The following is a 144,179-nucleotide window of genomic DNA, read 5'->3' as shown; positions in this document are numbered from 1 at the left end:
TGGTTTTAATTCACTTATCGTCGGTGACCTTCTTTCTGAAGCTGGAAGTTAAGGTGACTTTAGTATGAACTCGTTTCTCGTGTCTTTATTACTTTTAAATATTAACACCAGGAGACATTGCTGTTTAAACTTTTAACATCGTCAGGTAACCATATTGTTATAGTTTCATCCATTCTTTTATTCGAAATGAAAAAACTTAAGTCTTTGTATATATAAAAGGTATCTCTTCATAAATCATGAGAGGGAATGTAATTTTTGTTAAGACTGTAGGTGTATACTGCATTTGTGATTTTTTATCCATATCTATGTGTAGAATTTATATTTTTTATCAATGAATAAATCGACTTGATATTTTATCTGTAAAAAAATACATACACATTTGATAAAGTGTGCGTTTGCATAAAGGTATGTTTGGAAAACTTTAATCAGTTGTATTGATGTTTCTTTTCTTTTTTTCTTTTGTGTCACACGGGAAAATACTTTTAATTGTATAATTTATTGTGCAGAGTTGACACTTAAAAAGTTTGGTTGAATTATATTTCTTTTATATATAGAAACAAAGTAAATTCTTGTAGGATGCAAAAGTTATAATTATATGTATGCATAAATTTTCCTGAGATGCATAGACTTATTTGATAATGCACATGACATACATTAAATACAGTTATGTAGACATTTTTTTTATTAATTCTGGTACCTTGGTCCTGCCAGACATGGAAGCCTCAAAATCCCTGAAGCTGCACCAGAGGGTCTCAAGAGAGTCTCTTTCAGGTACATCACCTGTTTCGTTTCATTTTCATTTTTATCATTCGTTCTTCCACTATTTATTTCTCCTCTTTTGGTCTTTTTAATAATAAATGAAGAATTCTGGGACTGGCATCATTGCAAAACTGTTTTGAAGCAGCCTGTGTTACCTAGGCCTCTGATAACTAATTTTTTTACTTTATTATGCTGTTTAGAATACTGCATTTTTTAACTTTATTCAGACAACTTACTCTTTCATTTTTCATTTCATTCTATTTTATGCATATTTGATTAATATTTAATACTTGAATTCTTGACCGCTTTTAATCTTTATGTAAATTCACATTTAGTAAAGGCGTATTATGTAGTCAGATTTGTAAATAATACTGTATTGTAGGATTTAGGAATGAAGTTTGTTTACCTTAATGGAAACTTTAACTGTGGGCGAATGAAAAGATTAACAAAACAGTTTAATTCGAGCGCGAAGTTTGTACTTCATCGCTTTACAAGAATGAAAAAGTATATGCCCTGCAAAATTAAAATTGCTTTGGTGTAACGAGCTATGTAAAAAGAATGAAATGGTTGACTGTTAGAATATGTTAAGTTGGCTTTCCATTTTGCCAAAATTAACCAGATGAAAATGTGAGGCATATTTCAATTCTTGTGTTTTAAAATACTATAAGCCTTATTTTATATAGTTAAATTTTGGTTGATATTTTTTATATACAGTATATATATACCTACTATATATATTAATTAATCAATCAAGAGCTAGCTTGTTTTGGATGGTAATTAGATTTAAAAATGAAGTCCTCAGTAGTATATATGTAGTGTATTGTTATATACAAGAAGCTTTTGCCAACTTGATCAGTAGGCCTCTTCAGCCTGATACATTCCTTTGTTAGATAAAAATTCAGATGAACCGAATATCAGCTGACGCAGGTCAATTAATCCCATGATGCAGTAGCAATATGCTTTGTACGTCAAAGGACAAATTCTATATTAAAAAAATAAAGCAAATATTTATATTAGTTCTTTTGTCTGGTCACAACTTAGTCTTTAATTTGCATTTAATTCAAGTCTTAAATCATGAGTTGCTTATCCTACGTGCTATGGAGGTCACAAATTAGTCAGTATTTGTAAGTCTGATTTATATGGTGCCAAGCCAGGTCACAGGTTCATATCAGGTTACAAATCAAACATATACCTGTACAGTTTTGTTTTAATTTCATGTTCTCTATTGACTCATTCAGACACACAAGCATCAAGAGACCTGAACCAGAAGGCATCAAGAGAGTTTCTTTCAGGTACAGAAGAAAAACCTAATATCTGTGATGAGTTTTTCTCTTTTTGTCTGCTAAAGGTCGTTAGAAATTAGTCTCTCTAAATAAAGCTTTGGTTTCCATAACATCCTCATTGTTAACAATGTTTCCATAATTCCCCTTTTGTTGATAATTCCATATTTTCGTGTTGTCAGTGATTCAAAGTATTTTTTTTTATCAGACCTGCTGGAATGCTGGTGTAACAAAAATAAACCAGTCTGTTAGAAAAAGTTCTGTAGTAAGACTTTAAAAAAAAAGTTACTCAAAATTATTTTTTTAGTGTTCATCATAAGGTTTTACACTATAACATTATTTTTTATTTTACAATAATACATTTTTGTAACAGTTTTACAAGCAAACGTTTTTTTTTTATTAGTGATTATTAGAAAAAATAAGTTTTTTATGTGGGATTTTTTTTACTTCCTCGGTCGAAAATATGAACTGATTTGCAGACCAACAAACTTAATTTAATATGATTGCTTGGACCTCTGAAACTATGATAAACCTGCCGATTAAATATCTAATTGTGCTGGCAATGACCTTGAAGAGATGGAGCTGGAATCAAATCTGCTGTTATTCGACAGATGTTCTCTTGTAAAATTTTCTCAGATAGATGGGGTGACAAGTCAGAAAGGTTTTCTGTGATATGAAAACTTATGAGATGTTATAATATCGCATAAAAGTATCATTTGAAGAGAATATTTTTCCTTTAAATATTGTTAAATATTGTTCTGAATATTCTTCCTTTGAATCCCAGAGAATTCTAAGTATGAGAGTGATGTAATTGAAAAGAGGGAACGACTAAATTGCGAGTGTTATTGTGCATGTGCTTGATAATTGCAATCCATTACTAATGGACATTCCTCAGCATTATATAAGAACCCATATCTTGTATAATACAGTGCAAAGGATATTTGTCCCCTTAATAGTAAAATGTAATTACTGTGAAGCTCTGCATTTATAACATAATGAGACTGTGCAGCAAGCATTTAAAATCTTCTTGTTCCAGTAAAGTAATTATTCACCAAGGAGTTAGCTTAAATGTCAAGATTTAAATGTTCATTCAAGACCAAAGAAGTTATTGTCACCCGTTTCTGTTGGTTCATTGTTGGCGCAATATGGATGAATAACGATAAACTCCAATTTGATTTTTCCGTTCAGTCTTTCACATTATAAGTTGTGGTTCTACATGCTGTAAATGTATACATACACAAATACATAGACAGTATAATTTGCTTACGTACCTCATAGCAGTATTACCAATTTTACTGTAAAACTACTTATTACGTATTTAGAAATGTGCTTTTATGTCTTTCATTAAATGATGGTTTTACTTAAGGTTTAAGCCAGTATCAAGGATTTAAGAGTTATCATCATGTTCTTAATGTTATTCATAATTCACTGAGAATATTTACATTCTTGCGGATGAATATTGCCATTTAAGTGGTGTGTGGCACCCAGAATCTGAAAAATAGGTAACCAGTGGTTTCAGTTTATAGTGAAATATGTAAACTGTACGGTTAGCATTTTGTGCGCATGCATTGCCGAAAGTTTCTCACAAGTGACGCGACAGAATGAAGATACGTGTTAGAACGCCCTTATCGTTTAAACACCGAGTCTTGAAAGTGGAGTGTGACACCTTAAAGTCATGTGCATTAGGCTGCGAAATTTATGATGCCTCGACATTAAAGTCAAGATGATGAAAGGGTTAATGTTTTGAGGCAGCTTAAAGGGGTGGTCACTAATTTGTGAGACTTTGGCAATCAAAGAAAGATACAGTTAGATATACTATTTCTAAATACTTTGTGTGATAGCTGGAAAGTAAGGTGTTAAAATATTAGAAATTAGTTACAGTTTTAGTGTGGCAGGTGTGATCAAAGGTTTAGAATGACAGTGCAACTTGTGTGTGTTAGATTGGGCGTTTTGAAATCTGTTTGATACGAAGTTATTTATGTTATTTCTCACTTAGTAAAATCATTTACAATATGTAACACTACAGTTTATGGTGGCAATTGCGTGTTAAGCCATATTTTAAACTTGGTGTAATTACAGGAAAGCTGTGTGCATATAGTAATTGCAATGAAAGCAATGGGTCATTTTGCTTAGTTGACATTTGGTGTAAACTACCTATAGTACTTTTCATATACAATACACCTTTTTTTAATTAATTATTTATAACTACAGTAATCTCTTGCCAACCGCTGGGGTTGATGTTTGTGAGCCTATATCCTTGCAAAAAATATAACATTTAATATATATATATATATATATACACACACACACACACACACTCACACACACACACACACACACATATATATATATATATATATATATATATATATATATATATATATATATATATATATATATATATATATATATGTGTGTGTGTGTGTGTGTGTGTGTGTGTGTGTGTGTGTGTGTGAATACTATGTATTACTCTACACTTTCATAATTTGTAAATGTATACAGTACCCAAAAATTGTTCCCAGCCCATATTTAACTGAAAATGCCTTGGTCCCTTCAGACACACAAGCTTTAAGAGGCCCGAGCCAGATGGCGTAAAGAGAATCTCCTTCAGGTATAAGGAAAAAGTTTTTTTTTTTGTCTTTGTTTTTATTCTACTTTCAAATATACATTTACCCAGAAGCGTAAATCAAGACACACTTAAGAGAACATAGATAGATATCTTTTTTATTTTAACTCTAAGAAACCCCTTGTTAACTGCAAAGGTTGTGTATAAATATGGCTATTTTTAAACATTGCACCTCTTATAAGCTTGAAATAAATTCATATGCTTCATTTTAGATTCCTCATTTTTATTAGATATATATTTTTGTTTCTTAGAGGAATATAAATTTTAATGTGATAGATTTTTGTAGCCACTGTTATAATCTTATATCCGGCATATACTAAAAAAATTTTACGTTTTTCAAAATAGTTTTTAAATATTTATAAGTTTTGTATAGTTGTTTTTTTATAAAGTGTTGGTTTTCTTCAATTTAAAAGTTAGTGGTTCCTCATTGGATGAGTGGGTTGCGTACTCGCATATCAATCTGGGAGCCCAAGTTTGCTCCCCGCTGCCACCAGTGCGGAACCAGAGGAATTTATTTTTGGTGATAAGAAATTTATTTCTTGATAAAATGTGGTTCAGATCCCACAATAAGCTGTAGGTCCCATTGCTAAGTAACCAATTGGTTTCTATTCATGTAAATAAAAATCTAATCCTTTCAGCCAGCCATAGGAGAGCTGTTAATCAGCTCAGTGGTCTGGTTAAACTAAGATATAACATACTTAATTCAGAAGTTTCAGTTCCAGCTAAACCAACCGATAACATAAAGATTATTGTAACATTCTCATTTTATAAATGTACTGTAATCGATCGTTTATTCTTCTTTTGTAAATTCGTAACTTTGGCTTAATTTTAAAATGCGAAAATATCTTCCTTTTTTGTATTATTTTCAACTCAAATTTATTAAGGTTACACCTTTCCTTAATAGTATATATTCTAACATTCACAATTTTTAAAACACAAGTTTTCCATAAATTAAAGTAAAGCCTTCTTTCCTTAATGTTAAATTTTACATTCATGTAGCAATTAGGTATGACATAAAATTAAACTTTGCCTCTGTTTTTTTTTAAATCTGCCAAAAATGACATGGCCTAAATTTATCTTTTTTATATATAGGAATGATTAATCTCATCATAAATATTTCATTTTTTTATAGTAAACTATTTATAACATGTTTGAAAAGCAGTACTTATGAAATAACTTTTCATTACACTGTATGAGGAACCACATAGCAAATTCATAGATAGTGTGTTTATTCCTTTAGGTTAATGGAAGGTATAATATTGATCTGTAATTAGTGAAAAATTATTTTGGTGCAAAATCTTCGAGTTCCTCTGACATTTCGAAGATATTTTTCAAAGCATATATTTATTACACTAGTTTATCCCATTGTAAACCTATACTGTTTGTGTTAATGTATGTATGGAAGAAAAATATTTACAATTTCCAGGCTTCAGAGGTTAATGTTTTTTAGCATTCAGTATCAGTTTCTTATAACATGCAATTAGATATTATTACGTTTGTCTCTAATTAAAATTCTCATGAAGAGTGAGAAAAAATATTCACCTACATACATGTAAGTTGTCTTTTGTCATGAAACTGAGTAAGTAATCTCTATTGCTATTCAGCCATGGCACCTTTAGGTGCAAAAGAATTTTAGCAGGAACAAATTTTCGCGTTCATATTCCACACAATTTTTCCCTCCGCTTATTGAATACATTAATTTCCACCAGACACAAAAGCTTTAAGAGACCAGACTCCCACAACACGAAGAGGATATCCTTCAGGTATAAGTGAATCTCTTTTAGTATTTCTTTATTATTATTACAATTTACAATGTAACTATTTCTCTCCCCCCTACGTGGTTTTACATGGTTTACAATACCGTGGTCCTGTTTTTAATCATACTCTTCAATCATTGTAAGTAATATATTTGTAATGTTTTTAATGACTTTAATATATTTTAGATTTAATTTCTCGCTACACCAAAATTATGTTCAAATTATTTACTGCATAAATAATTGCATTTGAGCTTTTAAAGGTTTCATGCTACTCAGTTTTTCATTATAGATATTCTGTACAATACAAGCTTATAAATATTCAATAATTTTTGCCCATATAATTATGTGTTAAGTATTTCCTTTACTGGAAAAAATGGTATTTCAAGTAATTATTGCAACTTTCAAGAACTTTTTTATCTTTTTAAGTTACGTTTACACTAACCAGTTTATTTTCTTCAGTCAGTTGTTGTATAGAATTTTTTTCTTAGTAAATATACTGATCCTTTACTATTCACTAGCTACCTTACATTTGTAAGATTTTTTTCAATTAAATCGTGTACTACTTATGTTGTGCTATGCGTTAAATGAATTCTGCTTTCAAGTCACATACTAGACTTGAATTTTATTCATTAATCCATTTCCTTTTCAAGACTTGGTGAATTCCATTCCTTAGTGACTTCAGTACGATAAATTTTTTCTATACAAATGTGATTTATTGTTAACCCCAAACAGTAAATCACAATTTTAACTCTTCTCGGATAATGGTTTCATATCGGTACACTGCAACTGTACATTTGTGAACTGATGTAGAACATTGTTATGAATGTTCATTCTAGTGCAGTTATTATTTGATATTTTCTACTATACTAGATAGAAAAGAACTGATATGTTGTAGCCTAGAATTTATTTTCATGTGATTAAAGTCATGACCAACTAAAAGTAAAACATTTCTTTTCTCATTATTTTTGTATCGGGGGTTGAATCTTTAAAAATTTGGAAGGACACCCGCAAATTACTTTACTGGTTTACCTATTGGCCTTCGCAGTGTATTTGACACTGGATAAAGAACTGAATAAGAATACATTCAAGATGTGTTCATTGTACATTAAAGTTAACATATTTATTTTCTCTTTGCCATAAACAAGGCAAATACTTATGGCCCCAGTAATGATGGTTTTGTTACCTTTAGTATTATGCTTATATTGTGTGTCAGGTCTATGTAGTTTGACTTGAGAAGGCCAAATGTGTTCATCATAAAAGGCCCATGTTTGTGAAAGTAATTTTAGACAGATTCGATCAATTTGGTTAATTTCCTGTGTAACTTGTTCTTTTTCAATCTGCCAGTGATTATATTAGGATTACGTATTTGAATATCACACCAAGAATTGTTATAGTATTTGATAATTCTGATAACTTTTAGAAATGGTATTCAAGACTTAATGTAGAAAATTATTAAAAGCAACATCAGCTGTCGTAAGAGTTATCTGATCAGCGGAAGTAAGTGGCAATATTGTTTTCATGATACAAAAAAATACAAAAAGCCCAGGTATCTGAATACTGTAAAACATTCAAGTTGTGTGTATTTATCCATCGTAAATTATATTATTGACATCATTATGTATTTAGCTATCTGCTTTATATATCAGCTTCTATTTATAGATGTTTAACTGTGTTTTTTATTATTAATATGCTTGACTAGACATTAATGACAGAAAAGTTTGGAAGTTACAGTGCCTTATAAAAGCAAGTCATTTCTCAGACTGGAATGATAAGAAACAATGAAAAAGTTTGTGTCAGTGTATGCGTGTATATAAATATTGTCCCTGTTTTTTAAAGTATTCTTGCACACTTTTGTGCTTTAAAGTTCCATAGTTGTTTATTCATTCCTTTTGTCTATTCATAAACCCCATACATATCTAGTGTATAGCCAAACCCCATAATCTGTTTAATAATATATGATAAGATAGGATGTGTCTGAGGATTAAGTCTGCTTGGGAGGTTCGATTTTGTAAAATTACCTTTTAAAAAATGTGTCCCCTAAAAGTAGCTACAGGGACAAACTTGCGTCATTGTTGTTTTATTTTTGGTTGTATCTTTGAAATTATTTGATGTAAATGTTTGTATGTTTAAGGAAATATCAGCAATTGTACATTTCAACAGTAACAAACGTGTTCACTATTAACATATTCACTTAACTATAGTATGCAGTGTGTACTTACCATGTCGTACTTACAATTGCTTTTATGTAGTCATTTTAAAATTTTCCTTTGAATATGCTTTTTTTGTGAATAAGGGGTTTTTACAGTGTTGATCAAACAATAGGTAAAATTATTCGTATTTTTCTTGTGGGGTTTTTCTTTCTAATACCTTATGGAGCATTTTCTTGTTACATTTTATAAATTGAATATCATTTTAATGATCCTCATGGGACTGGTTTGAGATCTGTAATATGTGATCTGATACCAGGATACCAAGTGGAGTGACAATGGTATGTATTTTGTTGCCATAATGTATGTTTTAATATAAAATGTAGCATTGACATCTAGACTCTTATTCAGCATGAAACAATATGTAAATTTCCTCACCAATTACATTATTTCAGGAAAATCAGTGGTCGAAGTGGTAGCGACTCCTCAGGAGGTGGCGCTCGTGGGGTCTTGAAGAGAATGGGCCACGTAACCAGCGATGAAACAAACCAGGTGGTCAGCCCTGGCAGAACATCGTCCAATGAGGAGCAAGGAGTTCTGGGAGCAGGGTTACCTCTGCTGCAAAGGTTGAAACTCCTCAAGGAGAAGGAAGATAAGGAAGAAAGAGAAAGGCAGAGAATCAAAGAGGAGGAGGCAAAGCAACAAGAGCCTGCTCCTCCTGTTGAAGAAGAACCGGAAGTTATCGGTGCTGGTTTGCCCCTCTTTGCTCGGCTAAGACTCTTGAAAGCAAAGGAAGAGAAGGAGAGGATGGAGAGAGAAGAAAAAGAGCAAGGAGAAAAAGAAAAGGGTAAGGAAGAAGATAAAGGTAAAGCCGAAGAACCACCTAAAAAGTTAGTGTCACCTGTCAAAGATCAGCCGGCAAAACCTCCAGAAGCACAAGAAGCGAAAGAAGTGCCTGCACAGCCAGTGGAGGTTAAACCAAAGATTGGAGGTGGACTGATGAAGAACAAACTTCGAGCAGCTATTCTTTCGAAATCTGCACCACCTCCACCACAGGCTGTGCCAGCAGCAGCAGCAACTGCAGTAGAGACTGCTTCAAAAGCAGAACCTACAACTTCTGCAGCAAGCTCCTCGTCAGCCACATTGACAACAACATCACTAACGACAGAAGCTCCTACAGCAGGTGGGTTAGCAGGTATACTAGCGAAAAAAGCAAAAGCAGATGCAGAGGCTAAATCCCAAGTGAAGAGTCCCATTAACGATTTAAACAAAGGTTTAGATACGAAACCTACCAGTGAAGGAGCTGTAGATAAAGTAGGCAATAATAATTCCTTAGCAGCAAAAGATATTCATGCTAATAGTAACAGTGTGCAAGGAGGAGACGCATTAGAAAAAGCTTTTGGTAAACTGCTCTCAAAGAAACTCAATACAGCACCAAAAGAAAAACCCATTTCACCTGTGATAGAGAAGCCTGCCACGGAGGTTCTCAAGTTACAATTTACAACGACTAAAGACAAAATAAATCGAAGTGATAGTTTTAAGAGAGCTATGGATGAGGGTTTAATTAGAAGTACAGATGAAAGTGATTTGAATATCAAACCTTCGGAGGAAGTGAAAAAAGTTGTTGAACGCTCAAAAGAGAGTGAAAGTGAAGAGGGCAAACAAAGTTCCGAGGATAAGAAAGGTGGGGAGAGTCAGAGTGAAAATGAAGTGTCTCCTGTCAGTGATTCAAAGCAAATAGTAAGCAAACAGGAAATTGAAGAGGGTAGGAGAAAAAGTATAGATAAAACGTCTAAACCTGAAAGTGAGGAAGGGCTTTTAAGACGAGGATCAAGTGAGAAAAAAGATAGTTCACCAGTAGAAGCCAGAAGACAGCCTTCAATAAATGTACCCACAATTCAACACAAGAAAATAGATTCATTGAAAGTAAGGAAGTTATACTTTTTAGAGTTTAGTGAGATTTATACACACACACACACACGACACAGACACACACACACACACACACACACATATATATATATATTATATATATATATATATATATATATATATATATATATATATATATATATACTTACATATATATACATACATGATACATACATACACACACCATTTCTATATGGATAATTTCCTTTATACACATGTTGCTATGGTTTTAGCTGTGAATTGTTTGAAATCGTTTCAGGTCAACTAGTATAGGCAGAATTTTACTTGTCATTTGAGTCTTAAAGGAAGGTACTGGTATCCTTAAAAATAAATATCTATATTTTCAATTTATAATTGAAAAATAAATATTGAATGCTGGAAGTTAAGGCAAATACAGTGTGAACATATGCAGTATTCATGATGCTTCCCATGGTAACCTTTAGTGTCATTGTTCAAGCACAGAAAGTTTTTAAAATAATTTTTATGAAAACTTTTTTTTTTTTATTTGCTACAGTCATCAACAGAAGGCTTAAACTAGGTTCTTAACAGAAGGAAACTGCTCTTAGGCTTTGGGTGCTGAGACTGTACTTTCCAGTAATATGTAATCTGTGAAGGGCTGTTAGCTTGACCATTTATTCCTTCACTGTTTCATTTGGTCAGGAATACAAGATTCTATGGGTGTGCTGTAGCTGTTGTCCATTTCTCCCCTAGCAATACAGATTGTTTATTGACCTCTCTCTACCAACTTCCTCCTTTTCCTTCTCTCTAACTAAGTGACATTTAATGTCAGATTTTTTCAAATTAACCAAGTTCCATATGCTTCCTGAGTCCATACTTGGGTGTTTATGGCTGATTGCTAAGGTAAAGCACGTTATTTCTAACAACCAGAAGTAGAAATTGGTTACCTTGACTACAGTACTAAATGCCTTATTGCCATTTCCTGAAAACGTTTTACAATAAGTGTAATTGAAATTTTTAATAATTTAGTCTGGCAAATGACATCTTGTCATCCCAAGCCATCACTTTAAACAAAGCTGTATGTACCATTGGTTTGTTGTATGCAGTTACGTATCTAGTTTGTCAAACTCCCCAACTGGGTCCGTATTAAGGTTCTTGTTTGATTAATGCAATGGTGAAGTTGATGAAGTGTTTGGAATGCCAAAGCCAAAACTTAATATCGGAAGGGTCATCCCAAGGCAGTTTTTTAATATTAAGAGTTCCCACATTTTGTTTATTATTTGAATAGCAAGGGTTTCCAGATTTTCCAACCATGCCTTAACTGAGTCCTTTTCTTGAAGTATTCCTACCCATACTTGTGCCCATATCATAAGTAGATAAAAAGCAGGATGTGTACAGTTACACGGCAAATAGAATACCAATAAAAAAAATTGTCACATTTTTTATTAGTATTAAGACATTACAAAAAGTCTGCATAAAAGTTTGTTCAGATAGTCTCAGAGCTTGATGGTGACCTTCTTGTTAAGAATTATGACAAGAGCTAGATATCGTGTGCTAATTATTGACAGGCTTGAACACCATTAGTTGACAAGCAGTTTCTATTTTCTTTAGCTTCCTATCTCTAACTTGATTCAATAGGCAAGGCACTAAGCTGCAGTCTTATTTATATATACATAGACCCATAAATGCATTCCCCTGAGTGCCATTGTCTTCCTTCAAGACTTTTAAGGCAAGGAAAAAGTGCCTTTTTAACAGTTCAGTATCTTAAACCAGAAGCGCACTTAGACAAATGCTAACATATACATATATGATATACACAAACCTGTAAATTTGTTTATATATATAGTATATGCACTCATACATCCTATTGGTAGATGATGCTACAGTAGATAGTAATTAGGATTATATATAATATACAGATTGACAAAAAATGTATAAAGTTATTTCTTATGTATCTTTACTCTTAATTATGGCTCTAATTTATTTAATTTACCTGATAGATTTGGAAAATAACTCTCCAGCCTCTCTTGAATTCAGCTGATACTAGGTGCAAATCCAAGACTGCTTATTGAACTGAAGCTTAGTTAATTTCTTACAATAATCCAGTGATGTAAAGCTGCCTATTATATGTAGCACCTCATTTTCCTTGCTTTGCATTAGCATTAAATTTTATCAAAGCAACAGCACCTGTTACAAGTTTACAGACTAGCAGAGATTTCAGATCAAGAAAAATAACTTGGGCAATAGTGACAGAAACGCTATAAAGAATTTCAGTCAAAGTTTCTGTTGAAAAAGTTGTTTAAAGATTAATTAATAAAGAATGAATATTCTACTCTTTTTCGGGTTTATTGGAACAAAAAACATTAATGATGTTCAACAATGTTCAGCAACTTTGGTTATTTTGTCAGTTGTATATTTCTTGAAGTGTTAAAAAGGTTTACTTTTGAGTAGCATCTTTTTTAACTTCAGAAGGAAGGCAGAGTTATAAAAGATTATTTTAACATTTGGTATATCTCTATTTATTTGTTCAACATGAAAGTGAAAAATTTACTTTACTTTGCAATAGATTTATTGTTTACCAAAAGAAGCACAGTATTCTTATTCTTGTTCCCTTCAACACATTGGTTACTTGAAACTTTCATTGACAAGATGAAAACTAGGTTGTTATGCTGTGATAATCCAAATTTACCCAAAAGCTCTTCTGCAATGACCTTTCTTAAAATTTCTATTAAGAAAAACCTACATGTTTATCTTTTAGTTCTGTACAGTATTAAAAACAACATTTGTATGAGATCATGCAGGTGTCTTGTCAGTCTAAGGAAACTGAATGTTGTTGATGTGGATGTCTTAATAGTTTAAAAGTTAACTATATAGTCTGTATATGCATAAAATTATACTGTTAAATTAGTTGAGCTATAGTGTAGTGAGTAGAAATCAGTTTATAGTATTCTTAATACTCATATAGCATTGCAACTCACCAGTATTGCAATGAAAGGATAGACTACTGAATCCTTTGTATCTGATATGCTTGAATTTCGGATTTGCTGTCTATTAACAGACCACCATTTCATATGGGAAATGTCAATCAATTTCATATTTCAAATTGAAAAAATTTGTTTGTCAATTAATGTAAGAACTTTACCTTGTAATGCTGTATAATTGAAGGTAAGACTGGCATGTGATTTGCTCATTTGATAATACTGTAGCATGGACTTCTTACCAAATTAACTATTAATTTGTTAAAGAGTGCCCTCGCCCTTTCCTTTATTCGTATTTCCATTCTGAAAATATTTGCTTTGTCATTTTGTAAATGTTTTCCCCCTTCTTTCTACTTTTCATTATCTTTCATTATGAAGAAGAGAGTTGACCATCTTTCATCAGAGAATGATTTTCCGTATATTTGCCTTTAAAGTGTGTAACTTCCATATAAGTTCAAATTTATATCCCACTAAAAAAGAAAGCTCAGTGGTGACAGCTTTTATGCATGTTGATAGGTGTTACAAGCAGAAAAAATAGAATAATTAATGTAACATATCTCTGACTGTCAATCGTTTGGCCATTACTGTTCAAATGTCCCTCTTGTGCAACAGTTAGATGAAGCTGACCATATGGAAGACACGCTGTTATTCATTTGAAGAGCCTGTAATTGTAACCCAAATACATAAACCTCTCAAGTTGAAGTATTTAAAAATATTGCTTGGTTGAAATTTGTATTTATTGCTTTTGTGTTCATTTAGTACTTGCTAATCCATTCTCTTAGGAATTATTGCTGTTATTGAATTTGTATGACCTGTAATTAATGACGGAATTGTTACTGATGGTGATGACATTCAGTACATTAATTAATAATTCCACAACAGATACACATGGCTCCTAATTTTTGGCCATTCATACCATTAATTTAAAATGTGATATGAAATGGTGTCCCTGGAAACAAACATTCACCTACTGGTTGTTAGAATGAGGTTGTTGAATCATTCTCAGAGGATTGATGCTCAATGTCTTTTGGGAAATGAATCAGAAATTTTTTCCCCAGTGTCCAAGATATTTTTGATGATTTATTAGTATGTGTGACTAATTCTTTATTTGAACAAAAGGTGTGGTGAAGTTTTTCATGTCTACTCGGTCTGTTTTTATTCCTCTTTCTTCATGCTTAATTGTCTTTTTATTAGATGTCTGTACATTGATGAGCATTGCAGGTTGATCTAGTACCAGCTTCTTTCAGCAGCACCCTTAAAAAATCCTATATCCCAATATATTGGAGGGAATGTATGGACCTGAAAGTAGCTAGTAACTCTCCTGCTTAGCACAACTATGGAAAACCCCACATGAATTTTGTTTAAATAAGAATGCCAGTTCATACTTTGTATTTATGTGATTTAATTTTTGACCATATCTTAATATACTTTCCATCATCTTTTACATTCAAGATTGCTAGTCATCTCCCGTGTTTTACATCATCGAAATCAAACAGCCATTTTTCGTCGTCTCAAAATCAGGTACCTAGTGAAGACGTGTCTCCGCCTTTATCTTCCCCGGAAAGCACTGAGACCCCTGAGAGAAAGACTTTGAAAAGTATTCTCAAGCGCATGTCCAGAGAAGATTCCAAAGGGAACCTTTTGCCCCCAGATGGTGCTGACTTGAGAAAACTCATGAAAGCGCCGACTGTGGAGGGTTTTGTTGCTAGGAGGTCAAAGTTCAGCAAATCCGTATCTTTCCAGCGAAAAACCCTTTCTTCTCCTCCTCCACCAGCTCTTTTGGACGAGCTTAAGAACTCATCATCTTCATCCTCATCACAGTCACAGGTCGAGTCCTCGTCTGTTCCAGTTATCCCTACCATTGTACAGCCACCAACTTCTCTCAAGGGAAAGCCCAACGATAGTTGCAATACTACTGATGGTGTCAGTAAGTTGATGGTGAAGCTGGGTAGCATAGGATTGGATGGAACAGCAGACCCACAGACACAAGATCTGGTCTTAGGGGTTAGAAAAATTCTCAGAGATAAAATGGTGAGTTATGTTATGAAAACCCTGACTCATGATAATGGAAGACTACAAGAAGAAGTTTGCACATCTTTATTTATGTAGCACTTAGTTGTGACTTTTTTTACGTAATTATCATCATCATCTCACTCAACTCACACAAACTTACAGACTGACAGCAAGGAAAACTGAGGCACATATATTCTGTAAACTAATGATGTACAAAAAGACATATTAGGTTGAGGCTTGTTACTGTAACTTTTTGTATTGTGCTCACTAAATGTAAATTTAGTGAGAGGTAAAAGAAATCACATTTTATGAACCAAAGCATTGTTTAAATGCTTCATGAATGAAAATCAGAAGGTATCAGTTATCATTTTTTTCAGCTGCTATCGTATAGCACAAAGTGCTGTGCACTCATTTTAAGGCTATAATCTCTAGTTAAGTCCTTTCCCTTATGATTACTAGTTCATTGATGGAACTCTGTTTAGGCAGTTGTTAGTCATAGAAAGGTTTCAGTGTTAAAACAGTGCACTTTAAGGTTATTCTGTCCCTTAAATGTGAGGAATGAAGCTTTATATCAGTTAAATCTTTTGTTCATGGTGATTTGAATGCACTAACACTTTCATTTGAATACAGATACGATACCGTGCCTCAGAATTTTGACTTAGTATAGCATAATTTAGGTGATGATGTTTGCATGAAGACTACGTACAACAAGTATCTCAAAACAAAATCAAATTCACGTGCATTAGGGTATTTTTTGAAATCTTGGTTGCACCTTGAATTTTAGGTATAAATTGCAGACGCACTAAGCCTAGCAAGGAGGAAGAAACTTGACGTAGCCTGCGAATGCAGTGAAAAGTTTATGCCACAAGGTTTTGTCTTCTAAAACTTGTAATAGAAAGGATAACTAAACAGTTTCCTGTCATAGAGCTTGGTTTCATTTTTGGGGTGAATTTTATGAATTATATAATACGTAATCAGAAATGAGTACTATTACATACAAATTTCAATTGTCTTGCAGTTTATTCCCTCAAACGTTTTCAAAATGTATATGCCTTATCTTTGACAGTTACTAAAAGAACTGTAAAAAGTAAAGTTACTACTGTCAGTACATTATGCCCTACCTTGTGCTATTGTTTCTTTTCCATTTTAAGGTTCATATTACAGACTGCATGACTGGAAGAAATCTCTCTTCAAATAAAAAATAGATTCAGTTGAGCTGAAAGAAGTAAGCCATAGCCTGATATAGTAAGTTACTTGGGATTAGTGACAAGGAGGATGAATTTGAAACAAAAACAGGCGGTAAAGGCTAGTTCTCTTCTGATTCCGGATACCACTAAACACATCAATCAAATAAAGAGACCTTTCCATATACCAGCTTAAGATCCTCTATTTTTATTTACCTCTAAATTTGAGCTTTATTTTCATGCATATAAAATTGCTTTTTTTTAATTCCAGTGTGTTAATAAATTTGACATAAGACTGCCATATATCTTGCATGCATAAATGTTTTTGATTCCTTGAATTTTACCAACTTTTGCTATAGTGTTCAGCTTTAGAGCTTGCCTGAGAGTTTTCCTTTTTAGACATTTTTAGACTATGTTCATAGCTTATGATAATGAATTATCCATATTTTACTCTTTTCATAATATAAAGCCATGTATATAGTGTATTTACTTAAAGCTTCTTTTGTTGCCATTAGGTAATGGTATGGCTTAGGAGTTGTTATTTCAGTTAGTGACAGCTACTGAATCAATTTTTCCCCCTTCATTAACACCCAGGATGATGTGGAGGTTGCGTGGGTTGCAAGAGTAAAAGAACTACAGCAACAGTTGGCTGATAGGGACGCAACCATAAGACATCTTACGCACACTATATCCAGACTGCAGGTGGGTATCTGAGGAAAATAAAACATTGCAGAAGCAATGTAAATGGTCATTGATGTTCTTTGTAAATCTGAAAAGCTAAGTGTTGTAGGATAAGTAGTATAGATAATTATTACTCCATATGTAATACTTTACTATATGAAAGGTTAGCTTACACACAGAGAAGTAAAAGCAGCAGTCCAGCTTCTTCCTACATTTTTTTTTATTTCTAGCCTTAAAACATGGCTCACTTCAAATAGAAGTATGCCAGTGATTACGTAAACCATGACGGTTATTATACACGTTATTTAAATCCAGCCTCTCTTCATGCAATGTTTTAGGGGATCCTGATTAGTGCAGTAATTTGTATAATAAATACAAGAAGTGTCAGCACCTTGACAAATGTGTTTTGTTTGTAACAGCGCCGCTTTCCTATACTTATGCTTAATCTGATCAATTTTGGTGCTTTATGAGAGGGAGAGAATGTTGGTGTGAAGTACTATGGAAACCCTTTATACTTCAATCTAGATTTGTTCTTCTCTATACCCAAATCTTACTTGTACCTTGTCTATTTCTTGCACTGAATTCAAGGGAGAACATGGTCAGTCCAAGGGAAATGCCTGCATGATGTTTTTGTTTGATTTGTATTTGGTGAAGAAAATCGTTTTCCAAGTTGATACAGTTGCATATATTGTCAGATATTTTATAGTTTCTTAATAAGACTAAATCATCTTAGGTACATTAGCATACCTATATCATTCATTCCACACTTTTTCCAACTCTTTCTCTTTTCTTACTTCATTTTAACACAATTGACATCAGTGTAAATGAAAACACATTCCTTTTTATGTTTAACCTATAGATTTAATGACTAAATGTTTCCACTACGTATATTTTTTTCATTTTTTTCAATTTTCGATAATCACTGTCTTTGGCAGTTTATTACAGTCAGTGGTGTACCATTTCATGGATACACTGACATTGATCAAAATTTTACCAGTGCATTTAGATGATAAACAACTACTTTTAGTCATGTTTTTAGTATCTTTTCATCATTGTAACATTACTAGAATTCAACACAACTATTCCTTAAGAAAGAAATAGATCAGACCTCAATTGGACATTATTACTTTATCCATAAATATGGGTATAAGTATTTTTGCATGACCATATTGTCATTTGGATTTGTAGATTTCTGGGATGCATGTCTGTCATTCTCTCCATAAATACTGGAGAATCTGCATGCCAGTGTGATTTCAACAGGTAGTAAGTTAGTCTTGTAGAGTGGTTTATTAGTGATTTGCAAAACTGCTTTTTCCAGTTCTGCTTGTTTATGCATGCAGTACTGTAGTAGAAAAGTGAAATACTGCATACACTTCCCCTTTATTGCCTGATTGTACCATTACCTGTTATCAGAGTTATTTAGATTGATAGGGTTTTTCATAGTATAATCTGAAATCCCATTCAGAATGAAAGAAGAAAAGGCAGTGGCCATTAGGTTATTCTCATTTGATTTTACCCTAACCAGAAGAGCAAAGAATTACGATTGCTTTCATAATTTGAATACAAATGAGCCCACTAGAAGGGGCTTAGTGCCTTCAGTGCACCTCACGGAATGCACTGTAGGTATTAGTAAAGGTTGTTTCTATCTAGCTATCTACCCTCTCCTAACAATTATTTCAAAGTGCAAGAGTGAGGTTTTCCTCCTGTTACACCTTTCAAACTACTTTGTTTGTTTGTAAGGTGTTTTTACGTTGCATGGAACCAGAACCAGTGGTTATTCAGCAACGGGACCAACAGCTTTACGTGACTTCTGAACCACGTCAAGAGTGAACTTCTATCACCATAAATACACATCTCTCACTCCTCAATGGAATGGCCAAGAATCGAACCCGCGACCACCGAGGTGGGACGCAAACACCATACCAACCACGCCACTGAGGCGCTTTCAAACTACCTACTCTCATATTTCCTTTCCAGTGCTGAATGACCTTGTAGGCCTCAGTGCTTGGCCTTTAGCCTGAACTGCATATTGCATTCCAATACGAATGAGCAGTACAGCATTGTAGGAAGCATTATCAGTTTCAGGTTGTATTCAAAATCAGTCTATCCTTTTGATAGGTATGAAATCTAAACTGAACTTGCTTGAAATCCAGTTCAGAAGTGTGGCCTGACTCAATTCTTTTAAAGGATGGTGTACACGTGGAATCATAGTCACAGCTATTTTGTGAATACGTATATATACTATAACCTTGTGTATTTCTTGCTCAACAACTACTGTCCTTTTACTTTGTTTCCCTTATATCTTTTGCAAACCTTCAGATAGCAGTAATGGTGTTCCTTATGTCAAAGCATAAGGATTGTTTATTATCACTGTAAATTGGAATATTAAAGTTCTCAGATGACAGAGAGAAATGTGAGAAACTTATGAATGTGTAGGAGAGGCATTTTAGAATGTTTCTTTCTGTACCAGGTTTGTACTGCATATTAGTAATGTTCCCTTATACTGTATAAGATTAAGGAACAGTGGACTGGTTGCCTTTCTAACTAACCTTTACCCATCTTCTGTTACTTCTTCAGCATGTAGTCATAATTTTTCCTCATAAACAGAATAAAAAAAATTGAATTGGATAATTGTGAAGGCAGTGGTTTTCCATTATGTAGAATCCAAGCAGAGGTCAATCTCTGAAGCTTTACGGACCATTTACTGTTTGCTTCACAGATTGATCAAATTATGAAATGGCAATAATTGCTGGATTACTTCTTGTAGTACTTTTCTTTCTTTACTAATGCTACATTCTGCAACTTGACGCGGTACATTTTTCAAGTATAAAGTATTTAGATTTTTTAGGTCAATGTTAGCTGCTTCGACCAAATTACTCATGTCCTTTTCAAATTGTTTATCAGCTTGCTCATCTAGAATTTTATGTCCCAACCTTTGATTAAAGAAATAGTCATTGATCTAAAGTGTTAAGTGAAAATACTGTGGTTTGAATTAATGGTGCTTAAAAGGATGTCAAATACTCTCGTTCAGTCTTAGAATACTGGCCTGGTGGATAATTTAGAAATTAATGGGATCCATAAACATTGTTATTCTTTAAGGCTAGTTTGAACCCAAATGTCAAACAAGGTAGCAATGACATTTAAAAGGATATGACTGTAAGACCCTATCCAGTGTTCTCCTATGCCATGTATTTTGAATGCACACAAAGTTCATTATTCTTCTAAAGAACATGAGTGCAAGAGACATATGGCTTCAATGAACTTTGGAAGATTCTAAGTTTCTTTTGAAACTTTATTTCCTCCTATCTTTAAATTTCCTTCTAATCCCTTTGATACTCATAATCTAAATTATTCTGCTACACGAGTTCTCCGTCAGCTAAGTTTACTGCCTTAAAATTTGTACAATACAGTACTTTGAAAATCAAGCAATACTGTAATATGTCTTTAGGACTTCAGAATTCTTTTTATGCAATTTACTGTAATGTATGATTGTATACAGTAAGTACTGAAATACAAATACTGTAGTGTAGTTTGTGCTACCAGTTTCTTATTGAAGCAACATCCCTTGAATCTGATCTCCAATACTATAGTAGTATATTTCAATGCTATTGGTTGTAGTAGTTTGAGAGGGTTTCAACATTCTAATTAAATTACAGTCGAGATGAAATGTAAATATGAATCTTATGTGATTTCAGTATTTTGCTATTTAAGTATGTACGTATTAATGTATGTATTGTTGTTGATGTCTGTGTATGTAAATACTGTACAGTATAATGGTAGTTTTTGTCTGTATTTTCTGCTAAAATGCTGCTAAAACAAATTGTCATGAGGAGCATACTTTGTGATGTAAGTAGTGAATTACTAAAATAGTTCAACTGATGCTGGAAAGACATTCCTTAGTGACTTCTGAAAGTCAAGTACAGCTACACCATATGTATATTTTTAGAAATAAGTCATTTACTTGAGGAAGTCATATATTCTGTGTATCCTCTTGGAAACTTGACTTCTTTCTTTCTTTGAGTTTTGTGGATTCACCTTTTATATGATAATCCTGTAGCACTGCTATTTTCTGCATTCAGTACCTTGTGAAACAGGGTGGACTTGACATGGTTCATTTAATTTGCAGTTACATAAAGCAAGATACACCTTGAGGATGAAATTTATATCTGGGAGTTCGGACATAGATTCGTCATCAAAATTTCATCTCATTGTCAGTTTTTTTTATGCAAGACCCAAAATGGGATAGATGAGTTCTGCTGCTTTAGTTCAGGTTTAAGGGTGTCACCAGAAAACCAGCAGGTGGCTATATGAGTGTCCTTTGATCATGAAAGGGCACCAGTTTTGGATTTTGTCAAGCTACTCATCCATGACACACTGGAGTTAGACCAAAGGTAGAGAAATTTGTAGAAGCCAAAGTTTTAGCGACAGTTATTTAATGGCTTTTAAGGAAAGCTACATTGATTACTCAAATTCCCTTTCTGAATTTTTCTGTGGCAACAGTAAAACATTTATCTTAAGCTGGAAGGGATGAAAGACTAGGTAAAAGTATTTTGTTTTTTCTTTCCAGCAGTTAAAAATTAATGCGTTTTGTTCGAATTAACTTCACTTTTGTTCTTATGTTTTATGTTAAGCCAGCCTTGTGCTGGCATGGGCTCTTAATCTAGGTGAATGTATGTGCCCACCTGTTGATTACTTCAAGTATACTTCCACTGGAGGTTCTCTTGCACATCAGTGTTGATGACATTATAATTACTTTACTACTACATAATATACAATACTATACTATATTAAAGCTATAAGTGAAAATTAAATAAAAGAATTGAATTTCTGCTCACTAATGGGATTTGCACACATCTTCCACATTGCAAAAGCACAGCTTAACTGATCCCTCCAAAACGAGAAACTTTTATTTTATTCTCTGATGTGTTAGTCAGTGTTACATTTTGTGCCTACTTGATGTTTGCCTCAAGTATAATTCCATAAGAGGCTTTCTTGCACATCAATATTGGTGACATTATCATAACTTTCTCACATGATGTATGAGAAACTTTTTGAGAACATAAGACACTCTTCCTCAGATGTGTTTCTTTCACTCTTCCTCAGATGTGTTTCTTTCATAGTTGTTACAGCATTGCATTAGGCTTCTGGAATAAAGCTTGTGCCTTATACAGTAGGTTTAATGGTTAAAAAAATGGCTTTACCAGGCTTCACCTCATGGTATTTGTGCAATGTTTTTGCCCTTGGAGGATGAGATTATTGTTATTGGGCCTCTTCCAAATTGATGACAGTTTTGAGACATTTGGCAAGCAAACTTAAGCAAGATCTTTGAGATTGGTAGTTGCCAAGAGCTATAAAATCCCCCTTTACATGAAGTATTCTGCAGCAAAGTAAATATTGTATCCACAACTGTGACTTTTGAACAGGAGAGGTCACTTATATTTTGACTAAGTCTTCCAAAAGTCAGTGGAGCTGTTGCATAGCAAGGGGGCTTACAGCATATTCACCTTGCAAAATATTGACCTATACAGAAGGTAACTGCAATGCAAGGTAACTTTATGTCACCTTTCAACCAAGGCTATGTAGCCACATATAATTTATCCTCTTGTTCAGATCCAGTGCTTAATAGACTAACGAAAAAATCAAACTTGTATTAGGTACTAAACAATAAGTATTAAAAGTTAAAGTGGCTGTTTCAATTCTTCCATCATCTTTAAGATACTACTCTGCAAATGTTGCCAAGTGTTGTCCTAACCCTAACCCCAGCACAGGCAACACACTGCAATAGTAATTGACCATGATGCGGAGCCAGTTATTATTATTATTTTTTTTTTTTTAGCCCTATGGAAAGTGTGAACTCTCAACATCTGAGTAGAATGTCAAGGCACTAACCTCTTTACCAGCCTGATCATGGTAATGTGAGTTTATAATCCTGGCAAATAATTTTATCAGGCTCTTGTTCCAGAGTTCAGTTGTTTACTCCCCCCTAGTTGTATTAACAAAAAATTACTCTGGTTATGACGTTGCTACATCAATCACTATTGGTTATGAGGTTTTCCCAGATTAAACTTTGGGAAATCTCGGAGTGCATGTACAAAGTACAGTAGTTCTTGTGTTTAGTAATTAATTCTGAAATACCTCTTTACTTACTTTTACCCATTTTTGCCTTTAATTCATGTTACAAAGTTTCAAATAAAACATTTTAAGTCTTTATGGTTACAGTTTTCACTATGTTAAAATCTCAAATTCAACAGTAAAAGCCTTCTTCACCTATTCTTCAAGTTTTCTTCCATAGTACATTGCACTGGCATACCATTCTGTGAAAATTTTTAAGAAAATGTCTTTCTCTGGATTTTGTATTATAAAAAAATTATTATATTTTGTGCTGCCATCTGCCAAGAAATTCAGTCCCCTAAATTGGTTTTGTATTACATCATAGTGTGTAATTAGGTTTTGTATGTAGATGGGCAGAACCTCCTATTTTTAACATACATAAATTTTACAAATAATATGAATAATACTGTAAGTATATGGATTTACTAGTGAGATTTGGAAACCAGCCCAAGACAGACAAGCACTGTGATTTTTAAGTGAACTTTAATTCAAAACTTACGTACATATGTGAATTATATATAAAATTAACTTACCAATATTTTATATGTATTGTTAAAGATTTATTGGGTGCTGCATTACGTTTTTCAAATTAGTAGCAATTTATTGGACAATTCAGTTATAGATACAGTGGCAGCTTAAAAATATAATTCTAAACTGAAAATGGCTAATAATTCCTTTATAAAAAAACTTTCATGGTCTATTCGCAGATTCTTAGCTGAACTGCTAGTATATCATTTGTGCTTACCAGTAGTAGATGAACAGTTACAATTGCAGTAACAGTTCTTAGGTTTCAACTTATACAAGAATCAGAGATCATAATTCAGTATTTTATAGTAAGTAAACTATATACATTTAGTAATATGTATGATAACCAGTTAAGCATACCTATACGTATGGTAATCTGCAGATGCCCAATAATTATTTTGAAAGGGCTTGGGTTCTAAGTGAAGCCTTAAGGTGTGAAATTGTTTGGCTGAAAACTATAGTGCACAGCGTATTTCCACTACTTGTGCCCATGTGTCAGTAAATGTAAAATGTAAGTTTTTCTGAACAAATGGGTTTATATGAAATGGTACACATATGACAAAATTTTAACATGTATCTATGTTAAAGAGTGAATTTATTTTTGTCTGACATATTTTAGTTGCATAAAATGTTTTTGAAATATCCACTATGTATTTTATGTCATTTAATTTCATTTGAATTATTCAATTCTACCCCACCAAAACTGGCATGCCCCGACCTTTACATGCCCTCCATGTTTCTGTGGCTGTCCTGGTCGTGATTCTTGACCCTGTGTGACGTGTGATGCTCCTTCTGTGACTTGTGCGAAGGCGAGTGCGATGAGCGATGGCATTTGCGGGGAGACCAGTCCTGAAAATGGAGGTTCAGCTAGACCCCCAGCAATTATTAGGTCACCATCAGAAGCTAGCATCAGTGGTTCTGACGATGATGAACCACTCTTCATGGTGAGTTGATGTTTCATTCAACTGAAAACCAAAAATATGTGCAGTACATACTCATACTATAAATTAGAGTTGGATAACTGTGTAAAAGCTATAAACTGAGCTTGCACTAAACTACTACTACTTAACTACCATTTCCACTGCTATCTGCACTGTGCTTCTGAAGTAGTTTTGGCTGGGATGGAATCCAGTGTCCCTGTTTTTAAAATCCTTTTCACTAAAACCGTAGTTTGGTCATGCTTACTCTTTGGCAAATCTTCCACTTGTAGAATTTTACTCTTGTATTCTACTTTCTCTCTTGGCAAAGATATGTTGCAAGGTTGACATATGCAGGGTGCAACATAATTCCTTCTAGGGAATGGAATACTAGCCTGCTTCCATCTCTCAACCTCTGCCATAAGATCCTATACCAAAAATGTCCTTAGCAATTTCCAGTACTTGACAGTATTATTTTCCTCTTCTAACCTAGTAATTGTAGAGATGCCTCCATTTTTAAAAGCCATTTGTAGGCTGTTTGCTTTCTGATGGTATCTGTAGAAAGCATCTAAGGCCCCTCTTTTTCTTTCCTTCTCTCTACTAAGTCACCTTATACCTCTCTGTGCTTTCCAAACCTTGAGGTGTGCAATACATTTTACCAATAAAAAATGAGGTGTGGCTTGAGGCAACCCACCTTTTTTCTTGAGTTTGAATGTGTTAGTGAAATTTCATTTTTATCTAATAGTATCAGTTTTATCCTGTGTACACTGACACAATAAATGTATTTCTGTTCATCAGGAGAAGGGATGCGTAATAAAAGGAACATTTCATGCCAACATGTATAAGAGAATATCCTCAAATACCCTTCTTTGAGGAAATAACTAACCTAGCTTCCTTACTCTATGAGCTGAATGAAAGTGCTGAAACATTTTATAACATCACCATTGGCTAGGAAATACCACATACTGTAGTGCTTTTATACCATTAGAGCCTTATCTTTTCAAACCCAAATTACTTGGTAGTAAACATATAAGGGCAAATGTAAATCTTGCGTACAGTCTTCCTTGGAAGTGATAAGGTAAGATTTCTCAATCGGTATCCTTGAAATAAGTAATTTCTCAATCAGTATCCTTGAAACAAGTAAGAATTCTCTCACATCCCCCTGAAACAAGCAGGACTTCTGCAGAATTTTTTTGATATTGAATGTCATGCTAAAAGGTTATAAATTCTATTCTTTCCCATGTTGTCATTGGAGTTTCATGTTAGACTGTGCTTTGGTTTGAATTTCATTATTTTTCAAGGACTGTAACATGATTTCTTTAGTTAAAATATTCAATAATTTTAGTACTCCTCCTATTGTATTACTGGTACTGTAGTACATACTATAGTTATTTTCTACGGTCCTGCCAACTTTTTTTTGAGTGTGATGAACCTATACAGAATATCATATTATTTTGAAACATCTACAGTGTAAGTTTTAAAAAAGGGATTTTGACAAAAGGAAAAATCTATTTCTGGGGGAAGACCTGTGTCGCCCGGTGAAATGCTCCTGTAGCACACATTTCTAGGTATAAATAGATGCTAAATATACCAGAGAAAAAAGCTAAATGGAATGCTGAAGTTACTACCCTCAGCTCAATCACCCATAGGGCGTCGGTATAACCACAGGGGTGAGTGGAAGCCACTACCACAGGTTTTCTGCCAATTCGAAGATTCCCTTCAAAGTCCCTCTCTAGGCAGGTGCCGTTACAAGGACTACAACATCTACCTTCCACTCGCTACTACTACAACTCACGCCCGAGGGCTTCATTCCTGGATTACGCACCCAAGCTTGGGCTGGCTACAGGGTGGGGACCAGGAAAAGAGAGGGATGGGTTCACCGGGCGACACAGGTCTTCCCCAAGAAATAGATTTTTCCTTTGTCAAAATCCCTTTTCTGGGCTCGACCTGTGTCGGCCGGTGCAATAGTATCAGAGAATGGCCATACAAGCTTGGGAGATACAAAATCAAAAGATACAAGGAAAAATAAAAATTAAATGTTCTCTTAAAATTAAGTTTTAATAACCAATGTAAAGTAACAAGATACAATGGTAAAAAACTAATAACAAATATGACCAGATCCATACTATCCTGGGAAAACAACAGGTAAGGAATACAAAAATGACAAATATAAACTATGTACATGTCCGGCAATGGATTGATAAGCAAACCAGCCCGGAACCTGAGGGAGATAGGTAGGGATTACGAGCGAGGCAGGTAGGAAAGAGTATCAAGGGAAAAATTTTATTGCAGAATAAAGGAATAGGAAATAGAGTTCTAAGACTCGGCCATCTCAGGGAAGACGATGCTCCCTGCAGCCACTGCTGAAAATTTAAGGGCCTCTAAATTCTTGAGATAGCGGTGTCTAAATACTGCCGGAGATTTCCAACCCGTATATTTCTTAAGATCCTTGAAGTTCATATTGTGAAAATAGTTAATTGAGGTAGCCACTGCCCGGATATCATGGACATGAGGAACTGAATCCGGATTGGTTTGTTTAATAAAATAAAGGATTTGTTGTCTAATTCCTTTTAAGGAAATGGTTCTGCCTTTCTCTCTAATAAAAAGAGGACCTGAAGACTTTTCAGAAGTTCTGGCCAGATAAGATCTTAGTGTGACAATAGGACACAATGATGAGTCCTGTGTGAGAGGTGTAATTTTCCATGGAGCCCACCTGTTTTGTGGGTCTTCATTCTTGGCCAAGAATTTCCGATTTGGGGATAGTAGAACTTCACCCGACAGGAGGAAATCAATGTGATTTGGGTCTCTAGAGAGAGCCGACAGTTCTGATATTCTGGTGCCTGAAGCCAGGCTCATTAAGAATAATGTTTTCCTGAGAAGGGTTATATATGAGCATGAATCATTATCAGTGTCTGAAGCTAACTTGAGTACATCGTTTAAAAACCAGGAGACCGTGTGGGGGCGGTCCACTGGTCTCAGACGGGCACATGCTCGAGGGATAGAAGAGAAGTACGAATCTGTCAAATCAATATTAAAGCCAAGCTGAAAAATCTTCCTTAAGGCAGATTTGGTTGTAGTAATGGTACTAGCAGCCAGACCTTTTTCAAACAGGGTTCTAAAGAAGGAAATTGCCAGATTCGTAGTCATCTTTTGGGCATCTGATTCTTTTAGAAAGATGGCCAATTTCTTTACTGCAGAATCATACTGTCTGAGTGTTGACTCTCTCTTATCTGATTCTATGAACAGGATGTTAAGTGGATCGACACTAGCATCCTTTTGAGCAGCAAATTTCATGAAGTCCATAAAGTTAGGGCATTTAGAATTCTTGAGGAAGCTGACACACTCCGAGTTTGTACTACTCGAGTTAGTTCTGGACAGGGAATCCATCTGGGACGGAGGAAACCAATTGCTCTTCGGCCAGTTGGGTGCAACCAATGCTACCTGTCCTGTGAAAGATCTGAGTTTGTGCAGGACTTTCATCAGGAGGTTTACTGGTGGAAATAGGTAAATTTTCTGCCAACTGTTCCAGTCTATGGACATCGCATCTGTAGCGTGAGCCAGAATTTACTTTGCTCGACTTGGAGCCTCCTCTGTTTATGCAATGAACTATCACTGCACTGTCCGAGACTAATCTTACTTGACTGTTTTTGACTGGAGCTAGATGTTTTAAGGTCAGAAAAATGGCCATTGCTTCAAGGACATTGATGTGGAACTGGCGGAATGTATTCGACCACGTTCCTTGATCCTTCTTGTACTGGGAGTAGCCCCCCCAACCGCTCAGAGAGGCGTCCATGTGGACTATCAGAGACGGTGGGGGAAATTGCAGTGGCACTAACTTGGAGAGACTCCGGGGTTCCATCCAAGGACGAAGTCTTTTCTTCAATATCGGCGGAATCAGAGAGAGCTTGTCTGAATTTGTTGTTGGCTCTTTTCCGCCAGACTCGATTGATATCCTTCAGCCTGGCTTTCAACAGGACGTCTGTTATTGAGGCAAACTGAAGAGAACCTAGAATTCTCTCTTGGGTATGATGAGAAGCCTTTTTGTTCTTGAGGAACTGTCTCGTAGCCTTCGCTATCTCTCTGCACTTCTTTGATGGGAGAGAGAGCTTGTGTGAGGTTAGGTCCCATTGGATTCCCAACCATTGAAAGCGGGATGCCGGGAGGAGACGGGACTTTTGCTTGTTTATCTAGAAACCCAGATACTCTAGGAATTCTATTACTTTGGCTGTTGCTTTGCGACACTCCTCGTCGTTGATTGCCCAAATGAGCCAGTCGTCTAAGTAAGCTACTAACATTACCCCTAGAGCTCTTAGTTCTTGCACTACTGTCTCTCCTAGTTTGGTGAATATTCTGGGCGCTAGGTTGAGCCCGAATAGCATGACTCTGAATGAGTAAGCTTGTTTTCCTAGTTTGAAGCCTAGGTATGGAGAGAAGTTTCTTGCTGTCGGAACATGGTAGTAAGCGTCTGTAAGATCTATAGAGGTGGTGACGACCCCACGGGGAAGTAAGGTCCGCACCTGCGAGACGGTCAGCATGCGGAACTTGTCGCATTGAATGTACAAGTTGAGACGGGACAGGTCCAGAATCACTCTTCGTTTGTCCGACTCCTTCTTTGGTACACTGAACAGACGTCCTTGAAACTTCAAGCGATTGACTTACTTTATTGCCTTCTTTTGAAGGAGATCTTTGGTATAGTGTATAGTCTAGTAGGTCTGTTGTTGGAGTCTGGTGAAAACTGACTGGTGGAGGATGCCCTTTCTCCCATTTCCACCCCAGACCTTTCGACACAATGCTTCGGGCTCATGAACTGAAGGTCCAATGGTCCCAAAAGAGATACAGTCCCACGCCCACCTGCGGAGTCTCACTGGTTGGTTGAGGTCTTACCTCCTCTGCCTCCTCTGAAACCTCTGCCTCTAGGGCTAGCTCTCTGTCGGAAGGCACCTCTGGCTCTGCTACTCCCTGCATGTTTGTTGTAGCCACGAAATGCTCCTCGTGACTCAAAGGAGGCGTTGAAGGCTGGGGAGGCTACTAAGGCGGTAGAAGTCAAAGGTTGCCGAGTCGGTGGACTCTGCACCAGGACAAACTGCTGCTGCTGTGGCTGTGCCTTGGATGTCGAAGGCTTGCCGATCTGGGAGACAGGAACTGCTTGGACAACTGTCTGAGGACGAGAGGACTGGAAAGGCTGGTATTTCCTCGGCCTCTTCCTAGGTTTGGTTTGTGGTCCGGGGGCCTCAAACTTCCTTTTGAATTGAAGTCCCCAACGGACACGAAGGTTCTGATTAGCTCTAGCTGCCTCGCTGAGGACGTTGTTAACCACATCCTCAGGGAAGAGGTTGGCACCCCAGATCGAAGCCTTTATGAGCCTGTTTGGTTCGTGTCTTATGGAAGCATTCGCAAAGACATGCTTCCTGCAGGTTCGCCTAGCCACTATAAAGTCATACAGGTCTGATTGGAAGGCCCGTAATAGTGACTTTGTGTGGACCCGAAATAGAGGCTCATCTGCAAACGTCGTAGCAGTCAACTCCGCCGTGGTGACTGAGTTAATCGACCTACTCAGCCTGCATCTTGCCTCGAATTCCGCTTTGACCATGGGGTCCAGAATTCTGGGCAAACGTTCACTGAACTGGGCGGAGGCACACTCTGGATCGAGTCTGCCCCACCATGAACGTTGCCAGAGCGTCAGCCCAAAACTCCATATTGCCGGGGAAGAGCAAGGAGGTAGCCTCTGTCTCTTTTAGCTGAGGTATACGTTTGTCCTCTACCGCAGCTTGCAGAGTCAATTCCGCCACCTTCGACATGCAAGGAGTCGCACCTTTGACATGCAAGGAGTCGGAACTCCTTGTGGGGCCACAAACATTGTGAATCATCCTTTATGGGGTGTCAACTTTGTGTTGACGCACTCCCAATCTGTAAGGGTGCGGACCCATGCAGACTGGGCCTGGTCTCTAGTGTAGCCCAGAAAGGGAAATTGAAGGCCCGCCGGGAAGAACTCAAAGTCTTCTACCGGTCGGGTTCCGCAACCTTCGATCGTCAGCTTTCCGTCCGAGAACGGGGCGTGCAGAGCTAACCACCACGGGTTGCTGTTCTCAAATGGCAGCACCTTGGATGCGTCTAGTACCGTCACGGACTGTGGTGTGGTCCCGGACTGGAGGAATCCGGACACTAATTCCTCCTGGGCTAGGAGCCTCTGGGTCAGAGACAAGATCGATTGACCCGAGGTCTCTAGGCCTGAGGCAAGTTGAGTGGAGACCAACTCAAGTTTGGAGTCCACTACCTTGCTCATCTTCATCATGAGAAGATTTGCAAAGGCCTCCTGGTCGAAGCCGGACTCCGCCGGCCTGGCTTTGGAGGACTTGGTTCTCAACCCCCTGGGTGGGAGAGAAGCTTTGGAAGAGGAAGTAGACGGCTTGGGAGCCGAAGACGACCTTGCAGAGCCTGCCGGAGAAGGCTTGGATACCTTTGGCAGGGATCTCATCTTCCAAGTCTTGACCTTGGGGATGACCGAGGCCGATCTATCCCAAGTGGGGGCGGACTTTGTAGGAAAGCCCTGGAAAGAAGGGGGAGAAGAAGGAGTGGGACTAAAAGGGAGACTACCTGCCTCACTTACCTCCCTACCTACCTCCTGATCCTCTGTGGCCATCGGTTCGCGGTGAAGGCTGATGGCCGCGACTTCCTCTGTGACATGTCACACAAGCCTTCTTGGTCCTCCGAGAGGGGTTGGGTCTCCTGGCAGATGACCTCAATAATAGGATCCGCCACAGATGCAGGTACAGCCGCCGAGACCAGAGCGCCTGGGTATAGGAGGGAACACAGATCTTCGGACAACATGTAGGGCTGGCTGGCCTTGGCATTCCTGCCGAATCCTCCCACCCAGGACTTCAGGGACGCAGTCTTGAGCGACAAACTAACCTGTAAAAACAATCAAATTAGGATCCCCCGTGTCAAAGAAATTTCCCAAAGTCAACATATAGCAGAAATTTCACGGAAACGAGGAGGCGAGAATGTTACTTACCGACTCGTCTGAGACGATCCTCACTAGTTCGTAGCAAACTGTGAAGGCGTCCGGGTGCCAGACCATATGATTGTCTACCGGGATGGCGCAGTTGGCATGAGATCGGCAGACCTCCTGCCCGTACGGCTTATACAGGGCGGCAGGACATCCCGACACCTGGCAACAGACTATCTTTAAGTTGAAAAGTCAAATGAGTATCATTAAGTAGAGGCACCGGAGTTAATTCCGGCCAGATGGATGCACTTTAACCATATATTTAATCCGTTAAAGGCAATATCGGTTATCAATTTCAACTTACTGAATAATAGAAAAAGCTCTGGGTGTCTCCGCCTGCTCCGGAATCCTTCCTCTGGATCGGTAAAGCTTTAACCAGCGGAGAGGGCCTGATACGAGCAGAACAGGGGAATAAGGTAAAACCTAAGCCTGAGTCTGATTGCATCGCAGCAGATTAATGCAATGTAATCAAATGTAGGCGCATTATCTGAGCCCCGTTCCGTCCCCACCGAAATGGGGAACAGCGATAGCAAAGAAGACGGAAAACTGAGCGACGGAAACAACGTTACAATAAACTCCGCTATATTTTTCCCTGGCGTGTGATGGTAGACCACACTACGTCGGAACCAATACGGATCCGGAGACATACCTAGAGAGGCTAATAAAATATAATCTAGCATAATCTCTTAAGGGCTTCACCTACTCCGGAATCCATAATCCAGTTATCATAACAGTAAATGCCGGCAGGGACGGGCTGATACGAGCAGAACAGGGGAAAAGGTAAAACCTAGGCCTGAATCTGATCGCACCGGGGAAGAGAAGCGATTCTAAGGTAACTAGAAATGCAGCTCTAAGCCCAATTCCGCCCCCACATGAGTGGGGAGGCGGAGACAACAGGGAGAATAGACAACTGAGCAGCAGAGCAGTGGTACGTACAATCCGGTGTATAGCCTGCTGGCTGGTGTGATGGTAGACCCCACCTGACCAGAGGACCTACGGGCCCGGAGACATATTAAAGAGATTACACAAAATACTAACAACCAATCTCCTCCAACTAAACCCCCTTGGAAAAGCTATATGCTCTAGCGGCCTTTCATCGGTGGATTACTTGAACCGCGAGCTAGCTAGGCAGCACTGGACAAGGCCAGCGCGGGGGGAGGGGGTGTCTGGAGGAGAGTGGACAAGTCGTGATCGCCTGGCCACAGCAACCGATCAGTGAGCCACCACCTATCGGGAGCTGTAACAAGCCTACCACTAAAGGGAGCAGAAGACAGTAGGCCAACTAACATCCTAAAGGGGGCAAAGGCCCAGGCTACACACAACAAGACAAACATAAAATAAATGATGAAGAATTACTGGAAGAATTGCGAAAGAGGAACAACAAGTGGGGGAAGGAACACACCTAGCCTAACCCTCCGAGATCGGTACGGATCCGGTCAGGTAGGCTAGCCTGGCCTCCAAAGGACATCATGAAGTGGACGGATAGAACCTAATAAAACCCTCCAAAATCGAAAAATTCCGATGTGGTCAGGTACGATAGGTCTAGGCCCAACAAACATGACACGAGAGGGACTCTCTGTCCTGGACCGCTCTCCCAGCAAGCACAATAGCCTAGGCAGGGGGCAGTAAGGGTGGGGCCAAAAGGGTGGAGGGGCAGGACTACCTGACCTACCTTCCAAAACCTAGCCTAGGTCTGGTCAGGTAGGCCAGGGAAGGAAACGCAAAAACTTCTAACCTCACAAGGAATATGAATATTTATTATCAAAGTGCATATATTCGAGTGCATTACTGGCTAACATTTAAAATACAATAAAAGAATGCATGCATAAAAATTGCGAGAGAGAGAGGAATCGCCCTCTCCACAAAACTGGCGTATAGGCTAGCTAGAAGCCAAAATACACTGCTCGTGTATAACAAGAAAATAAATAAATAATAAGTACGAAGGGGAACGAACACGCTCCTGAGAGACTGAGGACAAAAGCCAAAGGCTAGAATAACAAAAAATAAACATATAACAAGAGACCTCAGAGTACGTCAGGAGCGAGTTAGGGCCTACAACGTAAAGATAAAATTCGTAAAACCAAAGCTCCAGAAACGACAGGAGCTAGAATAATGATGGGGTATACGAAAAAAATGGTATAAACAGTTAAAAGCAAACAGTGAGGTAAATATTATCATAAACAAACAATGGGAAAGAACGCATGCGTCGAATGATGCACCCAAGATGGCGGATGTAAAAGAGCATCACCCCGGTTTGCGAGAACTAAGGGGCCAAATAAGGGCTAAAAAGGGATGCATCATGCCCTCACGAGATGCAAAAACGTAAAATGGAATACTCAACTTGGATGAAGAAGGTTGGGGCTCTGGAGCAGACATGGCTTCGTCAAAAAACACAGAAAGAGGGCAGCGAGAAAGACTTGTGGTCACTGAAAGCGCACTAATACAGGAATGTAGCCCTCAGGCGTGAGTTGTAGTAGTAGCGAGCGGAAGGTAGATGTAGTAGTCCTTGTAACGGCACCTGCCTAGAGAGGGGCTTTGAAGGGAATCTTCTAATTGGCAGAAAACCTGTGGTGGTGGCTTCCACTCGCCTCTGTGCTTATACTGACGCCCTATGGGTGATCGAGCTGAGGGTAGTAACTTCAGCATTCCATTTAGCTTTTTTCTCTGGTATATTTAGCATCTATTTATACCTAGAAATGCGTGCTACAGGAGCATTTCACCGGCCGACACAGGTCGAGCCCAGAAGTAATGTACATCTTTATTTCTGCAGTTCAAGTATATTACATAATTTTAGTACCTATCCTGTTGTGTCGTGTGTAATATAGTTATTATGTCATTCATTTTTGCCAAATTTATTTGATTGTGTTTCCTTTAATGACCCATTTATGCTTGGAGTAATTATTATTGTTACTTGCATGAGGAGCTATCAGAGTATTGGATGACACTATCACTGAACTGGAGCATTAAGTCTCACAGTTGGGCCAACAGTCTGAAATAAGAAAATAGTATCCAGCATTTTATTAAGATTGAAAGCTTTTATTTTTAAATGCTTAATAGTTTTGTTTTCTAGTTTTAAGGCATCATGTCGCCAATTTGTGGGATAATGTTTTGTGTATTTAATGTTTCTCAATATTAAGTATGACTTTTCATGTTTAGACGAGCCATGGAGTGTTTAGATTTTTAGAACAAACTTTAGATAATTCATGAGAATGTTTGTATATGAGAACATTCATTCTTGTGATGCAGCCAAGTTATGGCAGGTAATTGCTATCATAGATCATAGTAACTCTTAATATGCATGTATCATTGGTGAAATATATTCGACCTGTAAGTAACACTGACCTATGATCTGTTACTCATTGCATTATAATAATAGTAGATTAAATTAGCGTATTTGACAAAGCATGATAAATGCATCCTCTTAGCTTTTTTAGTTACAAAATGTAGTACACAACTTGGATGGATATTTTGAGTTCATCAGGAAATGGGAATACCTGATAAGATGCACCCTTTAGTTGGCAAAGCATGGATGTGTCATCACTCCTCATATTAACATGTGGGCAAGGAGGTACCTGTAGTTATAAACAGTAATGAGAATTGAATTAGAACCATGTCGATATACACTGCTATACTTGTCTGTTTAGTGTAATTTTGTTGCCCATTATCTTAAAGGTATCTCTAAGATTGCAGCAACTTACAAGTTGTCCCTTATCAAGTATACGTATTTGAAATTTATCATCAAAAGAAAAAAAAAACATTCTTGTACCTCCAGACAGGTTTATTACAGGCACTTAATGAACCCAATTACAATGTTATCTTCAGTTGGTTTTGGAATCTGAAAAAGCGTTGTCATTTTCATTATTTGTACACTGATCCGTACTTACTTCTAGGGCGGTACTTACTTCTAGGGCAAAACTAAGTTACATCAGTCAGAAGTTGTTGCTATCGTCATAAATTAATTTAATGAAACCACTTACTGTAATCAGATTTCAAGGCTCTCAAAGGAGGTGTTCTGCAATTAGATAAAAATTGGAGCAAGGTAATAGGATCTGCATAGTTGGAAAGTCATGCAGGAAGAGACCAATAGGATGGATGAAACCTGAAAAGCAGAAAGTAATGTAGCTGGGGCATAGAACATTTATTACCATCTACAGTGTGCCATGCTTGGCTTGCTTAAGCGGTACCTCCTAGGGAGCTGGGTATGCATATCAGTTAAAATCAGTTGAAAAAATGCTTTTGTCATTGGTTTTATAGGAAAAATGTTGCGGACATTGTCTCTAAATTCCAGTAATGTATTAATATCTGTGACCTACATCTGTTGATTTTTTATTGAACCACAGTGCAGAAGGTCATAACCATTGTGGGAAAAAAAAAGAAGAGAGATAGAGATAAAGGCCCTAATATTACCCAGTAGTTTAATAGTATTTCTTTGTGTAAATTTTATAAGCCTCATAGCCAGAACTTCTTCATTTACCTGTATGTTTATCTCAATGTTTCCTTCATCTATCTGTTTCTTTAACTCTTCCAGAATAGTAATTTTCCTATTTCTGTTTCAGAGATGCAATTCAATTGAGTCCATCATTCATCAGTCACCAGATGGTTCTCCTGAGAGGATGCATGCACCCCTTGCAGCACGGCGATCTTGGCCTAGACAGAGTTCTCTTGACCAGCGTTCTATTCATCCCAACCGTTTTGCAAGGTCGCTGGAAACTACTCACGACCCTAATCACATAATATTAGATATTGGTTCTTCCACCGATGAGGACCTCTGCTCATTCTCATCAGATGAAGATCACATACTGTTTGGAGAATTATCACAAAACTATGACAATGAATTTGATGAGGAAATGGGTGATGATGACCAAATTTCTGAGGATATTTTTCTTGTTAGTGGTGTTGATGGTGAGGATAATGGTGATGATGATGATGGTGATGACGATGATGAAAATGAAGATGAGATAGATGATGATGATGCTGAACCAGGTGAGAGTGGTGAAACAGAGTTGAATTCACAAGACTGGGAAGTGCAATTATTAGCACGACAACTTGCTGAGGAGCAGCGAGGTGTTGCAAGACAAGTAGACAGAGACATTGCTGAGGGCCGCTTAGAGTCTGCACTAGCTGAACTTCATGAAGCTTTGGCAACAGACAAATTAGGGAACCTTACTGAGGGTGATTTAGTAAGATTAGAAAAAGCTGTTAGAACAGAGAGAGAAAAGCTTAGACGATATGCACGACTATATAGTCTGGATGAGAGACCAGTTTTAGAAGATCAATTCACATCTTTATATCGCAGTAGATCACAGCTTTTACTGAATCGTAGTTCAGAACTTTGCCGAGCAGGGCCTACCCAGCGCCGTTTGTCTTCATTGTTAGTCCAGCTCACAAAAATGACACCAGCAGAACAGTTCCTACTTGATCGACTTGTTTACACCAATGCACGCAAACGTAAGCTTTCACGCCAGAGATCATTATGTGAAGACCGTCTGAGAAGTCAAAGGTCCAATCAGTTACTAGCAACTCGTCGGTCAATGAGTATGTGCTCTCCACCTCCTGGCAGTACTCCTCCAACTCCTCTGAGAGACACTGCCTCAGAAACTGCTGAACTACCAAGAGACCCAAGTAGTGAAGGAGAAAGTGCTCCACCTACAGTATCAGTGATGCTATCATCTTTGCAAAGATCAGTTGCAGCTATATCTGGGAGAGGGCGTACTGCAGGTAACAACCAAGGCTCACAGAAAGAGGGAGCACCTCTTTTACAGTCTCCCAGGTAACATCAATATATTGATACATCTGGTACTGCTGATCAGTTTAATAACTGACAAGAGAGCAATAGGGGCATATGGCCACATCTGTGTTTTGATGCTAAAAAAACTTTTTAAAACATTTTTTGTAGTAACTCTAGTTATTTTACTTGAAAGTTGCAAAGCATATTGTTAATATTGTATGCCAGCTTATTCAGTCTTTGCACTGAATTTTTTTTAACAGCCTGTTAACAAAAACAAGCAAACCTTTTGATGCAGAATTCATACTCGCCAATGCTAGCAGTCAGGAGAATGGTGCTGCTGCTGATATACTACTGATACTGCTGCTTGCATGCAGGTGTGTGCTAAGATAGATCTTTTGCTTGATAACCCAAGAATTATATTTATGTACGGTTCATTTGCCTGTCGACAGTATTCAATAAGTGGAAATGCCCACATTGCACATAATATATATATAAATATATGTCGATATATATATATATATATCTCCTGACCTAACCTAAGAAAGTAACTTACATCAGAACATGGCCAATAACTGCATATAAATATGCATTAATTTAACACTCAAGTATGGTAGTCACTTAGCCTGCAACTGGGCCAGCTGATTAGCTTTCTTATTTTCGCACCTTGAAGCTTGTGTTATAATAAATATTCTCAAAAGTTTCTAGGCCCCACTCACATGCTGAACTATAATGCAACTCAATACAGTGATCCTCGACAAGAAAGGCTCGTGTAACAAGATTTGTTTCGACAATTCATTCCTCTTATCATCTGTAAAAAGACATCATGTAAGACCCACAATACATTCTCATTATACCATTTTTGACAGTGTTCAGAGTATATGTTATCAAAGTTTGTTAAAAGTTTTCGGGGATAATGGTCACTTCTTTTCATTATTAAAGACCATTACAGATATATCTAATTTATAGGTAACCATAATTATTGTAAGAAAGGGCTGAGATATAGATTATTTTTCTTATAAAAAATGTATGTTGTTATGTTATAAATGTAAACTAATCACCACTTACTACAACTGTATGCTCTTTGAGGGAAAATTAGGAACCATTGCAAAGATTTTTATGGTTTTGAGCATACACAAATTTTATCAAACGGGTGCTACGCAGGAAATTTCTCCAATGTACTGTATATCAAAAGGGGCAAAAGTGTAAATATTAAAGCTGGCACATTTGTATAAAGTTTGGTGCTGATTTGACTTTACAGTAGTGTTTTTGAAAGCTACAGGACATTACTCAGAAGACTCCCTTGTTCCACAGTCTCAGGGGAACATTTGTTTTTTCTTAAATATTCTATGTATCATCAATATTCATGAACAAAATTTTTAGGAAAAATTACCCTGTATGTAATGTGAAAATGCACTAGAAATGGCAAGTTGATGAAGTCAAATACTCATCTTTGTATGTATTTACAAAACTTCTGGCCCAGTTTTTTTACTTTATAAAACAAATAACTGTATAAAGCCCTTGGTACATTTTCATCATGCAGTACTGTAGTATTGACAAATTCCCATCTTGTTTTGCCTGTCTGTTATTTTCTAAGCGCCACATTTTGTATAACCTCTGCAGAGGCTTGCTTATTTACATTTCCCAACTAATTCTTACAATCACAGCATGCCCATTTTAAATATAGAGGAAAAGTCTCCTTTAGAATGATAAATTTCATACATTAGGTAGACAACAAGGCTAAATTTCTGCAATCCCCCTCATTCCCCAAGACTGATACTGTAATAATTTGTGACTACGGAATGTGCCTTGAAGTTACATATTTCACAAGCTGAAGCTATTCATAGTGAAGCAATGAAAAAAAAAGTGTGTGTGCATTCAGACAATAATGGAGCATTGTATTGATGAATCTTAATTTTATTTCAACACTATTTAAAAATACCAATCATTAGGCAAACTGTAGTATGATTTTTTATTTAAAATTTATAGCATTATTTTTTAGGGAATTAAATGCAAGTAAAATATTTTTCTTGCGATGTAAATAACTATTATACATAATGCTTTATTACCACAAGCTCACCAAAGTAGCTAATAGTTGTGAGGTACCTTCTAGAAGAATACTTATTTGGTTAAAGTCTTTATTCTCTGTTGATGGTTCATTCTTGGCTAAAGCTGCACTACCATAGGCAATACTGTATAGCATTAGTAAACAAGACTTTGGATTTATGAAACAATAAGTACCTAAATTTTTGTTAGTTTTGAAATTGTTTGCCAAGTATTTTCATTATGTAAGGCAGTTTTATTGTACTACATCTTTTCAATAGCTTCCTGATATCTGAATAGCACCAAGATAAATGCACTTAGGTACTTTGAGATTTAGTAAATGAGTGAGGAAAAGGTTAATGCTTTATAAACTGTTAGTTTGTTTATTAATATGAATTTAGAACTCCACTGAATGTACTACTGGAGATGGAGAGATAAAAATGATGAGTGTTTCAGGTATAATATTTAGGCACACTTGTCTCAAGAGATATTAAAAATACAAATTTCAGAGGATGAAAAAGGCAGATTAGGCAGTCATAATGCTCAAATCATTGTGGAGTAATACTGTAGAAAGTAAGTTATAAGCCTGACTAAATCAATATTGATATATAGTACCCAACAGGAAGAATAATAGGACTTAAATGAAACCCACTGCTTACTATGAAAGACTATCTAGATGACAGAAGATGGGGCATGTTTTCAGGAGAGAAGAGACACTAGTGGTGTATGAAACAGGGTAGACTGCTGAAGTAGTTATGGGAGGGGAAAACAAAGGTTGACATGTTGCAGGAAAACTGAGGGATTTATGAGAGGAATATAGGCAGTCCCCAGTTTACGACGGGAGTTCCGTTCTTGAGACGCATTGTAAGCCGAAAATAGTCGTAAGCCCGAAAATCATAAAAAATCCTAAGAAAACCTTACTTTTAATGCTTTGGGTGCATTAAAAACTATGTAATCTGCATTCTTATAGTATTTCTCATAAAAAAAAACTTCAAATATTGATTATTTTGCATTTTTGGAGACATTTATTCTGCCAGATTGGCATTGTAAGCTCTGTAATTCTGGAACATGCGTCGTAAACCTGGAAATAATTTCTGATAAATATAATTGAAAAGCTTTGTAACCTCGGAACGTCGTAAGCCAAACCCGTTGTAAGCCGGGGACTGCCTGTATTGGGATGACCATAGAGAACAGGCATTTATGAGCTGGATTCATTGCAGCACGGCTAGAATTATTTGTAACAGTTGTTATTTAATTACCATAACCAATATCATTGCCATGGTAATAATAAAAAGGAATGACAGAAAATTAAGAAATATTGTGTGTACATACATACCTTGATGTGCATTAACTGCAACTAAATAATAATTCATTCTTGGCACAAAACAAGCTATCAGTTGTGCAACCTTGGTACTGTGGAACCTCTTGTCCTTCTCAGAAGTAAAAGATGAAAATATGTTATTTTAATAAGCTAGAACAGTTACACTGAACCATTTATATATCCTTCCCTTTACTCTTAAACTCTACTGCTGAAGGAAACTTTTCTAAGGAATGAAGGAAACTTTTCTAAGGAAGGCTTACATGGTAGAACTGAGGGGTATTGTTAATATTGTAAGTCTCAAGGATAAACCAGCTATAATGAGGTGAAAAAAAAGTAAGATGGTCTTTTAAACCTCAATACAACTTATTTAGTTGGTTAGAACATCAAAACCGTGATTTTGTAAAAGATGTATGTATCTGAATAATCAAAATGCTGGTTTTATATTTAGTACTAATCTATCTGGAAGGTTAATCTGTAGTGTATTTAAGACTCCATCTAATTCTGTAACAAATATATGCTATTTTTCCAAAGTGTTTGAAGTTTATAGCGGTCTAAATGTGCAATACATAATACTGTTTCACAATGACTATAAGCCACATACAACTTCTAGGGCCATAGTTATTTTGAATATGATTTATTCCATAGCTGAATTTGATACATTCTATTAAGGAAAATGCTGTACTAACTGTAAGAGCAAAGTCTGTGCAAGTTGTCCTGTAGTAAAATAATTTAACTTGGAAATTTTGAAATATTTCCAAGTACTACATTTTTATTCTGAAGTCTGCTTTTTTTTTTTAAATTGAGGTTTTCATTGAAAAGGCATTGGAAAAGAATAACTTATGATGTACAATATAAATTTTACACTTGGCACAAGAAAAAAAAAGCTAAATAATTCCCTTGATTCTAGGTTTTACTTTTTTACACTTTACAAGAAAAATGGTCTTGATTCTAGGTTTTAATTTTTATCATGAAATTATACATCACCAGTTGTAAAATTCCATCCTAAGAATAGCACCAATAAAAACTGTCTTCTGTATCTGTGTGAAGTAGTAATGCATATGAATTCTCTCTGAATGTTATTCATAAATGAGGAATGGCCTTGTTAAAATATTGGGTTAGGTAATATACTCATTTCCATCTACACAAAATATAAGTAACTATACTTTTGTACTTCCCATACATTATTTCCCACTATAAATATCTATTAGTTCAAGTTTAATAGAACATTAGACAATTCAGCAGAAATTTAATTGATTTTACTGCAATTTACTCTATTTCTCTTCTAATATTAGAATGTTGATTAAATAGATGTCTTGCTTTTATAATCCAAAATGGAAAATTCACATACCCACATGTGAACTTTACCCAGTGGGAATTTTAGTTGCTACCAAAATACATTTGAGTATTGATTAATTAAAAACTAACAAAACAATAAAGAACCTACTTTTGATGATTTGTGGATCAAATGCATCTACTTTTATACAGTTATTGCTAAAATTTTATGTAAATTGTGTGTTATATATATAAAATAAATCTAATACAATACCATCTACATTTATATGAGGGGACTTGGGTAATGATTTAAAAATATCAGTGTTACAAAAAAAAAAATAGTCTTTGTTAACAGGTGAAGCATTATGAAGTTTTCCATTGCATGGATGTTTGGCTTCATACTATGCATTGTTTTCTAGTCAAGTTTTCCATGAAGCAGACTTAGTGTTGTATGTGCTACATTCTACAGTTATCAGCTTGGAGGATATATTTACCGAGTTAATATAAAAAGTTTTATATCGCAATTAGAAAACTTGACTAGTTTTGTACACTTATGGAATTGTGGGCTTTACTTAATTGTATGAAATTTTCTTTATGTAATTACCTAATAACAAGCCTAAACACTACAATGTGTAGAGATATTTTCACATATGAATTGGTAGATCACTTATAAATTCCCTTAAGCATTAAATTGCCAGACAGCTTTTTACATTCCCTTTGGCATAACTTTAATAACCATAACCTTAACCTTTGAAATGTTTTATTACCAACTTTTCAGTCATAATTTTCATGCTATTTCCATATCAAAATCAAATTAGATATTCAAGCCTAATATTGTAAACATACCAAAAGCAACTCTTTGCAATATTTATAATTATTATTTTTAAAAAATTTAGCTGTAATATGATTTTCAATGTATGTATATAAAGTATATTTCCCCTTTGACCTTTGAATATCAAGGTCTCAAGATTCACCCTTATGACTGACTACAAGCAAAACTTAAGTTCAAGATCTGAGTAAGAAGGTGGTGATGTATGGCTAAAGGAAAAAAAAATCCCTCACTTTTATTATGCTACAATTAAAGATGTCTTGACTGTGAATATATACTATTATAAAATGCATTTATTAAATGTTAATTGTTGTTAGGCAATCTATAACCCCCTTTATTATAAACACTGTATTTCAATGATACCTAATTGTTTTACTCGATTAGCCATGTAATCATGTTGTTTGTCAGTGCAATATTTTCAGGTTTTTTATTTTTTTTTCATTGTAAAAATTACTTCAAATCAAAATCTCTCAATCTAAAGAGTAATAGATAAACATAGCTTCTGGTTAGAAATATTTGAATATTTCTTTGTATAAACACTGATTTGAGCTATTAAGATGAAAGATAATAATAGTTCACATAAACTTATGTATATGATAATTTCAGTTTCATGAGTTCTTACACTCATTTCCTCATCTACACAAAAGAAAAAGGTATTATCGTGCCTTACTTGATTTATAGGTATATTCACCACCAACATCTTACTGTCACTCTCATATTAATCACTTATCACTAATCGTGGCAACAGATGATTACTGAATTCTGATTATAAAGGAGTTCCTTCACTCATAACCTGGAGAGGGACAGTGTTGTTAACCTTCTACCTTAAACATCTCAGCTTGTCACATTTCATTCACCTTGTTCCGAGCCTTTCAGAAATGCGAAGTATTTTACCTTCCTAACTTTAATAGTAATAATAATAAATAACAATAATAATAATAATGTCTGTTTTGGATCATTCTTGTTTGTTGTTTGTTGGGACATTTTAAAAGATTGAGAAGCAAATGAGGTTTTGTATGATGCCCCTTAATTAACCATTAACGGGTAAAGTTTGATAATGTACAAAAAATATATAAATATATATATATCTATACATAAATATGACAAACTGACATTGTGTTTCAATAAAACCTTTTTCTTTTTTAAAATTGGGTATGATGTATGATTAAACTACCTAAATTTAGGTAAGATGTATGATTAATCTACCTAATGTTCATAAGAATTTATTTCACATTCCTGCACTCAATATGATGTACTGTTCAGATGAAAAGCAAAATTTCTAACGAAAAAGATCATATGTGAAAGGAATAAGAAAAACTGACAGGTTACCTTAATCCAGCACTGAGACTACATTATTACATGAATGTTCTTAGGTAAATACTGTAGTATGCTTTTACAATAAAACAAGTTTTTTACAAATCCATTTGTCATACAGCCTTCAACTGCATTGACGCATCAAGGTGCACAGAACAAAAGTTCAACCATCTCCTAGTTAGTTGAAGTATTTATCAGTGTTCCTCATTATACAGTGACAGTCTCCATCTGAGAGCACAGGAAATAAAGGAGGGTAATAGTTTATGATGAATGGGTTTGTACAAAAACCTATTTTATTGTGAACACATTGTTTCCTTATCAAAAATTCACCATAAAGTAGTCTGAATCACTGTTTAGGGAGAAAAGAGAAAGCAGATGTGTCCAAGATTGAAAACACTGCTGTCAGAAGTCCATCAGAAGGAAAGAAGCTCTGAACTGGTAATGGCAAGCCCAACTGGAGTGTTCCATGTTTTAAAATGTTAGTTTTCCAGACACTGGCACTCAAGAAAGAAACAGGGCTCTAGCAGAAGAAAATCCAAGGATGGACACCTACCTGCAAGAGGGGTGTAAAGCAATGAAATCATGAAGTTCAAGTGCCTTCAGTGTGAGATGTTATATTAAGGAAAATATGAGGGGAAGGTGAAATGACTGCTGTAACCCATACCAAAGGTGAGGACAGGGCTTCTCAAGATATGCCTCAAAGAAGGCAAATCCACACAGATTCAGAATATTGATGTAAGAAGAAAACTGCAGAGACAATGGTCTGGAAACAAGCTACAATGGTAAAAAACAAGGGGGCAATTGAAGAGCCCGGAGCATCCAGAAACATGGAGGCAGTTGTGCACATAGGCAGAGTCAGAAGCCAAAGCATAAGCCTAGACCTTCAGTGACTGCAGTTGTTAGATGGAGCAGTTGGGAGGCCAGGACCAGGATGAAACAATTACCAGCCATGTGCTGAAGAGGCCAGGGCTATGGATAAACCAACCTTATTCATATGGTTAGGCTCCAAGAAACAAGAACCACAGACAAAAATGCTGGTAGGGCCCTCTTAAGGATAAATAGGAAGTCCTTAGGAAAGGGAGACAAGAAGAGCACTGCAAATGGAGGTCCTTTCTCAAGGATGGCAAATGTGCTACAAGACCTAGCATTCCTGACAGTACAATTTCATTTGGGCATAAGAATAAAAATGCCAAAAAGAAACAGTTACTATATACAAATAAAAATAAAAAATACTACATAAAAAAGTAGAACCAAAGGTAACCTCTACTGAGATCAAGGCAAACAAGAATTGAATGGCTTTAGTAAAAATTACTGAGTGAACAATGAAAACAACAATTTGCAAAACAAGAGGAAAAGTTACATTAACATTCACAAAGAATTTGACGCAAATTCACTATTACTCAACCAGCAATGAAAAGTTTGGGGAATACATGCAAAACTGATGGTTAAGACATAATGCACCGACAAAACAAAAATATAGTAAACCGTCCATAGGAGCAACATATTTTTGGTTGAAAGGTAATCATAAAACATATGCAAAGCACTATACATAATAAGCTTAATTGTTCCGCGAGCACAGCTTACCAACATAAACTTTTTTATTGAAAATCACACTTGGCCATTTTTGACTAATATATGTATAAGTAAAAAATTACTTTACAAAGAAAACCCTGAGCACCTTAATATAAGTGGCCACATTGTTGACCTATTCAGTCTCAGTTTCACTGATATTCCCAAATCTAACACACAAAATGAGACATTCAGTCCCATGTAACATTAATGCCTAAAACTTGTACCAGTTCAGCTGCTGGAATAGCCTTCAAAATATAACATTAACCAGTCATGAATTTACCCTTTTAACAAAAAATAACAATTTGTTGAAAATTGTATTTTTCCTAACTGGTCGTAAGAGCAAAGGGAGGGATCCTAGCCTCTGCCCAGCTGATCAGGGTGTGCACCGCAGGATCAGTGGTCAGACTTCTAGACCAAATTTATAAGAGGGAGGCAAGTGTACCTCTTATAAATAGCAAAAACAAAAGAACTAGTTCCTACTTCAAGAGCCAATATGAAGTCATGGGTTTGTCTCTTGTTGGCTTCCACTCGCCCCCCCTTGTTGGGGAGTGGTGGATAAATACTCCTATCCCTACTGAACGGGATAGGATGGAGCTCAGTCGTGTAGCTTACCTGCATCTGCTTCCTGTTCAGCGTAGTGACGACCGCGGTCCTCTTCCCACAGGTAGAGGAGGAAGAGAAGCCAGTCACACACTCTTTCACTCGTCCATTCATGCAGTCACACAAGGATGCCATGCTGTTCTGTCCGCTCGGGTGCTAGGTAGACTACACAACTTGTTGAGCAGCCACCACGGGTCCCAAGGAAAAGGTGTCCAAGGACCTGTGGGTAATATCCCGAAGGTAGAAGGAAGTGAAGGTGGTTTGGTTGGCCCAAACCCCTGCCTTCAGAACCTGCGCCATGGAGAAGTTCGTGCGGAACGCAAGGGTTAGACCAATAACTCTGACTTCGTGAGCTCTCGGACGAAGGGTACAGGTGTCGTCACTATCATCCGCGTCGTACGCCCTCCTGATCACCTCACGCAGCCAGAAAGAAAGTGTGCTTGGAGACCTCTTTCTTGGTAACCCCGGTGCTAACGAAGAGGCGTCAACACTCAGGCCTGAGGTGTCGAGTTCTCTTCAGACAGCGCCGTAGCGCCCTCACAGGACAAAGCAGCATCTCATCCGCATCATTATCAGTGAAGTCCTTCACGGAGGGGATTGTGAAAAACTCGAACCGGTCACCAGGGATCGAAGGATTCTGCGCCTTCGCTACGAAGTTCGGGACGAAATCGAGCGTCACGGATCCCCATCCCCTGGAATGCTTAACGTCGAAGGAAAGACCATGAAGTTCCCCTACTCTCTTTGCCGATGCCAGGCCCAGCAAGAAGAGGGTCTTGAGGGTCAGATAGCTGTCTGACGACTCTCGGAGTGGTTCGAAGGGTCTTCGAGTCAAACTCCTAAGGACGAGAGTCATGTCCCACCCTAGGGGCCTGAGTTCCCTGGGTGGGCAAGACCTCTCAAAGCTCTTCATAAGGAGGGAGATCTCGAAGGAGGAGGAGGAGATATCCACTCCTCGCAGTTTAAGGACTAGGGCCAGGGCGGCTCTGTATCCTTTAACTGCGGAGATGGAGAGAAGCTTCTCTCGGCGAAGGAAAACGAGGAAATCCGCTACCTGCTGAATAGTGGCTCTGAGAGGAGAGACACCCTGTCCACGACACCAACCACAGAAGACGGACCACTTTCCCTGGTAAACAGCTGCAGAGGACTGTCTGAGGTACCCAGCCATCTGTTGCTGCGCTGCGAGAAAAGCCTCTCGCTCGCAAGAGATGGTGGATAACAGCCAGCTGTGAAGACATGGACTCGACCGACCGGAGGTACCATTCTGTGTGTGGCTGGCACAGGAGGTTGTGCCAGGGGGGAATCTCTCACGGTGCTTTGGCGAGCAGAGCCAGCAGGTCCAAGTACCAAACAGCTTGAGGCCATTTGGGCGCAACCAGGATCATGCAAAGATTCGAGGTGACCAGCACCCTGCTGATCACCCTCCGAATCAGACAGAACGGGGGAAAGGCATACACGAAGAGGCTGTCCCATGGGTGTTGAAGAGCATCCTCTGCAGCTGCCCATGGGTCCGGCACAACCGAGTAGAAAACCTGGAGTTTTCTGTTGTGCCGAGTGGTGAACAGATCTACGACTGGACGCCCCCACAGGTTGAAGAGCCTTTCCGCCACGTCTGGGTGAAGGGACCACTCGGTTCCTATAACCTGATCCCGATGGCTGAGCTTGTCGGCTACCACATTCCTCTTGCCTGGAATGTAGCGGGCTGACAGCTCTACTGAATGTGCCATGGCCCACTCGTGTATCTGCAACGTCAACTGATGCAACGGGAGGGACACTAGGCTCCCTTGTTTGTTGATGTACACCACTACCGTGGTGTTGTCGCTCATCAACACCACTGAGTGTCCCACAAGACGATCTTGGAACTCTTGGAGAGTGAGGAATGCTGCCTTGAGCTCCAGGAAGTTGATGCGAAGTTGTCTGTCGTGATGGCTCCACACACCCGCAGCCAGCAACTCCTCCAGGTGTGCGCCCCATCCCCGGTCAACGCGTCTGAAAATAGCAAAATCTCGGAGGGGGGCGAAGAGGCACTCCTCTTACGAGGTTCCCGTCATCCAGCCACCAAGCTAGATCCTGCCTTACCTCCTCCGTGAGGGACACGGGGAAGAAAGGTGGGTCTCTTGCCTGTGACCAATACTCCTTTAGTCTCCATTGAAGAGACCGCAGGTGAAGACGCCTGTGAGGGACTAACTTCTCGAGAGACGACAGGTTGACGATCACGACCTGGCACTGCTGTAGGGACAGAAACCGTCCTGCTGCCTCCCTGAACCTGCTGATCCACAAGTCCGCAGGGAAGACTTGCCCTGCTACCATATCGATCAGCATACCCAGGTACTTCATCCTCTGCTTGGGCTCGAGATCTGACTTCTCGTAATTCACTACGATCCCCAGATTGCGGCAGAATTCGAGGAGTCGATCTCTGTCCTGTAGCAACTGTGAGCGGGAGCTCGCCAGGACTAACCAATCGTCGAGATACCTCAGAAGACGTATCCCTACCGAGTGGGGCCAAGCCGACACCAGAGTGAACACTCGCGTGAACACCTGTGGGGCAGTTAAGAGACCGAAACAAAGTGCCCTGAATTGGTACACCGTCCCGTCGAGGATGAAGTGGAGGTACTTCCTGGAGGATTGATGGATGGGTATCTGGAAATACAGGTCCTTCAGATCCACAGAAAGCATGAAGTCATTCTCCCTGATGGAATCGAGCACTGACCGTGCTGTCTCCATCGTGAACCGAGTCTGGCGAACGAATCGGTTCAAGGGAAAGAGATCTATCACCGGGCGCCAGCCCCCCGAGGACTTCTCGACCAGGAAAAGTCGACTGTAGAAGCCCGGTGACTGATCCCACAGCACATTTGCTCAGTATGGCTTCTACTTCCTGCTGAAGTGCAACGTCCTTTATGGCTCGCCAGGGAACCCCCCCCACTTCCGGCAGCAGGTGAGGGGGAACACTGTCCCTAGCGTTTCCATCCTCTCTTCAACTTCTTCTTCCCGGTTCCTTCTCGAGAGGAGGGCTGGTTACGGTCACTCCTTACAGTCGAAGTCGAAGGCGGAGTCTTTCCTCTCGGCTTCGACGAAGCGATCGTCTTAGCCGCAGGGGAAGAGCTAGCTAAACTCTTGGGCTTAGCAGCAGTCGTTCGAGGTTGCCCAGCCACCTTTGAGACTGCCTGGTGGACTAAACGGTCACTTTCATCAGTGCGCCGTTGTTCCACCGCAGCATCCACCATCTCTCTGGGGAAGAGAGAGGAGGAACTCCGCACCGGTCCTTTGCGAAGACCCAAGGCCGCCTCTTGCCCAGCCGCCCTGGTCACTCGAGCGAGGACAGCGTCCCTACGCCTCAGAACCAGGTTGGCCCACAGGTCAGCCGTCTGGTGGGCCAGGTAGGAGATAGCCCTACCTCCAGACTGGCACAGTCTCACGAAAGCTGGGTCCCCTTCAGGAGTGATGTTTCCCGAGGAGGCCGCAGCTTTAGACACTGTGAGGGACCACAGGTCGATCCAGGAGACTGCTTGGAATGCTGCCATAGCAGTAGATTCCAAGGCAAGTGCCTCTTGCTGCGAGAACCAGAGGTTCTCCGACAGGAGCTGCTGCAGACACCCCCGCAGTTAGCCTAGCTAGCACCGGGTTAATTAACCTGTTTGGGCGGCAGAGGGTCCTCCGATGGCACGTAAAAACGCCTCTGTCACAGTAGAGGTTGGGGAAGGAGCTTGGACGACCTGCCGGACCGAAGCGAACCCTCCTGTCCAGAGACGAGAGCGTCCACCTGGCTCAGCACACTGTCAGCCAAGGCCAATCGCGGCAGACCCATCGTCGTCCTGGGTTCCTTTTTGGGTCCCCAGAACGACTCCAAACCCGATGTAGGCTCAGAAGGTGGGAGCGGCGATCCTTCCCCAAGGTCGTTGTGCTGACTAATCAGCGCAATAACCTTGGCGAACGACTTCTGGATCTCAGGAGTGACTGCATCCTGCAGAGAAGGACCGTCAACCCTGTCCAACGAGAACGCCTCCCGAGACCCTCCTCCTCCCACAGGAGGAACCACAACAGACCCCTCATGGTCTCCTCCTGCCACTTGCGCTTACGATCTGGTCGGTCCTAGGACCGTGCCAGGTACGTAGGGCGTCGGGGCGGGATCGCAAGGGGCTCACTCCTGATCACTTCCCTCTTCCCGGTGTAGCCCGAGGAAGTTGAAGGGATAGGAGAGGAAGACCTGACGTCCCCCCCTCGCCCACTGGCAAAAACCGGTGTGCTGGGGGGGATGCAGGCGATCGCCACTGCAGGCCTGGTCGAGCGCCTCTCCCGGGAGAGTGGCTGGACCGAGAACAGTGGCGACGGTCCCGAGCGTCAGAAGAGCTGCTGCTGGTCCCCCTCTCTGCCCAGTCCCGATAGGAGCGGCGGTCAGGGGACCGGCAGAGTCTGCTGTTGCGGTGGGAGCAAGACCTGTCCTCACTGCGCGTCATGCCGCTTGGACCAGCCGAGGCTGGTTCAGGCGACCGAGGGGACCGCTTCCTCGCCTCAGCCCGAGGCCAGTCTGGGACCGTCGCGTCAACCCTGGGTACCAGCGGATCGCCACGAGAGCGATCTCTGGCCTGGTGGGAGTCACCTGGGCGATTCCCACCAGTCTTCTGCTCTGTGCCTGGATCCTGGCGCCGAGTGGACTCGGTTGCCTGGGTCTTGGCTGCGCAGAGGCAGAACCTCTGGTGCCAGGTGAGGAGGTACCGGTGTTAGCCGGCGCTCCTTCGGTCCCCGTCTTCTTCTTCCTTGTGGAAGGAGAGACGGGCCATGTTCCCGAAGGAACAGAAGGACCAGTGAAAGTCCCAACCGTCCCACCGGAGTGGGACGGACCCTTAGAAGTCTCAGAGCGAGCCTTCTTAGGGGGGGCGGAGGCTACCTTCTTCTTCAGCTGTGGGGCCTTAGAAATTGAAGGGGAAGTGGCGGCAGACGATGACGAAGAAGACGATGAAGACGACGATGACACCTTCCTCCTCCTCCTCCTCTTCTTCGTCATCTTCCTCAGGACCACCGTCAGGTCTTCCATCCAGGACGGAGCCGGGGCAGTTGCCGAAGCAACAGGGCCCGACTGCACCTATCTGGAAGGACCTGGGGTGGGGGCAGCAACACCACGGGCAGGAACAACAGCGGCAGAAACTGGTACTGAAACTGGAGTTGGGCCATGAGTTACCGGCCTGGCCCCTCTCGCCAGATGACTCAGCAGCCCCTGAACAGTGTGTCCCCCTGACGCCCCAGCGAGTACCAGGCCCAGCCGAGATCATCCTCCGTGGCAAGCAGATCTGAGGAAGGAAGCAGAGTCGGGTTAGTAAGTGGGGGGTTTCCCCTCGCCTGGGGGGGGGGGACAGTTCCCACCCCGAGCGAACGGAAGACCCCAAATACAACTGAATATCAGGGTACCTAGCCCCGTCCTCCATGCTCGACTGATCGAGAGAGGAGAAGGAGCGAGATAACACCCCCGAAGGGGAAGGAGCCATACGAGGGAGCTGAGATGGAGGGAGAAAGGAAGAAGACGTGTCCGTGACCAAGGGAGTAACTGGAGAACCCTCAAATGACTCCCTGGCTGGCTTACGCAGTTTCTTCCTCCCTCCATAGCGCTCCCACTGCTCCTCCGACCAAACAATACACACGTCACAAGGCTCGGTGCGAGAGCATTCTCGCCCTCGGCAACGAGTGCAAAATTCATGAGGGTCTACCTCTACAGAGGACCGAAAGGCCCCACACTTACGGCCATCCACACCAGGGCACAATCTGCAGCTGATGGGGGGGGCGAGGGGGTCTCTGCGGCTCTCGGGATTCCATGATAATTCACTAATCACAGAGTATGAATATAAAAAAACAGACAAGTACTTACGTAAGCTTTGCACATGCACACTAAGTAAGAGGAAAAGACCAAAAGCCTTCACGATGTGAAGAAAACCAAGCATACGACTTGAATCGGGCAGAGAGGCGAGCAGCATGTCTATCCACCAGCGCGGCCAAAAGCAAAGTGACTCATCTCCTCACAGTCGAGCTGACCGCCAACTGCCGGACAAGTAGTTAACTACCGAACCCCCTTGTTTGAACCTTACGACCGGTTCAGCTGCCGCTAAGTACCTTTCTATTGTTAAAGGACCGAGGGTTTGTATACGTATCGGAACAAATTTGCTGTGTATCAATGCGATTCCTAAAGATTACACGAGCATAATAACACAAAACTATACAGTACAGGCAAGACAGAAAAACCCATGAACTCCTCATCAATACCTCTAATGTCCAAACAAGTGTTAACATAATTTGAGGTGGCTTGCAATCTATGCCATAAACAAAACTATAGAAACTTTTAACTCCCGGATAAACTAAAGCTACTGCATGCAATACTTAAGACTCTTAATGCCTCCAAATTTACTAATACCATTCATGCTCTGTCAACAAAGATTTTGTATACTGACCAAACAGTGTAATACTGCAAAGTTCATACATTCCCTGTAATGAGGATCAATACTAATGTATGTCCTCATCATAAGTATTTCTAATATTGGACTCTGATTTCTTCTTTTCTTAATATGCTTTCCTTTTCATAGTTTCTTTAAAAATATAATAAAGTGTATACCTCTCTACCTTCAAGGTACTATTCATACTCTCTAGGGCATAATAGTGTAAATAAAAAGAAATCAGCTTTTCTTTTTATTCAAAATCATTAACTATTATTACCTAACCTATGTTGATAAAGGAAGAACCGGATTTATTTCTCCTAAACATTGATGGCTCCTTTTCATTGTAACTTATTCCTCCGAGATCTGTACGTGATGTTGTCGTTTGCTGCCTTTCAATGACTTTATCAAAAAATCGTGAGAGTTTGACTGCATTGCTCGATCCTGGGGCTAAGGAACGTTGGTCATGAGTGCTCTGCAAAAGAATGAAACACGTGTAAACCTTGCAGAAGTTGTCACAGAATTACCATCTTAAGAGAGCAAAATTTGAACAAGAACATTTACGTTATGCAAATACAATTGAATGTCAAAGAATTTTAAGATCCACCATTCTACAACAGAACATAAAATGTCTGAATAGTACTCGAATCATGGTGATGTGATAAGACTCGTATATATCCATAGTTTTTTTTTGTAAATTTGGTTTTTCTAGTTAAGGTTGTTGTTATATGTAGGAGTGTGATTGATGAGTAAAAGTCAGTCAAGTTTTTGGAACTTCTTACATTTGATATTTTGTAAAGTAAACTGAAGTTCTATGTATATTTGTTTGTATTGTTATATATAGTTTTTTTTGTATTCTTTCTAATTTTGAACTTCTAGAGGTTAAGGACATAAAACTTTATTGGTTTGTTAGTTTTAAGAATAAATGAGTTAAGAATATTTGTTTTAGTAACCTAACATATTTCCACCCAACACCATTTACCCTTTCTTTAGTACCTTATTCTACTGATCGAGGCCCCAACAACCAACTAACTTCCAATTTAGTTCCCAACTAATAGGCTTAGCAGGGTTTAATGAACTTGGGCCCAGGAACTGCCATGGTAAACACTTAAAAGTTCAGTGCAGTAAACAAGCAAAACACCAGTTAAGCCCAGAACCTGATATGCAAATTGAAAGTTAGTCTGCTTAAAGAGCTGAGGTTTTAAGTGCCTCCAAAAATGACATTCATATGTACCTAATAACTTGCTTGACATTATAAAACTATTTCTTCACGAAATATCAAAATTAAATTTTTCAGATAAACCTAAAACCAAGAAACAAATATAACAGTTTTGAGCAAATGAGTAACCTAACAGGTAGGCAATTCTTCCTAAACAGTAGTTGTTCTCTTGCCATATCCATAAAACCTCAAATATATAGCAGTATTTATGAATTACTACATATAATTTTACTATAAAATGAGTTTACCACCAAAGCAACAATTTAATGTTATATGTATTTATTCATATTTGTTCATACAAGAACAAACCTTCGGTCTTAACAATAGGATCATTTCTAGCGCCTAGCTGGATCCGGTTAAAACACAGATGAAAGCAAGGAATCTTGTGATATCTGGCAACGCATGCATAAGTCGGGTGAAGAGGGGTCAAAGACCACGCACCTATGCCACCGCGTCAGTCTTTTTCTTAACCTCCTGGGTGAGAGTTGTGGTTGACCTTTCTCGGCCTTTACCCAGTTGTGTTTAGTGTGTGTGTGTGTGTGTGTGTGTGTGTGTCTGTGTTATTATGGCTGCTTCTGCTCCTTCTCAGCCTCGTCAACGTGTGTGCCCCGGAATTCCAGGTTTTCCATATTCTCGTTTTTTGGCTTCCTTGCAACCGATCCCCACATCACGTGTAGTAGGTGCCACTCTAATGTTTGTACTATAACGAATCCTTGCACAGAATGCCTTGCATGGCCTAAAGAGCAGTGGAAGTCGTTTTATAGCAAGAGAGAGCATCGAAGGGTTTCTACTCTTCCTTCATGGGAAGGTTTTTCGCCTCTTCCCGATGCTTCGTCTCCTGCAGTGCTCACACCCTGCCTGTGTTTCCTTCCTTTTCTTCCATTGATTCGTTGTTGGAAGTATTGGGAGGCCCTCAGGGTAATTTTTTTAATGTCGCCCTTTCTTCTTCAGGAGTTAATTTGATTCCCGAGAAGGGAGAGTCTTTTTCATCATTCTCATTTATTCCAGAGTTGGAGGCGTCAAAGATGGCTGCGATTTAGGAGACGCTCGGGCTAGGGGGTTCCCCGTCCTTGGAGGGGTTGCTGGCGCACTTTAAGGAGGCTTGCTACCCCCTCCTCAGGCTGGCCAGGTCCTCCCCCCTCCTCCCGGCCTCGTCTTCGTGGGTAGCCGAGGTCAGCCATCTTGTATTGCTCCGCCAGTGACTGTTGCCGGTTCGAGTTGGAGGGAAGCCGTGGTGTCAGCCCCGCTAATGACGTCACGGAATCAGTCGTTTTGTATTCCTCCGCCAGTGGCGTCTGCTTTCCCTTTGGACCATGGGGAAGCCGTGACGTCATCACTACTTGTGACATCACTTCCAACGCTGACATCACTCCCAGTCGTCTCCTCTGCACTGCCTCTCTTAGCCGTGACGTCATTTCTGCCACCCAGTTCGCTGCATCTCCCTTCCATGTCATTGGAGCCTTCTCTTGCTGATCCATCTGAGGCTTTACGCCAATCGGTTCTTAAGAGGTTGGACTCTGTTTTGGATGATAAGTTGGCTGCCTTGTCGGCTGGGAGGACTGGAAGGAAACGTGTTGCATCGTCCCCACCTCCTGCGAAGAGATCGTGTAAGGAACCAGTGCTGCCTTCCTCTCCTCCTTCCCCCTCTATGCCATGTCAGCATATCAAACATTGGAAGGCTAAGGACTTTGCTCTTGCTTCGCCTACATGTTGCAACTTCCCCCGTCCGTGCACATCGCGAGCATGTTGCAACCTCCCCTGTCTGTGCACATGATGCAAGCGCTCCTACTTCTCCAAGGCCTATTCGTCGCCATAAGGATCTCAAGACGCCTGTCAAGAGATCGAAGGTGGTGAGCGCGAAGTTGGTGCAGCAGGAGCGTTTGCCTGCCCCTCTCCCTGTTGCTTCCAGGAGTTCGACTCTGGGGGATTCTCCTTCAATCTCAAGTGTTTGGGATTCCTCTCCAAATCACGTTCGTATGTCTGCCATGCCCATCACCGTTCGCAGACATGTTAAAGAGTCATCTGTTGCAGGAGTGCATAGTGATGTTTCTAATGTTGTAGTTGGTTCGTCACGGGAGCCGTCACGTGGACCCAGCCCAGACAGGTAAGTTGGTGTTTCGGGCTGTTTGGCTGCTGATCCTTCTGTTAATTTTAATGTGGAAAGTGCCTTAGAGGAGCCTACACATCCTTCTTGTCGTCAGTCTCCATTCCCAGAGCAGGAGGAGGGAGACATGCAAGAGTTTTTGTCTTCCTTATCAGAAGTTGTCGATCTCATTCGTGGGTTCAACAATTTGGAAAGTAGGACTCAGGCTCAGTCATCTTACACTCCTTCTTGCTTGGAAACCTTGCTGGGAGCTACACAGGATCCCAAATCATCTTTTCAGCTTCCCTTGTCGGGGCACGTCCAGTTGGTCTTGCATAAGGTTAACGCCTCTGCTTCAAACCAGGATGGTTTGCTTCACTCTAGGGGCTCTGCCAAGCTACTACCCCTGCCTCTCATGAAACATAGGAAGTACTATGCTACAAACTCTGCGTTTTTTATGTCGTGTCATCTTAACCCGGACGTCATTCACCTGAAGCCGGGATTGACTTTAGAGTAATTGAGGTCTGTGGCTCCATCCTTGTCTCCACAAGATGCCTCAGCGTTGGAATCTACGGCAGCCTCCATGTTGCAGATGGTTTCTTGGCTAGACTTCTGGTCTATGGTCATTGCCAAGATAGTTTCTGACAGGTCCCCAGAAGGGTTGGTGAGTGTATCCTCACTTGCCAGTCTTTTGCAGTTCGGAGGCAAGGTGTTTTCGTATATGGCTCACCTCAGTGTTAATTTATGGGCTAACCTTCTCCTGATTAGAAGAGATGCAGCTTTATCTAGGATGGAGATATCAGTTGACACAAAGTCCTTGCTGGCAATGAGAAACGGGGTCTGTTGGAGTCCCAATTTTTGTTTCCTCGGACCGAGCTGGAAAATGCGATAGACCGGCACCGGGCTGACACCAAAGACAGACTGGTGCACCATGCCGTGTCTAAGTCAGAGTCCCGCCCTCGGAGATGTCCAGTTCCTCCTCCTCCCCCTGTCCAGCAGCAGTCAAGACGATTGTTGCCTGGTAGGCCATCGAGTTCGATTTCAGCAGGGCCTTCCCATTCCACTTAGCCTAGGTCAGAGGAACGTCCCTTTCGCTCTCATTCCTTTAAGCCAAGAAAGGGCCCATGGGGCAGAGGTAAAGGGGGCCGTCAGTAGGTTAGGCACCTCTCCCTCTCCTGCGCCATGGGTGGGGAGGGAGGTGCCTGGAGGGCCATTAGGCCAAGTGGCAGAGTTATGGGGCAGAGAAGTGGGTGGTAGCTGTCCTTCAGGTGGGGTACCTACTGCCATTTGACTTCTCTCCTCCTCTGTAAGGCAAGCCACAGCTCAGGAAGGCATATTCTCCAGATTCTCTGAAGTTCTTGGCTCTTCGGGAGGAAGTGCAGAAGATGCTGGACAAGGATGCAATAGAGGAAGTGGTGCGTCCATCTCCGGGGTTTTACAGTCACATCTTGGTATCCAAGGCGTCGGGAGGTTGGAGACCTGTGATCAACTTATCCACCTTGAATCACTTCATCAGGAAGACAAGGTTCAAAATGGAGACCCCGCGTTCAGTGTTGGCAGCCGTGAGGGAAGGCGACTTCATGCTGTCGGTAGACTTAAGGGACGCATACTTCCAAATCCCTAATTCATCCGGCGTCCAGGAAGTTCCTTTGCTTCTCTCTCGGGGACAAGGTCTTCGAGTTTAAAGTCTTGTGCTTCGGGCTGACAATAGCCCCTCAAGTGTTCACAAGGGTCTTCTCTCTCGTGTCAAGTTGGGCCCATGCTCAGGGGATCCGTTTGCTGAGGTACCTCAACGATTGGTTGGTCTTGGCAGTTTCCAGGGTAAAGCTGCTGCAGGACAGGGATCATCTACTTCGGCTCTGTCAAAGGATTCTCTACCTGGGCATGGTCATTGATACGACAGTTGCAAAAGTTTTTCCGTCTGATCAGAGATTGGAGAAGTTGTGAGTGGTGGCGTGCGACTTCCTGTCGGAACCACATCAGTCAGCTCATCATTGGTAGGTTTTTCTGGGAGTTTTGTCTTCCCTTGAGAAGCTGGTCCCTCATGGGGTGTCTTCATCTTTGGTCTCTGCAGTGGAGACTGGGAGAATTCTGGTCTCCGGCGGGGGACTCGCCCGTTAAAGGTTCCTCTGTCTCTGGAAGTGAGAGAAGACCTTCGTTGGTGGTTGGACAACAAAAATCTTTTGAAGGGTGTCCCTCTGCATTCTCTTCCACCGGACTTCCTTCTGTTCTCAGACGCCTCCCTCACAGGTTGGGGGCTCATTTAGGCAGCCCCATTGCATCAGGTGTTTAGAGTTTGGGGGACAAACAGCAACATATCAACGTCTTGGAGTTGAAGGCAGCCTTTCTGGGTCTGAAGGAGTTTCGGGAGAAGGTAGAGGGTCATTCTGTCGTTCTCATGTCGGACAATACCACGGTTGTAGCCTATGTGAGCAAGCAGGGAGGCCTGGTTTCTCATCAACTTCACAACTTGACCATCGAGGTTCACCAGTGGGCGGTCAGCAATTCAGTAAAGCTCTAGGTCAGGTATATCCCAGGCAAACAGAATGTGGTAGCAGGCAAACTCAGTCATCAGGATCAGATCCTAAGCACAGAGTGGTCCTTTCATCAAGTGGTAGCAGACAAACTCTTCCAGGTTTGGGGGAGACCCTTGATGGACCTTTTTGCAACTCGCTTCGACAGGAAGCTAGAGATATTCTGTTCAGTGGTTCCAGATCCTTTAGCGTTAGTGGAGGACGCATTCCAACATCCCTGGGACAACCTGGGGGTGTATGCCTTCCCTCCGTTTTTGTTTGATCCGTCAAGTTCTGAACAGGCTAATGAGTTCACAGGGTCTCAGGATGACTTTGGTAGACCTCTGTGGCCTCAGGCGGAATGGTTTCCAGATCTGCTGTCATTGTTGTCAGAGGTTCCGAGGGAAATTCCCCATTGGCGGCATCTCCTGTGTCAGCCGCATGCGGAAAGGTTCCACCAGTCAGTAGAATCCCTGTCTTCATGGTTGGAGGCTATCAAGTATCTCCTCCAAGCAAGAGGCTTTTCTCAGAGAACAGCAGGGCATATGCCCAGCAGTCTCAGAAAGTCGACCTCCATGGTTTACCAAGGCAAATGGGCGATCTACTATGATTGGTGTCGTAAACGACATTATTCTCCATTCACAACCTCTATTCAGCGAATAGCAGACTTTTTAACCTTCCTCAGAGACTAGAAACGTTTGTCCGTTTCTGCCATTAGAGGCTACAGGGCGGCCCTGAGTTTGGTGTTACGCCTTAAAGGTAACGACATCTCTTCGTCCTGGGAACTTTCCTTGCTAGTTAAGGGGTTTGAGCAGTCTAGTTCTCCTGAGGAGCTCAAGCCTCCGGCGTGGGATGTTTCCCTGGTTCTCAAGAGCTTCACTAAGAGTCCATATGAGCCTTTGCATCGCTCATCTGACAGGAACTTGACACTCAAGACTCTGAGCTATGATGTGAAGCACACCAGGGGTTGGGGGTCGGTGTCCTTTGAATTCGTCCCGAAATTTGTGGCCAAGATTTGTTGTTCCCTGTCCGGGCCCTGCATTGCTATCTTGAAAGGATTCAGCACCTTAGACAAGGCTGCCGCAGACTTTCTGTTAGCACAGGCCGTACAAAAGAAGAGGTGTCTGAAAATACTATCTCTTTTTGGATATGTGAAGCCAACAGACAGGCATACTTGGCTCTTGGTGATTCCACCACCACGCCTGTGCAAGCTAGAGCACATGATGTTAGGGGTATTGGTCCCTCTCTGACTTTCAAGAACAACTTGGCTGTACATAGAGTACTTTCTATCTTAAGGATGTTGCCCACAGATCTACGGACACGATTTCCCTGGGTCCTGTGGGGTCTGTCCAACAGGTTGTGTAACTCATAGTTGCCCTTAACAGAGCACTTTTGCATCTTACCTAAGATGATTGTGTAGATGAGAGAATGAGTGAGTTGGCAGGTCTCCTTTCTCTTGTACCTTTTCTTCTTCCTTCGGGCGGGTTAAGGAATAGACACGTCATTCACTGGACTGGTCTGATACAGGTGAGTTAGGTAGTCATACTGATAGTGTGGTCGCTTAATACAGGGGGTCCTCGAGTTACGACGTTGATCCGTTCTTAAGATGCGTCGTAACACGATTTTCAGCGTAAGTCGGAACATTAAAAAATACCACATGATTTAATGTAAATACCTATCAATAACAACGAGAGAACAATTCCTTACCTTTATTAATTTGATTGGCTTGCACACTGGAGAGGAAGCTGCAGTGCTGGAGAGACTGGGGGAGGTTAGTGAAGAGAAAAAGAACCTCCAGAAGATGCTGGAGATGCTGAGGCAGGTGATTCTTGAGGTGAGGCAGAACATACTACTGGAGATGCTGAGGCAGGTGATTCTTGAGGTGAGGCAGAACATACTACTGGAGATGCTGGGGCAGGTGAGTCTTTAGGTGAGGCAGAACCTACAGAAGGTGCTGGAGATACTGGGGAAGGTGAGTCTGGGTTAGCAGAACATTCAGAAGGTGCTGGAGATTGTGGGGCAGGCGAGTCTGGATTAGCAGAGGCAGCTGAGGTAGAGGGTACAGGATCTCCTGCAGGCCTCTCTACCTTCTTAAAATACTGCTCCAGGTTAGTCTGAACAGAGAGCGACCTCTTTTCATCCAAGATCTCCTTGTAACACTGCATCAAATCCATGACGCCTCTGGAAACCCTAGTGAACCTGTCCAAGTTGGGATCCTGAGCCTCAAAAGTTGACAACGCTTGCTGCAACTCTGCAAAACCTCTTGTCAAGTCCTGCCTTGTGAAAGCCTTAGGCTCTGGGGTGGGTGCTTCTTCTTCTTCCTCTATCATCTGCTTCTCCAGTTGTATCAGGTCCTCAGCAGATAACTCCTCGCCATGAGACTCCAGCAGCTCTGTAACATCATCAACCTCCATCTCCAAATTGATTTCCTTACTCAGGGCAACAACGTTCTTGACAACTAGCTGAACTGTGTCCTCAAACCCATGGAAATCATTCACAAATTGAGGACAAATTTTCCTCCAGACACCATTCATGTTCGTTTGCTTAACCTCCTCCCAGGAATTAGCAATGTTCTTTACAGCATCAAGGATGTTGTAGGATTTCCAAAAGTCCTTCAGAGTCAAGTCCTTCTTGGTTTCAGTTGCCTGTAAAGCCATAGCAATTGTCCTTCGTAGGTAGTAGGCCTTGAACGAAGCAATCACTCCTTGGTCCATAGGCTGTAAAAGGGCCGTGGTATTAGGTGGAAGGTAAACCACCTTGACATTAGGGTTGAAGTCTCCCAGCTGGGCAGGGTGTCCAGGGGCATTGTCCAGCACTAGCAACACCTTAAAGGGGATACCCTTGGAGGCGCAATACCGCTCCACACTTGGAACAAAATGGTTTACGAATCAGTCCTCAAACACTGCAAGTGTCACCCATGCCTTCTTGTTGGACTTCCAAATTACTGGTAGTTGACCCTTCCAAATGCCCTTGAGTGCCCTTGGATTTCAGCCTGATACACCAACAAGGCTTCAGTTTGAAGTCGCCAGCAGCATTACCCCAAGAAGTAAAGTTAGCCTCTCCTTACTGGCTTTATGACCGGGTGCTGACTTCTCCTCCTTGGCGATGTAAGTGCGGTTAGGCATACGTTTCCAAAACAAACCTGTCTCGTCTACGTTAAACACTTGCTGAGCAGAATAACCCCCCTCCTTAATTATCTCAGACAATGCTTTAGGAAATTCACTCGCTGCTTTCTCATCCCCACTAGCAGCTTCGCCTTGCACTTTAAGGTTATGGTAATTGGCTCGAGCCTTAAATCGCATAAACCAACCCATACTAGCCACAAACTCTTCACTTTCACTTCCCTCCCCCTTTTCTTTTTTCAACGCTTCAAACAATCTTTTCGCCTTCTCCTGAATCACCATAAGGCTGACTGGGATACGCCGTTGATTTTGGTCTTCCAACCAAAGCACCAATAACCTTTCCATTTCAATTATTAGACCACTACGCTGCTTAGTTATCACTGTTGCTTTCATAGGAGCAGATCCTTTCACATGTTCAACGATGCGCTCTTTATCTTTGATAATGGTAGCAACGGTCTAACGGCTAAGGCCAAGCGAGCGGCCAATGTTTGTTGGCGTTTCTCCCTTCTCAGATCGCTTTATAATGTCCACTTTAATTTCCATGGTGATGGCCTTTCTTTTCTTCGATGCAATACCATCAGAAGAGTCCGCCTTGTGCTTGGGAGCCATAACAAAGAGCAAAAAGTTACAAAAACGATACAACACAAGGGAGAGAGAGGCAGAGTAAACAACCAAAATGGAGTATGGGTGAGGAATGAGCGTAGTGAAGCGACGCCGTCCTCTCCCCCACAAAGCGTATTCTTCCGCCGTGCGCCCGGAACTAGTTCGCGTTTGTTTACGTCGCTTACGACGCTAAACCGCGTAAGACGGAACGACGCAAAATATTATTTTTTATATTTTTATGGGGGCCCGTTCGTAACCACGAAACATCGTAAGTCGAGACCGGCGTAACCCGAGGACTTACTGTATACAAATATCAAACCCTCTATTCGGTAGCATACACTCCACTCCTTGGCAAGGAGGAGTTGGGAGTAGTAACAAACCCTGGTGTATTGGGTTGCTATTAGACAGTCTGTTTCTCTTTGGTTCCCTATACAATGATTCTCCCATAAATCACTGTACGTCACTCAGGGTTTGAGTGGTTAGATATCAATTTATATCTAGCTTCTCAATGGGCTTCAGTCTCCAGAAGTCATTTCTTCTGGAGCTGGACTGGTGGGTAGGCCCCCAGCCAGTTTAGGATGTCTTGTACCTCCCTCCAAGTATGAATCTATCCTACTGTTAAGACCGAAGGTTTGTTCATGTATGAACAAATGACAACTTTTCTAAGACAATTTGTATTTTTCATAGCTACACACCTGAGGTCTTAACATTAAACTGCCCACCTCTAGCTGCCCCTCTGTTTGTTATGAGATCCTGAGTTGGGAAAGACTGACACAGTGGCATAGGTGCATGGTCTTTGGCCACTCTTCACCCGTTTTACACGTGTTACCAGATAGCACAAGATTCCTTGCTTTCATCTGCATTTCAACTGGATCCAGCTAGGCGCTAGAAATTATCCTATTGTTAAGACCTCAGGTTTGTAGCTATGAAAAATACAAATTGTCTTAGAAAATTTGTCATTTTTAACTGTGCACATTTAATTAAGTAGAGTGCACTCAGTTTTGGTAACAGCAAGGGTGTTGTAAATTTTTCTGATACACTGCCACTGTCTTCAATATTATTATTATTATTATTATTTATAGGGCTTAGTTTTTCCAGACCTCTGAGTCTCAAGTAGACTCTTCTTGGGCTGGTTCTTAGGAATTAATCCTGAGGAGGAGGAGAAGTGGAGAAAAAAAAACAAATAAATAAATAAATAAATAAATAAAATTCAGAATATGTATTTGAGAAACCTCTCTTATTTAAAAAATTTATGATGTTATTACAGTGGTACCTCAAGATACGAAATTAATCCGTTCCGAGGCGGCCTTCGTATCATGAGCTTTTCGTATCTTGGACCGCATTTTATATGTAAACTGGCTAATCCGTTCCAAGCCCTCCAAAAACATCCCAGTAAATTTCATAATAAAGCTAAATTGACCTATAAACAATGAAATACTACAACAATTTTGACCATTCAATACCTAACTTAATACGTACTGCTAATATACCTGTAAATAAAGTGTATACTAGTGTACATGGCATACAAGAAATACTGTACGTACATACGTACGTATGTAGTAAAATGCGGGAGCTTACCTTTCAAGTGAGGCTATCTCCGAAACTGTAACACTTGACTTTACAAAAAACTTAAAATTTAGACAAAAAAAAAAAAAAAAAAAAAGATTATTTTTTTATTTTTACATTTTTTTTTTTACTTTTTTAAACTACGTTTTTTTTATACAAAATTTCAACTTCTTCACCACTTTCAATTTTCTGTTTTTTAGTATCACTTGGTTCTTCCTTTTTGCTTACTACTCCTACTAAAGGCCTCTTTAAAAAATAACTATCCAAGGAAGATTGCTTCTGCCTACTTTTGACAATGTTCCTGAAACGACTCAGGCAAACGTCATCGAACTGTGCAAGCATACAACCTGTATAAGCTTTTTCGGGGCGTCTCTTTTCTACGAATGATTGCATCTTATGAAAAGCAGCTAGAGCATCCTTAATTTCTGCCATTGTCATAGAGTCCTCGTCCTCCTCCTCGCCGCTGCTAGAGAATTCCTCTTGAACGACGTTATGTTGCATGGCCTCCAACTCCTTCAGGTCATCCGTCGTAAGCTCCTCTTGGTGCTCCTCGAGAAGGTCACTGATGTCGTCCTCGTCAACAACCAGCCCCATGGACTTGCCGAGTGCAACGATCTCGTCAAGATCTGGTTGCGAAACAGTTTCAGGATCGTCAACTGTTTCTGAATCTGCAGCATCAGCTTCGCCCACGTTGAATCCCTCGAAGTCTCGGGCGGATACAGCATCAAGCCAGAGTTTCCTCCACGAGGAATTCATTTGCCTCGAAACCTCCTGCCAAGCTTGGTCGATGAGTCGGATGCATATTACGATATCGAAATGCTCCTTCCAAAATTCACGCAAGGTGAGGTTTGTGGTATCGGTGATGTCGAAACATCTCTTGAAAAGATGTTTTGTATACAGCTTCTTAAAGTTCGATATCACTTGCTGGTCCATGGGCTGGAGAGGGGTGGTGTTAAGCGGAAGATAAAGAACCTTGATGAAGGAATACTCTGCTAGGATATCTTCCTCGAGGCCAGGAGGGTGAGCAGGGGCATTGTCCAACACCAGCAGGCATTTCAGAGGGAGGTGCTTCTCTTCCAAGAATTTCTTCACTGTCGGGCTGAAACACAGATTTACCCACTCTGTGAACAAAAGCCTTGTTACCTAGGCTTTTGCATTAGCCCTCCACATCACTGGAAGCTTCTCCTTAAGCATTTTGTGGGCCTTGAAGGCTCGAGGAGTCTCGGAATGATAGACAAGTAGGGGCTTCACCTTGCAATCCCCATTGGCGTTTGAACAAAGTGAAAGAGCGCAAGCCTGTCTTTCATAGGCTTATGCCCGGGTAGCTTCTTCTCTTCCTGCGTGATGCACGTCCGACGAGGCATTTTTTTCCAAAAAAGGCCAGTCTCATCACAATTGAAGACTTGCTGAGAACTGTAGCCTTCCTTGATCATCATCTCGTCAAACGTCTTTTTAAAGGCTTCGGCTGCTTTCGTGTCCGTGCTGGCCACCTTCCCATGCCACACCACCGAATGGATGCCAGTCCTTTTACGGAATTTCTCGAACCAACCATGCGAAGCCTTGAAGTCTGGGGTTGGCGTTGATTTCCCTTCTCCTCCGTCGTCTTCAGCCTGGGAAATCAAATTCCCGAAAATAGTGCTGGCCTTGTGGCAGATTGCTGTCTGTTATCATATCGCCAGCAATTTTTTTGTCTTTTATCCAGACAAGAAGAAGCCTTTCCATTTCATCGTTCACGTGGGTCCTCTTGCTGGACAAAATAGTGACACCCTTGAAAGGTGTAGCTGCTTTGATGACATCCTTCTGCTTAAGGATGGTGCCTATTGTCGACGGATTTCGGCCGTATTCCTTGGCGATCACACTCAATCGCATACCAGCTTCATACTTTTTAATTATCTCCATCTTCGTCTCCAAAGAAAGCATCCTCTTCTTTCCATGAATTTCAACTTTCTTGGGTCCCATGACTACGTATATGCTGTACGTTATTATGTTATGTAGTAAGTAAACGTATGTAGTAAAGTTCTCACACAACACGATGAAGTATACTACATCGAAATCACTAACGAATTTACGTTAATAAACTAAATCGTTAGAACGAACGAATACTGCATGCATACGATACAGATGATGCCGTGCAGTGGCCGAAAAAGCATGCCGCTACGTAGATGCATCATGGGAGGGATGCTAATCAATAGGAGAGAAGGATCTCATGGCGGTGACTAGCATCAGGAACCAATGGGAGAGCAGGAGGATGGTGGTGAGTCTACTCAGTTCGCGGCGCATGAGTTTCAAAATTGTTATCGGTGGTCTGGGCAAATCTCGGACTTTACAGCAACAACCTTTCGTATCTTGAAAAATTTTCATATGTGGAGCCGTAAAATTTTTCGTATTTGCTTTCGTATCTCGAGTTTTTCGTAAGTTGAGCCTTTCGTATCTCGAGGTACCACTGTACATATATTTGAAATAGTAGTACTGAGAACTCTCTGAGCATGTCTCAAATTACTACAGTGGTCCCCCCGTATTCGTGGGGGATGCGTACCAGACCCCCCCGCGCGAATAGTTAGAATCTGTGAATGTTTGGAACCCCCTCTAAAAATGCTCATAAACTCCTATCCTGAACATGCAAACACCAAAGTATCCCTAAAAAGACCATCCTTCATCAAATATACATAAAACATCCTATTATGGCTCATATTAATCTTTGAAATATTATTAATACTGTTTTAAAGTAAATCTTACATTTCATGGTTATACATAAATACATACATATTATGTACGTACTGCATGACTTAGTTACGTATGTGAAAATAATTCAGTCCCCCCATAAGTATTTAGTCATGCACGTTTTCTTTCATACTGTTACTATTTGAGACATCCATTTTCTTTTTACAAGGGAAGCAATTGTATGTGAAATCACAAGCGATAGAGAGAAAGAACAAAATTTGTATGAACATTAAACAATTGTTTTACGCTAGTACAACATATGTAAACCGGGTACTCACCAGTGATGAATGTTGATTAAAGATGATGATGATGAATTAGCCGTGCAGTCCGATGAATGACGATGAAGATATGACTGCACAGCTAAGCAGAGGAGTTACATATCCTCTGAGGGCGCTTCTTCACCTTCAGGAGGCGCTTCGGGAGGCAGTGACTCAGGTGATTTGGGAGGCACTTCTTCAGGCGATTCAAGAGGCACTACTTCAGGCGATTTGGGAGGCTTTGGAGGGTCTTTCTTCGTTCATGTGATGAACATTGTGATTGGCAACTGCTGCCGTTGCTTCTTCATGGTGGTGAGAGCTTGATTATAGGGCTCCAATGCTGTGTCTAGAATATTAGAAAACTTCAAGGAGCACTCCATGTAAGGATCCCATGTTACGACAAACTCCTGGAGGTCGTTTACCATTTTTTTAACTTGGGACAGGCGTTCCAAAGTCAGGCCCTCCTCCTCCTCCTCCTGATCCTCTCCTGAACCTGGAGTGTCTTCTTCCTCGCTGGCGGACTTCGTCAGCTCTTCCAAGTCCTGGTCGGTAAGGGGGTCAGAGTGGGCACCAATGAGAGTGCCGACTTCTTCCTCGGTGATATCGTCAAAGCCCTCACCACCAAGAATTTTTGCCAACTGGATTTCCTGGGGAGAAAAGCCTGTATAATTATGGACACAGTCTGGCCACAACTTACTCCAGCAGGCATTCAGTGTCTCCTTCTTCATGTCCTTCAACGACCGGTCAATGACAGACAGACACGTGGCAATCGGGAATTTACGCCAATAATCTTTCAGCGTAAATTCACTGTCACGGTCCATTGCATCAACAAGGTGCTGGAGGGAGTTCCCAATGTAGAGTGCCTTGAAGGCACGGATGACGCCCTGATCCATAGGCTGGAGGAGAGAGGTGGTGTTGGGAGGAAGGAACTCAAGCTGGACTCCCTTGGAATAAAGATCGAGAGGGTGGCCACCAGCGTTGTCCATTATCAGCAAGACCTTGAAGTTGATGTCCAAATCGGCCAGGTATTGCCTAACTTGAGGAATGAAACTCTGGTGAAACCAGTACTCCGTCAGGACTTTGGTGATCCAGGCCTTGGGATTATGCATCCAGAAGATGGGCAGTAACGCCTTGTTCTTGTTCTTGAGTGGCCTGGGATTTGCAGCCTTGTAAATGACGCCTGGTTTCAGCATGAAACCAGCCGCATTCCCGCACATCAGGAGGGTCACTCTGTCCTTTTGTGCCTTGAATCCGGAGGCTTTAGCTTCATCCTTCATCTTAGGCACAGAGTGGTCCCTTCATCAAGTGGTGGCAGACAGGCTTTTCCAGATTTGGGGGAGACCCATGCTGGACCTTTTCGCAACACGCAACAAAAGGAAGCTGGAGGTGTTCTGTTCAGTGGTCCCAGATCCCTTGGCATTGGCAGAAGACGCATTCCAACATCCCTGGGACAACCTGGAAGTATGCCTTCCCTCCGTTTTGTTTGATCCGTCAGGTTCTAAACAGGCTGTTGGGTTCACAGGGTCTCAGAATGACTTTGGTAGCCCCTCTGTGGCCTCAGGCATAATGGTTTCCAGATCTGCTGCTGTTGTTGTCAGAGATTCTGAGGGAGATTCCCCCTTGGCGGCATCTCCTGTGTCAGACCCATGCAGTAGAATCCCTGTCTCTTCACGGTTGGAGGCTATCAACTATCTCCTCTGAGAAAGAGGGTTTTCTCAGAAATCAGCTGGAAACATGTCCAGCAGTCTTAGGAAGTCAACCTCCGCAGTTTACCAAGGCAAATGGGCGATCTACTGTGATTGGTGTCGTAAATGGGGTTTTTCTCCACTCACGACCTCTATTCAGCAAATAGCAGACTTTTTAACCTTCCTCAGAGACGAGAAACATTTGTCCGTGACTGCTATTAAAGGCTACAGGGCAGCTCTGAGTTTGGTGTTACGCCTGAAGGGTATTGACATCTCCACTTCCTGGGAACTTTCCCTGATAGTTAAGGGGTTTGAGCAGTCGACTTCTCTTAGAGAGCTCAAGCCTCCAACGTGGGATGTTTCCTTGGTGCTTAAGAGCTTGACTAAGAGTCCATATGAGTCCTTGCGTCGCTCATCTGACAGGAACCTGACACTCAAGACAGTTTTCCTTTTAGCTTTGGCATCTTCCAAAAGGGTAGGAGAGCTCCACGGTCTGAGTTATGAGGTGAAGCACACCAGGGGTTGTAAGTCAGTGTCCTTCGAATTTGTCCCGGAATTCGTGGCCAAGACCCAAAATCCCTCGGTGCATGATGACAGATTCGCTTCGTTTTCCATTCCATCACTGACTGACTTTGTGGGTGGTGATGCTCACGAGCTTTGGTTGTGCCCTGTCCAGGCCCTGCGTTGCTATCTTAAAAGGACTCTGCACCTTAGACAAGGCTGCCACAGACTTTTTGTCAGTACAGGCCGTACAAAGAAAGAGGTGTCTAAGAATACTATCTCTTTTTGGATACGGGAAGCCATCAGACAGGCATACTTGACTCTTGATGATTCCGTCACCACGTCTGTCTAGGCTAGAGCACATGACGTTAGGGGTATTGGTCCCTCTCTGGCTTTCAAAAGAACTTGGCTGTACATAGTGTGCCGAGCGCTGGTACTTGGTTAAGCCAGTCAACGTTCACCTCCTTCTATCTTAAGGATGTTGCCCACAGATCTATGGACACGTTTTCCCTGGGTCCTGTGGTGGCTGCCCAACAGGTTGTGTAACTCTTAGTTGCCCTTAATGGGGCACCTTTGTATCTTACCCTAGATGATTGTGTAGATGAGAGAATGAGTGAGTTGGCTGGCCTCCTCCTTTCTCTTGTACCTTTCCTTCTTCCTTCGGGTGGTTTAGGGAATTGAAATGTCATTTGCTGGACTAGTCTGATACAGGTGAGTGAGGTAGTCATACTGGTAGTGTGGTTGTGCAGTATACAATATCTTACTCACTATTTTAGTAGCATGGGCTCCACTCCTGGGCAGGGAGGAGTCGGGAGTACTACAAACCCTAGTGCCTTGGTTTGTTTTTGGACAGTCAAAGTTTCTCTTTGGTTCCCTATACACTGGTTATCCCATATATTATTGTACGTTACTTAGGTTTTGAGTGGTTAGATATTAGTGTATCTAGCTTCTCAACGGGCTTCAGTCCCTCTCTAAGAACTACTTCTTTTGAGAGCTAAACTGGCGGGTAGGCCTCCAGCCGGTCTAGGATGTCTTATACCTCCCTCCAAGTATGAGTCTATCCTATTGTTAAGAACGAGGGTTTGTTCGTGTATGAACTGATGACAAATTTTCTCAGACAATTTGTATTTTTCATAGCTACAAACCTGAAGTCTTAACGTTATACTGCCCACCTCTAGCCGCCCCTCTTTTTGTTAAGTCATCCTGAGTTGGGAGAGACTGGAGTAGACTATCGGTCTGCGCATGCGTTACCAGATATCACAAGATTCCTTGCTTTCATCTGCTTTTTAACCGGATTCAGCTGGGCACTAGAAATTATCCTATTGTTAAGACCTCTGGTTTGTAGCTATGAAAAATATAAATTGTCTTAGTTAGAAAATTTGTCATTTTGTTGAGTGATTTAAGGTGAGTTTTGAGTCTGTTAAGATTGCGACCCAATACATATATGTTTTATTTTACTTAATCGCCGAAGGGGTATAGTATTAAAAATAGTCTTCCGTGTGCCGAGGCTGTCTCGAAGTGAGCGCGGAAGCGGAATTTTTTTTTTTTTTTCAAAAAATCACAGCACACTTAGTTTTTAAGATTAAGAGCTAATTTTTGGCTCCTTTTTTTGTCATTGCCTGAAGTTTAGTATGCAACCATCAGAAATGAAAAAAATTATCATTATCATATATAAATAATGCGATACGTATATGATAGCGCGAAAACAAAATTTCATATATAATTGTATTCAAATCGCACTATGCGCAAAACAGTTAAAGGTAAAGAGTTAATTTTTTTGTTGTTGTAATGTACACTAAATTGCAATCATTTTGGTATATAACACATTGTAAAACGATAAAAGCAACGCAGAGAAAATATTATCACAAAATAATGCATGAATTCGTAATGAGCGGACGTAAAAAAATATTTTTTTTCAAAAATTCACCATAAATCTAAATATTGTCCTAGAGACTTCCAATTTCTTTCAAAATGAAGAAAAATAATTGAATATTACTATACTGTAAGAGTATTAGCTTACAATTGCAGTTTTCGACCATATCTGATGAGTTAAAGTTGACTGAATGTTGAATTTTTTTTATATATTTTTTTATATGCAAATATTTCAAAAATGAGAAAAGCTACAACCTTCAATTATTTTTTGTTGTATTCTACATGAAATTACACACATTTTCATATATAAAACTCTATGAAACGCCTAATATGAAACGGAGCAAATACTACGAGAATGCGACGTACACATTTCAGAGATTTGCGGCGGAGAATCCGCGCGTGGAGGGAAGGAATGTTTTTTTTTTAAATTCACCATAAATCTAAATATTGTGCTAGAGACTTCGAATTTGTTTCAAAATTAAGATAAATGACTGAATATTACTAGACTGTAAGAGTTTTAGCTTACAATTGCATTTTTCGACCATTTCGGTAGAGTCAAAGTTGAACAAACGTGGTTTTTTTTTATTTATCGTGATTTATATGCAAATATTTTGAAAATGAGAAAAGCTACAACCTTCAATTATTTTTTTTGTATTCTACATGAAATTGCGCATTTTCATATATAAAACTTTATGTAACGGCTAATGTAAAATGGTGCAAACATTACGACAATCGGATGAAAAAATTTCTGATTTTTTCGGAAGAGTTACTGCGCAAACGTAAGGAAATTTTTTTTTTCATAAATTCACCATAAATCGAAATATTGTGCTAGAGACTTCCAATTTGTTGCAAAATAAAGGTGAATGACTGAATATTACTACACTGTAAGAGTTTTAGCTTACAATTGCATTTTTCTACCATTTCGGTAGTCAAAGTTGACCGAAGGTTGAAATTTTGGCACTTATCGTTATATTTATATAAAAACATTTCAAAACTGATGAAAGCTACAACCATGAGTTGTTTTGAGTTGTTTTTAGTTGTATTCTACATGAAATTGCACATATTTTCATATATAATACTCCATGTAACGGCTAATATAAAATGGTGCAAAAATTATGTCAAAGTGACGAAATAATTTCTGAGATGTGTCGCTGATGTTTTTTAGTGCGAGAAGAAAGAAATTCGCACTTGCGCGCCTGGGTAACGATTGTAAACAAAATAATACCTTGATCCGTGAGCTCCCAGCATCCCCCAAGGCGCGTGATTCAAAAGTTTTCGCCTGGTAGGCCTATAAGTATTTTTCCGCAAATTTTTTAAAAAAGTACCATACGTCCAATCGGCACCCAACAGACAATTTATGTTGACGTATAATACGTTCAATCGGCGTTTAAGGGTTAAGTCAGTAATTTCTGTTTCTTTTTGGTTCTTGTTTTATGTATGTTGCTTGTCTATTATGATTTTTATATTTTTCTGTATTGTTGGGAGGATTATTTGTCTCTAATTCAGAATTATTGTTCATCATATATGGTTCCATTGTTACAATATTGGAGTTTACCAATTTATTTTTCTTTGTTTCTTTTTTATCTATGCACCCTATTTGGTTTTCTGGCTCTGCTGCTTTACTTGGAACTGGGTGTTCCTTTGTATCATTTATAGTACTTTCACTACTTGAGGCAGTACCAAGGAAATTCAGGAGTGACGTGCTAATAATCATTAACTGTGTCAGAGTTTTTCCATCATGGGGCCCAGGGGTACTCAAATCATTTATTTCAATATTCATAAATTTGAGAGGAGATTAAAAAAAAAAAAAATCTTGAAAAGATATCATTGGCCCTTTGCGAAGTTAAATCTTCCGCCAATGGCACAAGTGAGAAAAGACTCTCAAATGTCTGCATTCCTACCCTACCCCAAAAGGGGATGGCATAACATGATTAGTATGGCCCAAGTGTAAGCAGAACCCGCTTGCTAGGACTAAGAGTATTGCGATAATACAATTATCCTCATCCTAATCACAGTATGGGCAAACTGGATAGAATGCCGAGAGTCTACTCCTAGAACCAGGCCCCCCTGGAATCCGTGGTCCAGCTCCACAGAATAGTTCCACCTGAAAAACAGGTCCAAACATTGTCGGGTAGATGATGGATCTACGTACCACAGTTCTCACTATTTAGCTTTGGATTTAACTCCATGTTAAGCCATGATATGTTTTCTCATTTATTTGCTTTCAAAAATTTTGACAAAAATGGAAAAGTTCACAAAGTTAACTCAAAAATATATAATGTCATATGGGATTCTTGGGTTCGAACCTGGGAAGAGATTCCTGAGCTTCAAGAGCCCCCTCACCACGTCAAGGTGGTCCCATAATGAGGGGGTCTTCACTCTAACTCTAGCATATTACAACTGAGTGACATTGATAGCCAAAGGAACCTCAGATATCCTCTGCATTTGTATTCACACTTATTTTCCTCAGTGCTCAGTCAAGTGCCATTTTATGTGGTGCTTTTTCTGCAGATGACTATAATTGTAAAGACTGATTCTGTTGCTGATCTCTCAGCACCTTTCCATATTTTGCTATGCTGCTCTAGTAGTCTTATTCCTTTATAATTTCCTTTGTATACCATTACTGTATGGCTCTATTTCCACTCTTCTCATTGTATCACATCCTTTATCAGTTTTCATACATAGAACTCATGGATGATTGATTCTCATGATAGTTTTACAAATCACTTAATATTGCAAGGTGCCTTTAAACTCTTCAATTGTCAGATTCTGTGTGTGACTGTTATACCCTCACTCCAGAGCAATGAGTATTATATGCATTGACATAATAATCAAATTGAGTATTACATGCATTGACATAATAATCAAGGCCATTTAACTTTAAATGCAAGATTCAATGGTACATTTAAAAAATATAAATTTTCATCATAAAATTTATTATTTGGATACTTACCTACTGTTAAATTTAGCTATATCTTCCCGCCGATTAGGCGAGTCGGCATTCAAACAAATAAAATCGAATGGCTGCCCGGATGACTGTCTAGTTTACCTGTTCTCCACCAAGTGTGTTTCGAATGTTCTAGCTCGTCAGAATTCTCCTTGGACAGCCCACTAAGTTGTGTGAGGAGGCTGGGTGGGTCTACTTTAACAGTAGGTAAGTATCCAAATAATAAATTTTATTATGAAAATTTATATTATTTGAGATGAATCTTACCTACTGTTAAATTTAGCTGATTCCCACATTAAGAAGAGGATGGTAGGTAGTGCAGCTAGAAACAATTCCACTCAGCCATTCAAGCTAAAGGTTTCTTATACGAAACCCAAAACATTCTCATCTGATCTGGAATCTTTGGTTGAATTTACTGCCACCAGAAATTGGATTCCATTCAGGGAGCAAGGCTCTCATATGTATGCAGCAAAGAGTAGCCTTGCAGAGAAAACAGTTTCGATTCAGCCAGCATGAAACGCAAGCGGTATGAGGGACCCCTGTGCCTGGGTCCAAAAGCCCTATCAAACGACAGTCACTTAAAATGAATACCTTTACAATATAAAGGTACACTCCTACACAAAATTTGTACCTTCACGCTCCCCAAAATATTAAAAGCCCGGGATTTAAACAAAAGAGCCTAAAGAATTGCTCTTTTTCGGTTCAGGAAAAGACTACCCACTACAAGTAGCAGATTAAGGGCTTTATTGTTTTCAAACACAATTCTGTATACTTAAGGTAGTGATCAGGCAAAAACTGAATTGTACTTCTACTGTGACACATCAATCCTATTCTGGAGCGACAAATTGACTTAACACTATATGAAGTTGCAACTGCTGCTCATATTATGAATGTTTAACTTCAATAAGGTAGAAGATATGGAGCTAGTTCTCATACACTAGCCTATCCATTATGTCACAGAGGACCTTGTGTTCCTTGACAAAGTTTCTAAAAAACATAACACAAAAGGTTAACTTTGCTTCTTCCAGGCTTAACCTTCACAAATACATTCTAGGTTTTCTAAAACCACAAAACAAAAGTTAACTTTGCCTTAAGTTTAACCATTGGCAAAAGCATTATAAATTTCTAAAAATCCCAACACAAAAGGTTAACTTTGCCTCTTCCAGGCTTAACCTTTACAAATACATTCTAGGTTTTCTAAAACTACAAAACAAAAGGTTGATTTTTGCCTCTTCCAGGCTAACCTTTGACCACAACATGTGTTTTTCTTAAAACCACAAAACCAAAGGTTAATTTTGCCTCTTCCAGTATTTACCTTTGACATAGATGTTCAAGGTCTCTAAAACGATGATAAAAATGTTCTAGGTTTAACCTTTAAATTTAAATGCCCAACAGGATAGGGAAGTTTCCTCTTTCCCCCCCCCCCCAAGGGATTAGATTGGAATTCTTACAGGGAACTGTAAAGCATAGCCTTAACATCACCCTCAGCTCTAAGGCAGAAAGCTAAAATAGCATTCCCTTACACCAGCTTAAAGAAGGGTGCTGACAGCAAATTTACTTATTAACCACTGCTAAATAAAAGGTTTTACAGTAAATTCAGATAAAGTTTAGACCCGCATCTAAACTCCAGAGAGAGACTGATATAGAGATGAAGGGGCTTCAATCTCAACACCTTACAGTGCTGGTCCTCAGCAAGATCTAAAAGTACTTGATGCAATACTGAGGAAAGTACGTATGGAACGATAACTTTGGGAGTAGACAGTGAAAAGTCTTATCTCCTCTAAACAGAAAACATTGACGTCTACAAGGTTCCAGATGCTAAAAATTCCTCCAGAATGGTACCCTCAGCAACACACAGACCACTGCTTCTGACCCCAGGCCATGGCAGTTTTAAATTAAGGACAGATCCTACTGCTTCTGACCCCAGGGCATGGCAGTTTTAAATTAAGGACAGATCCTATGATAACTTGAAAATCTTATTATTGGGAGGGGACATTCTGACCTCTCCAAGCAGTTAAAGAGATGCCTACGTCAATGGAACTGTATGAAATTGTGTAGTAGAGTTGATCTCTTCTCAACGGAAGAATGAGACATCTACCAAGAGCATTGGAAATTCTGAAAAGTTTTGCCCTGAGGCTACAAGGGCTCAACAGGAGACTAAGCAATTCTTGAACATGAAATTACTCAATAGAATTCAGAGTAGATACAAGAGGCAGGCCTAGGAGTCTGAATTAGGCAAAATTTAAGGAAACATCCACTGCTCAAACCTGAGGGCCAACAAAGTAGTAGTAATCATTCGGCTGTCCCTGTTCATCTACATGCTAGGAAGCTAAATGAGTGTTCCTAAATCCACCCAAGTGCCAAACTTACGATGTCAGGGCCCTTGTAGGCAGTTGTTCTTCCTGAATCCCCAATTGCTAAAACACTGTCCTTCCACAGAATGGATGATCAAACCAATATGTTGTTTCATTTCACTCACAGCAGCAAACTTCCCACAAAGACTTTGTTTCTGACCGCGAATAAACCTGCTAAGCATCCTGATGTCTTTCCACTGCCCTGACATCTAAATAGTTGCACCAGGTGTAGTTGACCATTCTATGTTGCATGAAAGGTTAATGACACTAGTTAAACTCTGTGTTGCATGACAGAGGGAAAAGACCAAAACTTGGACTTAGGTTTAAGAACCAAATGGACGATTCCTGATTAAAGTGTCCCTCCTACAGTCCTGGAGCCAAAGCTGGTTCTGGATTATTTACAAATTTAATTAAAGTTATTTGTAAGTCGTAATTCTTACGCTGAAACCATACATTAATTGAGCATGATTATCTGAAAATAACCCATAAGGCCATGTTTCCTAATGAGGAAAAGCCCTTACCATATAGGAAGTTTCTTTCCAGTCTAAAATCTTCAAGCAGCACATACCTATTCATCTTGACCAACAAGCATGCATAATTAAATATCATCCCCACATCACTAGATAAGAATGGGGATATAAAGAATTAATATAGTGCATAGAAATTGGGCCAGAAGAAGCAACAGGTCCTTGGCCTTTGGAATACTGTTGACAGAGTGGGCTAACTTGAATAACTGATTCAGTAGAAGTGTCTTGCTCCTAAAGTCGACACCATCTACCAATGGGCAACAAGTCCCTGACATAACTTATAGAGGGCTGCACACTAACCCAATCAAAGTGCACAGAACAGCAATACCTTCTAGTAAAAACCCTTTGAAGGAACTTGCATGACTCTGGATGTATGGTAAGTGGAATGAATACATTCTGCATGTGTACCACAAGACTGATCATTCTTTGTAAAGGCACTAAAACCATGCTAGAAAACCAACAAGTATATGGGCAGACACTTATTGTTATTCAGTCTCCAAATATCCAAGAATATCTCCAACTACTTATGAGTGTCTTCCTAAAGAATTACCCTTGGACCATCATTCCCTCTATATATAATCTCCTACTAAAAGAGACTTGAGAGAGATCTCTGCTGAAGACAAGGGAAGCTATAAGAAGGAGAATAAACTAGTGGAGGACAATCACAAAGAATCACAACTGCCCTTCACCGTCTCCACCATATAAAATACTGATCCCAAGTCTCTCCATGCATATTAGGAGGCGGCAACTGTCCATATCCCAGAACCTAAATCTGCACTTATCCTCGAAAGGTGTAAAATAAGACTACCAATAGATAATCCTGAACTGCATAATCAGACAGGAAGCAAAAGTGCTCTCACTTCCAAACAGAGTGAGTATAAGCATGAGGACATTACCCTGCAGCATCAGAAATGAGTTACTTGTTTTAGTTACTTGTTTCATCAGTAAAAACTCCCGCTGGGTGGCATCTCCACCTCTCTAAGAAGTCGCAGAGACGAGACAACGTAAATAGAAGATAATAACTCAAGTTAGAGTGAAAATCCATCAGCGTGTCTGTCTCGAGTTAATTTCCCCATAGGAAAGAGAAAGTGAACCTCCTACTAAAGACGGTTAAAGGACCAATAAGCGTTGTACAGCATTGTACGGCGTGTCACGCTGCTTGGCTGGTCCAGGCGACCAAGGGGACAGCTTCCTCGCCTCAGCCCGCAGCCGGTCTGGGACCGTCGCGTCAACCTTGGGTACCTGCAGCTCGCCACGAGAGTGATCACTGGCCTGGTGGGAGTCACCTGGGCAACTCCCACCAGTCTTCCGCTCTGTGCCTGAATCCTGGCACCGAGCGAGAACCTCTGGCACCAGGAGAGGAGGTACCGGTGTTAGCCGGTACCTCTCCGGTCCCCGTCATCATCTTCCTTGCGGAAGGAGAGACGGGCCACGTTCTCGAAGGAACAGGAGGACAAGCGGAAGCCCCAACTGTCCCACTGGAGTGGGACAGACAGTGGGACAGACCCTTAGACATTTCTGAGCGAGATTTCTTTGGGGGGGAGGAGGCTACCTTCTTCTTCTTCGGCTGGGGGGCCTCGGAAGTCGAAGGTGAAGAGGTGGCAGAAGACAATGGCGACACTTTCTTCTTCTTCCTGGACTTCCTCTTTGCCAGTTCCTCAGGACAATCGACAGGTCCTGCATCCACGACGGAGTTGGGGCAGTTGCCGAAGCAACACAGCCCAACTGCACCTGTCCGGAGGGACCTGCGGGAGTAGCAGTGGAGAGAACGCTTCCTTGAGGAGGCTACAAAACTCCTACCTGGCAGGTGAAGCATCTGCCACCCCCGAGACTGGTCAGTCGCGCGAAAGCGACCGTCGTCTGGGTGGGGCTGTCTCTGAAAGAAAAGGATTAATTAAAAGAGGGCTGGATGGCCCGCCTCCAACGGTCTTTGCGTGCCTGGACCCGCGGGAACGTCATGTCAACCCTGGGCATCGGACGATCGCTGCGAGAGCGATCGCCGGTCTGGCAAGAATCACCCGAGTGACTCCTACCATCTTCCGCTCCGTGCCTGGGTACTGACACGGTGAGCAAACTCCGCAGTCTGGACCCTGGCTGCACGGTCACCCGTAGGTGACCGTACACTCAGTAACGCTTACAAGCGAGCGGCCGAGACGGTTCCCAGTCCATAGGTGGAACCTTCGGAACCGGGAGAGGAGATATCAGCGGTGGCTGGTACCTCCATGGTCCCCGTCTGCTTCCTCCCCGAGGAAGAAGAGACGGGCCCCGTTCCAGAAGGAACGGAAGGACCCGCGGAAGACTCACCTGTCTCACCGGAGCGAGACAGGCCCTTAGAAGTCCTGTAACGAGACTTCTTAGGGGGGGAGACCACCTTCTCTTTTACGGCAAAGCCTTAAAAGTTGAAGGGGGGGGGGAGGCAAGAAGAAGTGATGATCTCGAAGAGGAGGAAGATGACACTTGACGAGCTATCTTCCTCTTCGGTTTCTCCTTCTGCCAGACTTCTACCATCAGGAGTAGATAACCTCACAGGGCAGCGCGACAGCTTCCTTCAGTGACATAACTCCCGGGTAGTAGTGGTAATGAAAATGATTATCAGTAGGGAATCAGTACACACACTCGAGGATCAGTACGCAACATGCTACGAGTCCTAGGTACAATTCCCAGGTTAGGATCACCAATACAAAGAGCATCCAACCAATACTGCTGGAAACACAATCATCACTAGTCTGTAAAATAAGGAAAAAAAAAATTAAAGTAATGAGGATACTCCTCACACATCCAAGGGCGCTGCCCTCCGAAGTGAGAGGAGATCCCCCAACATCAGCACCGCAAGCCCATCCTTCTACCTTCTTCCGATAGTAAGTGAAAGGAAGAAGGAGAAGAGAAATTACCATAACAACAAAACACAGACAAACCTTGAAGTTCCCTTGGTAATTCCCAAGCGTAAGCGTAATTTCTGGATGAATACATGTCCCGTTACAGGATCAATATCACTTACATTAAATACATGTCTCATCCTCACATAAATACATATCTCGTCCTCATGCAGGTCTGAGCCAGTGTTAAAGGGCGAAAGAATGTAAATATGTTGGCATACCTTAGCCGCCAGCTCTTAACACAAGTAGAGGGGCGGTTACAAAGGCTATCACAAAAAGTGGGTTTGTATATTAATTGAACAACCAAGGACTAACCTTTGTTTAGTATTAATATCAAACACCGTATATGCACAATTATTTAAATACAAAAAATAAACCAAAAGGATCCCACCAGAAAAAAAGATCAACGACCAGTCAGCCGGAGCTCACAAACACACGTCTTCCTTGGAAGACGCCCGAAAGTAAAGTGGAGTGTTTACATCCGGGCAGGCTAGCCTGCCCCACGGCAGTTACTGCCTAACCACCTTGTTCAAGATTCAACGGCCATAATTCCAGCTACGCCGAAAGTATATTCCTATTATTAAAGGACCGAAAGGTTTGTATTGTGTATCGGAACAAATACGTATAGTCAGCACAGCTTTAGCTGCTACTTGAAACATGCCATTAATTAGCTTAAGCTGCTACTTGCAACCTATGGGTTGGGATAGAAAATGACAAATTTTTAACCAATTTGTATTTTTCATAACTAACAAACCTGGGGTCTTAACACTAGGATAAATAACTTAGCACCAGCTGGAAACCAGTAAAGTTTAAAATAATTGTGTAAGCAAGGGACTATTGGCATCTGTGCTTGGTTACGAGACATGTGGAGCCACCCTTTAGTTATTTTCTTACCCCCTTTAAGAGAGGACGTGCTTTGCTTCCGTCCTTTTAAAGCCGGTTTAGTTTGCCCCCTGTTGTTTTAATTCTGTTGTTTGGAATTCCTGGGCACTATTGTGAACATTAAGGAAGTTTCTACTATCCTTGACCTCAGACAATAACAGTATCCTCATTTCCCTCATAAATAACAAAAGCTAACTATGCACAGATTCAAAGATATCAGTGTCAGTACCTAGCATCCATTTCTCATCATTGTCAAGAATGAATCTTGTTTTCCATAGTACACAAACAAGATACATACAGAGAAACCCTTACTCGTAGTAAAACAAACTAATTTAAAACAAATACTTACAACACTAATTTCATCAGCAGCACATTCATCAGCAATAGTAGAGCTACGAACTCTCAAGCTTGGCCGAACTTCTGCAACAAGATCTTGCTTTGTACCAACAACAAAGACAGGTAACTGAAAAAAAGAAAGTAAATAGTAAAATGCAAACACGTGGTCATTCCACAGTAAATGTTCCTTTCATTCTTCTCATAATCTGTCTTATTTCAATGACCTAGGATAAAAACACTAAAAGTCACTCTTTGCTATACCCTAATACTATTGTACACTCTAGACTAAACATGAATGTAAACTATTCCAATACAATTCTAAATGAACAGCAGGTATAAAAATGTAAATACTGTATCAGTATATAAACAAAAATATAAACAATTCTAATATGCCCCAATTATTCAAACCAGAGAATTTTAGAGAAGCTGTATCTGCCACATACAGACTATTCAAAATGGATGAAAGTAATAGCTGGGTACCAGCAGTGGCTAGTAGTGTGAAGAAACCCTCAGAATGGAAATCTTCTACATCCACTTTTCTCAGAAGAAACAGAAGAATACAAGTAATACTTGTGGGTTTGTACAGTCTGAAAGCATTCTGCACAGGGCAATTTAGCATAACGGGGTGGGAGGAAATCTAGACTTTAGTTTGCAATACTAATGCAGAAGATTCAGAGAATATTCCACTCTTAAGCATGAATGGAAATCCAACATCATTTTGCATTTAGCCAGGAAGGACTACCCAACCTCAGGCAGAATTTTTTGCTTAGAAGGCAGCCTTATGGTATCAAAAAGTTATCATTAAACCAGTGCAAAATACAAAATCATAAAAACTGTTGTCAATTTCTCTTTACCTTCTATAAGCAATTACTGACATAAATAGCAATACATACTGTAATACTGCATACCACTGTAAAGGAAATTTATCAAAATTTTTCATAGTAAAAAAAGCATTGATAAAAATCAACTTTTCCTTTTCAAATATTCAATTACTAGGAGTGTAACAAATATCTGCTCTTAGCAACACCGAATATATATTCATGCTTTTTAATTTCAAATATATTACAAAGTACACTTATTTGGCTTCAAAATGAGACCAAAATCAGAATTCTATCATGAAAAAGAAATTTACTGCAATCAATATTGAAAAATTTTCTCTCAGCTTATAGTTATAAGTCAGAAAAGGTTTGCTAAAATCAGAATTCTAGTTATAAGTCAGAAAAGGTTTGCTAAAATCAGAATTCTATCATGAAAAAGAAATTTACTGCAATCAATATTGAAAAATTTTCTCTCAGCTTATAGGCAGTAAGTCAGAAAAGGTTTGCTTTCTTTTTACCACAGACAGATTTTGAACACCTATGTCTCAAAGCTTAATTAAGGCTTTGTTTATATTTTGCTACATGCTCTTATGATAAGTGTCTTAAAGCTGAAGTTGGTCAAGCATTTTTTGGAAAAGGGTTTAGCCCCAAATGTCAACCAATATGAAGACTGCCAAGGGCTCAAATAAGAAGCAGGACCACATGGAAACCCATTAAGATGCTCTTCAAGATGAAAATGAGAGATCTCATTCAACACACACACACATTTGGTGATATGATATTGTTAAACTACGATAAAGTTTTGTACATACTTACCTGGCAGATATATACTTAGCTATAGTCTCCGAAGTTCCCGACAGAATCTCAAATCTCGCGGCACACGCAACAGGTAGGTCAGGTGGTCTACCTTACCCACCGCTGGGTGGCGGGTGTATGAACCAATCCCCCTTGCTTGTCAGATTTTCTCTTCCACCTGTCTCCTGAGGGGAGGCTGGGTGGGCCATTAATCGTATATATCTGCCAGGAAAGTATGTACAAAACTTTATTGTAGTTTAACAATACTTAGCTGATTGGCACCCTTGGTGGAGGGTAAGAGACAGCTAAATAATACAGGAAAGAAGGGAAACAACTAATGTTGTAGGATATAAAAACCTTGGTTCTCACCTTTTCAGGCCGAAGACTTCATTGATACTGTCTCTGAGTCTGCATTGCCTGGAGAGCTACAGCTAGGACGTGACCTGTTGCTGAAAGACCCTCGGATCTACTACTGGGATATGTGATCCAACCCCCCCTCCCGCCCCCTTTGTGTGGTAGAATCCAAGTCGGGATCTTGTTAAAAGGAACTTGTCCGCTTACTTAACAGATCCTTACCACTACCTCTGCAAGGAGTCAAAACCCATCAGACCACCTAACCACACTACAAAGGGTTATTACTACGACAAAAAGAGGTGCCTCCCTGCAACCTCTTTCAGACAACCATAAACAACAATTACAAAATATAGGGTAAAATATCAAAGTCTAACAAGGATAAGTTCCAGCTCCCTGCCCCAGCACCGAATCCGCCAATACGAAAGGGCCCAAGGCGAAGCATTTGTCATAAGTGATTTTTACATCACGTAGGTAGTGGTTTGCGAACACCGATTGGCATCTCCAGAAGGTCGCCTCCATCAGGTTCCGCACAGACATATTCTTCTTAAAAGCAAGCGAAGTTGCAATGGCTCTCACTTTGTGGGCTTTCACCTTAAGAAGCTTAACATGATCTTCCTTGCAGGCAACATGTGCTTCTTTAATAAGGCTTCTCAAGAAGAAGGACAGAGCATTTTTCGACATGGGTCGAGTGGGGTCCTTCACGGAGCACCATAGTACTTCTTGATTGGCCTTAAGTTGCTCCTTCCTCTTAAGGTAATATTTTACAATCCTCATAGGGCAAAGAGTTCTCTCAGGCTCTTCCCTTACAAGAAAAGATAGTCCACGAATTTCGAAGCTCCTGGGCCATGGACGTGATGGGTTTTCGTTCTTAGCTAGAAATCCCGGAAGGAACGAACAAACCATAGATTCTTCCTTAAACCCAACATTGCCCTCAATTGCTTGGAGCTCACTCACCCTCTTAGCGGTTGCTAGAGCCATAAGGAAGAGAGCCTTCTTCGTCAGATCCTTGAACGAGGCTGAACTAGGTGGTTCAAATCTAGACGATCCAAGGAATTGGAGAACCACGTCTAGATTCCAGTTCGGTGTAATATGAGATTGTTTTCAACAGTTTCAAAGGACCTAATAAGGTCATGCAGGTCCTTATTCTCGTAGATATTCATGCCTCTATACCGAAAGACCGCAGCCAACATACTGCGGTATCCTTTAATGGTAGATACCACAAGATCACAATCTTCTTTGAGAAAAAGCAGGAAATCCGCAATCTGGGTCACAGAGGTACTGGAAGAGGAAATGTTCTTTCTCTTGCACCACCATCTGAAGACATCCCACTTTGACTGGTATACACGTAAGGTGGAAGGCCTCCTCGCTCTTGCAATTTAGCAGCTGTTGTTGAAAAGCCTTTCGCTCTGACCAGACTTTGGACAGTCTGAAGCCAGTCAGACTGAGAGCGAGGAGATTTTTGTGGTACCTGTCGAAGTGGGGCTGTCTGAGTAGATCACTCCTTAGGGGGAGCGATCTTGGAAGGTCCACTAACCATTCCAGTACCTCTGTGAACCATTCTTGGGCTGGCCAAAAGGGAGCGATTAGGATCATTCTCGTTGAATCTGACTCTATGAACTTTTTTATTTTAACCCCAGAATCTTGAAGGGGGGAAACGCGTAGACATCGAGTCCGCTCCAGTCTAGAAGAAGAGCATCGATTGCTAATGCCTCTGGATCCGAGATCGGAGAGCAGTAAGGATCCAGTCTCTTGTTTTTTGACGTGGCAAAGAGGTCTATGTGTGGCCTGCCCCACAACTTCCACAGGCTCTGGCATACATCCAGATGAAGTGTCCACTCTGTGGGAAGGACCTGATCTTTCCTGCTGAGGAGATCTGCTCTCACATTCCTTTCTCCCTGCACGAACCTGGTGAGAAGCTTGATTCCCCTTTCTTCGGCCTACAGAAGAAGGTCTCTTGCAGTCTCGTACAGAGAAGGAATGCGTCCCCCCCTGTTTTCTGATATATGCCAGAGCTGTGGTGTTGTCCGCGTTGATCTGCACTACTGATCCTCTGACGTTGGGTTCGAAAGCTTTCAGAGTCAACCACACGGCCATCAGCTCCTTTCTGTTGATGTGCCAGGATACCTGGTCCCCAACCCAGGTACCTGACACCTCGCTGGTTCTCAGAGTCGCCCCCCAAACACCCAGTGGGTCCGACGCGTCGGAGAACAACACTAGGTTGGGGCTCTGGGATTGAAGAGACAATCCCTTTGCAAAGATGTTGGGATCTGCCCACCATGTGAGTTCCTCCTTGACTTCATCAGATATTATCAGGGAGAACGTCAAATCCTGAGAACGATGACTCCAATTCCGATGAAGAAAGAATTGGAGCGGTCTCAGGTGCAACCTTCCTAGGGAAACGAATTGCTCCAGCGAGGACAGCGTCCCCAGCAGACTCATCCACTCCCTCGCTGTGCATACTTCTTTCCCTAAGAAGGTTGTTACTCTCTCGAATCCTCGGGCTATCCTTTCTTGAGAGGGAAAAGCCCGAAAACTCTGAGAGTTCATCCGTATCCCGAGATACACACACTCTTGCTCGGGAATTAAACAAGACTTCTTGAAATTGACCAGAAGTCCCAACGCATTCGTCAATTGCAAGTCCTTCAAACAACGATCTTCTGAATTGGCCCTTATCAGCCAATCGTCGAGGTACATGGATATCCTTACCCCCTTCAAATGAAGCCATTGAGCTACATTCCTCAAGATCCCCGTGAACACTTGAGGGGCCGTCAAGAGGCCGAAACACAGAGCCCTGAACTGGAAAATTCTTCCCCCCATCATGAATCTGAGAAACTTCCTCGAGGAAGGATGGATCGGTACGTGGAAGTAAGCGTCCTGTAAGTCCAAGGACACCATCCACTCCCTTGGACGAAGTGCTGCCAGCACCGAAGAAGGTGTTTCCATCGTGAACTTCTTCTTTTCTACGAAGAAGTTCAGGGCGCTTACATCCAACACCGGTCTCCATCCCCCTGAGGATTTCGGAACTAGGAAAAGGCGGTTGTAGAAGCCTGCTGAACGATGGTCTGTCACTAGTTCGATAGCCTCCTTCTCCAGCATCTGTTCCACTGCTAGATGGAGAGCTTGATTCATGATGGGGTCTCTGTACCTGGCCGTCAACTCCCTTGGGGTGGTCGTCAAGGGAGGTCTTGAGGTGAAAGGGATGAGGTAACCCCTCCTCAAAATTGAAAGGGTCCAAGGATCCGCCCCTTTCTGGGCCCAGGCTTCCGCAAATCCTAAGAGCCTGGCACCCACCATTGTCTGAAGGACTTGTAAGTTACTAGGAGGTCTTGACTGACTTGGCGAAAGTCTTTCCTCTTCTGTTGGGTCTACGACCCCTAAACTTAAGAGGTTCTGGAGGAAGAAGAAGCCCCTCAAAAGGGTTCCCGAGTAGTAGACTTCTCCTTCTTAGTCTTGGTAGGGAAGGAAGGACGAGGCTTCCTTGCCGACTGGGCCAGAAGGTCCTGGGGGGCCTTAGCCGAAAGCGATCTCGAGATGTCTTGGATTAGATGCTTAGGAAATAATTGAGCGGAAAGAGGAGCAAACAGCAAAGAAGACCTCTGAGCGTGGGAGACGGACTTCGTCAAGAAGGAGCAATATACAGATCTCTTCTTCACGATTCCCGCCCCATACAGGGAGGCGATTTCACTCGCTCCGTCTCTAACGGACTTGTCCATGCACGATAACACGCAAAGGAGATCCTCTGGAGAAAAAGACTGGCACCTGTATCTTCTTAGCCAGGACTCCCAGCGACCAATCAAGGAAGTTGAAGACCTCCAGCACTCTGAACATACCTTTCAGAATGTGGTTGATCTCGTTCATTGCCCAAGTTGTCTTAGAAGAGTTAAGTGCAGCTCTCCTTGTGGCATCTACTAACGCCAAAAAGTCCGCATCGGCCGAGGACGGTAGACCCAGTCCCAAGGACTCTCCTGTTTCATACCAGAAACCAACACGTCCTGATAGCTTCGAAGGTGGGAAAGCGAACATCGTTTTTCCTGCTTCTTCTTTTGGAAGTCATCCAGGAACCAAAACTCCTAAGTGCCTTTTTCATCGAAAGGGTCGGCTTCATCCTCACGCAAGACGAACCCTTCGTTGTCTTCGCCGTAGAAAACAACGAGTGAGGAGTAGGAGGAGCAGTAGGACTAAGGGAATCCCCAAAGTCTTGCAGTAGAAGCTCTGTGAGCTTCTTGTAGGAAGACACAGCTGCGGAAGTGTTAGTTTCCTCATCCGAACCCTCTAGGATTCCTTGTCGAGGAGAGCGCGGAGGATCCTTAGGCGACGAAGAGGTCCTAGCAGGAGCAGAGCGAGAGGTTGGAGAAGAGTGCCTTCTCGCAGGAGAGTTCAAATCAGCAGGTGAACGACGAGACGAAAAGGAAGAGCGTCCGCCCGATCTGGATTGTCTGCAATGAGACTCCCTCTTCGAGGTAGACAAAATCTCGACTGAAGGAGAGGCAGGGCTTCTACCCCGAGAAGGTCTGGATGCATCAACAGGGCGCTTACGAGGAGGAGAGCGCCTACTAGTATCTGGGCGCCTACCCTGAGGAGAGCGGCTGCTAGGCGCCAAGTGCCTATCAGGAGCAGGGCGCTTGCGAGTCTCTTGGTGCTTGTCAAGTTGATCACGATCAAGAGAAGGTCGACTGGAAGGTGAAAAGCGCCTACTAGGAGAAGGCCGCTTGAGAGACTCATGACGTCTGACAAGCGTATAACAGTCAGGAGAGGGCGGGGCCTCAAAAGATAACGATGCGCACCTATCGGCGGGAGAAAGGGCGCTTGCGAGGCTCCTTGGTGCCATAACCAAGAGTGGCGAACGGCTCAGGAGCAGGGCCGTGCTAGAAGAAGGAGAGCGCCTGACACGGGAGAAAGGGCGCTTGAAAAGAACTCTTGGTGTTCTGCCACGAGGGAAGAACCAATTCAGGAGTAGGGCGCCTCGAAAAACGACGAGCGCCTCACCACGAGATCCGACGGTACACTAGGCTCTTGGCGCCTATCTTGCGGGGAGCGGCTACCAGAAGGACGCCTACCAGGCGCATGGCTCCTACCAGACTCTTGACATCTGAAGGGAGAGGAGCTACGAACAGGAGAAAAACGTCTACTCGACGCCAGATCCGAAACTCGAGGAGAGCGACATCCGGAAGCCGAGCGCCTACTTGTAGAAGGGCGCCTTCTAGATTCTCGAAGTTGCTGAGGAGAAGTCCCACGAGAGGGAGTCAAAGAAAGAGGCCTGTTCTGCTCCAAGTACCTATCTCCTCTCGGCCGTACCCTCGAAACAGCGTGATGAGCAGGCGAAGAACGCTTACCAGAAGCGGGGATCCAATCCGGAGAAAAAACTTCTTTCTCCACAGAGCGTCTGATTGATGTCTGGCGCCTTGAAGCTGCTGAGAGAGAGCCAGGAGAGCGGGGCCGCTCACGTGAGCTCCTACCTTGCATATTCGAATAAAACTCCCCATACCGAAAGGAGAGCGCCTATGAAGGCACGAGAACGATCCTCTGAACGAACGGCGCCTAGATCTCTTGATCGGAAGAGAAACGTCCTTCTTCCTCCGCGATCTTAAGGCCAGAGAGTCCGCCAAAGCCGAGAACTGAGTCTGTAGTCCCGCAAGGACTCTAGTAGGAGAATCCGTCTGGTCTTCCTCCGAAGCAGGCGCAGATCGAGGGGCGCGAGAAGATGAGCGATCACAAGATCTCTTGGGCTTCTTTACTTCCAAAGAAGTTTCTTCTGGGAAAACTTCCAGGCTGGAAGCCAAAGGACTGCAGGAAGCCTTCCAAGCCCTCTTCAACGGGCGCGACGCATCCGGGGAGTTCCAACCTCTCTTCGGAGAGGGCGACGACGAAGAGGAGAAGCATTGACGCAGGATCTCCTTCTTGTAGCGATCCGAGGCAGCTGGGAGCGTACTTCAGGATGCCGAGGGGACGCTGACGGTGGGGGCTCTCCCAGTCCCTCGCGGCTTCGACTTTCCTACTCCACTGGAACTGGGAGTCTGGAAGAGGTCTAGGCCTAGAGGCACTAAGGAGCCGGTCAGACGCACCCTCCACAACACTGGGGACACTGCACTGATCACTAACACTCTCCTTACCTTGTTCTAACTGACGAATCTTCTGATCCATCGAAAGAATCGTGGCTCTTAAAGCCACCGCCTCCGAAGACGAATCTTCGGCTTCGGTGCGGGGAGCAGGGGCTGCAACTTGGGAAGAAGGTTCTACTTCTACATTAACGTTAGGTTCTACATCCAAATCACTCATTCTAGACCTACTAGAACTTCTAGAGGAAGCCTTCCGTACTCTATCACGTTCCAACTTCCTAATATAAGAAGAGAGAGCCTTGTATTCGTCTTCATTCAGTCCCTCACATTCCTTACAAGGGTTACTAAAAGAACATTCATTCCCCCTGCATTTCATGCATACAGTGTGAGGGTCAACCAAAGCTTTCGGCAACCTCACCTTACACCCTTCAATCACACAAACCCTAAACAAAACAGAAGTTTTAGCTACTGAATCCAAATCAGACATGTTAAAGAAAATTCCAGCGCAAAGTCAAAAACGGTCCACAAATAGCGTATGCCAAGCCAAACAGAGCGAATACGTCACCAAAAAGTCCAAATCAACTCCAGGCAAGCGAGAAGTGAAAAATCTATCCAAAGGAACCGACAACAGTTGTTATCGTTCCGAGCGACAGAGAAAATCTGACAAGCAAGGGGGATTGGTTCATACACCCACCACCCAGCGGCGGGTAAGGTAGACCACCTGACCTACCTGTCGCGTGTGCCGCGAGATTTGAAATTCTGTCGGGAACGTCGGAAACTATAGCTAAGTATATATCTGACAGGAAAGTTCATGTACAAAAACTAATTTTAACAATTACTTATCACTACGTACTGAGTAGCTTGGAGACAGATCTTTCTCTCTTCAGCAGAAAATTGAGGCTTTTATAAAACAATGGTCTGTTCTTACAAATGAGTACAAAAGACACTGATTTACAAATTAACAGACTCAACTTTTCAAATGATTTTTTCAACATCCCCAAATTTGATGTTCAGACCATGCAGTTTAACCCTCTTACGCCGAAGCCCTAAAAATCAAAACCTCTCCTGTATGCCGGCGCCGGTTTGGAGTGAGCGCGGAATCGTAAAAAATAATTTTTTCAAAAAATCCCAACACAGCGCGCTTAGTTTTGAGATTTAAGAGTTCATTTTTGGCTCATTTTTTTGCCATTGCTTGAAGTTTAGTATGCAATCATCAGATGAAAATAATATATTATCATATGTAAATAATGCGATATATGGTAGCGAAAAAAAAAAATCATAGATAATTGTATTCAAATCACGCTGTGCAAAAAACGGTCAAAGCTAACGAGTTAATTTTTTTTTTCGTTGTATTGTACACTAAATTGCAATCCTTTTGATATATAATACATAGTAAAACAATAAAAGCAACACCGGAAAAATATTATCACAAAATGATGTACGAATTCGTAACGCGCGGACGTAAAAAAATATTATTTTCAAAAATTCACCGTAATTCTAAATATTGTTCTAGAGACTTCCAATTTGTTTCAAAATTAAGACAAATGATTGAATATTACGATACTGTAAGAGTTTTAGATTAGAATTGCAGATTTCGACCATTTCGGAAGAGTTAAATTTGACCGAATGTCGAAATTTTTATATATATATTTTTTTATATGCACATATTTCAGAGATGGAAAAAGCTACAACCTTCAATAATTTTTTATTGTATTCTTCATGAATTTGCGCACATTTTGATATATGAAACTCTATAAAAAGGCTAATATGAAAAGGAGCAAATATTAGGATAATGTGATGTACGTATTTCGGAGACTTGCGGCCGCGAATCGGCGCGCGAAGTGAAGGTAAATATATTTTTCAAAAATTCACCATAAATCACAATATTGTTTTAGAGACTTCAAATTTGTTTCAAAATGAAGGAAAAATGATGGAATATTACTAGGCCGTAGAGTTTAGCTTACAATTGCGTTTTCAACTATTTCGGTAGAGTCAAATTTGATACCGAACGTGGTTTTTTTTCTATTTATCGTGAATTATATGCAAATATTTTGAAAAAAGAGAAAAGCTACAACCTTCAATCATTTTTAGTTGTATTCTACATGAAATTGCGCACATTTTCATATATAAAACTTTATGTAACAGCTAACTTTAAAATGGTGCAAACATTTCGACAATCGCACAAAAAAAATTCTGATTTTTCGGAAGAGTTACCGCGCGAACGTAAGGAAAATGTTTTTTTTTTTCATAAATTCACCATAAATCGATATTGTGCTAGAGACTTCCAAGTAATTGCAAAATGAAGGATAAAATGATTGAATATTACTAGAATATAAGAGTTTTAGCTTACAATTGCGTTTTTCGACCATTTCGGTAGAGTCAAAGTTGACCGAAAGTTGAAATTTTTGCACTTAACGTTATTTATATGAAAATATTTCGAAACTGATAAAAGCTACAACCATGGGTTGATTTTTGTTGTATTGTGCATGAAATTGCGCACATTTCCATATATAAAACTTTATGTAACGGCCAATTTAAAAGGGTGCAAAACATTAGGACAATCGCACAAAAAATTTATCGGAAGAGTTATCGCACGAACGTGAGGAAAAGGTTTTTTCATAAATTAACCATAAATCGAAATATTGTGCTAGAGACGTCCAATTTGTTTCAAAATGAAGGCAAATGATTGAATATTATTATAATATAAGAATTTTAGCTTACAATTGCGTTTCTCGACCATTTCTGTAGAGTCAAAGTTGACCGAAGGTTGAAATTTTTGCACTTATCGTTATTTATATGAAAATATTTCAAAACTGATAAAAGCTACAATCATGAGTATTTTTTTTGTTGTATTTTACATGAAATTGCGCACATTTTCATATATAATACTTCATGTAAAGGATAATTTAAAATGGTACAAAAATTATGTCAAAGTGACAAAATAATTTCAGAGATGTGTCACTGATACTTTTAGTGCGATAAGAAATTCGCGCTTGCGCGCCTGCGTAGCGATTGTAAACAAAACAACGCCTTGATCCTGAACTCCCAGCATCCCCCAAGGGCGCGTGATACAAAAGTTTCAGCTGGTAGGCCTATAAGTATTTTTCCGCGAATTTTTAAAAAATCTTTTTTGAGCCGACGTATGATACGTCCAATCGGCATACGGGAGACATTTTGACACGACGTTTAATACGTCCAATCGGCGTAAGAGGGTTAAGAGAAATTCCAACATCCAGCCCAAACATAAGACACTTCTCTGTACCTAAAATTATTCCCCACCCACAAATAAAAACACAAAATTGTTGCCTATGTAGTGCACATAATTATACACACTTTGCAAACATTAAATAATAAATTATGACTACTCTACAATTGTAAATTAAATTCAACAAAAATACTGGATCACATTTTTTAACTGTCACGGATTGCCAAAATGTTATTGTTATAATACAATTAAGTTTGTTCATACTTACCTGGCAGATATATATATGGTCGGTAAACAACTATATATATATCTGTCAGGTAAGTTTCATGAACAAAAGGATTTTTCTTGCATGAGATGGGAAAATTTGAGAAGGTTAGAAGCTAGGTAGGACAAGACCAAAGGCAAATCTTTAGTATTATCTACAGTGAGCAACACACAGCACATTAAGTGGTAGAAAACATGGAGACTTTAGTTAAAGGGTAAGCACATCATTTTTAAGGTATGGAAGTGAATTTCCCACAGCTGACTAGGAAATTTATATGATAAAAACAGAATTCTGTAAGAAAAGACATGGTTTGAACAGATCGTCTGTTTAAATTTGAACTAACAATAAAATAAATTGGTCTGGGAGCATCATCTGCAAAAATGCATAAGCAGTCCCCAGTTTATGACAAAGTTCAGTTCTTGCGTTGTAAGCCGAAAATCACTGTAAAGCAGAACATCACCGAAAATCATAAAAAATCCCAAGAAAACCTTACTTTTACTGTGTTGGGTGTACTAAAAATTAAGTAAACTGCATTTTTATTATATTTTTCATAAAAAAAAAATTCAAATATTGATTATTTTGCCTTTTTAGAGTCATATGTCTTCCATCGGATCGGCATGACAAGCGTTGTACCCATGGAACATACGCAGTAAAATGTGAAATAACTTCTGATAATTATAACTGAAAAGTGTCATAAACTCAGAACATCATAAGCTGCAACTGTCATAAACCGGGGAATGCCTGTATTACTAGCATTCCATCAAACCTTAGAAGAGGTATGTCATATCCTCAGAGTTTTAATCTTATGTTAGATTATAGCCCCTGCAAGGAACTCATGGCTAAAAGCATTGCATATAACAATTATAAATATTTACCCATTATAGCATGGGGTACATTCTGTCTAACAAATACATTTGGTAAGCTGGGTGCACTGTGTTCATTGCATTTCTTATCAGGGAAAATTGCCTAAAACTTAGAAACTTGTGAATGAAACCTAAACATATTATCTAGTTGTCCAGGTTTAGAAATATGTAAAAAATTAGCATGGATAACACATTCTCTGAAGTACACCATGCAGCAATACTTGCTTTGTTTGTATAGTTACTTTCATATATTCTAACATAAGACTAGCAATGACACCAGTATACATTTCCTTTTTTAGCAGACAACAGACAATTGCATGCAAAATGCCAAAAGATCAAAACTTAAAAGAAATGTTCTAACAATGGATAATGGTACATTTCTTAAACAATGGCTAATGCTATATTTCTTAAGGTCTCATAATCCTTAAAAATGTAAAACACCTTAGCTATACTGTGCTTATCCTTTAACAAAAAATTACTGTGCATCAGAAGCAAAAATCATTTCAAACCTCTTCATGCAAAGATATATTTAATTACATGTTGAATTATTTAAAACAACTGCAATCTTACATACAGTGGGGCCCCCGTATTCGTGTTCTCCAGATTTGCTGACTCACGCATCCACAGATTTCTCTATGGACCATATCTACCCACTATTCGCAGGAAATTCACCTATTCGCAGTGTTTTTCTACAAGAAATGTCCAAAAATTCTTGGTTTTTTATCAATTTTATCATAAAATGGAATTTTTATTATAAAATTAATATTAATAATACTTACCTGTAGAATTTATCTAGCCCTAAATCCCCAAACACTGCACCAAAATTTACCACATTGGCAACCCTGTTACCTCCTATTCTGTCCGCCAGTTGGCAACACTGCCGTTGACAGTTACAAAACCTTCCCTTGAAAATCAGTTGTGATAGGCAGATCGTGGGATAGGATAGGTGGGACTAGATAAATTATACAGGTAAGTTATTAATATGTTATTGTTATAATACAATTAAGTTTGTTCATACTTACCTGGCAGATATATATATAGCTGTATTTTCCGAAGTCCGACAGAATTTCAAAACTCGCGGCACACGCAGTGGGCGGCCAGGTGGTAGTACCCATTCCCGCCACTGGGAGGCGGATATCAGGAACCATTCCCATTTTCTATTCATATTTTCTCAGTGCCACTGTCTCCTGAGGGGAGGTGGGAGGGCACTTAATTATATATATCTGCCAGGTAAGTATGAACAAACTTAATTGTATTATAACAATAACATTTTGTTCATGTCACTTACCTGACAGATATATATATAGCTGAATCCCACCTTCGGATGGTGGGAAGAGACAGAATAGGATTTGTAGGAAACTTAAATTAAGTAGATGATGTACACCTTGGTTCCTCACCTGTTAGCAGAGTAGACTCTGTGATTACTGTCACTTAAGCCTGCTTCTGCTTAATCAGAGTTGCCAGCCAGGTGCTGGTGCGCTCTGGATGCTCTGTCAACGGGGACGTGACCTCAACGTGACAAGACCATCGAGCCATACATATGAGGGCAACGAAGCAACTGACCACCACCTGACCAACTAACCAAGATCCCCTGAACCCTAAACTAAGAAATGGGAGATCTTCACACAAGACTCACCACAAACCAAAAACACAACAATAAAAAACTAACCTAAACCTAACTAAGGGATAGGAAAAGAGCTACCTCCAACCCCCAAGACTGTGTCTGCAGAAACGAATGGCCCAAGAGAACAACAGTCCTCGTATATCGTTCTCACATCTCTTAAGTAGTGTGAGGCGAATACCGAATTGCTCCTCCAAAAGGTGGCATCAAGGATGTCCTTGATCGACATGTTCCTTTGGAAGGCAAGCGAGGTTGCGACAGCTCTGGACCTCGTGAGGTTTCACTCGCAAGAGGCTCAAATCAGTCTTCTGATAAGATGAATGAGCCTCTTTTATTACGTCTCTCAGAAAGAAAGCCAAAGCATTCTTGGATAATGGTAAATCGGGTCTTTTCACCGAACACCACAGATTATCTGAGAGACCTCGTACCTCCTTCGTCTTGCGAACATAAAACTTTAGAGCCCTGACAGGGCACAGGGCTCTCTCAGGTTCTTGGCCCACAAGGCTTGTCATACCCTTAATTTCGAAGCTCTTGGGCCACGGGTTAGACGGGTTCTCATTTTTCGCTAAGAAAGTGGGACTCAAAGAGCAGACAGCGTTGTCACCTTTGAAGCCCACCTGTTTACTGATGGCTTGAATTTCGCTAACTCTCTTCGCCGTTGCCAGAGCAGTTAGGAAAAGAGCCTTCTTTGTCAAGTTCCTAAGAGACGCTGCATGGAGAGGCTCGAAAGGACTCGACATCAAAAGTCTTAGAACTAAGTCTAAGTTCCAGGAAGGAGGCCTCGCCTGAGGTATCTTGGTTGTCTCGAACGATCTCAAGAGATCGTGAAGATCTCTGTTGTCAGTAAGGTCTAGGCCTCTGTGTCGGAAGACCGCTGACAGCATACTTTTATATCCCTTGATGGTCGGGACTGCCAACTTCTGCACATTCCTTAAGAATAGCAGGAAATCGGCTATTTGGCTCACAGAGGTAGTGGAAGAGGAAATTCCCTCCTTTCTACACCATGCCCTGAAGGAAGCCCACTTCGACTGGTAAACAGCTCTCGATGAAGCCCTCCTTGCGTTGGCGATCGCTTTTGCAGCTGCTTTAGAAAAACCTCTCGCTCTGGCCAACTTTTCGATAGTCTGAACGCAGTCAGATCCAGAGCGGAGAGGTTTCGATGATATCTTTCGAAGTGGGGCTGTTTGAGTAGAACTTTCCTCCAGGGCAACGTCCTTGGAAAGTCTACGAGGAAGGACATTACCTCCGTGAACCATTCTCTTGCGGGCCACATCGAGGCGATCAGGGTCAACCTCGTCCCCTCTGACGCCGCGAACTTCCTCATGACTTCCCCCATGATCTTGAATGGCGGGAAGGCATACAGGTCTAAGTTCGTCCAGTTCCAGAGCAGTGCATCTATAGCGATTGCTCCCGGATCCAACACAGGTGAGCAATAAAGAGGCAACCTCTTCGTCCTAGACGTCGCAAATAGATCGACTAAAACGGACGTCCACCCCACAGCTTCCATAACTCTCCCGACAAACGTCTTGGTGCAGAGTCCATTCCGTCGGCAGGATTTGGTCCTGTCGGGTGAGAAGGTCTGCTCTGACGTTCTGGACTCCTGCGATGAATCTCGTCAGGATCCTGATTCGCCTTGCATTTGCCCACAGCAGAATCTCCCTCGCTAAGTAAAATAGAGGACGGGAGTGTGTACCTCCCTGATTCTTTAGGTACGGCAGGGCCGTGGTGTTGTCCGAGTTGACTTGGACAACTTTGTCTGCAACCTTTACTTGGAAGAACTGTAGCGCCAGGAAAACCGCCGCTAGTTCCTTCACATTCATGTGCCAGGACACCTGTTCCCCCCTCCAGGTGCCTGACACTTCCTCCCCTCCTAGTGTTGCTCCCCATCCCGACACGGAGGTGTCGGAAAACAACACTAGGTCGGGGCTCAGAAGCTTTAGAGACAAACCCTCTCGAAACTTTCGAGGATCTAACCACCATCTTAGATGGGTTTTCACTGATTCGGTGATCATCAAGGTCGCATCCAGATCCTCTTTGACTCTCCATTCTTCTGCCAGGAAAAACTGGAGAGGTCTGAGGTGTAGTCTCCCCAGGGAAACAAACTTTTCCAGCGAGGAAATGGTCCCCAGCAGACTCATCCATTCCCTCGCCGAGCAAGTTTCCTTCCCCAGGAAGGCCGAAACTCTCTCTAAGCCTTGCAGCTGTCGTTCCTGGGACGGAAACGCCCGAAAAGCCACTGAATCCATCTGAATCCCCAGATACACGATGGACTGTGTTGGGGTCAGATGTGACTTTTCGAGGTTGACCAGAAGTCCCAGGGACCTCGCCAAGGCTAACGTGAACTGAAGGTCCTTCAGACACCTCTCTTCTGACGATGCTCTGACTAGCCAATCGTCGAGATACAGAGACACTCTTATCCCTGCAGAATGTAACCATCTCGCTACATTCTTCATGAGCATGGTAAATACCATCGGAGCCGTGCTTAAGCCGAAACAAAGGGCTCTGAATTGCCAGACTTTGTCTTTCAAAACGAACCTCAGATACTTTCTTGAAAGAGGGTGGATTGGAACGTGAAAGTATGCGTCCTGTAGGTCCAAGGACACCATCCAGTCGCCCGGTCTCAAGGCTCCTAGAACAGACTGAGGCGTTTCCATCTTGAACTTTTTCTTTTCTATGAAAAGATTCAGCTTGCTCACGTCTAGGACTGGATGCCACCCCGACGACTGCTTTGGTACCAGGAAAAGTCTGTTGTAATATCCTGGTGACCCCAGGTCTAAGACCTGCTCCACCGCTCTTTTCTCGATCATTTGATCTAAAAGATCGAAAAGAATCTGTCGTTTCTCCCCTTGATATGAAGGAGAAAGATCTATGGGAGTCGTGGATAGAGGAGGAGGATCCAAAAAGGGGATCTTGTGCCCCTGTTCCACTATCTTGAGGGACCAAGCGTCCGTATCTCTCTCTCTCCACACTCCCGCAAATAACTTCAGCCTGGCTCCGACTGGTGTCTGAAGGACTTGATTTTCACTTACTTGATTTTGGCTTAAAAGAAGCTCTTCCTCTTGAAAGCCCTCTCCCTCGAGGAGCAGCTCTCGAGGGAGGAGCCCCACGAAAGGGTTTAACCTTCCTTGGTGGTCGTCCAAAAGAAGACGTAGTAGGGACTGCGGGACGTCTCGAAGACTGGGCCAAGAGGTCCTGAGTAGCCTTCTCTTGTAAGCTAACTGCCAGGTCCTTCACCATAGTCTGGGGGAAGAGATGGTTCGAAAGAGGCGCAAAGAGAAGCTCCGCTTTCTGAGCCGTAGAAACTGATCTTGCAGTAAAATTGCAGAACAGCGCTCTCTTCTTAAGAAAGGCAGTGCCGAAATGACACTAGCTCTTCCGAACCATCCCTGACGGCCTTGTCCATGCAGGATAACACACTAGACAGCTCCCCCAGACTTAACGAGTCCGGACTCCTAGATTGAAGATCTAGGACTCCCAAGCACCAGTCTAGGAAGTTGAAGACTTCCAGAGTCCTTAAAAGTCCTTTCATGTGATGGTCTATCTCCGTAGGCGTCCATGAAATCTTAGATGTCGACAAAAGGGACCTCCTCTGAGCGTCGGACCAGACTAGCCAAAATCCCCTTGGGATGACGAAGGGTCTAACACCTACTTCTCCTTTGGTCTCATACCAAAACGCCACCTTTCCCACTGAGTCTTGAAGGAGGAAGGGCGAAAGTCGACTTGCCCTGATCCTTCCGTCGTTCCATCCAGTCTTGCAACTTCTTAAACGCCCTCTTGGTGGACAACGAAGTTTTCATTTCCACGAACTCCGGGACCTTGCAAGACTTCGACGAAGAAAACTGAGAGGGTGGAGACCTGGGAGCTGCAGGCTGGAACTTGTCTCCAAACGACGGAGGTAACAGTCCACACCAGCACTTTATAGTCCGAAACTGACGAAACCGAAGGTTGCTCCTCCTCAACCAAGTCCGCCGGACTACTAAACTCTCCTTCCTCCCTAAGAGGAATCGGAGACTGCTCCTCCGGACCAAGAGGGCGGTGCGCCCCCAACGGGTCTAGCCTTCAGACAAAGACCTTCGAGGTTTGGGTGCAGAAGCTTCTTCAATGCGACCGACTTTCTGTCGATCCTTAGAGCATGAAGAACGAAGAGCGTCTTGACCGAGCGCTGTGAGCGTCAAGAGAGGCTACTTGGGCTGTTCTAACTCGCTCTAGAGGAGCGTCCTTACGCTTCCCGCTAAAGCTTCCACTTTCGCTTTCAAAGCGTCCTTCTGGGCGCTCTCGAAAGTTCTTCTCGGAATGGCAAAGTGTCTAACAAAACGTCCTGACGAGCGTCCTCAAAACGCGTCCTGCCGAGCGTCCTCAAAAGCGTCCTGCCGAGCGTCCTCCGAAGCTCTTGACCGCGCGGTCTGTGCAGGACGTCGAGAGGGAAGAAAAGCTTCCTGTCCACGAGACTTCCTACAGGAAAAACGAGATCGGGGGAAGCCCCGCAGGAGACGCAAGAGGAAGAAAAGAGATGAACGAGGAGAAGGGGGGAGAAGGGGACTGCTTCGTCCTCTTGACAGGCAGCCTGACGTCCTTCCTACGTTTAGGCTCGACTGCTGCTGGGCGAGTCTTCTGAGCCATCAAAGCCGACAATTGGTCTTGAAGGGACACAAGAATGTTCTTCGTTGGTGAAGAAACTAAAGGAGGTGAAGGGCTGAACCTGCGAGAAGACGAGGGGCGAGGGGATGCCTCCTCCTTCTCACAGGTACAGCTACCTGCCTCTCCGAAGAGCGGATGTAGCGCTTCTCAGCGTCATCCTCAGATGACGTCCTACCTCTCTTCTGTGGGGGAAACGGGGGGGGGGGGGGAAACGGGGGCCGTCATACGAACGCGGGTGAAGACCGCAACGATAACGGAGAGAGAGGAGTGAAGCGTCCTCCCTCGAAAAAAGTCTTTTCAATAATGGACGCGCGTCTCTCCGAGCGCTCCACTTGCGCGGGGAGGTTTGCCTCGGAGGACGAAAAACAGTCCTTGAGGATGCGAGCCTGGGCACGCTCCTTGGCAGCCTGGGAACTAACAACAGGTCCTGCCGAAGGGACGCCAGATCGGTGGGGAGCCCCCGTAACCCTCTTGCGGCTTTCGACATACCCACTCCCTGAGTCCTGGGAGTCCGATAGAGGTCTAGGCCTTGAGGCATTATGGGGCCGATCTGACGCCCCCTCCACAACACTAGGGCACGATCACCACACTTTAACTAAGCCGGTTTCCAAGGCTAACACTTTAGATTCTAGAGTGCGTAACGACTCTAAAATCAGAGAAAGGGCATTACCTTCTCCAGACACAGAATCAGGGCCCGAAGGCAACAACACAGGTTTAGGTGAAACAAATTCTACTGGTGTTAATGCAGGTGAAATGTTACTTCCCTTACCTTTCGAAGAACCGCTCTTGGAGGAAGACCTCCTGATCATATCGCGTTCCAATTTACGCCGATAAGAATCATACACCTTCCATCCATCATCGGTCAAACCTTCGCATTCATTGCACCGATCATCCAATAAACATACATGCCCCCTACACCCCATACATACTGTGTGAGGATCTACCAATGATTTAGGTAGCCTCACCTTACAATCACTCTTCACACACACTCTGAAACTCACTGAACTTGATCCAGACATCACGTTTACAGAAAAGCCAATCCAAAATAAAAAACAGTCCACTATCGCGTATGCCAATCCAACAATCCAGAATCAATAACCAAAAGTCAATCCAGATACTTAGAACGAGTCAATCCAAAAAATCCTAGGCGGAGGTCTGTAAACAGTTGTTTACCGACCGGCGACAGAAAAAATATGAATAGAAAATGGGAATGGTTCCTGATATCCGCCTCCCAGCGGCGGGAATGGGTACTACCACCTGGCCGCCCACTGCGTGTGCCGCGAGTTTTGAAATTCTGTCGGACTTCGGAAAATACAGCTATATATATATCTGTCAGGTAAGTGACATGAACAAAATTAATTTTATAATAAAAATTCCATATTAATAAACATTACCTTAATATAATTTATCTAGCCCAATTAACCACATTGAAAAGGAGGAGGGAACCTGAGTACAATTTCCCTTTCGGGCAGAATATGACATAAAACAAACAAAGAAATATATATCATAGGCAGTTAAAAACTCAATCCAAGGTCTAAGATACTAAGAACTCAAAGTCTCCTACCATAATGCCGCCGAACTGCGGTAGTAAAGGACTAGGAGTAAGTGCATAGTCAGTCTGTCTGTACTAAAGTCAGATGACTGACCAGGTGACCAGTCAGACGAAATGAGGACAGCAAGGCTGCACCCTGATGACTTTATCAAGCACTACAACAACACCTGCTCTCTCACTAATGTCTGGCACCAAGAGAGAGGAGAGGGTATTGACAACTCTTTCCCTGAAGGATGAGTGCCTGGACTGCCTGGGCGATTCAAAGCTAAGCAAACATTGGGGGTGTATCAACGCAGCTCAACGTCACCAGCAGCAATATCGACTCATGAGCAACTCCTGACTCGAGCTTTCTGGTGCCAAGAGAAAGGAGAGCGGAGCAAAAAGGCGACTTAGTCCCGAAGGACAAGCGCCGGCAGTCCAACCTGGTCTCATGTTAAACAATCATCGGAGGGTGTATCAACGCAACTGACTTCATCAACAAGAAACTCAGGGCTACTAAATGTCACCTGATCTCACAGCATACGATCCACTGACTAATTCCCTGTCCAGAAGGACAATGGAAGAAGCGCGAGTCGTCAGGACAAGCGAACCAGTGGCTAGTCCTAGGTCGGCATCGACTTTGGGAGAAGCATAGTCGCCAGTGCCAACAACCCAGTGGCTGGTCCCATGTCACACTGACAATGGAAGCAGCATGAGTTGTCAAGCAGCTAGTCCTTGTCATCAACAACACCTAAATACCAAACTGCCTAATTCCCATTATAACTAAACCAAAAACTGCCATAAGTTATAATGCAAAAACAAAAAAAACAAAAATATAAATAAAAAAAAAATACAGGTAGCAACCAAACGTAAAACAGGAAGACTACCTAATTCTCCTGTCTGAGGACCTGTCCTCCCATCACCAACGGGCCCAAAGAACGAAGGTTGCCTAGAACTAGAGAAATATCCCTCGTAAAAAGAGGCAAAAACTGAATTAGAACACCAAGTTGCCGCCTCAAGCACCTTGGCGACTGAGACGTTCATAAAAGCTACTGATGTAGCAACTGCTCTAATACTGTGTGCTCTTGGCGTCTGGCCTTCACAGGCAGCCGAACCACCAGTTTTAACAATAAGATCTCTGAGAAAAAAGGATACACCATTCTTTGATATAGGTCTCTTGACATTTCGGAGTGAAACAAACAGATGATGGGGACGACCCTGAATGTCCTTAGTCCGGTGTAAATAACATGAGAGCACCCTAACAGGGCAAAGAACTAATTTCTCATTTAAATTACCGACAAAGTCGACCAGCAACTTCAGCACGAAAGACCTGGGAATGGGATTATCAGACGATTCAGTCTTTGCGACAAATTCGGGAAGGTGTGACAAAATCATGTCTTGTCCAGATCTGGCAAGCAGAAAAGAGTGCGCTTGCAGTTCACCCACCCTCTTGGCTGTAGCCAGTGAGACAAGGAAGATTGTTTTAGAAGAGAGGTCCCTAAAATCGGCCATACTCAGAGGCTCAAACGGAGGGAACCTTAGGGCTTGAAGGACTTTATTAACATCCCATGTCGGAGGAGAACACTGCGGACTGGGTCGAGATAGGGAAAAGGATCAAATTAAATCTCTAATGATATAAGATGAAGAGATTTCAGGGAGCCTCGCCTTAAAAACATAGGAAAGCATCAACCTATAACCCTTAATGCACAAAGATGACAGGGCCCTGTCATGATGTAAATGAACTATAAACTCCGCTACTTTCGGTAAGGAAGGTCTAGAAATTGAATGTCCTGAGACTTACACCGTCTGTAAACCGACCATTTAGCCTGATAATTTACTCTGGTTGATTGCCGTCTGGCAAGAGCCAACTGTCGCGCTACTCTGGAGGAGAACCCTTCGTGCTTGGAGAATCTCCTGACAGTCTCCAGGCATGAAGATGAAGCATGTGGAGTCTCTGATGGAACCGATGAAAATGGGGTTGTTTGAGAAGATCTGGTCTCTCTGCCAGGTGAATGGGGGCCTCCACCAGAGCTTCCAGTAGGTTGGGAAACCACTCCTTCTGTGGCCAGAAGGGGGCGATCAAGGTGAGATCCAGACGCTTGGTTGCCCTCACTTTGTTGAGGACTGGCCTCACCAGAGCGAACGGAGGAAATGCATAGGCTTGAAAGCCCTCCCAGTCATGCAAAAGTGTGTCTGTCCCAGCACTCTGAGGAGTCTGGTAAGGGGCGAAGAAGATCTGGCACCGAAAATTCAGTGGGGTGGCAAACAGATCCACTGTGACAGGCCACTTCTTTCTGAGGCTGTCGATGACTTCCTGGCAAAGTGTCCATTCCGACCCTTGAATTTCGTTCGGTCTCGACAAGGCGTCTGCTAAGACGTTGTGATGGCCCTGGATAAACTGAGGGACCAACGTAATCCCCCTGTCTTCTGCCCAACACAGGACTGATCGGGCTTCTTGAGTGAGAAGGTCCGAGTGTGTGCCACCTTGGTTTCTTAAGTACGAGACTGCTGTGGTGTTGTCGATGAAGATCGCGACAACCAACTCCAACAGTTGATCCTGAAATGAAAGAAGGCCTAGGTACACTGCCCTTAGTTCCCTCCAATTTATTGACATGATCCTCTCTTCCTCTGACCAAAGGCCCGAAGCGGCTTCAGAGCCCAGGTGCGCACCCCAACCATGATCCTACTTCCAAAAATTCTTACGCAGAGACAAGGAAGAAGAAGGTCCTCCTGGAGGTTGAGCTCTTCCCCTGCCCTTAGAGCCACGCCAAGAACCTCTGCCGCGTTTCAAAGAGTGAGCACCAGAGGAGGAAGTTGAGGCGCTAGAAATCTGAGATGTACTCTGGAAAAACAAGCCAGAAGGAGTAGGTTGTTGGGCTGGAGCAGAAGGTATGGATCTGGCACTAAACTTACACTTACTCCTTAAAGGAACAGGAGGAAGACCAGAGGAAAAAGCCCTTGATAAGGCCCAGTGAGCTTGGGAAGAGGCATCACCTTGATGTTCCTTCAAAACCTTAGAAAGCACAGACATATCAAATAGGGAATCGCCAAAAGGAGAGGAGGACAACAAAAGGTTTCTCTGAATCTCTGATACAGAGGAGGATAACTGCGACAAATACAGGTTACACCTCAAGATAAACAAGAAAGGCCTGCATTGAAGCGGCAAGCTTGTTCTGATGTACAGAAGCGATTGAGATAGACAAGCAGAATTTCTAAAAAACAGGAGAATCGGGAGGAACAAACCCAGAGTCCTTGATATACATTAAAAGACCTCCAAGGACCCACATATTGAAGGATTGAGGTTCCTGTAAGGAGCTCATAACAGACTCCATGGCAATAAAGTCTTCGATTGAGACCGAGACCGAAGCCTTGGAAAGCAAAATTTGACCTGAAAGTCGGACAAAATCAGGATTTGGTTTGAGGGGTCAAGAGAATGAAATATCATCCGCTACCTGATAAACTCCTCTCCGGTGTTGTAGAAGAGAAGAGAGCTTCCTCTTCCCTTCCCCAATCACCTTCGAAAGTTTAGCGGCGACGTCCGCCCTCACTATCGCGAACCTCTGAGCAAAGGGAAAACGTAAAATTCCCGCGACCAGGAAGGACCATAAAAAAAAATCCCTTCTGTAATACAACGAGGCGGAGGCTGCTTCTGCTCTTTAGGCCTCGCCTGAGGAAGAAAACTCAAAATTAAATAAAAAAGTTTCTTGAACTCGACATCATGACCACCGTTCAAAGAAACATCAATATCACACGAATCCACGTCATCATCATCATCGTAGGATCCTAACTGAGAAACTTCCCCTGAAGTAAGATCCTGACAACTAGCTATCTTAGGTCTAACACTAATACCCCTCCCCCTCCTCCTAAATAAGCGCCCTTTGGCACTGTTACGGGACTAACAGGAAATCGTCAGGCACCTGCCCAGACCGGATCCCCCCTAGGCCTTCGCCACGATGGGGTTCACAAGCCGGGGTATCTGTCGCACCGTTACACATGGTGCTGTCGACAGGTACCTGACGAGGAGCTGAAAATGAATCTAAAAGAGTGTTAGACATTCTAGTAAAAGCTTCTTCAAAATTCTCTGACAGCTTGTTAAACTTGGCTGAAATGTCTCTATCTAAACTAAGCTGTAATTTTTCGAATTTCTGTTTCCAACTAGTTTCCATCGCCAAAAACTTTGAATCAACATCAGAAACAACTTCACTATTTACCGGTTGTACAGGTGGCAAAGCATCAATTAATTCGGAATCGGAATCAGACGATACCGAAACCGAAGAGGCAGAACCATGAGCGCACAAGTCAAGGAAATCATTAGATACAGGTCTAGCTACCAATTTCTTTTTCTCTTAATCAATCTGTTACGCTGCAAGATTCTTTGATGTTTCATATAAGTCGTCATGTCTTCGTCAGACCCAGGCTTACATAAGTCACAACGAGAAGTCAAGTCACAAACCTGTCCATGACAAAAGCTACACATGTCAAGGGGTTCATACTCCCTGCTATTCATCCTTGTCCCACAAGCCGGGCAATTCCTGATGTTGCTGGCAGAAGGAAGCATCGAATTATCTTGGCAATCCATTGGACTGTCGGACAGGTAACGTAATTCCGGGTCGCGCAAAAGTTCGTAATACAACATAAATACGTACCACAATAGAAATAAAAGTTAATTCACTATTTCGTGGATGTAATACGTGACTGGTAATTAACATAAAGTCGCATTAACAATTAATGAGAGCTTTAAAGGCACAAAAAGGTTTAAGAAATTTATAAAGAGCGGCCGTGATGTAAACAACACGGGCGCTCGTTAACAACTGATTTTCAAGGGAAGGTTTTGTAATTGTCAACAGCAGTGTTGCCAATTGGCAGACAGAATAGGAGGTAACAGGGTTGCCAATATGCTAAATTTTGGTGCGGTTTTTGGGGTTTAGGGCTAGATAATGCACTTCATGTGATAAAACTATTAAAAAAACCAGCTATAACAATTTTTAGTGGGTTTTTCATGAGTTTAAACTAACAAAATAGGCAGTTACCAGCGATTTTATAGGGATTCCAAATATTTACAGATTCCAACTATTCGCATGGTGTCTGGTACACATCCCCCACAAATATGGGGGGACCACTGTACACTCTCTTCTACATGCATTTTACTCCCACTTTATGTGAAAATAAGCATTCCCTGTATCCTAGTAAACTACAACTTTGATCCCGTAAAAAAGCAGGTGCATTTTTATTAATCTGCTAAACTTATGCATCATAAATCTGTAAGGTAAGAGAACACTATTCCATGACTAATTCCTTTTATGTCAGTAAACGGGGTTAGATAGCTGCAAGCAAATAGACTTGAACTTAAAGATAAATGAACAAAAAGGATTATTGTGGTTTCATTTCTTAACAATCATGAATTCACTTAATATTTTACATCAACTAAGCCACTGGCTTATCAACTCAAACCAACTAAACATTGGACTAACATACTAACTAAAATAGCAAGCACTGTTCTATAAAAGGCTACTTAAGCAAATAATGACAATAAACATTTTAATGCAACTAGCATATCAAATAACAAAATTGTCCTAGTCATTGTGCCTACGATAAGCTAAAACAAACATCCCTACAATGATAAAGCTTACCCCATAGACTGTGGCACCCAGATGCTTCTAGATGTTAAACAGAAAAATGCAATTAATAGCTACCTTTTTAATACCATATACCTGTGTAAACCCTCCAAATTGTTCAGCATCAAAACCTTCAACTAACGGCAACCGGGATCTTGAGCCACCACCCTCTCGGATAAGGATTTCTGATAGCCACTGTCTTAGGTTTAGCTGTGACTTCCTATTTGTCAAGTCATGAACCAGTATGATACCTGGAACCAAAAAGAAATATAAGAAAATTAACTGACTAGTTAGGTAAAACACTAAACACAAACAATAAATAAACAAAAATTGCTTATATATCACAGGAATCATGAGTATGTACTCATTGCTTGTACGAAGGGAATGAGTTTCATAATGACCAATCATAGAAGAAAAAATTGTACAGTTAGTAAATTTATGGTAATATCGAATGTTCTTTCTATAGGAAAAATGCCTTTACACAAACCAATTAATCATATGTAGCTTTATTTAGTGCATAAACTCAGGTACAGTAACTCAGAGATCTGACAAAAGAAAAAACTCCATTGCAAAGGATCCAGCAGACTCCATGTTATAAGTAGATACAATACATTCCTCTTTGCCACCTTCCATTTGAAGAAGGGAAAGGATAGCACTCAAAATTATGACTATGTTTGTATAAAAATATGCTTGACAGTAAAAACATGAAGTTTTCATAATAAAACTAATATTGTAATACTTACCTGAACACCTGAATTAGCCCTGGTCACTGACCAGCCCGAACTATATCCCCACATATTTACCCACTAAGTGGGTAATTTAAACTGTCAGTGTTACCAACGCTACAGGTAAAATCTAGGCAAATGAGTTACTTGTGTTACCGTTGGCAACGCTGCCGCAAATACCTGCCACCAGCGGCCTGTCTCTTCATTCCTCAATTGAATCATTCACTATCAAATTGAAGTGGGGAGGAGGGTGGGAATCATTCAGGTGTTCAGGTAAGTATTACAATATTAGTTTTATTATGAAAACTTCATATTGCAATACACTCCCTGAACACCTGAATTAGCACGATTAACAACATTTAGTCGGAGGCGGGGTCAATCTCATTCAGCCCGACCTGTCCACGGAACATACGCAGGTAACTCATAAGCAACCTAGCATGTATAAAAGCATGTATCCTTACCTAGTTATCTAAACTCGGAGGTGAGGATGTTTGCAAAGAATACTTCAACATCAGGGTTGAGTCTAAGGTACTGTCTAAGTCAGAAGTACCTCTCATGTGATAAGCTATACTTCTTATTCATGGAGGTAAAAACTAATCTCCTCACCTGGTTGTCCAGCTCAGTAGGTGAGGATGTTTGCAAAGAAAAGTACTTCAAAGTCAGTGTTGAGTCTAAGGTACTATCCGAGTCAGAAGTACCTCCCATGTAATAAGCTATACTTCTTAATCATGGAGGCAAAAAAAAAAAAAAAAAAAAAAAAAAAAAAAAAAAAAAAAAATCTCCTCACCTGGTTGTCCAGCTCAGTAAGTGAGGATGCTTGCATAGGAAGTACCATACTGTCGGTGTCGAGTCCTAGGTACCGCCTGAGTCTGAAGAACCTCCCATGTGGTATTCTATACCTCTCATGTATGGAGGGGAAATGGTGAACCTCCCATGTGGCTTTGTAGCCTCTCATGTATGGAGGAGAAGTTGAGTGTGCAGGACCTTCAGTTCTCTACTGCTCACTGATGTAGATGACTTGTGCTGAAGAAGTAGTAGTTATTCCAACATGACCATCGGGATCTGCCTAATCTCAAGGGCCTAAGGGACAAAACACTCTGTCTAAGCTAGACCAACAGAAACACTAGAGTTCATTAGACTATCACTGCCTCCCTAAACTTCTAACACCATAAAGTTCATTTAGACTATCACTGCCTCCCTGAACTTCTAACACCCTGAAGTTCATTTAGACTATCACTGCTTAACTAAACTTCTAACACCCTAACTTTACCAAGCCAACTATAAAACTGAGTTACCACAACGACAGGACCCCGAGAGTAAACTCTCTGAAGAAACTGAAATTCCTTAAGGTAGGGTGTTGTGAAAAACCACAACAACTCTCAAAAAAAAAAAAACCAACTACACAATCGCCGACAGCGAAACATTCTTCCTCTGGAAGCCAAAGGGTAGCCCTCCGCATACTTAATTGCGCCCTTGGATTGACTAAGAACCCATTCTTATGAGTGTCCGGATAGCGCTGAGGCAATGATTTAACAATAGTCCCTCCTCTCCTTACCAAGAACCTAGCATAACCCTCAGAAATGTTAGTCTGGTATGCAAACCCCCTCGAAACCAAAGTGAAGAGGTTATCAAACAGTCCAGGCTCAGAGAAAAACCCATCAACTCTCACCACATCCACACAGAGTGGCTGTGAAAGGTGTCCTCCAAATAGGAGCCTCATGATCCGTAACCCTAACCACACGAATCAATGAAGGAACCCAATAGAGAAAAACTCAACTGACTCGTAAACCGGAAGTCGGACTCCGGCAGAGGAGTTACCCTCTACCTCATACAGAAAAATGATGCTAGCTTAAGTCATTCCCCAAAAACTGCCCGACTCGCCGAAACCAGACTACCCTACTTGATGTTTGAGAGACTGCTGGTCTGGTTGAATACAACATATCAAGCATAACTTGAATTAACCGAGATCCCTCCGGAGTCTGGAATGCGGAAAGATAGAATGGACAAAGTCCACAATCCGTTATACTCGCTTCCTTCGCCGGAGAAACAAAAAAAAAAAACCACAACTAGCAAACGAGTCTCTCTTCAAAGGTATCTATCCTCTGTCAGACCTGTCCGGCAACACCGGAACAGGAAAAAAAAGGAGAAAAGCCGAACCCCGACAAGAGCAGCACCCAAGAACCCGGAACTTACTACGCCTGGCTGCTCGATACCAAACGACATAAGATCCCATCATATCTGAGCCTACCGATCTGATTGCGCAACGATATACCAACAAGATGATAAAAACTGCGCAAGTCGTACGCGACTGCGCAACCCGCACTCCCTCCATACATCATGATGTAACCCCTGCTGTCCGACCGCTGTCCACCCACTCACAAGAGCGAACTGTCTATCACCAGTTCCGCAAAACCTGTAAGAGTTAGTCACTCGACTGCGGATACCCTCACTACCCAGTGACGATAACGTTACGCCTGAGCCGAATATACCTTGGCGATGAATGACCACACATGCGAGTCACTCCCCATACTGGTGCGCCAAACCATGTACCAACCAAGACGATTGACCTAACCTTGAACCAGTCTCAATTTACTGCGAAACTCCGCACTCACCATTGACTATGACACGAGACCAGGACGACTACAATAGGCGTGCAACACCCATAAAGAGCGAAGAAGTCGCAAAACGCGATCCAACTAACCCCCTTTACCAATACGTACTAAACCTAGACTGGAGTCCGGAGCAAGTGAGGGAAAGAAGTACTCCCAGACACGAAATCAAGGTCGAACCCACCTTGAAAACTCCATAAGGACGGAACAGAAAAGCAGCCGGAAAAAATTGAGAAATTAAGGAGAGAGAAAAGTCACTACGAGTAACCCACAGGAACACCTAGCGCCGACATTGTGCAGGTGGAGAACCAACTGTGCGGTACAGTGCTTTAATAACGGGTTACGAACTGCGGAACCAATGGGAGCCTCAGAAGGAATTACCAGCTACCCTAAGAAAGGGGGCCGAGGGCACAAAAGGTGCTAACTACGGTGCAGACGAACTGCGAACGGCCGTAGCCCCCCCCCCCCCCCCAGCAATTACCGCGGTAAGCACGTTATGTCTCACACTCCTAAGGTATATAAATGGGAACGAAGAAGGAAGATTACTAACTACCCTATGAAAGGAGTGGGTGGTGACAACCGGTATCGATATAGTCAAACGATGGCGCAGGTGAATCTCCAACTGCCGTAGCCTCCTCAAGAAACTACGGAGGACACATTTACTTCTCAAAAACAAGTAAGGATGAAAATACGGAGTTGCGGAACCGCCTTGAAGCATCAACATCAGCAGCCTGAGACTACAGGACCCGTTGGAAGGTGCTACGAAGGCAGCCCCTCCAAATTATTCCTTTAACCGGAGAGAGAGAGGAGAGAGAGAGAGAGAGAGAGAGAGAGAGAGAGGATGAGAGAGAGAGAGGAGAGAGAGAGAGAGAGAGAGAGAGAGAGAGAGAGATTGAAATCATCTCCAAATTTCAGGATGAAACAATGAAACTGGCTCTACTGTGATATTGGTAAATAAAAACAGGATGAGCGAGAAGACTCCGAAGCGACATCCGAAGAATGAGCAGCTGAAGAAGGTTGTGTAAAGACCTTATAAGTTTTAACAGAAAAAACTGGGCGAGAGACAACTAGACCGACTCTGTTCCCCATGATAATCTGAGAAACATTAGAAAATCAGGAAATTATTCAAGACGTGGTCGTGAATACAGTCCGTATTGAAGCTACCGTAATTGACTTGCGTTAAATCGATTTTACGATGGGGTTAGTATTTAAAATCGGAACTACATTGCAAATAAGTCTTCCTATATCTCTCGCGCAGCTGGCGTAGGCAGCATCGTGCATCAGACAGCGAGATTGTAGGGTTTGGGAAAATAGAATTTAGGCCAAAGGGGTCCGAATATTGGGAACTATGAGGTCATTCAGTGCTGAAGGGAAATTGACGGAAAAAAAGTTTTGAAAAGGTAACAACAGGAAGAAAAACCTCTGTTGCACAATGAGTCAATTGTTGGGAGAGGGTGGAAAAACAGCATGAGTAGAGAAAAAAAATGAAATCAGGAAAGTGAGAGAGAGAGAGAGAGAGAGAGAGAGAGAGAGAGAGAGAGAGAGAGAGAGAGAGAGAGAGAGAGAGAGAGAGAATTACAACCGTCTAACATCTCCACCTCCATAATTTGCACCCTCTTCCAAGTTAAAAGGTATTAATGATAATATACTCACATAACTGCGTACAGCTATGAACAACCGAACGAGAACTTGTTGCTAATACGATCGAATCCTATAGCAACATCACTTTATTGTATTGATCGGCGTGCGAAAGTAATCGAATCCGATAGCAACATCTGTTTATTGTATTCATCCGCGTGCGACGGTAATTACTGTATTCATGTTATAAATGTAGCTGAAGCTGATAAGGCAAATTACGTGTATCAGCAACCTAGATAGAGGTCCCAAGCTTTTGTACGAATTCAAACGCAGCCGTGGTAAAAGAAAGTAATAGCATGGAAGAGGTCGTTTACTGTTGTTTCACACCAATAAAGATTAATCAAGTGTAAGGTTCGTAATACCTATGAAGAAGAGTGAAAAACGAACGGAATCGCTAAATTTACGCATCTAAGCTGAGGGAAAAACTAGCTTCCAATGAGACGTATTGGTCAAATTTTGGCCTTAAATTACATCGTAAGACGAACTGTTTCAGAAGTTAAGTATCCAGATACTCATTATGGTAACTAGGAACAAAACATTAGCTGAGACCAAGTGATATGGTTGAATCTGGAGCCAAGGAAATAGACTAGCCGGCATCATTGTCTGTCTATGCCACGCCTCCTTACAATAGTGCTGTTTTGACAAGCTTGTGTAATTGTAATTTAATTGAAAAGTAATAAATTACATATTTCAATTTAATTGAAAATTAATAAATTACAAATTTTAAGGTAATTAAATTAACTATTAGGCCAAAATTAATTTCAGTTGTCACTGTAATTTGATAATACAACTGGTAATTCTTTTGTAACTGTAATTGACATAAGCACAATGTAATTACTGACGGCCATTAGTCTGTTAAACGTATGGAGACGTCATACAACGAATTCCTTATAGTATCTGACATCTAATTATATGCCACAAGATACTAGTATTGACTATGTTAAATGTCCAACATAGTTGAAAACACGTTTCCTTCAAGAAAATACGTCTCCTTCAAGACGACAAACCTGGCCTAAGTAAGGAAGAGTTGTTACGTTAGTTACGCTAGCCAATCAGGACAAGAATGATTCGAGAGCGTGAATGACTGCCGAGTTAGTATTTATACTACGCTAATATGATGATACATACAATACAATTAATGCTTTAGTCGGACAGAATCTGATCTTCATTCTGTTCGATTACATTCATATTGAATTATACTAAGATCGGATTCTCGTTCGTTTCAATTACACCTGTACTGAATTATCCGTAGTCAGAATGCCTGAGCCTAAAGCGTTAGCCACTATAAAAATCACTACCGTTATGTAGTACAGCGAATACTTTTGGCTAGGCTAGGCTACTGTACATTCATACGATATATCATCGTGAACACTAGGCTAGCCGTAGTTAATTTATTCGATTTCTCTACATAACGAACTATCGTACGTCGATATGCGTTGAACAGAGAATTAGTTGATATTAAAAATTACGCTATCGTATAAGTAGAGGAAAGTAACCTTAAAGACGAAGGATAAGTATTCAACCCTTCAGACCCGACAGACCCGAAACCAGATCTGAACGGCCAACCATGGCCTAAAAGATTCTGACGCAAGGAACTCGAAGCAAGAAAACACCCAAGAGGCTCTAAGGACACTGTCCCTCTATATAATAGAAAACCGACCGGAAGAAGACTGCACTTCTCTTCCTAAACACTATTTAGCCTATTATCCCTACTCGTCTGTATCTGCCTAAATTTTCATCCTGAGAACTTACAAATCGAGGGGAGGGGAAATCTGCTGACAACACTGCCTGCTCCGCGCCGGGGGGGCCGGCAGCAGAACCTACCCACTCGGAGGCTTGCGGTTCTCCATTACCCCCCAGCACCCGTTAGGCTGGTTCTGGGAAAACAGGCAGGGGGCTGAAAAAGATTACGATTAGAATTCACTATACTAACTAGTACCACTACTCTATTTTTGGTTAAATTATTCGTCAGGGCTAGAAATATGCTTAACATACTAGATGATAAACCTGTCCACTAATTCTGGAATAATTAACTAATGTTTCGTTGTCTCCTGACAAGGCAAACCTCTCTGACTAGTATTGCACTAACCTTCCTACACGAAATAAACGAAACAAAAGAACGTCGATCATGAATGCGGGGGTACTCATCATACGCTGAAGGGCCTGCAGAGCGACGAGCACCAACAGTAGAGGGCTCGCATCGTTTCGAACTGTAGTATGAAGTAGAAGCAGAGGCGTTTGCAGTCGGCGACAACGTTATTTTAGAGCCGATGAGCACCAACATATCCAACAGTAGAAGGCTCGATCGTTGAGGCGTTTGTAGAAGGCGATGACGCTTATTTCCTAATTATCCATAGCGAGTACAAAGTAGCTATCCAAAGTGAAACAGGAAAATTCGTAGTTTGTAACCAAGATGCGAAAACTCTTTGAGTGGGGGGGTCGGGAAATAAACCGAACCAAAAGTTCGCCTGATGTGGATTGATCTCACAGCAAGGCGAACAAAAAAAACAATTGAGGAATGAAGAGACAGGCCGTTCTGGTGGCAGGTATTTGCCGCAAGGCAGCGTTGCCAACAGGTTAACACAAGTAACTCATTTGCCTAAGATTTACCTGTAGCGTTGGTAACACTGACAGTTTTTAAATACCACCCACTTAGTGGGTAAATATGTGGGGATATAGTTCGGGCTGGTCAGTGACCAGGGCTAATTCAGGCGTTTTCAGGGGGAGTGTATTGCAATATTGTTTGTAATTGACAACATTTCGATGTAGTACACTTACCAAGCACAACAAAGGAGTCAAGGCTACTATTCAAAAAAATGTAAACCCCTGGTGTGCCAGAGTATCCAAGATAAATCATACTGGAACTCTCAGCAAATGTATATTGTCTGCTGCAACAACAGGTCCAAGCAAATAAACCTCATGGGACTTTTGTGTAAAATCACATAGACGAAATTTAGCAAAGGTATGCCAAGAGAATTCTAACAGAGCAAAGCGCCTGCTCTAAATATGGCAGTAAGCTCCAAGTTAAGAGTCTTGATTTTGAATATAGGCCCATGAAATTACTAGCCAAAGCAGCTAACAACTTGAATTCTTAAAAAAAAATTCTGATCACCTGTCTCCAGGAAAATGTCAAAAAGATTCCATTCTTTGGAGATACATATAATGAAAGAGCTTCCAAGAGAAACAGAAGCCTGTCCTTGGGTGAAGATGAATGCAAAGCAGAGAATCTTAGCAAGGAACTCTGTAACACATAAAAGGGGAACATTAACCTTTGATATCAGTCTGAGAGCAAGCTACTTGACAATCCTCACATACACAAAGTTGTCAGCTAACATAGGAACTGATGCCTTGAGGGTAAAATAAAACCATACTCACATTAAGAAAAAAAAAAAAGTTTCAATTTGATGGTCACACAGCTTAGCAAGACACTTTAAGTCTACTGTGGCTAAAGAAAACATGCTTGATGACAGCAGATGAGTAGGGGTTCCCACATCTATACACCTACCACCAGTTAACAACAGTGTTAGCAAGTATCAATGACAAGCTTGCCCTAAGGAATAATCCAACATAAAAGGCAATGGTTCATATTCCCACAGGAACAAATAAAAGAAAATTAGTCTTACTTCATAGAAAACCAGAAATTATAAAGGAACTGGTATTTTCCCTAAAAGTAATTGGAAGAAAATTTTTTAAGAACTATGCATACCATGGGTTAGTGGTGTACACAGTGTGCAGTAGAGAAAAATACAAAGTAAATACAAAAATCATAAGTACAGATGTCTGTCAAGAAGAACATGGGTAACTGGACTGATCATTTTAGGAATTCCCATAGACACTACAGTATTTGGCAATACACAAGGCAGTATAAACATTAAAAGACCTAGCTGCAAGAATATGCAAAGACGAATATTTTACATCAGTTGTTTGCATTTCATATGATACATAAGACACACAACAGTGTTTGAATTTGAGTTTATTTTTTCTTTTAAAGAATCTAATAGCTAAGCAAGCTAAAAATCCCTTTTAACAGGTCCTTTCCCCACCAGAAGGGAGGTAAAAAAAAACCATAATTCTAATCATACAAACCATGAACAGGGTTGTAGAATACATGTCGAGCATTCTTGTGAGAATTACTTCCCCCAACATCCCATAATTCAATGAAATACTGACGTTGACTTGGTGTCCCTTCCCGATACTCATGTACTTTTACTTCTACACTGCAGCCAATTGTCCACGGTGAGTTGCTCAGCGCACATCCATGACATATTAGATGAACCAAAGAGGTTTTACCAACACCTGTATCATAAATAGGAAATTTATTAGTTCCTTCAAATAATGTGCAATATTCACTGCAGAAAATGTGGGGTACTAATACAAAACAGTTCATTTAAACTGAACTTCAATGCCAGAATTTTAAAAAATATTACATCAAATTGTCTGAAAACAATTTGCATGTTTGACAGCACACAAACCAGTTTGACTTGAGGATCTTGACACCAAGTTATGCTGTGCCTCAGCCAAAGACATGAAATATATTATGATGGATGGCACCAGGTTTCTTTCTGAGGCAAGGGAGAAGCTAGAAGAACACTGAATATGCCATCAGCCACTAAATAATCCCTCATTCACAGACTATTAGTCAATGTCAATTATGCACCTTGATATGAGAGAAGCCATAATACTATAGTAAAATAAACTATAAAATATAAGTGAACCATTCCCATAAATGGAAAAAAATATAGCTAAGATTATAAATTAATGGCCAAAATATCATGCATATGCATAGCAGTTTACTTCTGATCAAGAGATATCACAGTATCATAGTACAAGCATCCAAAATTTTATTTTGTGAAGTAACAATACTGCATTAAAATAAACAACATATTACCTAACAATGATTTAAATTATGTTCAAAATCCATCACCTGGATTGGCAAAAAATATATAATGATTGTAAGCCAAAATAATCTTTTTGAGAATGAACATTCAAAATTTTATTTTGTGAAGTAACAATACTGCATTAAAATACACAACATATTACCTAACAATGATTCAAATTATGTTCAAAATCCATCACCTGGATTGGCAAAAAATAAATAATTATTGTAAGCCAAAATAATCTTTTTGAGAATGAACATTCAAAAACCTAACAAGAATACTGACTAGCATACCTAAAGTGAACATAAACCAGTAACACAAGAAAATGAAATTTACCAACAGACTTAAAAGGACAGTTCTAATGATACCTAACCATTTTTTTAATGAAATTAACATAAGCATATACAGTGGAACCTTGACATACAAAAGTTCGGTGATGTGGAAGGCTAATGCGAAAGCCTGGGTAACAAGACTTTTGTTCATCGAGTGGGTAAATCTGAGCTTCGGCCCGACAGTGGAGAAATTCTTGGAAGAGAAGCGCCTCCCTCTGAAATGTCTGCAGTTGTTGGACAATGCCCCTGCTCACTCTCCTGGCCTCGAGGAAGATATCCTAGCGGAGTATTCCTTCATCAAGGTTCTTTATATTTTGCCTAACATCACCCCTCTCCTCCAGCCCATGGACCAGCAAGTGATATCAAACTTCAAGAAGCTGCATACGAAACATCTTTTCATGCGATATTTCGACATCACCAATACCACAAACCTCACCTTGCATGAATTTTGGAAGGAGCATTTCGATATCATGATATGCATCCGACTCATCAATCAAGCTTGGCAGGAGGTTTTGAGGTGAACCTTGAATTCCTCGTGGAGGAAACTCTGGCCTGATGCCGTATCCGCCCGAGACTTCGAGGGATTCAACGTGGGCGAAGCTGATGCAGATTAAGAAATGGTTGATGATCCTGAAACTGTTTCGCAACCAGATCTCCACGAGATCATTGCAATCAGCAAGTCCATAGGGCTGGTCATCGACGAGGATGACCTGAAGGAGTTGGAGGCCATGCAACATAACATCATTCAAGAAGAGTTCTCTAGCAGCAGCGAGGAGGAGGAGGAGGACCCTATGACAACGGCAGAAATTAAGGATGCTCTAACTGCTTTTCATAAAGAGCAATCATTTGTAGAAAAGACACACCCCAAAAAGGCTTACACAGGTCGTATGCTTGCGCAGTTCAATGACATTTGCCCGAGTCATTTCAGGAACATTGTGAAAAGCAGGCAGAAGCAATCTTCCTTGGATAGTTATTTTTTAAAGAGGCCTTTAGTAGTAGTAAGTAAACAGGAAGCTCCAAGTGATACGAAGAAACAAAGTTGAAAGTGGTGAAGAAATTGAAATTTTGTAAAAAACGTAAAGTATAAAAAGTAAAAAAAAAATGCAAAAATAAAAAAAGAAATTTAATTTTAAGCTTTTTGTAAAGTTACGTATTAATGTCTTCTGCCATTTGTTAATGTGTTTCGTAAAGTTTAGTGTTAATGTTTTCTGACATTTTTTAATGTGTTTAGTAAAGTTAAGTGTTCATGTTTTCTGCCATTTGTCCTCCTCCTCTGTTGCCACTTTCGGAGATCACCTCACTCAAAAGGTAAGGTTCCACATTTTACTTCATATGTGCGTACAGTATTTCTTGTACCATGTACACTAATACACTTTATTTACAGGTATAGTATAGTTTATGTTAGGTATTGAGTGGTCCAAAATGTTGTATTTCATTGTTTATTGGTCAATTTACCTTTATTATAAAATTTACCGTGGTGTTTTTGTAGGGCTTGGAACGAATTAAGCAATTTACATGTAAAATGTGGTTTGAGATACGAAAAAATCAGGTTACGAAAGCCGCTTCGGAACGGATTAATTTCATATCCTGAAGCACTACTGTTAACTCCCCAAAAGGTATCACCTGATTACAATTATTAATCACACCTGCACCAATTTTGAAAAATAATGAAATGGAAAATAAATTTTTTAGTTTTTTAAAGTAAATTGTATTTTTCCTAAGTATACAAACCAGAGGATTTTATATACTGTATAAGTATCCTAGGCAAGAGTTGTTACCAAGTTCAATAACTGAACATCACAACAAGGTTGCTGACTGGTGGTACACTGAACCACAAACACTAGCCACTGACTCACCTCAGGAAGTGCCAGCTGGTCATCTAGCCCTCAATAACCACCTCATGAACCAGAAGGGAATGAGAAGGCAGCCCTTTAGGAAGGAGTCAACATTATCAATGGTGTAGTAATCATCTTTGAAAAAATTAGCAATCCTCTTTTGTTCTTACTGTGTTAATGATGAGCCTCTCCACAGTGGAGGTCAGCCAACACACTCTTCACAGGACTTCCAAATGCAGGACCAAAAACTATTAAACTAATGCCAAGGACATAACCAGCCAAACACCTGCTTACATCCTTTCCACACTTAACGGTTTACCTTTTCTGTTCAAAGAAATCTCAATTTGATCAATTTGAACATGGTCTAAGAAAAAGTGCTCAATGAAAACATGAGAGTTAGGGGGTTCCCCTATAATACCAGTTAACTACCTAGTCACCAAGTTTCAATAGCCAATGCCAGTTTGCAAGGAGGAATAGTCCTTCATTAAGGAAACCATTTGTATTCACAAAGAAACAAAATGAGGGCCTGCTTCAATTTCAAAGTCCTCTGTTATTGGGAGATATGCAATTTTCACATATGTGCTATTCTAGAGCGATGGTGGATGCTTTTCCATTTTTTCTGATAGGTAATGATTACCTTCTGTTTTCTACCAGTTAAACGTTAATAAATCTTGTGCTAAAATATCTGTAAGTGTTCAAACTTGTCAAGGTTTTTACGACAGTTTCTACAGTTTGGCAGGGGCAGTCTTGTATGTAAGAAATGTTAATGAGGAACATTAGCGATACATTTTACATCACAAAAGACATAATCTGGAAATAAGATAATCCCTTCCACCGATAATAGACTCTTCTCTACAAAAAACTTGGGAATGGGGCACGATGCAATGCATGCCTTCTAGCTGTGTATACCTCCAACCCTTAAGGTAAGAGATATTTTCTAATCAAGGCTACAGTAGTGACAAAGGATGGCATCCTAACCTTAACCTTGCCAGTTAGAACACAGAATACAAGGTTAGGTCAGGGTAGGATAGTGATCCAGCAATGGCAAAACCTCCCCCTGACCCCTCGTGCCAAGTAAGAATCCAGAGAGGGCAAAGTCTTCTGTTATGTAAGGATACAGTGCACTAAAATAGGTTAGGTTATGATGCATCCATGTAGCCTATCTGTCCTTGCTAAATTTGCATGCTTATAAAATTTTGGGTAAAATTTAACTTTAAAGCATTGCTATACGTATTTTGAAATTGAAAACATAATTTTACTATGTTTTACTAAGTGCTTTGAATGTTTTTGAAGTTAATTTCTTTCGCTATAAGATTTGATGTAATAAACACTTCTCCCACGAGTACCCTGTTCAGTACGAGCCCCACAGGAAGAATGGTAAAAACATGAGCAAAAGTCAGTAACTATCTAGGTAACTGCATATTTGCAATAGATGTGAACACAAGTTGAATACTAATCATGTTAAGGAGACTTAAGATCACAGCATTAAAAACACCTATATTGCATAATGGTATAAAGTAAAACATACTACAAACCTTTCTTCTTTTGTTAATGCAGATGCACACAATGTATTGTTTTAACTGCAATTGATATCATAATAAACACACACATGGGTTAACCAAAATCTATTAGGCCTGGGCTACACATAGGCTACAGGATGAAGGGACAAGACCAAAACAAATGGTTTGTACCCAAGATAGGCAGAGCTAATCGTTAGAAATGCTTGAAAAGATGCAACCTTTCGAAAAATAAACTAGGTATTGGGTAAATGACTGTACAGCAACAATCCTGGAATGTGACCACCTTCCCGAAATAGGTCGTACTTAAATTCGCCACCATGAGCATCAGTCAAGAATCGTGGCCCATCCAGGCCACATACCGAGAATTCTATGCTCTTCTAGAATGAAGGGGTTTCTCCTACAATACAAAATAATACCATACTAATTCAAGCACTTTTTTGGTATTTGCACATGCTTTTAGGCCTATGCAAGGCTGAATTTTGGAGTTTATTGTAATACCTACCTAAGCCAATTCAGCAAAGCTAAACTACTACCTGCTAGGGTAAACAACTGCAGACGGGCCATCGTCATCGCGCTGGCCAGGCCTTATTCATTTGATAATTAATTGGTGAAACAAGAATACAATTACAACTTAAGCATACCATTCAAAAGATTGAAGTTTCGTCAACATAAAGTGATATATGAAAGCCCCATAAGAACTAAAATAGTAAGCATGTGAGCTCTTCGTAAAATATGTTTTCAAGGCAATTTTGAAATCCAATATGGCAGCAATCACATGGCTGGCCAGTCTGACCACAGACAATCCACCATCTTTCTCAGCCTTCCCAGCACTCATCTGAACAATGTTAGCATATATATGTAACGTTTATTGATCTTACTCAATATTGCAGTTGAAATCAGCACAATAAAACAACATTTTGTTGCCTATATTAGTGAAAGTATTAAACTTTTTATTCCTGGGGTCAGGGTTTGAACTGAATTCATTTTTACCTTGTAATCGGTGATTTTATCCTTACTGCCATCACAACTGAAACTCCACAGTGCTTATTTGATTGTAATTATACATATTTTGGTCTTAATTCACTCCAAATTGCACTTGAACCACATTGCTGTTCCTGGTTCCTAAGCACTCCCTCCACAAACACAGTTACGAGCAGTAGACGACTACACTGTTTATGAGGTTTATTCCCTTCATTGTTTACTTTACTCATTATTTAGTTTAACTTTGTAACTTCAAATTATTTATTTAATTATTTTCTATAATCCCTTTTTTGCAACCAAATTAACCCCAAAATATTACAAATATTTCTGATGTGTGTACGAGCAGACGATGCAACGAAAAAATGACGCGTCGTTGCCAATCAAGTGGAGCTTCACACATACGCCAATGCATTTACAAACTGTTTCCATGAATTCTAGTTGTCATAGTAATGCAGTAATGATAAAATTGCTCTAATATGTATACAGTGGACCCCCGTATTCGCGTTCTCCGGATTCGCGGATTTCTCTCGGGAACGTTTCCCTACATTATTCGCGGAAAATTCGCGCATTCGCGGTATTTTTCTATGAGAAATATCCACAAATTCCTGGTTTTTGTTATCAATTTCATCATAAAATGCACTTTTTGTGATAAAACTATTAAAAAAACCAAGTATGAAAATTTTTAGTGGTTTTTCTTAAGTTTTAACTAACAAAATTGGCTGTTTTTAGCCTTTTAATAGGGGTTCCAAACATTCGCGGATTCTAACTATTCACGGGGGGGTCTGGTATGCATCCCCCGCGAATACGGGGGGACCACTGTATATACTACAAATAGATACTCTAATTTCACTTATTTCACCAGTTTTGTGTAAGTCTTATACCCAGTTTGGAGGGTAAACACATACCAATTGACAACACTGATAAACAATTGAAGAGCGCAAAATGCCGCAAAGAATGCCGTAGTCCCCTTGAATAAGTACAAATAAGTACTGGTTAGTGGTCGGGTTTACAATTGTTGTGATGAAAGTGCCCCAGCGTCTATGGGTACAAGTGGTGTGCGGATTTAGCACAGGAAATGGGAAGTTTGTTGACACAAGCGACTCCGCAAACATCGAGATGGCGTCAATCTTCGAAAAATTTTTAATTGTAAGTAAAAATTTCGAAAGCGTTTTGGGGTGGTGTGCACTGCATTGGCCACACTTTTCATTACCCTCTGTTTAAACCGTAAAACATGGCCTTAATTTCTAACTTTGGAGAAAATACATACTTCGAAAGGCGAGTAGCCTAGAGGTCTTGGGCTCTTGTTTTCACCACCAACAACTCATGACTGATGACCATCTCCGGTGTCTGGACGTGTTAAAGTACTTTTTCGGAGGGTGGCCAAAACCTCTGTAGTCGGTGAGTTGGCCAGTCCACTCGGTTGTTTACCCTACATCTGAACTGACAACCTACCAGTAGGCCTACAATATTTTTCGGGTTCAGATGTGGGTCTAATCTTGAACTATCTTGGCAAAAGAAAAAAATAGGGAGTGGACTACATGAGTAGCACAAGGAGATCTGGTCAAACTTCGAAAAAAAAAAGCCTACGTCCGAGTTGACAACCTTCCGGCAATCCTACAATAAGCTAGGTACGTAACCTTAGGTAGTATACTAGGCTACGTAGGTAGGTAGGGTAGGTACTAGGTAGGTAGGTAGTAGCTAGTAAGGTACTTCACGTTCTTAGTAGAACTTTACTACACTTATCATACAGTACTGTAAAACAACATACCCGAGTCACCAACAACCAAAATTTTCACTTTGCTTATCGCATTTGCGTAATTTGCCATTTCCCATTTGTACTCCTTAGTAATTGTAGTCCTAAAGCTGTAGTCAATGTAGACCGCAGAGGCTCAGACTCCTTTGCAGACACGCAGGCTGACAGGTCGTGTAACCACCTTAGTAGTAGTTACGTTTGGAATTGCCTATTTAAGTGCTCCCCCCACCGTCCACCCCTTTTGAACACCCAAACATCATCCACACCGCTTTTCATAGTCTATATAATCAGTTTTGTTTACTTTTACTTAACTTCTTTCTCTTTTGGATGTTTTTAGTTTCTTTTTAACTCAATTTTTAGGTGGGTTATATGTCCGTCCTTATAGTGCATTTTAGATATTTACATTTCATGTTTAGAAGATTTTAAGTGATTTTCTTTCTTAAATTACAGCCTTGAAGATGCAATGAGGTATTGCAAAAAAACTGTTGTTCTAAGATACTGTGAAGCTTACACACACAATATATATATATATATATATATAGATATATATATATATATATATATATATATATATATATATGACTTGTAAAATGTTCTGTTACAACAGAATTCCATCTAATAACAAGAGCCCTTAAAACACCAAAATATAGAGAGAAAAATACTATATTTCAGAGACTGCTGTCTCCCTCCCCAGGTAGATGAATGAGAAAAGTTTACAGAAAAGGTGGTATTTATACCAAGAGATCCATCCACAGGTAAACCAATTTAGGCCACTCCGCTAATAATCTTCCTTTAATCTTCTGAAGCGTTGGTTGAATGAAAATCTTGTCGATCACATCTAAATCCCATGCTCCTTTGAGATGTTCATTACCTGCCTCTCTTTAATCAAGGGCCGATCCTACATTTTGACTCTGGTACCACCAGAGTGTTGCTATAAATTATATGTGCAGATTCCAGTTTATTCTATGATTATCTTCATTTATATGGTTGAAAATAGATGAGTTCTGTTGTCCATACCTAACTGACCGTTTGTGTTGCATTAATCTCTGGGGAAGTGATTTTCCTGTAAATCCGATGTAAGATTGGTCTCAGTCCTGGCATGGGATTTCGTAAACACCTGTGTCCTTGGGGTATGTCTTTTGTTTGACGTTCCCCTCATTTCCTAGAAAAAGAATTTGAACTAATTCCTAAACAGCTTTCATCTTTAAAAGTATCCTGACCATATAATTGAGAAAGCAATTCACAAAGCAAACGTAATTTTCTACTGACCCCCTCAAGACAAGACCAGAGATACACTCAACAATAAAATAAAAATTCCACACCTGGACAGGATTAAGCCGGTGACTCAGACCCTCAGAAAATCTAACCTTTTGCATTTACTTACCCAAACACCTTAGCCAAATCCCTGATTAACCTCCAGCAAAAGACATCCCCTAAGGACACAGGCATTTACAAAATCCCATGCCAGGACTGTGACCAATCTTACATCGGATTTACAGGAAAGTCACTTCCCAAAGATTAATACAACACAAATGGTCAGTTATGTATGGACAACAGAACTCAGCTATTTTCAACCAACTAAATGAAGATAACCATAGATCGAATAAACTGGAATCTGTCATGTATAATTTATAGCAGCAACTGCCGGTACCAGAGTCAAATGTTGGAATCGGCCTTGATTAAAGAGAGGCAGGTAATGAACATCTCAAAAGGAGCATGGGATTCAGATGTGATCGACAAGATTTTCATTCAACCAACGCTTAAGAAGATTAAAGGAAGATTATCAGCGGGAGTGGCCTAAATTGGCTTACCTGTGGATGGATCTTTTGGTATAAATACCACCTTTTCTGTAAACTTTTCTCATTCATCTACCTGAAAGAGGGAGACAGCAGTCTCTGAATAAAGTATTTTTCTCTCTATATTTTGGTGTTTTTTATCCGGGAAATCCTTTTATTATATATATAATATATATATATATATATATAATATGAATGAATGTATGGATAGAATTGTAATATATGATTTGAGTGAGTAAATTAGAAAGCATTATAGGCACAGAGAATTGAGTCTCATATATTCTTAGACACCAAATACCATTAACTATTTCCATTCAATAGTTGAATGAACACTGATGAAGCCAGCAAGGAAATTTCATGATAAAAAGAAAAAATCCGTGAAAATACAGAACACTCACCAGACAACGGACATACCAGAGGGAGAGCTCGTAGTCGTACGTATAACTTCAGTATCTCACCTTTCCACAGCAAGTGACTCCGTCAATCCGGTGCCCGGGCTCTGGGGGACCCTTGAACAATTGTAACCATTAGTAGTAGTTACGTTTAGAATGGTGTTTTTAAGTGGGCTCCTTTAAGAGTTTTTTGCATTGTTTGCCGTTGCAAATGCAATACCTCTGGGCTTACAAAACTATTTGTCCTTTCGTGCGTTAAAAACTGCTTTTAAGATTACATAGATTGGGCATTGTGTGTGTTTTTTTTATTTTTGTAACATACAGTTCTTAAAATTATTATTACAAGTTAATTCTATCTTTTTCATTTGATTCAAGTTTTAAACGAAACAATTGAAATTCGGAAGAAATTAATAATGAGAGGCTTACTGTCACATAGATATGCAAGAAGAAATCTAGAAAAGCATGAGAAAGATACGATATATAAATAGATTAAATGGAAAGTGTGCCTTAAATTGGAATCAGGAAATTAAAGAAGCGACATGTGCAGTTTACATTAGACCGAAGCCAACACATTGCAATTAAGCATTTAAATATGGATGGAAATTGTTATATAAGATTTGCTTTATAAAATAATAAGGAGAAATGGTTGTTTCACTTTCGTTTTTATGTTTAGAATATACCGAAGAAAGACGTATAATAGTAGAACCTAGAAGCCTTATTGTAACTTAAATCTCTCGAGTAGTAGTAGTAGGTAGTTTATGGGTCGAGGCAATGCCTTTGCAACGGCGCCTCTTAGTCTTGGTATTTTTTTTGTGTTTTGTTGTTATTTGTTTAGCTCTTTCCTTTTTTTCTCTCTTTTTTTCCACATCAAGTATATGGTTTCTTTTCTTATTTCGTTGTTACCTGAAAATAGAAATTTTCCCACTACGTCACTTTCCTTCTCTTCATAGGGTTGTTGTAGCCCTATTGCTTTAAAACCCGTTCCTCTATATATGTATCACAATATAAAAGGAAATGAAATATGTCTTATACTGCATCATTGCAAAAAGGACAACAGGTGTTCTCCTTCTGGTGCCTTTTTGCTATATTTAAATTAAGAGAGTTGGTTCTGGCTTTGAAGAGAAGGACTGAACCCATAGAGTTGTCATAAATTTCTTCGTCTTTATTTCTCTTTTCCTTTTCCACGTTTTATATATGTTCTTACCAGTCACTTTATTTTCCAACTCTTCTTTCACCTCTCTGTGTCCCATATCTGGCTTTGTCCTTTATTTCTGTTCTGGACATTCCTTCTAATTTTCTAAATTTATTTTAACTTCGTGCATGTACTTTTCCACAGTTTTTCCACCATTTCTTTTCCAGTTTTCTTGCATATCTGTAATTTAATTTCTTCAGTATCTCTTTCCGTCCATTTAAAGTATTATTTACATAGCTTATCTTCCCAGTTCATAATTCTACTTTTCATTGAAGAAGCTCCTATCTCCCCCCTTAATGTGGCTACTACTGTACTTCTACATGCCCCTAATATTTTCCTATATACCCCATTCTCTATTCTTTGTAATTTTTCTCTTTATTTCTGCGTCTGTTAGATTAACCACATTGGTTCCGTATAAGATTGATGGTAGAGCTATGTTTTTCCAGAATGTTTTCCCTATTAGAAACTTTGTTGCAGCTTTTTTCTATTACGGAGTAGGTTAGGTTGGCTAACTTCTGTGCTTTATTCAACATTTCTTTTTTCTGTAGCTTAAACAGATTTCTAGAGTCATTTATCTTTATTCCTAAAATATGTAATGGTTCTTTTCCCTCACCTTTATGTTCTCTATCTCTTCTGGTTTATCTTTCATGTTGAAAATAATGATGCTGCTTTTCCTCTTTATTTATTTCTAGCCCACATTTGGTTCCCTATATCTATTAAAATCATGTTTATTCTTGCGTCTTCTATATTACTTGCTAGAACTAATCCATCGTCGGCGAAGAAAAGTGTTCCCTATCTTTTTACTAGTTCATTTTCAAATCCTGTCCCTTCCGCCTCCATTTCTTCTTAATTATTAAATTATGTCATTAGTTTGAAAAGTGAAGTAGAGACCTGTGCAACCTTGCCTAATCCCACTTGTAATTCCCATTTCCTGTTCTACTCCCTCCCTAGGTCTATTATTGTGCTATCCCTTCATATTATGTTAACTACTGCCTCTATGATTTTGAATGTATTTTGAACTGTTTCATAACTTCAATCATGACTTCTCACTTTTACCGAGTCAAATGCTTTACTGTAATCGATAGCTATTACTATTAATGGTTTTCTATTCCTGTAGCTCTCTTCTACACCATATTGTAGTGTAAGAATGTTATCTTCTATCCTACTCCCTCCTGTAAATCCTGCTTGGCATTCGTGATCTTGTTCATTCAGTTCCCTTGAGGTGTGCTTCTATTTCGTCTTTATCAGCATCATGAATACTTTTGTATGATATATTTAATAAGCTATAGCCTTAAATCCTTAGCCCTTGGTTTCCTTTTCTTTTCTATCATTTTTGTTCTAGATTTCTTCCAAGATTCAGGCTTTTCTTTGATTTCTTTTAGTTCTGTTTGTTGTAACACCTAACGTAGTACTTCTATACATGTTTTGCTCTTCATTTAAAGCTTGGTAAAGCTCTGGTTTGATTCTTCCATCTGGGCCTGCAGCTTTTTTAGCTTGAGCTTACCTTAGACAAGCTATGACTTTTTCCTTGGTATCACAGGCTCTTGCATTGGGATTATCTTCCTTTTGCATTCCATCACTAGGTCCATGTGTTCTCTTAGTACTTCTGGGAATCTATAGTCTCCCATTCTTATGATATCGATCTTCTGCTGCCAATTCATTTCATATTTCATCCTTTTCTCTTCGTCAGATTTCCTTTATATTTATTTTCGTGTTTGCTGTAAATGGTTCTCCCAATAATTCACTAATTCTTCCTTTGTTTCAGCCTCATTTAGCTTGCTTCCCTGTTCATTATATAAGTGTATAGTTTCTTTTTTGGCTTTTTGCTTATTTCTTAACTTACCAATATTTCCCAGAGCTCTTTGTTTTTGTTTCTTTTTATTTCTTCTGTTACTCTTTTCATATATTGTTATCTTTTCTCTTATTAATATCTGCACTTCTCTTTTTTCTTTTGCATATATTTTCTTTCTCTAGACTTTCTTTTACGACATTATCTCTCTCATTCCTTTTCTTCCTATTCAGCTCCTTCCTTTCCTTGATACCTTTTCTTATTTCTTCACTGAACCAGGGTTGCTCTTCTACTTTCTCCTCTACTAGCAACTTTCTCCTGTATGTTCTCATTAGCTTGTCTTCTGCTACTTCTTTTATTGATAGGTCCATATCTGTGATTCTGTCAAATGTCTTTATCTATTAGGATCTCTTCTAATTTTTTATAAAGTCATTTAGGTTGTCTTCATCTGTTTTGAAGTATTTTACTTCCCCCCATTTACCCTTGTTGAGATTCTTGTTCTTGTCCTTTGAATGCTAAATGGAATGGTTAATATAGGTTTATGGTCTGAGATATCAAATTCCTTTTTGTCTTCATCAATTACCATCTCCTCAAAATTTTTGTATAACTTCTCATTGACTAAAGCAAAATCTATTACGCTTTTCATCTGCATTCTCTCCCATGTGTATACTCCAGTGCATCTGTCTTCTGCGTTAAGTAGTGTTAGCCTATGTTCATTCATCCATTCTAATATTATTTTTCCCCGTTCTGTCTGTATTCTGGTGGCCTAAGAACCTATATGGCCATTGAAATCTCCTAAATCAGTAATGATTCGTTGTCGTTTATGTTTTTCATTATGTTTTCGCATTCTAGTTTTATTGCTTTATCTCTATTTTTATCCTCCTCTGTATTTCCTACTGATAGGTATAACAATAAAATATGGATATTATTATTGTATATTTTGCATTTAGCGTATAGTAGGTCTTTGCTAATAGTCTCCACCTTGTTTAAACTCTGTGCTATCACTGTCTCTATATAGCATCATTTTACCCTTCCAACCCTCCCCCTTTTTGTTTTCATCTCCCTCATATTTTCTATTTTATTTATACCTTTACTTGAATGCTAACGTTGTCTAGTTTCTGGTGAGTTTCAGTTAAACAAAATATCTTATTTTCATTGTCTAAAAAACTTTCTATTTCTAACTATCTTTTGTCTAGTTAAACACTGTATATTTATCATATATATTTTGAATTGTATTTCAACTTTTTTTGATTTTGGCTCCTTGGTTAATGTATTATTTTCATCTCCGTTTATTACATTTCTCCTATTGCCCCATCCAGACTGAAAATTTTCATTTCTGATTAGTTTACCCTTTCTGATGTACCATCCCTGTTCCCCCCTTTCTTTCTTGTCTTTGAGTTCCTGTCTCAATATCTTATCCTGTTCTCTTTCTCTGAAGGTTAGGTCTGGTGCTATGAATATTCTGTTGTATCCTACCTCTTGTTTCCCTTGAGAATCTTGGCTTTCCCTATTACTGCCCATTTCTCCCTTTCACGTTTCATCTTAACTAAAATAGGTCTTGGCCTAGGTTCTCTGTCTCTATCCAACTGGTTCCCTGTAGTACTATTATTGGGTGTCCTGCATCCTATCATTTCTTCCTAATCTACTTACTTCTACTATTTCAATGTCCCTTAGCCCTAGTTCCTCTTTTGAACAGCTTGCTACAGGTTCTGTGTCATTTCTAAGCCTAGTTTCATTATTTCCCTCTAAGCATTCTTGATGTTGTAAATAACAAGATTATTTTTTACGTTTTTCTTTCTCCCATAATTCCTTCACCTCTTTCTCTAATCACTGGGTTAAAATCCTCACTTCTTACTCTCTGTTCAGTGTCTAAGCCTCTTTGTTTTCACTTCCTTTAGACTCCTCAACTGATGTTTCATTATAACCTCTTCTAGGGCACTCATCTTGAGCACGAAAGTATCCCTCAGTGTCTTCATCTTCCTGTTCTCAGTTTTCATATTCTTATAAGCTCCATTGCATCTTCCACAAAACCAGTTGAGGCTTTTATTTTTCTGTACTAATTTATATTCTTCCTTACTTACTTTTACGCAGCCGTTGTGAAACCAGCTGTCACAATAATCACAAGCGATGCCATACTGATTCTTTGTTACCTGCTTCTCGCAGATCGCACAATCGTCCGGCAGAGTTTCTTCTTCCGAACCAGAGGTAATGTCTTCCTTGGGATTCTCATCCTTATTGCCTATTAGTGATCCTTTCTTTAACCATTTTTGGAAATTACCTACTACCCTTGTAACCACTTTCGAAACACTTAAACACTCTTAAAAACACTATCCTATCTCAAGCCATGTGCTTGCCCACAATCCGTCTAAAAGCCTCGAGGAAAATATAGAAGAAAAAGAATTAGAGTTGAACTGATGTGAAGAAGACTTTAGAGGAGCCGTGACAGAGATCATCCTTACCTTATTACTATTTTGTCAACGTTACCTAACCACTTTGTTGTGTATCGTTGAGTAACGCTACAAAGTTGAAGCCTCTCGAAAATTTTGCCTTACCTAGCTAGTACTGCCATTTTGACAGGAAACCGAAAGTTTCATGTTAACGGAAAATTATCTGGCTCGTTGGTGAGTAGCTAATTTTTCACATTAATTATACAATAAGCATTATGTATGTAGTATTTAACAATGATGTCAAATAATCAGTGTTAGCTGCCTACCTTAATTTCGTCCCCCTTTTAGCTACTACTAGTATAGGTACTACCTAGGTAGTACCTACTAGGGTCAAATGGTGTTTGCGTGTGTATACCTAGTAGAACTGACCTGTAAGGCATCATATTTGTATTTACTATATTAAAAATGGTATTTCTACGTAACTGCGGATACGACTTCCACTAGGGATTGGGGCGTCCAATGTACCTAGCCTAGTATTTCACCGTGTTTAGTACTGGCCCCTGGGGGTGCATTACAGTCGTCCGAATAAATATAACTTAAAATTCTTGTTCAGTAGGTAGGTAAAACTGCAGAGTAAAATCGCAACTGCCATAGCCTAGGCCGCCGCCGATAAGTAGCTAGTTACCCTAGATCTACCTTATAAATCTTTACGAACTGGATATTGGTACGGCAGCCGTATCCCTGCTTGCGATAGAGGATATTGGTACGGCTGTGAATTGCGCATGCGCAAATCCTTGTTTACCGTGTAATAATACATCAGTTTTCGCTGAAAACAGATATTTTCAGGTTTCAACAAGCTGAAAAAGGCAATAGACGTCTACGAAGAGTCAAACTTCCAGAAATTGTATATCCGTAGGTCACGAACGACCGAATTGGCCCTGAAAAGAGTTCCAAAGGAAATTCAAAGAAGATTTGAAGCTTAGTTAGCTAGTAAGGTACAGCAGCTGTCAGTAGTGCGTCCAATATGGGAAACATGCTGTTAACCCTTTAACGCTGATTGGACGTATTAAACGTCGATATACATTGTCTGTTGGGTGCCGATTGGATGTATGGTACATCGATATATAAATGTTTTTTTAAAAATTCGCGGAAAAATAATTATAGGCCTACTAGGCGAAAACTTTTGAATCACGCGCCTTGGGGTGCTGGGAGCTCACGGATCAAGGCGTTGTTTTGTTTACCATCATTACCCAGGCACGCATGCGTGAATTTCTTTCTTCTCGCACTAAAAAGTATCAGCGACACATCTCAGAAATTATTTCGTCACTTTGACATATTTTTTGCACCAATTTTATATTGAGCCGTTACATGGAGGTTATTATAATATGAAAAATATGCGCAATTTCATTAAATAAAACTAAAAATAACTCATGGTTGTAGCTTTTATCAGTTTTGAAATATGTTCATATAAATAACGATAAGTGCCAAAATTTCAACCTTCGGTCAACTTTGACTCAACCGAAATGGTCGAAAAACACAATTGTAAGCTAAAACTCTTATATTCTAGTAATATTCAATCATTTACCTTCATTTTGCAACAAATTGGAAGTCTCTAGCACAATATTTTCGATTTATGGGTGATTTATGAAAAAAACTTTTTCCTTGCGTCCGTGCGGTAACTCTTCCGAAAAAATCATAAATTTTTTCGTCTGATTGTCGTAATGTTTGCACCATTTTAAATTAGCCGTTACATAAAGTTTTATATATGGAAATGTGTGCAATTTCATGTAGAATACAACTAAAAAGAACCCATGGTTGTAGCTTTTTATCAGTTTTTTGAAAATATTTTCATATAAATAACAATAAGTGCCAAAATTTCAACCTTTGGTCAACTTTGACTCGACCGAAATGGTCAACAAACACATTGTAAGCTAAAACTCTTACATTATAGTAATATTCAATCATTTACCTTTATTTTTCAACAAATTGGAAGTCTCTAGAAAAATATTTTGATTTATGGTGAATGTATAAAAAAAAAAAAAAAAAATTCCGTACGTCCGCGAGGTAACTTCCGAAAAAAATAATAAATTTTTTCGTCTGATTGTCGTAATGTTTGCACCATTTTAAATTAGCCATTACATAAAGTTTTATATATTAAAATGTGCACAATTTCATGTAGAGTACAACAAAAAACAACCCATGGTTGTAGCTTTTATCAGTTTTGAAATATTTTCATATAAATAATGATAAGTGCCAAAATTTCAACCTTCGGTCAACTTTGACTCGACCGAAATGGTCGAAAAACGCAATCGTAAGCTAAAACTATTACATTCTAGTAATATTCAATCATTTACCTTTATTTTGCTGGTATCTACTTTAGAAATATCTGTAATTTTTGGGGGTTAATTTGGTTGCAAAAAAAGGGATATAGACATGATTAAAATAAACATTTTGAAAGAAAAACAAAGGAAAGTTAACTAAATATGAGTAAGGTAAACAAATTAAGGGATTAAAGCTTTGCACCTCATAAGCAGTGTAGTCGTGTGCTCCCCGCAACTGTGTTTGTGGAGTGAGCGCTTAGGAACCAGGAACAGCAATGTAGTTCAAGTGCAATTTGGAGTGAATTAAGACCAATATGTGTATAATTACAATCAAATAAACACTGTGGAGTTTCAGTTTTGATGGTAGTTAGGATAAACCACTGATTGCAAGGTAAAAATTAATTTAAGTTCAAACCATGACCACGGGACTAAGAAGTTTCATACTTTCACTAATATAAACAACAAAATGTTGTTTTATTGTGCTGATTGCAACTGCTATCTTGAGTAAGATCAATAAATGTTACATATATACACTAATATTGTTTAAATGAGTGCTGGGAAGGCTGGGAAGGACGTGGGTATCGATGACGGTTCACGAACGGCCACCTTAGTCGGTCTGATGCCAATAATTTGGATTAAAAACTGCCTTGAAACATAAATTCCGAATAAATTACGAAGACCTCACATGCTTATTTTTGTTCGTATGGCGCTTCCATACATCACATTATGTTGATGAAACTTTAGTCTTTTGAATGATATGCTTAAAGATGTAATTGTATTCTTGTTTCACCAATTAAATATAGAGTGAATAAGGTGCTGACCCGATGAGTGATGGATCCAAGGCGGTGTTTCCCCCTATTTGTTAAGGGAGCTAGGATTGCTGTCGGTTAGCCTAGGCTTACTGTATTCAGAGCTTAGTGCAATAAACTCAGGGCCTACGCTTACTAGTATTTATTTTCCATTTCATTATTTTTCAAAATAGGTACAGTTGTGATTCGTAATTGTAATTAGAGGAGGCTGTCAGGGGAGTTCCATGCTAATGTAATGAAATAAAAAAAATGGCTAGGTATTATCGGAACTGTCCTTTTAATTTTGTTGGTCAATTTTATTTTCTTGTGTTATTGGTTTATATTCACTTCAGGTATGCTTGTCAGTATTCTTGTCAGGTTTTTAAATGTTCAGTACTAAAAAGATTATTTGGCTCTTGAGTGTTTAACAAAAACAAATTAAAAAATAGGCACATAAATTCTTTAAATGCATATTATAGCCTTAACTGACAGAATATTAGTCTTTCCTGCCTTTACAATTCATATTGATAGACATTAATATTAGAACATTAATACTCATGTACTCAGTATTTATATTTCAAAGTCCCTTTTCAGTTATCAAACTTTTTCTTATTTCTAGGAGTGGATAAATGGTGAATTGTGCTCCAGCAGTTCAAGCTTTGTTGCTGCTAATGTTTCAAGAATGTTCAGCCTAATAGGCGCAGATGAGAGAAACAAGGTGCATTTTCATATGGGCAGAGTGAATTACTGTACACAGTGATGCTACTAGTATAGTGAATTAAGGTTTGTGTTTGGTACCACAGTATAACTTCAGTAGATAAAATATTCCTCTTACTATTGTAGTGATATTTTTTTCATAAAGATAAAAGTTTTTTTATGCGCTAATTACTCACTAATAATTTATATCTGTGACACTACAAATAAATCATGGGAGTTAAAGGGCTGTGGAAGCTTGTTGAGTGTTCAGGGGTACCAGTACCTCTGGAAACATTGGAACAGAGGATATTAGGTGTTGATGTGTCCATTTGGCTCCACCAAGCAGTGCGAGGATTCAGAGGACCTGGTGGTTCTGCTGTGGCAAATGCCCATTTGTTGACTCTGTTCCATCGCATATGTAAGCTTCTCTTCTACCGCATCAGGCCTGTCTTTATATTTGACGGGGGAGTCCCACACCTGAAAAAACAGACTCTTGCTTCCAGGAGGCTTCGACGGGAAGTAGCAGCCAGCAAGGCAAAGCAAGTGAGAGAAAGACTCCTTTCGAATCTCTTGAAAAGTCAGGCTGTTAGAAAAGCTCTTGGTAGGAGTGGACCAGGACCCAGTGCAGCACACGTTGTTCGTCCCAAGAAAGTCGAAAAGATATTTTTGAATTACCACCTCTCCCTGAAGAAGGAAAAGGACCTCATTAAGTCCGAACAAATCAGCAGAAGAGAAGAGATCAGTTATGAAGAGTTACAGGCTCCCAAATCTTCACCAGTTTGAGTTTGAAAGTGAGGAGTTTAAAGCCCTCCCCCTTGAAACTCAGCATGAAATTTTGAGTGAGCTCCAGGACACTCGTAAAGAAAATTCATGGAACACTTTGAATAAAATGCCCCAAGAATCTAAAAATTTTGCTCAGTTTCAAATGGAAAGGTTAATGAAAAGGTACAAATTTCAGTCAACCCTTGATAATATTCGATCTGAAATGCAGAAAAAGAAGTCGGCAGAAATGGAAGCTGAAATGTTTGGTGAGCTTGAGAAGCATGTTAGTCTAACACAACGAATTGTCTCAGAAGATTCTGCCCATTCCATTTTTATCAAGAAAATAAATGAAACCCAAAATGAACCTGATAGCCAAGAAGACATTTTGAAGCAAGATTTCTAAATGAAAAAAACTCCATGAAGAGGAGAGGGAGAGTTTGAAAGGATTTTTTGACTGAATTAGAAAAAAAACAAGGCATTGTAAAATCAAAGCGTTTTTCAGATTCTGAGTCAGATTCCGACTATGATGATGATTACTTTAGTTTTCCTGATTCAAAGAATAAAGATGAAAAGAACCAGAGTGAAGATAAACTTGACTTTGATGGAAAAGCCCTTTTGAAAGTTGTAGGCTCATTGTTAGACAATGATGGTCTCTCGCAGGAAGAGATCCTTGCTCTTATTAAACAGGGGAATCCCAGTGAACATCATAATGAAATGCCTGCCGGTTCAGATGGACCGTCAACTTCAGGAAAGGCATCAGGTTTTGTGTTTAATCCAGATGCAGATTCGTCTGATGACGACAGTGATTTTATAGAAGTCTCTGAACCCAGCAGCCCAGGTACTTTAGCACCTGAAAAGATTGATGAAACAAAGACTGAAGATAATGTTAAAAAAGTTTTAGAGACCAAAAACAACAGCTTATGGATCAAGATCATGCAGCAGAAGTTAGATGATATTGTCCATACAAGTAACAATAAGACTTCCCCTAAGAAAGCCCTGGTAGATAGTCGAAATATGGGTGCAGCCAATCAGGAAAATAGCAGGAAGATTGTGAGTGATAAGTCCAAGGGTATTTCCATATCATTAGATTTTGATATTGCGCCTTTGAAGATGGAAGAAGATATATTTGCAGATGTTTTTTCAAACAAGCCTGAGAATGTTACTAATTCACAAACCAAGCTCCCTTCGGAAAAGAAGAGGCATTCAAACCTTGAGGCTATAACAAGAAAATTGTCAAGATACAGTGATGTTCAAAATAAGCAGGTAACTGCTGCCGCAGCTTCCAAAGCATCTGTTTTAAAAAGAAATCTGCAATCTGGGAATGATGGCAGCTCTCACATTTTAAATGAGACCTGTGTTCAAGGAGTAACTCAGAATCCAGGGAATGTAAAAAAAATTGAAGACTTTCCAGCAGCAAATAAAGAAGAGAGGAAAGAAAGAAATTCTGATGTGGAATTCATGAATTCTAGTGATGATAGTGACTCAGAAATGTTTAAAAGAAAAGAGACTTCAAAAGTGCCTGAAAGAAGTTGTAGCCCTGATATCATTCCATCTAATTATGATAATGAAGCTGAAGTAGAGGATGTGGAGATGATGAGTTCCAGTGGAGATAGTGACTCAGAAACGGAAAATATTAATAACAGTAGAACACCCAAGGAAAATAATGCCTTAAAGAAAAGTGAGTATATCAGTACTGAAAATATTCCTGGCCTAGGTAAACCATCAAGTAAAACAGCTGATTACATGAAAGAGACCACTGCCAGAACTGATGCTCAAGAACCAAACATTAGCTCATTACAGAGTGGGATTGGGAGTGTTGAAGAAGACAGATTTTTGAGAAGTACGGAGATCAATGAAAACTCTAACTTGTTTGTCAAAAAATCTAATGCACCATCAAGCACTGTAGAAATGGATGTTTCACCAGAAAATCGTGATTCTGTGGAGCAGAATGCAAGCATTAGTGATCGTACAAGTGATTCACAAGTTAATGGAGTAGTTTTGGAGAGTGATGATACAAAGAGTGAGGAAATTCTGCAGGAAGCTGAGACTCAAGATCTTAAACTGAGTGCAGAGAATGAAAATATTTCAGAAAATGGGATTTCTCAATCAGCTTCAAATAATTTGCAAGGAAAAGCTATAGATGTCAATGAAACAAAGGAAGAAGAATTTATTGAGGTTGAAAGGCCACTTGAATATTCAGAAGATGAGCTAAAACGTTTGGAAGGGGAACTGGCTGAAGAACAAAGAGCCTTAGTAGCCCAGGCTCAAAAAGTAGAACGAATTTCATCTAATTTGAATGATCAGATGTATGGAGAATCCCAGCACTTATTACAGCTTTTTGGCATTCCATATCTTGTTGCTCCAATGGAAGCAGAAGCTCAGTGTGCTTTTCTGGATGCTATCAATTTAACGTCCGGAACCATAACTGATGACTCTGATATATTTCTCTTTGGAGGTACGAAAGTTTATAAGAATTTCTTCAATCAGACAAGGCATGTTGAATTTTTTAAAATGGATAATATTGAAGCAAATCTAGGTTTGAATAGAGAAAAAATGATAACTCTTGCTCTTCTTACTGGCAGTGATTATACTGAGGGCATTGAGTCGGTTGGGGCAGTATCAGCAATGGAATTGTTAACAGAATTCCCAGGAGAAGGTATTGATTGCCTTCGAGCTTTCAAAAAGTGGTGGAATGTTGCTCATAAGAATGTGTCTGCAATCTATTTATCAAAAGTAAAGCAGAAAATGGCTCAGGTACATCTGCCAGAGTCATTTCCTTCAGATCAGATATTCAAAGCTTATTTAGAACCTGAAGTTGATGATTCCAAGGAAAAATTCTCATGGGCAGTACCTAATGTAGATGCACTTCGCCTCTTTACTATGGAAAAGTTTGGGTGGAATCGGGCTAAAGCTGATGAAATTCTACTCCCAGTTATGAAGAAGCTTGGAGTAAAAACTACCCAAATGAGAATTGACTCATTCTTCACCAATATCAAGCTAGTGAAAGATGATAAAGTTCATAGTAAACGGATGCAAGATGCCATAGCAAAAGCAAAAGGATTGGAACCACCAAGTGTTAAGGAAGGCACATCATTAAAGAGAACTGGAAATCTGGTGAGAAAGAAGCCCCCAGGAAAGAGGCGCAAAGTACAAGAGTCGGAAGAATCTTTGGATCAAAATGCAGAAGAGGAGGAAGAAGTTGATAAAAACGTTCCTGATAACAAGCCTTCAAGGACACTGTTAATAGATCCTTCTGAGGGCAGTAGTGGTCCTGAAGTACATGCCAATAATAAACCAAAAGCCAAAGGAAGAGGTCGTAAGAAGAAGGAAGATAGTCAGGAGAAAAAATCCAGTGGTCCTGTTCGTTCTGTACGTGAAGTTGAAGACGATTATGTTCCTCCAAGGAAATTGACAAAGGAAATCATGTATGAAGCACTTTTGAAAAAGCAGACAATTAGTCAGAGGGAAACTGATAAACAGAAAATGGAAGATAAAAAGAAAATAGCAGCAGAACTTCTGAAAAAAAATTCATCGAAAGAAAAAAAGAAAAGATGAATACGTATAAGATAAGTCAAGGCTGCAATACTGTACTGAAAAATTAACTTTTCATACAATCAACTTACCTGTCAGATATATACATAGCTAAGACTCCGTCGTCCCCGACAGAAATTCAAATTTCGCGCCACTCGCTACAGGTAGGTCAGGTGATCTACCGGCCTGCCCTGGGTGGCAGGACTAGGAACCATCCCCGTTTTCTATCATATTTTCTCTGTCGCCGGTGGTATCAAACATTGTTTGTTATTACCTCCTGACTTGGATTCTTTTTTTCAACATTTGATTAAACAAGAAACGTTTTTTCGACTTTTGGTGACGTATTTGGATCGTGTTTTGGCATTCGCTACTGTGGACTGTTTTTGGAATAACTCTTTTGGATTTTTCTCAGGATGTCTGATTCTAATGTGAGTGTGAGAATGTGTGTGAATGTAGGCTGCAGGGTGAGGATACCGAAAGCTTCGGTTGATCCTCACACTGTATGCCGTAAATGTAGGGGGGTGCAGTGTTCTGCTACTAACACTTGTAAGGAATGCGAGAGTTTGAATGCAGAAGAATGGAAGACTTTGACTTCTTATTTGAAGAAGTTAGAGAGGGATAGAGTTAGAAGACTGAAAGGTGTGAATTCAAGGCCTATTGAGCCTTTAAATAATAATTCTAACCCTACTTCTGGAGAATCTCCCTATAAATCTCATTCTCAGAGTGTCTCTTTTCGGATTCGGCATCGGAAATCGCCAATCTGAAAGCGACGATTCGAGACATGAAGTCCAAGATGGCGGACTCGAAGGTAAGGCTAGTGATAGTGAAAACAAAATTTTAGTGAAGTGAACCCTATCAGTGTTGTGGGTAGGGGGCGTTTGATCGTCCCTGCGGCGCTCCCAGGCCTAGACCTCTTCCAAGCTCACATGCCCAGAGGAGAAGGAAAGTCGAAAGCCTTAAGGAGGTCGTGGGGTAATCCCCAACGGTCAGACGTCCCTTCAGCTAGCTTTGCTTCATGGCAGCCAGCTCAAGGGCGCTACAGGAAAAGCGTCCTTCGCGACGTGTCGTCCTCTCTCTCCCCTCACCTAAACGAGGGTGGAAGGAGTCGAACTTATCGAGACCGCTGAAGCGTCATATGAAGCAAGGACATCGATTCTAGCCCGGAGCGCTTCTCGGATGACGCCCCGTCTGCTATTAAGAAGGCGAAGGTGGCGTCAACGTCACCTGACGCTTATGAGGAAGTACCCCATCATGCTTCTTCCCCGAGTGATGACGAAGGGCGTCAGGCGCTAGACGTAGGAGAAGCGTCAAGGAAGATCATTATGGCGGTGCAAGAACAAACTATCATCTCTGGGAGTTTTAGCGCCCCGTCGGAAGGACGTGACGCTTCCTATTAAGAAGTCTCGTCCTCTCGCACCTGCTCGGAAGACGTCTTTTAGAAGTGAAGCGTCAAATCAAGAGGATCTTAGACGTGACGCTCCGTCCAAGATTGTGAGCCGAGTAGAAGCCCTTAGAAAGCGAAGCGTCTTTCCGGACGCGAAGCGTCTTCTAAACGTCAACAAGAGACGTCATACATGCAACCTCGGAGAGCGGGAAGCGTCATACATGACGCCTTCTAAAGCGCGAGAGAAGCCGCAGGTTGGTGACGGCTTCCAAGTCGATCAGAAGGGGAAAAAGGAAAGACTTTCATTCCCTTAGCCCCTCTCCGATCAGGAGTTTGTCTCCCCCAGAAGAGGAACATTCTGAAAGGAGAACAGAAACTCAGGATTATCACGAGTTCGAACGAAACTCGGAGGATGACGATCTTGGAAGAGAGGGCTTGTCCAACTATAAGGTGTTGACAACCATGCTTCTGGAGGAATACGGAGACGAGTTGACTCCGGCTGCTCCTCCTTCTCCGCGCTCGCTCTTTTCGAGTGCGAAGGCGAAGAAGACTTCGTCTTTTCTGAAGATGAAGCCCACCATCTCGATGAAGCGGGCTTTACACGCCTTAGACGCCTGGATGAAGTCGAAGAAAGACTTAACCAGGACAGTATTTTGCATGCCTACCAGCAAGGTTAGCTGGGAAAAGAGGCATATGGTACAAGACGGGGGAGGGGGGGATATGGGTATCGCTCTCCCTTCTACTACAGAGGCAGACTTTTCAACGTTAGTTGACGCTTCAAGGCGTCCTAGTCTTAATTCTGCCCGCATAACTTGGAGTATTTCGGAACTGGATCATCTCCTCAAGGGACTTTTCCATGTATTGGAAGTATTCAACTTCTTAGATTGGTCCCTTGGGGTGATGTCCAAGAAAGCTCACGATTCGCAGGGAATCGAACCTGAAGCCCTGTTATGCATTTTGTCGTGCATCGACAAAGCAGTACAGGATGGATCTTTGGAGTTCTCTGCATTATTTGGAGCAGGTCTTTTGAAGAAAAGGACAGTGTGTGGCGCCTTCTTAACAAAGGCAGTCTCGCATGCGCAGAGGGCAGCTCTGCTATATGCTCCTCTTTCGGACTATTGTTTCCTTCTAAGTTAGTGAAGGACGTAGCTCACTCTTTAACTGAGAAGCGACACAGGATCTTCTGACGCAGTCAGCTAGGAAGAAGAAACCTCGCTTTAGTGTCGGACAAGAAAGAACCTAGCACTTCTAGGCAGCCCTTTCGAGGTGGTCCGATCTCCAGACCTCCCGCAAGAAGGAAGGCTCCAGAGAGAAGAGTAGGTCCGCCTTTCGTCCCTTTAAAAAGGGCAAATGAAACATTTCTCCTCCAAACACCAGTAGGTGCCAGGCTCCAGGAATTCGTGGAAGCCTGGACACTGATAGACGCAGACGCGTCTTCACTAAAGATCTTAATGGAAGGGATATCGTATCCCTTTCCTGAATACTCCGCCCCTAACGTCTATACCAAGGGAACTATCAGCCAAGTACAAGGATCCTGTGCTGAGGATACTCTTCGATCAATGGTGGAAACAAATGTGGGACAAGAGTGCAGTAGAACTAGTACTGGATCAAAACTCCCCGGGGTTTTACAATCGCCTTTTTTCTAGTGGCGAAAGCCTCGGGAGGCTGGAGACCAGTACTAGACGTCAGCGCTCTGAACAAATTTGTTCAGAAGGAGAAGTTCTCCATGGAGACTTCTGCTTCAGTCTAGCGTCATTACGACAAGGAGATTGGATGGTGTCTCTAGATCTCCAAGACGCCTACTTTCACGTCCCGATCCACCCTTCATCGAAGAAGTACCTCCGTTTCATGACGGGGGGAAGGATCTTTCAGTTCAGAGCCTTGTGTTTCGGCCTGTCCACAGCTCCTCAGGTCTTCACAAGCCTGATGAGGAATGTGGCGAGATTTCTTCATCTCAAAGGAGTGAATGTCTCGATGTACCTAGACGACTGGCTCATCAGGGCCAGATCGGAGAGACAGTGTTTGGAGGACCTAAAGTTAACTCTAGATTTGACCAAGGCGTTGGGATTGCTTGTGAACCTCGAGAAGTCTCAGATGACCCCCAGACAAGACCTAGTCTATCTGGGGATTCGGATGGATTCTCGGGGTTTTCGAGTTTTTCCTTCGCAAGAGAGAACCGAAAAAGGTTTGAGGATAATCTCTCTCTTCTTAGAGAAACAGCAAACGTCAGTGAGGGAATGGTTGAGCCTTCTGGGGACGCTTTCCTCGCTGGAACAATTCTTCCCTCTCGGAAGACTTCATATCCGTCCACTTCAATTCTTCCTCAAGAAGTCTTGGAGCTGGAGGAAAAACGGACAACTGTCGGACGTTTTCCCCATTCCAGTGGAGGTAAAGGCACACCTACAGTGGTGGTTGCTGCCTCTGGAAGAGAACAAAGGGGTCTCTCTAAGATCAAAGAACCCAGACCTAGTGTTGTTCTCCGACGTCGGTAGACGGGTTGGGTTGGGAGCGACATTAGGCTCAGAGGAAGTGTCAGGCACCTGGGAACCAGCACAGGTGTCCTGGCACATAAATTGCAAAGAGCTCTTCGCCGTTCACCTGGCTTTGAAGAGCCTAGAACTCTGGTGAGAGACAAGGTAGTACAAGTAAACGTGGACAACACCACCGCACTTGCCTACATTCGGAAACAGGGAGGGACTCACTCCTCGTTCCTTTACGAACTCACGAGGGACCTATTACTTTGGACGTCTCACAGGAACATCTCCCTGCTGACAAGGTTCGTACAGGGAGTAAGGAATGTGAGGGCGGACAGGCTCAGCAGGAGGAACCAGGTCCTTCATACAGGAATGGACTCTGCACGAGGAAGTATGTCGCGATCTCTGGTCTCTGTGGGGAACTCCTCACGTGGATCTATTCGCAACATACATTTCAAAAAGGCTCCCAGTGTTTTGCTCGGTCGTGGAAGACCCAAGAGCAATTATGGTAGACGCCTTCCTGCTAAACTGGTCTCGAGTGGACGTGTACGCTTTTCCCCCATTCAAAATCCTGGGGTTAGTATTGAAAAAGTTTGTGGCGTCAAAAGAGACGAGGATGACTTTAATAGCCCCCTTTTGGCCGGCCCAGGAATGGTTCACGGAGGTGGTAGAGTGGATCGTAGACTTTCCAAGATCCCTACCAGGAAGGACGGATCTTCTCAAACAACCACACTTCAAGAGTACCATCAAAACCTCCCCGCTCTCGCTCTGACTGCCTTTCGACTATCGAAAGACTTGTCAGAGCGAGAGGCTTTTCTCGCGAAGTGGCAAGCGCGATCGCGAGAGCTCGCAGAACCTCCACTTCGAAAGTATACCAGTCGAAGTGGGAGGTCTTTAGAAGGTGGTGTAGAGCCAAGAAGTTGTCCTCCTCCTCTACCTCTATAGCGGAAATTGCTGATTTCTTGCTATTCCTGAGAGTAAAATCGCATCTAGCCGTATCCACAATAAAGGGATACAGGAGTATGCTCTCGGCTGTATTCAGGAACAGAGGTTTAGATCTGGCAAATAACAAAGATCTCCACGATCTCATAAGATCTTTTGAGACGTCAAAGTCTAAAGAGCCAGTACCTCCGAACTGGAATTTGGACGTAGTCCTCAAATATCTGTCTTCGGATAGATTTGAACCTCCTCATCAGGCCTCATTTAGAGACGTAACTAGAAAATGCCTATTTCTTTTATCGTTAGCAACGGCAAAAAGAATTAGTGAGTTACAAGCTCTGCAGGATAAGTAGGATTCAAGGAAGACTCGGCGATTTGCTCGTTTAAAACTCTGTTTTTAGCGAAAAACGAGAATCCCACGAATCCCTGGCCTAGGTCATTCTGAAATCAAAGGAATGTCTAGTCTCGTAGGCAGAGAAGCAGAGAGGTCTCTATGCCCTGTTAGAGCTCTGAAGTTCTATCTTCAGAGGAAACGTCAGTTGGGAGGCTCTAGACAAGGTCTTTGGTGCGCGGTCAAAGACCCCACAAGACTGATGTCAAAGAACGCTCTAGCGTTCTTTGTAAGGAACGTCATTACGGACGCTCACAAGGTCTGTCCGGACGAACAATT

At 40.8% G+C, this 144,179-nt stretch overlaps 3 protein-coding genes and 2 long non-coding RNA genes across 11 annotated transcripts in view; 4 read left to right on the top strand and 1 right to left on the bottom strand.

The window, feature by feature from the left end:
* Positions 1-44,176, top strand: part of LOC135200888 (uncharacterized) — a 1,536,981-nt gene extending 1,492,805 nt beyond the window's left edge. For all 5 annotated transcript variants that reach the window (XM_064229627.1, XM_064229624.1, XM_064229626.1 and 2 more), the window contains 9 exons: positions 712-771; positions 1,998-2,051; positions 4,597-4,650; positions 6,375-6,428; positions 9,025-10,495; positions 14,890-15,468; positions 17,229-17,336; positions 24,761-24,895; positions 36,431-44,176. In XM_064229627.1, the coding sequence (XP_064085697.1) occupies positions 712-771; positions 1,998-2,051; positions 4,597-4,650; positions 6,375-6,428; positions 9,025-10,495; positions 14,890-15,468; positions 17,229-17,336; positions 24,761-24,895; positions 36,431-37,648 (3,733 nt within the window). In that variant the 3' untranslated portion in view covers positions 37,649-44,176. The remainder of the gene's footprint in view (positions 1-711; positions 772-1,997; positions 2,052-4,596; positions 4,651-6,374; positions 6,429-9,024; positions 10,496-14,889; positions 15,469-17,228; positions 17,337-24,760; positions 24,896-36,430) is intronic.
* A 9,027-nt stretch (positions 44,177-53,203) lies between these two features.
* LOC135200889 (rab-like protein 3) lies at positions 53,204-123,281 on the bottom strand. 2 transcript variants are annotated; one of them, XM_064229631.1, is made up of 5 exons: positions 123,074-123,281; positions 115,847-116,056; positions 106,885-107,039; positions 81,041-81,154; positions 53,204-53,438 (listed from the first exon to the last, which is right to left on the bottom strand). In XM_064229631.1, exons 1-5 carry the CDS (start codon positions 123,129-123,131, stop codon positions 53,244-53,246), a joined length of 732 nt encoding a protein of 243 aa, XP_064085701.1. In that variant the 5' UTR covers positions 123,132-123,281; the 3' UTR covers positions 53,204-53,243. The 2 variants fall into 2 exon arrangements, with proteins under 2 accessions (XP_064085701.1, XP_064085700.1); XM_064229630.1 differs by having other exon boundaries at positions 106,867-107,039; positions 123,074-123,280.
* Positions 89,613-92,726, top strand: LOC135200890 (uncharacterized). The gene is made up of 3 exons (XR_010311389.1): positions 89,613-90,072; positions 92,262-92,485; positions 92,593-92,726. It is a non-coding gene; the product is annotated as an uncharacterized LOC135200890 (long non-coding RNA).
* Positions 123,282-130,712: 7,431 nt separating the features above from the next.
* The window catches only part of LOC135200887 (uncharacterized), a 32,721-nt gene continuing 19,254 nt past the window's right edge, over positions 130,713-144,179 (top strand). For both annotated transcript variants that reach the window (XR_010311387.1, XR_010311388.1), the window contains exons 1-2: positions 130,713-130,848; positions 134,343-134,506. This is a non-coding gene — a long non-coding RNA (uncharacterized LOC135200887). The remainder of the gene's footprint in view (positions 130,849-134,342; positions 134,507-144,179) is intronic.
* On the top strand, positions 134,513-138,816 carry LOC135200884 (DNA excision repair protein ERCC-5 homolog). The gene is given in 4 exon segments (XM_064229607.1): positions 134,513-135,068; positions 135,071-135,111; positions 135,114-135,578; positions 135,581-138,816. Coding segments are annotated over 4 exon segments (4,080 nt in total). The 5' UTR covers positions 134,513-134,650; the 3' UTR covers positions 138,737-138,816.

The sequence above is a fragment of the Macrobrachium nipponense genome, chromosome 27 (genome assembly GCF_015104395.2).
Source record: "Macrobrachium nipponense isolate FS-2020 chromosome 27, ASM1510439v2, whole genome shotgun sequence".
NCBI classification, from domain to species: Eukaryota; Metazoa; Arthropoda; class Malacostraca; order Decapoda; family Palaemonidae; genus Macrobrachium; species Macrobrachium nipponense.
This window is presented reverse-complemented; position numbering and strand designations above follow the sequence as displayed.

Bases quoted from the DNA above. Each gene is read 5' to 3' on its own strand.
- LOC135200889 (XM_064229630.1), bottom strand. From the start codon at position 123,131: ATGGCAAATTACGCAAATGCGATAAGCAAAGTGAAAATTTTGGTTGTT. The intron at 107,040-115,846 runs GTTTGTATGATT...TTTTGGTTCCAG, and splicing joins ATTCTACAACCCTGTTCATG to GTATCATACTGGTTCATGAC. The intron at 53,439-81,040 runs GTAAGTATTTGT...ATTCTTTTGCAG, and splicing joins CTGCTGATGAAATTAGTGTT to AGCACTCATGACCAACGTTC.